Here is a 123,630-nt window from a genome sequence, read left to right as displayed (position 1 = left end):
TGTTGGGCTGAATATTGGCAATTTTCAGAACAAGCGCTCGGTTTTCTATTTATCTTGACAATTTTAAACAATATAATGCAATACTTTTTTACACTCCTTAATATTTCTGGTGTACTGAGAATTCTTGAGAGGAATTCTAATAAAAATTGAAGTTGTCGTTTTTTTTTTTTTTAAACTGAAATCAAAGTTGCCCCTTTATTGCTGTTTTCAAATTTTGGGCGATTTTGATGCTTTGTGGAGGACACATCTAGCAATCTAGAGCTCAAAATGTTTTGTGAAACAAATAACGCAGCACTTATAATAAACCGAAAACGTTTTAGTGCAAACAACGTAAGGCATCATGCTAGTATGTAAGGTTGAATATGAACATTTTGTAGCGTGCCCCTCCTGTAGCAAAGTTTGCGACTTTTTATGAAATCAACTGCAACAACAAAACAATTTTATAATAACTTTTATACAAGTAAAAGTTGCATAGATATACTGACTAAAAAATAATGGGCGAGAAGTTTAGTGCGGAAGCAACAGGTCTCCAAACCTGGAACTTTTGGAAATGGCAAAAACGGTATGTCACACTTCTTGTGATATACGATTTTTTTCGATAAAACTACTGGATATCTTGCAGAACTAATGTTGATTTCTTTGTGTTGAGACATTTTTCCACCACATATAAAAATTTCATTCAAAACAAAAAATGGTCATGCGACTTCGATTACCGTTCCTTATCTGCACCCTTGCATGGCATCACTAAAAGCGCAAAGTTGCCCTCTCTGTACCCTTAGGATGTAGAATGGTGCGTATTAACATTGTTCATAACTTTTTCCCTATTCTCTGCCTTCGGATAACCCGTACATAAAAAGAGCCCCCGCATCGCCTGCTGCAGCCATTTTAATGCAGTGCATCCCACATAAGCGCGTGAAAATTCTCTTCAGCTGTCATATTTCCTGTGCACAGCACAAGACCGGAGTAACCTCCACGTCGAAGTTGCCACAATAATTGACCCCATAAATTTCATACGAATAATCGAAAACATTTTACCGTGATCTTCATTGCATTTGTCGTCCTGTAACGCCCGCACCTACGCCCACGAGGAAACCACCGAGGAATGCAATAAATGAATAACTTACCAGGAAGAAAGTTTAGATATTACGTCTTTCAGAATACCTGAATATGTTCCTGTTTTTTTCAATAAAGTCCAGTGCAGAATCACGAAATTTCCTTACAGTACTAGGAGTTCAGAAAGCAAATCCAATAAAACTCAACTGATTGATTGCTTTCCTTAACCGTCCCATAGTTATTCTCAAAGGCCTTTAAAACTCTTTCCGATTTATGACTTTTTCGAGGAAGAAAATAAAGGGTTCATTAAACAGCGTCATAACCTCCCACCAATTATTCAATTAGCTGAACACACCTTTCTTCTCCAGGAAGGAAGTTATTGAAGAAATTAAAACAAAAACTTCTTCAGTGGTGTCCCGGCGTTCACCAATAAATGTTTTCATTTATTTAACTAAATGTTAATTGGTTACAAAAACTATTAACAAAAACTATTATGGGTGTTGAGGTTGCTCTTCAGGAGTTTCATACTTGGAGCACTCAATAAAATGTTTGCCAAGGTAGGCAGGTTGTATCCCGCATTAGCTCAGTCAGAAATGGTGTTACATGAGGCAGCAAGCTTGCCTGGATCTCTTATCAATGTATACTCATACTTACTTTTTACAAAGATCGAACGTTATGTGCCGCTGTCCCGAGTTCCTCCTTCAATATATTAAAAAGTATATTGACCTACTTTAATGAGACAGGCTCCGTCCTTTCGACCCTATATACGCCTGTATAGAAACACACTAATTAGGTCTTCTGAACCTGGCCTCCTTTATTTCTCGTTTCTCTTCATTCCTTGCTGTGCTATGCTGCTGCGATTGAGTTTGGTTCTGGTACCGAGGCGTGAGAATATTCTTCGGTGCACAGTTAAAGAAATTGACGGTAATATTATATATGCATATTCATGGAGGCGTTATATATGCAGGCTTTAGCTCAGTGGTAGCGGAGCTGCATCCTATTTCATGAGCTGTGCGGCAGCATGCACTCAAAGGCCAGCATGCTAGAGGGTAGCAGTGCGGTTAATGTTCAGAGTGGGCCTCTGCAGATGTTTCGAAGGGGGGGGGGGGGGGGGGGGGGGGGGACGCCGCTAGACGAGCGCGCATCGAGACGGTCCTCCCTTATCCCCTTTCGGGAAAGGGGATGGAGCACCCCTGGCCGACGACTTCACCTTCTTTTTCGGCGCTGGAGAAGTAGGGCGGGGGAGAGGGGAGGAGGAGATGGGATGCTGCGGAGCCGATCGATGTCGCGCCATCTTGGAGCGGCGGGCTGCATTGGCGAGCGTCTATACCCCCCTTGGCTGCCGACGACGAACGCCGGGCGCCGGGCAGTTGGGCCTCTCGTCTCCTAGCTCATCGACACCGGGCTCGACGGTAAGCGATGCCCGTTTGGAGCATGTAACTGCGGTCGGTCGTACATACTGCATATATTCCGTGGACTATACACAAGCGTACCATCGCTGCTTTCCACGGTAGCATTTGCGCTGTGAGGCTGTCGCTGGAAAGGTGCACTGCGTCATTTGATTCTGCACGACTTGGGGTAGATGCTGCCACTTCCCGCCTTTAGTTGCGTGGCACATAGGTACGCAGACGAGAGACTTGGGGGGCACAACCACTTTAAGCTCCTTTAACCTTATCAACTCATCGCCCTGCATATGGCGCGTTACCTCGTGCACTAATATAGCTGTCATTTGCAAGCCTTGCGCTCCATTTGTAGGGCTGCTGACATGGGTCTGGCAGCATTGTTTTTTTTTTTTTATTCTCTTCCGAGCACTGCCTTCTGAATGCGTGAACGCTTGAACAACATTTCACGTGGCAACAGCGGTGCACTGCTAGGAAAGCAAATAAAGATTTACCATCTGGGGCGTCCAATCCCGTTATGAATAGGAGTCCGCACTAATACCAAACGATGTGCAGCATTCTTTGTTTTAATCCTAAACGTATGCCGTATGAGTATGTAAGCGTTTGGTTTTTGCCTGATTTGGCCGTCTAGGCTACGACGAGAACTCTGAGGCCATGCACTCACACCTGAAAGCTGCATCAATTTTTTTTTTTATTTTTGCCTTCGCTGCTCGCAGCCACTGCAGTCAACCGACGAAGGTGCAGCTACCGTTGCTTCGGGAGACGGAGGGCTGTGGACGTCAGAGTTGTATTGGAACTGTTTTCCCGAAGCAGCCTCTCTTGCACGTGAATTCTATATTGGACGCCGGTATACCAACTGTTCTCGAACCTGCACAGTAATTTAAACGTCGATGATTTTAATGCAGCGATGGCGTTGAGAGAGAGAGAGAGAGAGCCCGCTTTACGAGTACAAGGCCCGTAGCCCTGATTTCGGTGCACCGGCAAATACGTGTGGATAATGGAATGTGAGCCTGCATGAAAATCGACCACCAAGACCTGGGTTGTTATCTCATCCCGTCGAAGAGCGAACGTCGGCCGGAAACTGCAGTAAAGTACAGGTCGAACGTGGCATCGAATGCGTCACAAACAAGAAGCGAACTTTTCTAAAACCTTCCAATATATGCTGTAGCAATGGATACCAGCAGGATACCGTAATTATTTATTGTAGCTCCGAGTGCGATTATTAACTACCACCGGGCAGACAGAACAAACTCGTTCCCCGGTGCCTTAGAACTCGGGGTCAGTGCTATTTTGTTCTTTAGATAGTTGTTATTCGAATGAAATATCTTACATATGCAGTAACAGTCCACATTCCAAGAATCAAGGGACACACAGTCATTTTATTAACGCGAACCTATGCGCACCAACAAGCTAGAACAAAGGCAAGGTTTAGCAAGTTATAAAAAATGGTTACTTCGTACTCCGGAAAAAATATTGTTTTAAAAAGGCTGGAGCCCCACAAGCAAGGTCCATAATTCCAGTATTTATCCGCTGTGACACCAAAAAACAACAAATGTGTTTCCATTAAAAAAAAAATGTAGTCCATTAACGTCAGATATTTCTGAGGTAAATAATTAGCTCTCTCTTTCAAAGTCATTTTCAGAACTTTCCTGAAGAGCGTTGCAGCTAACAACTCGTAGCACGCGACCCATCACTTGTTTTTTTTTTTTTTTTTTTTTTTTTTTTTTTTTTTTTTCCGGGGGTCAAAAGGAATTTGTTAATAGCCCGCAATGCATATTATTTATTTATTTTTTTTTTCGTTGCTTTTATGGAGATTTTTTCTTTGAACAGCTTGCAGAAAAAAAAAACTTCATCGTGGGCAGCGAGAAAGACGTACAGTGTTTTCAAAAGCAATACCGTGTACAAGTCTCCGGGACACAGGACCAATAAAATATGTTGATATCTATTTTGTTACCTTGGGGTTCGAGAAGAAACTTGGAGACTAAAAACTGGACTCACGGGCTCTAAAGTTTGACAATCAAATGATCAAATCACTTGAAAACGTGGCACATATGTTTTCAGGCTTTGAGAACCTGGAGGTGTTTGCGCCGTGTAATAAATAGGAATAATCTGCCATCACCAATTACTGCTCAAGTGAACACTCAATATTTACAAGATTTGTCGCGACAGACTGATATAAGCTAAGCTGACAGATATTCAGGGTGCATTGACACGTTTAGTGCGCTATGGTCCCAGCCTAATCAGTGTAACGCTGGGGGATACTGTTTAGCGTTCAGTATAGTTTAGGAACGAGGCGGTGACTCTGTAGTAGTGCATCCACTTTGTATTGGGGATTGCAGGGTTCTATTCCCAGTGCTACCAGGTGCCAAATCGTTCCCCTAATCGTTACACGATTTTCCCAGCCTAATTATTTGGTTTCTTGTGTGGAAAAGGGTTGTTGGTCAATTCTCCTTCTCTCGATGAAGAATATATCTGCGAATAACCTAAATCGCCTTTGTGAGTAAAACCCATTTTTTTCCCCTTATTCTAGGTATCAGGAGGGGTCAAAGAACGATTTCCCAAACATTTCAGCCTAGAAACGCCGAGCACCATGCCAGAACAAAGCTTATATGGTATTTATCAAAAATGGGTACCTGGTGCTACTGGTTGTGGAACCCTGCAGCACCCTGTAATGTGAGGCGAGGGCTCAAATGGTGTTCTGTGTACCAAGTGTGCTGCCAATTTTTCAGTTGTTGCACACACCCCTTTCAGTAGGTATTTTCTGTTCTCTGTGGTTTCCTGGAGGTATACCATCTAACATATTTGTTTTACCATCTAACAGTTTTTATTTTATTCTTTACGAATACCTCCTACATATACATTTGTGACTTTTCCTCTCCCCTCACCTAATAAACTCGCGCTAGAGACTGTGTGGAATAAATAAAAGTCAATAAAGTGCATAAAGAGTTCACGCAAACTCAGGTCTCCGCAACATAAAGAATTGCGTAGTTTTCACATATATACTACGCAGCGAGCACAATGTGGTTGTCCACGCTGTTCAAGACGTCCTTGCCCTGGAGACGCTCTGTATGATGAATGAGTCTGTCAGGAGCAGCTGTTGCTCACGACCGTCTGAGAGCATTGGCAACGTGCGGAATAGCCGCAGTTGAACGGTACCTAGCGTTGTGCCACACACCAAGAAACCGAGTATTCCTTCTTCCCGGTCTGTGCGAGCAGCCCCGTCACGACGCGGTGAGTGCGCGGCTTCAATTTCAGTTTCACTACGCAGAGAATCGCACCTGATTTTGCAGGCGCAGTTTGGCCTGCTTCATTTCAAGGGCTCACTCAGATTTTCAATGACCCATGAACGAGATCATTACGCTCTCTATAATAGATTTTTTTCCCTCTTGTCCAAAGAATTTTTCAGACTGCTCCTCCTCGCCGAAAAATAGTCTCATTTTGTTTGTTTCTTATTTTTCCTTACGTGAAAAGAGCTCTTACGAACTATTCTTACCCCCCATTCATAAAAACGTTCCTAATGCAGCTCCTCCGAAACGAATTTTGTTTTTTTGTTTGTTTTGATGGACAAGTTGTCTACATAACGTCTCATTTTCCTTTTTTAGGAAGAGTGGGAGGGGAGATAAAATATTTATTTTAACAGAGTTAACCGCTGAGCTAGTCGGTTGTCAGACATATCAACTTAAGCGCTACACCGACACAAAGCTGTCCGTGGTATCCTCTTTCTTCTAGGTGTCTGTGTTGCGTTGGATACCCTGCTGTATTTATGACTGGCTGCGGTGACATGAACGCTCATTAACGTTTTATGCTACTCACCATAAAAGCTCTGCTTCTTTCTTCGCGGTGCGGCAGCAGACGCTGCGTGCGTCACTTCCCCCTTTCACCCGCTCCTAATTATTTGTCAGTGTTCCTCGCATTCGCTGGCCGCCTTACAATGGTATGTTCCTATATTTCCGCTGGATGTTCTCATTTATATCTTTATTCTACACTGTGCCTCCATTTCACAGTGTCTCCTAAAGGTCTTCGTGTGCCTCAGGCCACCTATTCGCATCTTGCTTTCTTTGTAAGGGACGCGCTCGTGTTCTGGGCTCGACCACGGTGTTGTGTGATCTTTCCGTCTTTTACCTGGCATTTCCTCACCCGTTCTTCACTTTGTGTTAGTTTCTTTGCTGTCTGCTATGCATTGCTCTTTTAACGTAATAGAGTTCGTACTCCATGTAGAAAAACAAAATTGCCCGTTGGTATCAGTGACATGCATCGTTATAAGAGCACATCTGGCAGATTTTTAAGAAAAGAGTGTTAAAAATTTCGTGAGGCACTTTCTTATGTGCAGCAGTGCGAAATCATTTCTCTCGTGCTTCTGATCTGCTTGTGTCCTCTGTCGACACTTCCGTCACTATGGTAACAGATTGCGTGTTCAGACACCTTTGGGCGTGCAGTGGTGCCATCAACATTAGGCTGTTATAAGGTTAGACACTTTAAGAATGGTTATGACTAATTGAATATGTCTATTACGAACCATCACTATGACTGGGACTAATCATGAATATGACTACTCTAACCATGAACATGACTATGGCTAACCATCACTGACTGGGACTAACCATGACGATGAATAAATAACCCTTGAAACTATGATCATGACTGACTATGAAAACAACGAACCATGACTATCATTAATCGAATCAGAATTATTATGATTATTAATCTGTGATTGATTTCGTTATTTTCGATCTCTGAAGACTTATGGGTGCGAAGGACATTTTCTGGTCACACAAAGCATGAGGAAAGAAAGGTTTTTGCCTTAAAATTTACATATTGGGAAAAGGCGTAAACTGTTTGAAACTTCGGTGACTCATGAGTCAATAACAATGCACTGACGGAGTAGTTGGCAGATGACATGGCTGGACTTAAATTGGCTGGAGTTTTCCTAAAAGTAAATTTCCACAACAAAATAGATGATTTTGAAACGAGCTTTAAAGTACTTCATTTCTTTTACATAGGCGATAACACAATCATGCAGCATTCTCTAGAAAATTAACCCCCGTTTCACAGCCAAAGATCGTCTCCTGGTATTTCTTTTTTGTCTTGATCTCCCGGCAAGTGCAGCCCTGATGGAGATAACTTAGCCTAAAACGGTGTCATGTTCTAGGTGAGACAAGGGATGCAATTGACTTCGCGGTCCTCAAAATTATTTAGTTCGACTGGTGGGGCTTAACGACCCAAAGCGACGTTGCAACGAACGTGGTACTTGGAGCCTCCGCAGAATTTCGACCACTTAGGTTTTTCTAATTTTAACTGACATCGCACAGTACACGGGAGGCTTGCTCTTTGTCTCAACCGAAGATCGGCCGCCATGGACGGGATTGATCCCTCGTTTTCAAGCTCAGCAGTCGAACGTTTTGTGCCTCCGCCATCGTGGTGGTTTGTGTGGTCCTTTAGAGGCAATGACAGATAAACGGGGCCTGATGTGAACATGATACAGGCGCTAAGTCACGGTTGTTTTTGGTATTTGCTCCACTCTTACCTTCTTCGGCGGCAACGCGAGTACCTTGCCTTCGGCCAATATCTTTAAGATAGTTAGCTCTACTCCTGGTACGAACCCTGGGACTGATCCGGTGCGTCAACCTGGCATTCAACACAGCCAAGGTCACGGAGCAAGAAACCATTTGAGACAGCCTGCCCAGCGGCAACTCTCGCTTAGTATAGGGATAATGGGCTATGGGGAATTGATGCCTGACCACATGACTTACTAACCCTTTCTTACCACAGGAATGATTAAGTACGGATAATTAAGTACGGTAATTACTACAGCTAATTAGACAAGTGTGATTAAAATTGAGCTTAAGGGTAATCCATCAAGTCATATATCGTTGGATGATTTCATCATCATCCTCATCACTTGGACGCATGGCGAAGGCCTCTTCCATATTTCTCGAATTATGCCGGTCTTGTGCTAGTTGCATCCACTTGACCCCTTCGAACTTCTTAGCCTCATCCGTCCACCTAACTTTCTGCCACACCCTGCTCCGCTGTCATTCAGTTTGAATGCAATTTGTTACCCTAAGCGACCATAGGTTGATGCCCTGCCCATTTCCATTTTTTCTTCTTGATTTCCACTAGATTGTCATTAACTCAAGTTATTTCTCTGACCCACTTTTCACGCTTCCCTATTAATGTTACACCGACCATTTTACGTTCCATAGTCTTCTGCGTTGTCCTCAATTAATTAGAACCCTTTTCATTAGCCTTCACGTTTCATCCCCATAGGTAAGGACTATAGTGAGATGCAAATGTTGTGTACTTTCCTCTGGAGCGATACGGTAAGCTGTCAGTCATAATCTGCGAGTGCTTGCCAAATGCGCTCCATCCCAATCTTATTCTTCTTGTTATTTCCTTTTCATGGTCCGGATCTGCGGTTACTACCTGTCCCAAGTAGACATATTCGCCTACTACTTCCAGTACTTCGCTACCTAATGTAACCTGCGGTTCTTTCCCGAGGCTGTTGAACATTACCTTAGTCTTCTGCATATTGATTTTCAACCCTACCTTTCTACTTTTCCTGTCTAGGTCATCAATCATTATTTGCAATTCATCCCCTGAGTTACTTAGCAAGGCGATGTCATCAGCTAATGACTGGAGGTATTCTCCATCCACCCTTATCCCTAATTGTGCCCATTCCAAGTCTGAATACTTCCTCTAAGCAAGCTGTGAATAGTACTGGGTAGATCGTGTGTCCTTACGATGTACCCTTTTCCTTACGTGTACTCCTTTCTTTATGGGAAGTTTGGTGTTTTGGTATGTAGAACGATTCACGTTGGATAACTTATGCAGAGTATAATTGTCCTAGACTATATTTCTAGGTATAGTTCATTACCGTTAATTATATATTGTGAACAAAAAGGGAAATTAGCGCTAGAGCATCATCATAAATCGTTGGATAGCTTATATCGAGAGTGCCAAACAGTGCTCAATTACTATTAATTAGTTACCTGTAATTAAAAACTTACTTTGAGCTACAATGCCAAACTGCATATCATTGAAAATGTTTCTACTAGTAAAATCCGCAAGACCAGCGAAGTGTCACTGGCTAAACACTTCGTTGGTTTGTTTTGGGGTATCTGCGATTACTGAAGAGTTCTTCCTGCTAGTAAAGAACACTGTAATATCATTACTACAAATCGCATCTGCACGGCTCTGTTCTAAATGATTTCAAATATTTGTTTTATATAAGCCCGCAATGCAGGTGATGAAAATGCGTTGACGTGCCTTTCCTCACGCACAGTTTATTACAATGTGAGACAATATGAGTGCATATCTTGACCTGACGCCACATCTATTTTCCACGGCTTATCTGTTCGCAGTAATATGTATGTGTTATCACAACGTCGTCTGTTGTATCCGATCACATTTCTCTTCCAGACCTTAGAGTTCCTAAAAAAGTAAGAGATTCGTGTTTTTTTTCGCGCCGAGGCATAGCGTTCAGTAAAACATTACGGCGCGTGAAAGGAACAGAAAGTATAGTGGTGCAAAATGGTTTCAGTGTGAGAGCCATACGGTGCATTTTCTACTTCTAGAACCGCTCTTCTTTCCGATAGAAAGCTGTTGTTAATTGAGCCATGAGAATGGCCTCAAATCAGAACCGCTGTGTGAAAATGTGCAATAAAATGTGAATAAATGCGAAATATATTTGAGGTGAAAAATTAAAGAATCAACTTTTGAAAGCCCGTCTTCTAGAGACCCGGTCCCCAAGTCATGGCCTCGTCCAACGAGTTACAAATCCATAGTCTGTACAAACATACAGCTTTATTAAAGACCAAAAAAAAAAGGGGTTTTGCAAAGGCACAGCACCAGACTCGGCTACGAAGCAGAGCATGCGGTAGAGGCTCCCGACAGCGAAGTGCCAAGATTACTTCCCAAGGGTTGTCAGGGCTTCAACGCGGCAAGGCAATAAGGGACGTGGCATGACAAAAGGACTCCACGCGTTATAAGATATACAGATTTCGGCTTGGTATCTACTCACGCAAAGCGCATAATCGACATCGGAAGTTCTCGCTTCCGTCGTCGGCCTCGTAAGATCCCCAATTTTCCCCAATAAAGTTTATAAGTCAATCATTGCCCGTGTGCATCAGGATGACTCTTGCTGTCTCGCCGACAGCGAGACCACGCAGCATGCAGAACTCTCTACTGAATATTCACATCCTTTCATTTCGCCGCCCTTAACAAGACTCCCTGCCATCCCTGCCACATCGAGCACATGTCACGCGCCGCGGTAAACAGTTTGCACGTGCGCAGTTCCACTGCCTCCGCACGCTCCAAGGCGGAAGGGAAAGATCACGCGTAGTTTCAGAGACGAAAAGGAGCGTAGGACTGTAGTAGCTCAACACTTTGTAAGGACATGTGTAATTGAATATTCACTGACAGTTGCATTTTCCTAATTGGCTCATGATAATGTTTCTTCGGGGTTGACACCGACTAAGGCATTTAACAGATGGTACTATTTTACAGGGAGAGTTATCAAATTTGAGCGTGTGAAGGCCACTAATTCTCTTTTTAAGGCATACATGTAACGGCATTTGTTTATTAGTAATAATTTGTGAGGAATTTGATAGACAACATTTCTCGACAGCAGCTAAAGATATATTAGCGCTTCAGACCTAACAGTCAGTGTTTGATGAGGTCAAAAGTGAGCTGATGTTATCAAGGTGTACAAAAAGTGGAATAATTATTAACGCTTAATGCACCATTATTAAATGCAACTAATCCCAGAAGCTGCACGGCTCCGTTGGGCTCTATAATGCAGGATCCGGTTGTAAAGTAGAACATTTTTAGGCATAGGACAATTCTTAGAGTGTGGCGGAGCAGAATCGTTAAACGGCGGGTGTTAAAAAGGCGACAGTTTCAAAGGTATGGAAAGATCCTATTTCTAACCATTACGAAATCATTTTTAAGCGCGCGAGATTCTATCGCTTGCCCTACGAGTGCACATTTTAAAGTATGCTTAACCACGCAAGTGAACAGCGTGACATGATTACAGTCAAGTATTTAACGGCACACACGCACATCACAGCACATTAGTACGTTGTGCACGCTGGTACCTTTCCTAAGTGCGTTGGGGCATTAGTACTTTTACTGTGAGCTATCTCTGGTACCTTGTTACCAGCTGTAAAGACACATTACGCAAAATGTGGCTGTGTACTTGCGTACTGACATGACTTCTGTGATTTTTTGTTCATCGGCTGGTGCTGCAGTACGTCGCTGCCGCGCACAGACTAGCCATGGCGGCATCCATCGGCTGAACAACGCCTGAGACGCCACCATGTGGGAGAAGGGCGCCCTCCTCCTCCTGCTGCCCCTGCTTTGCAGTCGGCCATCCATGGCTGACATCAAAATAGGTGAATCCTTACCTCTCGACTTTCTCGTTCATGTGTGCTTGGACTCCTTGAGTAAGACCGACGAGAGGTAAAAAAAAAATCTCCCTTCCCAAGGTCCCAGAGTTTTAGTCACGCTCCTGACAGCAATTCGCCCTACAGACTTTTTTGCTGGATTGCGTAGATAGCTGTGTTTAATTTCTCTATAAGTTGGAGTATTTTGAGCTTGAGCACACACTTGTATGTGTTCACTTCTGCCTAGCTTATATCGAGAAATAATATCAATTATGTTCTTGAAATTACACTTGCGCCGGTTTCTAATGACAAGACTTGTTTCGAGGAAAAGGTGGAAATGGACTTCGCTAAAGTATTCTTCTTTTTTTTGCTCCATGATGCATAATGAAAACCGCTGATTCCTTTCATTCTTTTTTTTTTTTTTGTAACCACCCGGCAGTGTGAGAACCTGATGCGGAAAACTTTTTATTCTGTGTAGGTCTTCTTTTAATAAAAGAAACAATGGGATATTTCAAGAGACGAATTAGCCGGGTCAGTTGGTACACCTTGATACAGAAATTAAGAGCGCGAAACGCAGGGCGTACAACAGGGACACTAAGGCACGGGTACTAACTAACAACTGAAAAGAAAAATTATTGGCCTTTGTGACAGAAAACTGAAAGAAACGCCTAAAAGCAGCAGCACGCAAAGCATGTTTCATTATGTGGAAGATTTTCTGATAGCTTACAACACACCTGTTTCAAAACACAGAACGATGTCAAATGTAAATTGAGTACTGTCAGTGATTTCACTCTCAGGAAGAAATTACTTTCATATTATTTTCCATTTCCTGGACTTTCGTCTGCCCACACGGCCGGAGTACTTCTGTGGGTGATACTCGCCACGCTCTCAAAAATATGTATTATAACATACATTTCAGCCAATTCCAACGAAGTAAAGAACTGCAGCCAATTTAAGTAGGTTGGCCGAATGCGAATGCGTCAAAGCACGTCACATTTTATTTCGCTTTCGGTTCGATGCGCTCGATGACAGGCTTTCAATTTCAGGCTACAGGCGAAGATTAGACAAGTCGGTGACTTGGAGACCTCACTGGTAGTGCGGCAGAAAATTTTGCGATCGCTTAGCGCACTTTAACAGGGGAGTGCAATGCGCGATGTGTTTGGATCTATTGCGCACGGATGGAGGCTGATGAAGACAATGGCATGCAATGCACAGGACCAGAGAGTGGCACTTTTAAAAAAGAAAGCGACGATTCTGCGAGGTTCCGTACTCGCTTCTCACCAGACATTCCTGGCTTAGAATCCGCTCGGAGAGATTTATTGCTTGTTGCAAAGGTCATATTTCAGGTCATAAGGTCATAGGCCTCCTGTAAGGTCATATGCCTCCTGAAAACGTCATAGGCCACCGGTAATAGCTTTTCGACTTACCCCGTGAAAAATTCGTGAAGCGAAGGGGGCAAATACTCAGTCGTACGTTGCTGTATGCCCAGACGCCTTTCTCTGTGACAATGGCTACGAGATATTAACTTTTGCCGAGAAACCGCGACGAAAAAAAAAAAAAAAACAGCAGAAAACAGCGGTAATATGGTACGTGTAAGGAGTAAGTCATACTCTGAAAGCGCCTTGGAGGGGTCCGACGTAAGGCAGGATTTTTCTGCTCCAAACTAGCAAGAAAATGGGTAGATAATGGTAAACTAGGAAGACCCACCCCCGAGACAGTGCGAAAAAAAAAAAAACTCAGAAAAATCTTTCCCAGAATAAAAATTAAAAAAAGACGCCATCAAAGCAATATCGTGCACTAAATATAGTCCCCGTACATAGAACAAAATAAGCGCTGTTTAAACGATAGGCTGAGAAAAACAAAAAAAGAAATAAAAGACGGTATGATGAGCAACTTACCCAATCATGTCGTTACCAGCCAGTGCACCTCACACACTGACGATATTAGGATTCTCGAAAGATGACCAGCTTGCACGCGCAAAATTTGAGGCACATGTAATTCACCGCAAAGTAGCAAACTGCGTGATTCTACTTCAATAACAGTGCAAAGAAAAGAGATTACATTTCATGATGGCTAGGTTGCTTTAGTTTGCGTGATTCTACTTCAACAACTGTGCAAAGAAAAGAGTTTACATTTCTTGATGGCTAGGTTGCTTTGGTTTTCGTGATTCTATTTCAATAACTGTGCAAAGTAAAGAGATTACATTTAGTGATGGCTAGGTTGCTTTGGTTTTGTTCATGCTGTTTAACGTTCCAAAGCTACTCAGCGTATGACAGACGCCGTAGGGGCCAGAGCTCCGTGAATTTGGACCACATAGGGTTGCTCTGACATCGCACAGCACACGGGCGCCTGGCTTTTCGTCTCCATCCATGGCTAGGAATTGGAAACAATTCTGCTGCCCCGTTTTACGATTATATTGTTACCTGGAAACGCGGTACCAAAGTGATGTGCTCACTGACGAAGAGGACGACACAAAGCGTTGAGAAAGAGGACGACGCTCACAGAGTGGACACTGCACGGCTACTGAAGTCTCAGCGCCGAGTTCAGCCCATCGCAGTGCTGTTACATTAAGTGCATCCCCGTAACATCTTGGTGGAGGTCGCGGGTTCGACACAATCTGACGCTGGATCTCCGCAGTGGCCGTCACCTCGGAACCGTCACGATGACAACCGACGCGGCTCCATCTACCTCCGCAACCCCAACTGTCGTCGTAGCCCACCCCCGTGACCCTGGCTCATTCTGCGGTACAGATGAGGTCGACGTCGAGGACTGGCTTTCGCTTTATGAGCGTGTTAGCCAGCACAACAGGTGGGACGCCACGCTGATGCTGGCCAATGTCATCTTCTACCTTACTGGCACGGCACGCGTTTGGTTCGAAACGCATGAAGCAGAAATACCCTCCTGGGATATTTGCAAACAAAAACTCCGTGACCTGTTCGGAAAACCGGTTGGCCGTCAACTCGCCGCTAAGAGGGACCTCGCCAAACGTGCCCAGACATCTACCGAGCCTTATATTACGTATATACAAGACGTTCTGGCCCTCTGCCGAAAAGTTGATAAAGACATGCCAGAACCTGATAAGGTGGGGCACATCCTGAAAGGCATAGCCGACGATGCCTTCAATCTTCTACTCTGTCGGGACTGTACTACGGTTGACTCCGTTTTGCAGGTTTGTCGACATTTCGAGCAGGCCAAACACAGACGCATTGCACATCGCTTCGATCGGCTCCCCAACACTGCCCCTACCTCCACGTGCGAGGATCTGCCGACCCTAAGGCAACCTTCCAACACTGAAAATGTGACACACATTGTGCGTCGTGAACTAGAAGCGCTCGCCCCTGCTGCATCCAACCCGCCCTCCTCGGACAGCAACCTAGCGACGATATCCCTCATTCAAGCCGTCGTTCGTCAAGAGGTTGCCAACTTGGGCGTCCCCTGTAGCCACACCGTAGAACAACACAGTTCGAGCTCCGTCCCTCCCATGGTCGCCACCGCTACACCCCGCAACACCTACGCGCCACGCTACCGATACCGCAATCCTGATGAGTGGCGCACCCCTGACGACAGGCCGATCTGTTTCACGTGCTCGCGTATTGGCCACATCGCTCGCCACTGCCGCAGCCGCTGGACATCACCACCTCGACGTTTTCCTTACGTTGACCGCTACTCCAATTACGGTCACCCCCGTTTCACGCCTCGTTATGAGCCGCCCCGCACCGATACTACTCCGCCTCCTCCTGTGTCCAGTCGGTCTCCTTCCCCGCCAGCCCGCCGTTCCCGTTCACCTCTTCCTGGCCGCAGTTCCTCGCCGTCCTCTGCCGGCCGCTTCACGGGAAACTAGCCAATGCAGCTCCCGGAGGTGACGCTGCATTGGTACCCCGACCTGGAAATCCTCTACTGCCCATTTCTTCGCCCTGTAACATCCTGTCCGTGTTCGTGGATGGTGTTCCCGTCTCTGCCCTCATTGACACTGGTGCCCAAGTCTCGATCATGAGCTCATCGTTTTGCCGCCGCCTCAAGAAAGTACAGACCCCCGCCGCTTCGCCCACCGTTCGTGTTGCCGATGGCAGTACTGCTGCCGTCACTGGGCAGTGCACTGCCCGAGTCACCCTTGCCGGTCATCACATCCCTGTTTTGTTCACTGTCCTCAACCAGTGCCCTCACAATGTGATCCTCGGCCTTGACTTTTTAACGGCCCACTCTGCCCTTATCGACTGCTCCAGCGGCCTTCTTCGTTTGGACCTACCTGTCTGCTCAGAACATCCTCCATCTGCACCCCGCCTTCGCTCCACTGAGTTCGCTCGCCTGCCCCCTGACTCTGCTGTTTACCTACTTCTGTCACCTTTCCCGCCTGTGCCTGACGGTGACTATCTTGCTTGCCCTATCACCGAGGTCTTTCTTGACCGCAACGCCGTTCTTCCTCATCTCATCGTACGCGTTACACAGAACAGCACCTACCTTCCTATCCTGAACTTCAGTCTGTCACCCCAAGTTCTTCCCGAAGGAATATCCCTTGCTACCTTGTCCCCTCTCACAGACTGCACCATTTGTGCACTCACTCCTGGCCCACATTCAAGCGTCCTTCCAACACCCGTACTCTCCACCACAATTACCGACCCTATTTCCGCAATGATTGCCTCTGACATCAGCCCCGAACACGCTCAGGACCTGCGCAACCTTTTGTTATCCTTCTCCGACATTTTTGACTTTGCTGCCGGTTCTCTGGGCCAAACATCAGTTGTGACTCACCGCATTGACACCGGCGATGCAAAACCTGTACATCGGAGGCCTTATCGTGTGTCCCTTTCTGAGCGCCAAGTCATCCAGCAGGAGGTCGACAAGATGTTGGGCAACGATATCATCGAACCTTCGAACAGCCCCTGGGCATCTCCTGTCGTGCTCGTTAGAAAGAAAGACGACAGTTGGCTCTTTTGTGTCGACTATCGACATCTGAACAAGATTACAAGGAAAGATGTTTACCCGCTGCCGCGAATAGACGATGCCTTGGACTGTTTACATGGAGCCCGCTACTTTTCCTTCATCGACCTTCGTAGCGGCTACTGGCAGATCTCTGTTGACGAACAAGACCGCGAGAAGACAGCTTTTGTCACACCCGATGGACTTTACCAATTTAAGGTTATGCCTTTTGGACTTTGCAACGCCCCTGCTACGTTTGAACGCATGATGGACTCCTTACTCCGCGGCTTCAAATGGACGACTTGTCTATGTTACTTGGATGACGTGATTGTCTTCTCGCCCTCGTTCGAAAGCCATCTTAGTCGCCTTTCTTCCATCTTGGCACTTTTCCGCCGTGCCGGACTTCAACTGAACTCAAAGAAGTGCAGTTTTGGTCGCCGCGAACTTAAAGTGCTTGGCCATTTGGTGAATGCCACCGGCGTGCAACCCGATCCCGACAAAGTTCGCGCTGTCAGTGCGTTTCCATGTCCCCGTTCACCCCGTGATGTCCGCAGCTTTATAGGACTGTGTTCTTATTTTCGCCGGTTCGTCCCAAACTTTGCCGCTGTTGCTCGTCCTCTCACCAATCTGCTGAAGAAAGGCGTTCCTTTCTCATGGGGACCAGAACAGGCTAACGCATTCTCCACCCTCATCGCTATTCTCACCAATCCTCCTGTGTTGGCCCATTTCAACCCGTCTGCCCCGACGGAACTTCGCACCGACGCCAGTGGCCACGGGATTGGTGCCATTCTTGCACAGCGACAACGCGGCCAACATTGCGTTATTGCCTACGCCAGTCGTCTCCTGTCATCAGCAGAACAGAACTATTCTATTACGGAACGGGAGTGCCTGGCTCTCGTTTGGGCCGTTGGAAAATTCAGACCCTATTTGTTTGGCCGACCCTTCACTGTAATTACCGATCACCACGCCTTATGTTGGCTCTCTTCCCTGAAGGATCCTGCTGGCCGCCTCGGCCGCTGGGCACTGCGCTTGCAGGAGTATACCTTTTCCGTTGAATACAAATCCGGTCGGCTTCACCAGGATGCAGATTGTCTGTCCCGTTATCCCGTCGATCCCCCTTCCTCTACTGACCATGAGTCGGACCCCTGGGTCTTCTCTATATCGGACTTTTCCCACATAGCCGACGAACAGCGGTTGGACCCAACCCTCAGTTCTCTCATCGACCGCCTCCGCACACACAGCCGTGACTCTTCCCTCGCCCTGTTCTTCCTTCATGGGAATACGCTATACCGCCGCAACATGCGACCTGATGGTGCTGAGCACTTGCTGGTCGTTCCCCAACACCTACGCTCCGCCGTTCTCGAACAAATGCACGACGCTCCTACAGCTGGTCATCTTGGCCTCTCACGCACATACGACCGCGTGCGCCGGCGTTTCTTCTGGCCTGGACTCTACCGCTCTGTCCAACGTTATGTAGCCGCTTGCGACCTCTGTCAACGCCGGAAGAAACCCCCTGTGCTACCACCTGGACACCTGCAGCCGATTGCTATCCCGACTGAGCCATTTTCTCGTGTTGGCCTTGACCTCCTAGGGCCCTTCCCCGAGTCCTTGTCGGGAAACAAATGGATCGCTGTGGCCACCGATTATGCCACGCGGTACGTGATCACTCGCGCCATTCCAACCAGCTGCGCCACAGACGTTGCTGACTTCCTTTTGTACGACGTCATACTACACCATGGTGCTCCCCGTCAACTCCTTACCGACCGTGGCCGCTGTTTCCTTTCCCGAGTTGTTGAGGAAATACTTCGTTCTTGCTCCGTTCGGCACAAGTTCACCACTGCGTATCACCCTCAGACGAACGGCCTTACGGAGCGTCTTAACCGCACACTCACCGACATGCTCGCAATGTACGTATCCGACAGTCATCGCGACTGGGATATTAGTCTGCCATTTGTCACCTTTGCATATAACTCTTCGCGTCATGACACTGCTGGGTACTCTCCATTCTATCTTCTCTTTGGAAGAGACCCCTTACTGCCCTTCGACACTTTGCTCTCCGCCGCTAGCCCCGTCACAACCTATGCCCGCGATACCATCGCCCGAGCCGACGCTGCTCGCCAGATTGCTCGTCAGAATCTCACCATCTCTCAAGAAACTCAAAAACGCCGCTACGACGCTCACCACCGCGATGTGCACTACCCTCCCGGATCTCTGGTGTTGCTCTGGCTTCCGTGCCGTCGTGTGGGGTTGTGTCAAAAACTTCTGCCCCACTACACAGGTCCTTACCGTGTACTACGCCCAGTGACCGACGTTACCTATGAGATTTCACCGCTCCACCCAAAGTCACCGACTGCTACACCAACTTCCGAAATCGTACATGTCGCCCGCCTAAAGCCATATTACTCCCCCTCCACATCGCACGCCTAATACGCACCGGGACGTTGCCTTTTGCCGAGGGGGGGTAGTGTTACCTGGAAACGCGGTACCAAAGTGATGTGCTCACTGACGAAGAGGACTACACAAAGCGTTGAGAAAGAGGACGACGCTCACAGAGTGGACACTGCACGGCTACTGAAGTCTCAGCGCCGAGTTCAGCCCATCGCAGTGCTGTTACATTAAGTGCATCCCCGTAACAATATGTTTTTATTGTGAAAGCAATACTACGCCAGGTCTAACCGCTTGTCGCTGTGTGCCGTGTCCGTGTATGTGGTCCCCGAGCCGGCGCTGTGCCTAACAAAAGAAGACGAAGAACGCTCGGTCACCCTCAGCTAATCCTTTCGCTCCATATCCGGTTCAGCAGCGTCGAACCCTTCAAAAAAAAAAATTTATGCTGCGCGCATGGCCCGATGGGATATTTTGTCTCTGCTTCAACAAAACAAATCTTCCAGTTGCTAGTCAGTCTTTCTGTTCTCTTCAATGTTTCGAGTTTTGCGCAGTTTTTTTTTTCTCTCTCAAGATGACGTATATTCACTTTGCACAGCCGAAAAAGTCCTGTTTCTTCAAACTTCGCACTCATTATTTTCCTGTTTTGTTGAAGCCCTTTTATTTAATATACAGGGAATTGAATTTTTTTTTTCTTCTATGAACTGATCTCTTGCCATTTTCTGGGCTATCTAGCCCCGGCACTGAGGGCGCTTGTGAGGCCCAATGCATGATCGTATAGCATTTCAGAAAATTAGAGGAATATTTAAGCTCCGCCGTATGGATATGATGCGATACGGCCTGCAGCCATCTGGGTGTTTTCGCATTGAAAAATGGGCGTAGACACGCAATTCGCACTTCGAAGGCCGCTTTCAAACTGAGAACGTGGATACGCAGTCTCAGCATGGGCGTATAAAGTTTCGATGGAGTTCCGGTAGCCGCCGCATGCCGCCACCACACAATTTGTTACGACATGTCTTTTTATGCGCTGTCCCTGAGGTACGGTGATAAATTTTCGGCGTAACGAGGGCAGCCCAGTGCGCTATCGCGTAATGAAGTGTCATGCACAGTATTGCGAGGAAGACGCCAAACTGAAAGCGGCCAGGGCATCTTGCATCTGAATCATGGGCTTCCTCCCACGCATGATATTGCAGCTTCAGCTGATGACACTCGATATTTTGTCTCTCCATACAGCCCGAAGTGCCGCTTGGCAACAGTCAGTAAACGTCTTCTTACAATGAGAGGAAGGCTGCAGGTTATTCTCGCATCTCCGAATACTTCTGGATGCGAATTATCCACTGACAGCATATCGCACACACTATTCTCGCTAATTGTTCTAACGTGGCCATTTCCCTCTAAACTTTTAGTCCGTTTTTCTCAGTTTCCTTTTCGGTAGCGAGGACTAGTACCATACATTTTTTTAACAAGTCAGAGTATTTCACAGCGGCCCGTTTCATCATCAGACAAATACGTTTCGTGCATTCAGCATTTTTTATGTCAACCTGACAATCATTTCTCCTACGTCTGAAACTAAGACCAAACATTTAGAACGCTCATTAAGTTACCTTTACTTCACATGAGGAGCCCTACACACTTTTTTTTATACAGGGAAGCATTGAAGAAAGCTCTGTAGTTAAGAACCGCCTTTGGCCGCTGCTGCAGGGAAGTGGAGCCACACTCCTAGCAGCAAGCATGCGTCGAATTATAGAGACATACTTGCCTAAATCGCTGAGGAAGGAAGTATTAAATTGTAGCTTTTAATTTCTAATTTCTCTTGAGGTACGCGTTCTCATGAGTGCTCGTTTAGCTTTTTGCACTTACTGCTTAAGCGCTCTAGATGACTTGTCAGGAAAGGATAGTTAGTCAGACAACATCCAATTGTTTACGGCGCAGTCGTAGACTGACTGTCCGCGTACCAATATCCTTGAACAAAGAAAGACTAGCCGCTCATTAAGCATTCTCAATGAGGTAAACATAATATAAATTTTGGCAGCAAATTTTTCAAGCTTCAGGTAAGGGTTGCTCATACTTATACCATAATATTATTCCATGACTGTCCATTTCATATATTTCCAGCTTGAAAATACATAATCTTGATTCAATGTAAACCACTTACGTACAATTTATAAGTATACATATGTCACGCAGAGATGACGCTCGGTCATGAAGCCTAATGCTTTTGTTCCATCTTCTTTGACCGCTGCTGCGTTGGCTGAATCAAAGTCCAGAACGCGTACCCTGAACTGACACCTAGGCACCCTAAGGGGCCTGCTATTAGAAAACCCCCGGACGACTTGCAATCAGTCTTTACCGTTTCCAGGCGGCATCTTCGAGACGGGCGACGACGTGCTCGAGATGGCCTTCAGCTCGGCGGTGGATCGCATCAACACCATGGGCCTGGGAGAACCCGGAGCCCAGTTCGTCACTCCCGGCTCCCGCCTGCTGGCCCGCGTAGAGCACACCGAGCGACTCGATTCCTTCCAGGTAGGTGTAAGCGCAATATGGCAAGTGTTACAGGCAGTTTTTCGTGTTAACCTTGCCTGCAACACTGAATAAAAGCTTGTTCCCATGTAATCCAAGCCAGATGATGCCTATGCAGGCTTCGCGAAAGGTTTGCGCTTTGCTCGAGGAGGGCGTGGCGGCGGTGTTCGGCCCTCAGTCGGGTGAGGCAAGCGCCGCGGTGCGGTCAGCGTGCGCTGTGCTCGACGTGCCCCACATGGAGACCCGGTGGGACTACCGCGCCCGGCCCGACAACCATTCCGTGAACTTGTTCCCGCACCCGGCCGCCCTGGGAAAGGCATACCTGGATTTTATTAAGCACAAGGACTGGCGAACCTTCGCCGTCCTCTACGAGGAGAACGACGGTGAGCGCTTCTCACGCGTTTGCAATTTTTATCGCATTTGTTTTATTTTTAACCAAGTTTTTTAAAGTTATTTCACCGACGGCAAGACATCCCAATCATTTACTAGCATTCAAGAATAACTTAAATAATTAAGGTACATCTTTTATGACCAATTTGAAGAAATGGATTCTCATTTTCTTCTTTCACTGTCTTGTTGAATAAAATTGGCCATTTAATTTTGACCAAAGTAATCTCGACATATCAGCCGGCCATACGACAGCTGGTTTAAGAAAAGTAACAAGTAAATATAAATGAATATTATATATTGTTACATAGCACGATCACAAATGACTCATCTCAAAGAGTGGACCTCGATGGACATGAATTACCACTTCACCCTATGAATGGAGCAAGGCGCTGATCTTTCAGCTGCTTGCTTCAGTGAATTTAAGCCAAAACATTCGGTTAAACCCCATACAACATAAAATCTGGAATTTAGTTTTGTTTTTAGAAATCTAAAGAACAATAAGCGATAAGCACACTCCGGTGCTGTTGGTTGCATACAACACTTTTGATAGGCAACAGGAGCAGTATTCACTCGTAGAAAGGAAAGGGACGAACAAAATTATTCAGTATCGAAAAACACTTTTAATCTTTCGCCTGAGTCCGACATTTCCATCTCAAGAAGGTGTTATGTACCATAGCGAACTGCTCTTCTGAGAAATCTTGAGCGCCTTTTCTCTAATTTACTGTCAGCGTCCACAGTATGCGATGTAAGTGGGCATAAGAGTCAGAATCCATTATTTCCTACCGCAAAGCTCGCGCCATTTTTTCTGTGGGGAAATTAATATTGCTTGCGGTTTTAGAGCACCTCGTTTAACTGGCTCTATCATTAACCTTTCCTGGGGACAGGCTTTTTAGTGCATCTGGAGCGCAGCGTTTGGAATAGAGAAAGAAAAAATATTGTAAATTTAAATTTATTTACGTTTAAATTTGTTTAGTTTGGATAAACTTACGCGGAACAGTGACCATGCAGGACTGGGAGCTCAAAAGGGCATAGGAAGGAGTTATAGCTCCAGTAATCCTTCCAGAAGCCCCATTTTGCGATGACGTCAAAAAGCCCGGGACGTCCGGCCGGTTGTTCATTGTGAACAAGGGAGCCGTAGCGCTCCCGAAACGTCATTTGTTTTAAAATTGATCATGGTCAGTGACCAGTGAATCGATCAACAAACCATGATTCCTGACCAGACGGTATGCCGTCGAACCCTCGACTACACGTCGATAAGAAATATATTCGCAAAATAAAATAAAAATAAAGTGTATAATTTTTATTTTTCAGTGCTTGCGTGGATAAATAGTTATTAGCTCTTCAAGCGACACCTTTAAGTCCTCTTCACCATATGGACATCAAGAGTGATTCCCACTTATACGCTTTGGCGATTATTTTCTTCATATTTGCATTATATACTTGAGGAAACGACATGTTCGCTAATTAGAAACACCAACGAAGAGATAATGGGACGAGTGTCAAGCCGCTAGCACCCAACCTCTGACTTTGTCTGCATTTCTGATACGCTCTGCGCCTGTTTGTTTCCTTTCCCCAACAACACACCTGGTTTGATGCTGTTGCTGCTGCTACCGACTCCCTTTCGGCCCAGTGTTTTGGGACGACTGCTTTTCCCACGTGCATGAAAACTTGGCTACCTCTTCCCCGCAGCGCTGATCCGACTGCAGGAGATCCTCAAGGACCCGCTGATGCGGGAGCGAAAGGTGGTCGTTCGGCAGTTCGAGTCGGGCGTCGAGTACCGCAAGGTGCTCAAGGACGTCGGAAAAAGTGGCATCAAAAACATCGTGCTCGACGTGCCCACCGAACACATCCACACGGCGCTCAAACACGTAAGCCCCGCTCTATCACTCGATGCCGCTGGCGCCAATCTTGTGCGCGGCAGACTTAAGACACGTGGGAACCTCGCTTCAGGTCGAGTGCCGTAAGAAAATATAAGAAACGCACAGTGGTCCGAATAGCGCGGTATCGGATCCTTGGGTTAAATTCTACCGTGCATTGGCTGAGTTACCTCTGAGTTTTGATGAATTTGGTTCAAATGCCCCTATTTGTCTAGTGATGTGACGCCCACCGCAGCTTCTTCCGGCTTTCCCCACGCAGCACACTCGGTTTATCCTCCACATTCGCCCTTTTTACACTGCTTCCAATCAGCGTGTTATTCCTCTTCCTTTCCACTTTCCTTCTTCCACACTTCTATCTGATCTAACTACTTTTTTTTATGAGGAACACTCCTTCGGCACGATGACCTCTGAAAACGCGCTACTAATAAGCACCAGTCCAGAGCTGACTAATAAAGAACTTTAACCGCAGGCTCAAAGAGAGGTGTGTGTGGTGCATATGTTACGAAGTTCAGAAACCGAAAACGCGCCCCTATAAAAGAGGGATCAGGGGGGGGGGGGGGGGGTATGAAGTGAGAAACAAATTGTTTTTAGCTAATTAAGCAAGCATTGTCTTGATGTTTTAAGAAAGATCAGCGGCAAATATTTGCAACGCGAAGCTGTAAAAAACATGGACTGAATGAATAACCTACAAGGTTTGGTAAACATACATAGGCGATTTTAAAAATTTTATTGCGGTGTAGTAACGTTTGGTCACGTATCCATGCATCCATGCAGGTATGATCACTATCGCCAGTCCCGGGGAGTTGCGCACATGTTTTCTCAATACATGATATGGGATCCTCTTTCCGTGTTTTCACTTTAATTTTTTATTTTCGAGAATATATTTTCTAATAAAATCTGCATTGGTATTCTTGCTCATTTTCATAATTCGACTGTACACTATTTCTGCTGTGTACTGTATACATTATGTGAACATACAAAACTTCATTCATGTAATTTGGTTTATGCATTGGTTCACGCATTGGTTTATGCATTTTGGTCGAACATTGTCCCACTTTTGTACCCAGGGCCAATGCCATACTACCGAAGGGGACGATCTTAATATGCATTCCTGCATTCATTTGTTCATGTATTCATTTATTTGAGGTACCCTCAGGTTACTGAACAAAACAAATACATGTCTGAATGGTTCCTAGTCCTATAATATTGTTACGTACTCAGTACGTAACGGGGGTGTTTATTGGTAGTCTAAAGCGCTGCGAGTCACGCAAGGAGCACCAGCACACACCACTGTGTCTTCCGTTTCTTCGTCTTCTCTCTAGCCTCTTCTTCCTTTTCTGACGCCCCGAAGCACGTGACACTTCCCCCCTCGCAGACGAAGCCCCAGGACAAGCAGTTTAAGAAAGGTGCCGGGGATGGAACCTTTTTAGTCGAGCGACATGCACCACCTGGGTCCGGCGTGAGCATCGGCCACTTTCGGTGCGGCGTGAAATTACATAGTTCACGTCACTCAGGCGCTCCAAAACGACAAAAGGGCCGCTATAACGAAACAGCAGCTTTTGGGCTAAACCACGCTTGCGCAGCGGCGTCCACAGCAACACTAAATCACCGGGCACATAAGAGACATGTGGGCGTCGGTTGTCATAACGCTCCTTCGACCGTTCCTGTGAGTCTAGGATGCGGAGGCGGGCAACGCGGCGAGCTTCTTCGGCTCGACATAAAGTAGTGGCGATAGAAGGCTCGTTGTGGAGGGAGAAAGGAAGGATGGTATCAAGACTACTGCGGGGAACTCGAGCATACAGGAGGTAAAACGGACTGTAGCCAGTCGTCTCATGCTGTGCAGTGTTATAAGCGAATGTAATAAAAGGGAGGATTTCATCCCAGTTCTTGTGATGAGAGTCCACGTACATCGCCAACATAGTGGTCAGAGTGCGGTTGGTCCGTTCAACATGTCCATTCGATTGCGGGTGATACGGCGTTGTATGACGGTAATCGCAGGTGCATAGACGAAGGAGTTCTTCAATAACTTCAGCAGTAAATTGGCGCCCACGGTCACTGATCAGTACTCGAGGAGGGCCATGGCGCAGGACGAGAAATCGCAGAAAAAAATAGGGATACTTCGTAAGCAGTGGCTGAGGGTATTGCGGCTGTTTCTGAATATCGAGTGAGATGGTCAACACATACCACTATCCACAGGTTACCGTTAGAAGATCGCGGAAAAGGACCCAAGAGGTCGATGCCCACCTGCTCAAAGGGTGTGGTCGGAGGCGCAATAGGGTGCAGCGGTCCAGGTGGACGGGAAGTAGGGAGCTTGTACTGCTGGCACTTAACACAACTGGCTACATAGCGCTGAATGACTTGACGCATTTTCGGCCAGTAAAAGCGTTCCTGTGTGCGATGAAGGGTCCGGGCGACTCCCAAGTGGCCCGACGTGGTATCGTCGTGCATCATTTCAAGAACGGGAATGCGGTGGTGGTGGTTAAAACATTTATAAATAACAATTAAATGATTACAGAGGTGTTTGGGTTAGAGACGTATCGGTCTCCCCCTCACAATACTAGGTGGAGCCCCTATTCCGGGGCCCCATTGGCCAGCAACGCCGCCCGCGTCCGTTGAACCAAGGCCTTTTGAGCCTTGAGTTCTTGACAGCCGAGCAGGGCCGCCTCCCAGTCCTCTCTAGTTGGATTGGGGTTGGGGGGAATGGATGGGTTTGACTGGCACGCCCAGACCATGTGAAAGGTGTCGGCCACCTTCCCACAGTACTGGCACGCACCATCAAAGGACGGGTTGAAATGTTTAAGCACCGCCGGGCACAGTACTGTATTGGTAAAAATTTTGATGAGGAGGCGCTCGTCAGCGCGATCCAGTCCCTTACAAGGGGCCGGGTAGCGCCTGTGCTCCTCCTTGTAGTAATCGGTGATGTCTTTGAATGTAAGGGCCAGATTGTCTGATTGGGAGTAGGCTTCCAAGGACAAGGAGATAGCCCGGGGAGAGAGTGCGCGGGCGGCCTGATCGGCCTGTTCGTTTCCCCTGAGCCCCTGGTGACCGGGTGCCCAAATAAGATTATGCGGAGTTGGGTCTATGTATCGGCAGCTAGATTGCAATATACGCCGGGCAAGCGGGGGAGCCCATCCCAGCCTATAATTCCGACAGGCCCCTCGCGAGTCGGTGATGATGTGTTTCGAATTGGGAATACTGAGAGCCAGAGCGATAGCAATCTCCTCCGCGTGAGTTGTGCTGTAGGCTTTGAAAGTTAGCCCGTTAACCGTGTTTGTGTTGTGTACGACTGCAGCCGTATACCACCCCCCATGGTAAGGGCCGGCAACATCCACATAATACACGTGTTGCTGGTGACCATAGTATCGCTCCAACGCTTCCGCGCGCGCCTGGCGACGACCGTTATGGTCTTCTTTGGACATGTTGCGGGGAAGGGGTCGGACCCGGAGGGCGCGTCTCCAGAGTTCTGGCACTCTCACCCTTTCCTCAATGTGGTAATCGTGTTTGATGTGTAGCCGGTCCAAGAGGCGGCGACCGGACGTGGTCTGTGTAAGACGCGTGTATTGGCTTAGTAAGTGGGCTTCTCGTAGCTCCCGGAACGTGTTCACCACGCCCAGAGCCAGAAGTCTCTGGTTGGACGTGCTGACCGGAAGGTCGAGAGCCCGCTTGATGACTTTCCGGTGGATGGCCTCCAATTGATCCTCATCGTGTTTACGCAGGTACAAGTAGGGTGTCGAGTAGAGTATTCTGCTCGTTACAAAAGCATGGGCAAGCCGCAGTGCATCCTTGCTTCGTAATCCGCCCCGCTTGTTGGAGACCCGGCGGACCATACGACCCACCTGGTCTCCCACCATGCGAAGTTTGGCCAGAGTGGTGTCAACTCTGCGTTGATGGTGTATGAAGAGGCCAAGGACGCGGATCTCTTTGGCCTCCCGGATCGGTCCCGAGGGGAGACTGATGCGAAGCTGAGTTGTGTCTCGAGGGGATGGACGTACGTGCACAAATTCAGATTTAGCTGGGGCGCACTGGAGTCCGCAGTAGGTCGCGTAGTCGTCGACTACGGTCGCCGCCGCCTGCAGGCAGGACTCCATGTGGCCCAGGTTACCTTGCGTGGCCCAGATTGTGATATCATCCGCGTAAAGTGCGTGATGTATCCCGGGAAGAGAAGCCAATTTGGAGGGAAGATGAAGCATGGCTAAATTGAAGAGGAGGGGAGACAAGACAGCGCCTTGAGGTGTTCCCCTCGAGCCGATGGTGTATGGCCCGTGTTCCGCATCTTGTATGCGTATGTAGGCTTGGCGGTCTGTAAGAAATTGTTTTATGTAATTGAAAGTTTTGTTACCACAGTTGGTGTGACTGAGGTGATCGAGGATTACTTCGTGCTTCACATTGTCAAATGCGCCTTTAAGGTCCAAGGCCAGGACCACCTTGTCATTATGGGGGCATTCGACAGGATCTAATATGTCGTGGTGGAGCTGAAGGAGTATATCCTGTGCTGATTTTTGAGGGCGGAAACCGAACATGGTGTCCGCGAAAATGTGCTGTGTTTCAAGAAATTCGGAGAGTCTGTCGCGCACCATTGTCTCCATCAGCTTGCCGACACAAGACGTGAGAGAGATGGGGCGAAGGTTCTCCACATCAATAGGTTTGCCGGTTTTCGGGATAAAGGTGACGAGAGCCGACTTCCAATCGAGAGGGAGAGGAGTGTCTCCGTCCCAAATACTATTGATGTATTTTAGAAGCACAACATATGCTGCATCGGAAAGGTTGGCCAAAAGCTTGACCGTAACCTTGTCGCGCCCGGGTGCAGTGCCGCGTTTCATTTTGCTTAAGGCCGCCCGGAGGTCGTGGAGCTGGAACGGAGTGTCCAGCTCCGTGTTCTCTTTGCCTGCATACGAGTAGGCGACCGCCCGGGGGTCCTTGGTGGTGCACAGGTATCGATCCCTGAGTGTGTGCGCTAGCTGTGTTGTCGTTCCTGTAAAGTTGTGCATGACTTTATGTAAGTGGCGTTGGGTTTCCGTGCGTGTTTGTGTTGGATCGATGAGCGCGCGGAATAGGCGCCACGTATTACGACCAGACATCTGGCGCGCAGCCGTGTTGCACCTGTCTACCCAGTTAGTGTCGGCTAGCTGAGCAGCATATTCCGCGGCTTGATGTGTGAGTTCGAGGATGCGTTTTTTAAGGCGTTTGTTATGTTTCTGTTTTTTCCATCTTTTGGTGAGGCTGCGGCGGGCCTCCCAAAGATGTAGGAGGTGGTTGTCTACGTCCGTTTGCGTTTCCGTGAGCTGTATCTGCCTTTCGTGTTGTTTCAGTGCAGACGTGAGTGATTTGTACCAGGTGTCATATCCCGACTGGAGGGGGTCTACGATAGACAGAGAGGTGCGGAATTTTGTCCAGTTCGGGACACAAGCTTGTGTTTGTGGGCGTTTCAGTGGACGCGTGTAGATGGTTGTGTAGATTATACAGTGATCACTACCAAGAGTTTCCTCTGTGTTCAGCCAGTCGGCATGGCGTATGTTGCGTGTAAATGTGAGGTCCGGGCAAGTGTCGCGTTGAATCGAATTTCCTACACGTGTTGGGTTGGTGGGGTCGGTGTGGAGGGTGAGTCCGAGTGTAGAGAGAAGTTCCGCAAGCTTCCTCCCACGTGTGTTCTCCCGGGGATACCCCCAGAGCCTGCTGTGAGCATTAAAATCACCGACAATCAGAAGTGGGTCCTTTCCCGCTACCTGCATAGCTTGCGTGAAAATTTCGCTTAACGTAACATTTTTAAGTTTCGGGGGACAATAAATGTTTAGAATGTGTACAGGTGGGTCAGACCGCCTTAGGGGCAGTACTGACACCATCGTGTACGCGAACGGTGGTGTTGTGGGGAGTGTGACTTCCTGTGCAGTATATTGCTTGTGAACAAGTATACATGTCTGCGGGTTGTGTTGAAATGTAGTGTAGTTTGTGAGCTTGACGCCTGCGCCGGGTTCCTGAAGGGCAACCGCGGCAACGAGGAATTCAGAGGTCTCAAGGTAGAGGCGGAGTTCATCCCGCTTCTTGCTGTTCTTGAGACCTCTGCAATTCCACTGCGTTAGTGTAAGCGGCTGAGTTGTTCTGGCTCTCGACTTAGGGCTGGGGGCCATGTTCGGATACGGAGGGCGGGATTACGTTGTTAAGACCTCCCAGTCCGCTAGTGCCCGGCGCAGACATGCAGGAGTCTTCAGAAAGGTCAGACTCATCGGGAATGACTCTGTTAAATTTTGAAGGTCGGTTAACGTCCCTCATTGCACCCATGCGTTTAAGAACGCGAGGATTTTCCTGTATCCATTTTTGGATAATGTGAGTTACAGCTTGTGTCACCTGTGTGATGACATTGTCCAGCTGACGCGCGATTGTGTCATGGATAATTTTGGGAAGATCAGCCAACTGCGTTTCAATCGCGGTGACCCGAGTCTCCAGGGTTCCGAAGCGACTCTCCATATTATTAGGAATCTCCCTGTCTGTTATGTTTTCTTCCTCGTCGCTAGAAGAGGGTTGCGTAGTGATTTGATTTTTCAGCGAGTTAAGCTCACTGGCTAGTTTTTCGTTTTGAGCTCGCAAAAGGGCGAGCTCGCGTTTAAGTTCCTGCGTCTCGGCGGTGCTGGTGAGGGGGGGAGGGGAAGAAGAAGAAGAGGAGGCGACCCTTGCCCAGCTGCCTACCTTGGATTGTTTGCAGGCGGCGCCGCCAGGAGGAGGCTTTAGAGCTGGGAACTCCGCGTCTCCGGGTGGTGGCGTTGATCCAGTTGATCCCGCTGTCTTGGTATTTGGTGGCGTTCCGCCGCGGTTTTGCGTCTCCTGTTGGCGTTTCTGTTTGGCGGGGGGGCCCGATGTCTTGGGCCTTGGCTGTTGAGGCCTGATGAATTTCCCCGTGCATTCGCGGGAGCTGGTGAGGTGCGGCCCCCCGCAGATTATACACACTGGATTGCATTCGTGGGGGGCCATCCCCTCAGTACCAGCCCCAACGTTTTGGCCACAAAGTCCGCATCTTTCATTCACTGGAGTGGGACAATTGTCCGCCCGGTGACCCAGGGTGCCACAACGGTAGCACGCTGGCACAGTCTTCTTGTAACCCCTTACGGGAGTCAGTTCTGCGTTGTAGTGTACGTGCCGCGGAACGTTACGTCCCGCGAAAGTGAGCACAGCAACGTTGGAGTTCCCCAGCTTGCGCACATGGACGAGTTCTCCACCACGCCACTGCACACTATGTTTCAAAGAGTCACTGGTTTCTAGGTTGTGCACAGTAATCACTCCGCGACACACATCACCGGTGAGCTTGAGGTGTCCGTGAAGCGGAAGCGGTCCTTTGCTGGTGTTAACTTTGAAGTCCGTGAGCAGCTTCTGAACTACCTCTGCGTTCTGCGTGCCACAGACGATGATGTTTTGTTCCCAATTGGGAGAAATTGTGATGGCGTTCATGTGCTGCCTACCAATGTATTGAGAAATGGCAGCGCCGAGCTCCCCCTGTTGAAACGCTGTCTTGAGGTCGACCGTAGTACTTGGCTTGATCACGATCACGTAGTCGTCAGAATTCATCCTGACGGTTGGTTTCGGCGTCCACTTGGAGAGTGGGGATGAATTTTGTTGAGTTTTCGAAGACGGAGCGCGAGCGTCTCCCGTGTCTGCATTGTTCAGAGGAGTCTTTGACTTGGCCGCTCCTCGTGCGTTTTGCCGGCGAAGTCGCCGGTTCTCGACGACTTGAAAAAGGGCAGCTTGTTCCGCCGAAATGGTGGATTGGCCGTCCTCTGGCTGGCTTATAGGGACAGACGACCACGACAGAGTCGTGGGGTCGTAGCCGCGTTGTTCGTGCTGAGCCATGTTGATTGGGTGGCCAGCGGGCGTCTTCGCAACCAGCGGCGGGGGAGCCGCAGCCGTTAGGCTTAGCTCATCCGCTACGTGGTTATGCGCAGATTTGCTCTAAATGGCCGAAAATTGAGCGTACCTGGATATGATCGGTGTCTCCAGGATCGCGCTGCCTTCACGGATGCAGATGCGCAAGTTTCGCAGGAGTCAGATCCAGATTTCTGCGGTTCCAGCCGAAAATCGACGGAGCCAGTACGCCACGCGTCCGGCACGACGAGGAGAAAACGTGCACCTCCGGGGTTGAAATTCTTCTTGTAAAGTAAGCCGGCACGAACGCAGAAACGCGCATCTCTTGAACCATGAGCGGCAGAGAAGAGCGGTGCCAAAGTCTGATCGTTGCGTTGTTCTGTCTGGAACAGTTGAGGGTCAGGAAACGTTGACGAGATAGGCGCCAGGTAGTCATCAAAGTTGTCATCATCACTACCAGTTGATGAAAGCGGCAAGCGTGACAGTCAGTCAGCGTCTGCATGTTGGCGGCCGCTTTTGTATGCCACAGTGAAGTTAAACTCTTGCAACCGCAACGCCCATCGAGCGAGCCGGCCGCAAGGGTCACGAAAATTTACGAGCCAACAGAGCGAATGGTGGTCAGTGACGATGGTAATAACATTGCCATATAGGTAGGAACGGAATCTTTGCACCGCAAAAACCACTGCGAGGCACTCTTGTTCAGTAACGGTGTAGTTGCGCTCCGCCTTGCTCAACGAACGACTAGCATAGGCTATCACGTGCTGATCGGTGCCATGACGCTGGATGAGCACAGCACCAACGCCCACGCCACTAGCGTCGGTGTGAACCTCGATGGGGGCAGAAGGACAGAAGTGACGTAGGATAGGTCCTGATGTCAGAAGCAATTTGAGGTGGCGGAAGGCAGAGTCGCAGTCAGTAGTCCAATTGAACGGTGCATCTTTGTGCAAAAGGCACGTGAGCGGGTATGCGATGTCAGCGAATCTGGGCACAAAACGACGAAAATAGGAGCATATATAGTCCTAAAAAGCTCCGAAGCTGCTTCACTGATTTCGGTGCTGTAAAGCTGGTTACAGCCGCAATCTTTTGAGGATCCGGCCGAACACCATCCTTATCGACCAAGTAACCAAAAACAATTGTTTGGCGTTCGCCAAAGTGGCACTTCTTAGAGTTGAGGACGAGGCCTGCTCTCTCAATGCAATCGAGAACGATGGCGAGGCGGCTATTGTGTTCCTGAAAGGTCTTGCCGAAGATCACAACGTCGTCCAAATAGCACAAACAAATTTTCCACTTGAGTCCACGCAGAATGGTGTCCATGAATCGTTCGAACGTGGCAGGCGCATTGCACAATCCAAAGGGCATTACGTTGAACTCATAGAGACCATTGGGGGTCACAAATGCCGTCTTTTCTTTGTCACTTGGGTTCATCGGTATCTGCCAGTACCCCGATCTCAAGTCTACCGAGGAGAAGTATGACGCCGAATGAAGACAGTCGATTGCATCGTCAATACGTGGAAGTGGATATACATCTTTTTTGGTGACGGCGTTAAGGCGACGATAGTCCACACAGAAACGCCATGTGTTGACTTTCTTTTTAACGAGAATAACTGGAGCCGCCCAAGGACTTGAAGATTCCTGGATAAAGCCACGTTGGAGCATGTCATGAACTTGATCGTCAATAAGCTGACGTTCGGCCGGAGACACACGATAGGGCTTCTGTCTGATCGGGCGAGAAATTCCAGTATCAATCGAATGATGGATGCGAGAATTTGGAATCGGTGGCTGATGATCTCTGGCGAAGTCGAAAACCGAAACATGCTTGGAGAGCAGGTCTGTCAAAATTCGGTGCTCCTGTGCTCCCAACGCTGTGTTTATCATTGCCTGGATTCGAGACTGCAAAATGAGATGCTTTCTCTTCAGGAGCATGGTTACTTAGTGCCGCCACGTAATTCGACACACCTTCCTCGTAATGAGTGAGCCTCATGCCACGAGGCAAGACGGCTGGCTCGTCTGAATAGTTTACAGTCCACAGCAAGGTGTGGCCTCTGGTGACTGAAACTATGCAACGAGGCACCAAGACACTCTTCTTTGCGCAGGCCAGCGTTGTAGGTTCCACTACGGCGTCGAAATTCTCGCTCAAATTCGTAGATGAGATAACTTGAATGAATACTCCGGACCTCGCAGGTACAACTGTATCTTCAGACACAGAAAACGCTCCTAAATCGAGCGACGAGGTTTCTACAAGGGCCGACATCAACGCAGCATTAAGCGAGATCTGTCCACTACGGCAGTCTAACGTTGCACCACACTGTTGCAAAAAGTCTATACCTAGAATTACTTCATGCGTGGAACGAGGCAACACTGTGAATTCGGTTCGGAACGCTTGGCCACCAATCACAACTTTCGCAAAACACACACCCAAAGGCACCAATGATTCACCGCCAACACCACGGAATACCACAGCTTGATTCACGCTAAACATCACTTTATGTCCTAATCGATTCTTGAATGCTAAACTCATAACAGAGACTGTTGCGCCATTGTCAATTAGTGCCATGGTGGGGATGCCGTCAATGGATACTTCGAGTTTGTTCTTTAACATAAACACAGGCAGAGGTATTGGCAACGTTGATTTTCCGGCGACCTCACCCCCATCGGCCGCGTCTTCTAGTTTCCCGAAGGGGAAGAACGGCGCCGAGGAGACGGAGATTGTCTCTGTCTTTGGGTTGGCGGCGTCAAGCTGCGGTTCAAAGCAGGCGATCCGTTTCGCATCTGTGCCGTGCGGTATGTATCCAGAGTCTGTGTCGGATGAAATTCAGTGTCGAAATGATTAGAAACGTTGGGCAGCGGTCTATGATCTTGTGGTAGTAGGCCCCGCCGACGGCAATACCGGGAGATGTGTCCGGTCATGCCACAGCTATAACACACGGGTTGCTGGCGCCACCGGTCCGAGTAAATGCGGGCGGAAACTGGTTCTGGTTGGCGGTAGTAATCGGGACGGTATTGCTGACGAACCACCTGGCGTGTGTAGGTGGTTCTTCGGCCCATCCGTGGCTGAGAAGTGCTTAAATCGTTCTGTTGTCTGCCCCCGCCAAAGCGTGATGCATTTAAAGCCGGAATCCAGGAAGTTGACGGGGTCGCGGGTTCTGCTTGCAGCGCGCAACCGTCATACTGGTGTTCGTCCCGGCACGCAGAGTCTTTGTCACGGAACAATTCTTCCCGCACAATCCGGCGTATCAGATCAGCCATGGACTCCGGAGCACTGACATCAACGCTCGCAACAGATGTGACGTTGGCCAGTCGCCCAAATTTAGGAGTGATACGGCGCAACTTCAAGGTTTCGAAAGTGCGGCAGTGCCTGATGAAGTCAGCTGTGGAGTTCAAATTGTTTTTGCTGATAAGAAAATTATAGACATCTACAGCGGTGCCTTTAAGCAAGTGCCCCACTTTGTCTTCCTCGGTCATCCGAGGGTTTACCACCTTGCACAGTTTCACAATATCCTCGATATATGCGGTGCATGTCTCGCCAGGTACCTGGGCCCGCTGCATCAACGTTTGTTCTGCGCGTTTCTTCTTCGCGGATCCGTCGCCAAAGCAGTCCTTTATCTCTTCTGTGAAACAATCCCAGCTGGTAAGCGCGTCTTCATGACAATCAAACCAAACTAGGGCAGTGCCTTCCAAGAAGAACACTACGTTCGCTAGTTTAACGGTCGCGTCCCAACGATTGTACCGGCTCACCCGCTCGTAGTTGGTTAGCCACTCGTCGGCGTCCTCGTCAGGTTTTCCACCAAATGTGCGCGGCTCGCGGTAGTGCTGCCAGTTGCTCACCGCAGGTGTTGTTCGGTCAGCGTCGCCGTCTTGAGCCATGTTAGGTGGTAGGGGTGGCAAACCAGCGAGCCGGCGGCTTCGTCGAAGACAACGGGGATCCGTGTCGATCTACACCGCAAACTCCACCACAACTGTTACGTACTCAGTACGTAACGGGGGTGTTTATTGGTAGTCTAAAGCGCTGCGAGTCACGCAAGGAGCACCAGCACACACCACTGTGTCTTCCGTTTCTTCATCTTCTCTCTAGCCTCTTCTTCCTTTTCTGACGCCCCGAAGCACGTGACAATATTATCTCGTGGGGTAAAAGCACTGCAAACTTTTTCAGCATGATCAATGTGAGAAGATATACGCAAAAAAAAAGAAGCTTTACTCATAAAAAAGAAAAGCAAATAAACAGAGCAGACACGATTGCGACGGGACACGAGGGATGTAGTTGCAATGAGTGTTTATTGGAACATGGATATCGATAGAAGAATCTAGTCGATGCATGATGCCACTCGCAAGATTTAATTTGGGTTTTCTTAAAGGCATTATAATTACTCTGGATAGCACTTTCCAGCTTTCAGGGGGCAACGGAAAACACAATAGTGCAGTAATAATTCCCGGTGAATAAAAAACGCACCAGTCCACTTTTTTGCGGTCTTTCATAATACAGAATTAATTGGTATAGCGAGCATTTTAGTGAAAATCACGAAGAAGAAATGGGCATGGGCACGACATGTAATGCGAAGAGAGGATAACCGATGGTCGCTTAGGGTAACAAACGGGATTCCAAGGGAAGGAAAGCGTAGCAGGGGGCGGCAGAACGTTATGTGGGCGGATGAGGTTAAGAAGTTCGCAGGGGTCAAGTGGATGCAGCTAGCACAGGACCGGGTTAGTTGGAAGAATATGGGACAGATCTTCGCCCTGCAGTGTGAATATTCTGGCTGATGATGATGATGATGATGACGATAGATGGCTTTGCGTGAGAACTTACTAAACGGAATAACGGGTCAAAAGTGCCCATGTGCAGAACGCTGACGAGGAGTTACAGTTTGCATACGAACGCATTGTTAAGAAGATATCGTTGAGGCTATTGAGCCCTTGACGTACGAACATGGCGGCGTTTACTTGAGCGGGCGTCGCCCGCTTCAGACAAATAAACAGTCGTTGTAGTCATGGATGACACGTTTACCGGTAGCTACCGATGCCATTGTCGTTCGCTTTGAGAGACCGTTACTCGAAATAAAATTGTGATCTGTAACACAGCCCATTTTTCTAGGTACATGCTCAGTTCTGTCACTCCTGCACTTAAAAGGTACTTCAGTCCCCCTACAACTACTGCAAACTTGCCAAAACGTAGTAAGAAAGTTTGAGCTTTTTCACGGGTTTTCACATAATTCAATATTAACACGGCATTTTCTATTTTACTTCCAAGGGCATATCAAGTATTACACGTCATTTGATGGAAAGCAGTCCTTGACTTGTGGCTTCTAATGCCTTTCGAGGCGGAGTGACACTGTCCACGTTCACATTGTTTATTCTACATATTTCACCGACTGGCGCACTATTTGCTGCAGCAGCAGGCAGTGAGAGACTAATATACAAACAAGTGTCACATTAGCAGCTATGGCTGCTGTTTTGAGAGGGAATTTTGTCTCCAAATAAAGTGGATAATATTTAACATATTCGTGACGTCATGCTAAAGTCGCCTTGGAGGCATTTTGCTTGCGGCACGCTAACATACTAAAGCGCTTGTGGTCGTGCTACCGGAACAGTAAGCAGGCGCGCAGGCGTACAGTACTTGGCTCAGCAGAAGGTTGGGTGACGCATAATATATATATATATATATATATATATATATATATATATATATATATATATATATATATATATATATATATATATATATATATATATATATATATATATATATATATATATTTTCGTTGTGGGTAACTTCAGCTCACTAAAACTGACTGCGCGCATCAGGGGGGGGGGGGCAGCATGAGCAGGCACTTATCGTTACTTGCTCGCCGCCTTGTAGACGACGTTCCGCATGTGTGTGTCTGCAATTTTGTCTTATACAGCGTATTATAGTGACACTAGCACGTATTACAGTGACACTAACATTCGTTTTTTTTTTCTTTCTAGGCCCAGCAGGTTGACATGATGTCCGAGTACCACAATTACTTCATCACGTCATTGGTGCGTAGACCCGTACTCATACGTATATAAATGTTGCAAGAAGAGTGCATATGTGTCTTTTTTAAATCGGGCTGTAATACGGGGCATGCAGATGTGCATGTTCTAGTAGAAATCAAGAAGTAGGGTGACACAACTGCACTCCAAGGGCAAGCATTGGGTTAGATGGTTGGATGAGATTAGGGTCTGTGCCCTGCAGCGGACGTAGTCAGGCTGGTGGTGGTGGTGGTGGTGCATGGTGATTATGACAATGGTAATACAACATGGCCTCGAAGCTGGTACTGTGCTTGCCCATTATAAGATTTGTCGTCAAATATGAAGTAGAAAGACATACAGCTGCTATGTACAGGAGCCTTTAGTAGCCCATGCAGCACTTCCACTAACAAGACATGGAATATAATGCACTATTTAACTCGTCGTCTGCAGCCATGCATCAGCCTTACAATTCTACCATGGTGAGCAATGGTATGTTAACCTTCGCTCAAATGTCTGTAACTGCCGATTGATACAATAAATTACAAATTTCTCCCCAGCCGCACAATTTTCATCTATTGGCTCTTAGTACCAAAGAGCCGAATCTGCACTAAAGGGTCTATCACTGCTGCTGAACAAAATTTTTCAAGTACCCGCCGTTGTGGTGCAGCGGTTTACGGCGCTCGGCTGCTGTACCCAAGGACGCGGGATCGAATTCCGGCCGCAGCCGCCGCTTTTTAATAGAGGCGAAAAGCGAGCTCTGTGCGATGTTAGTGCACCTTGAAGAACGCCAGGTGGTCTAAATTTCTGTTGATCTCCACTACAGCTTCTCACATATATCCTGAGCCGCTTTGGAACGCTAAAACCCATAAACGAAACAAAACGAAACCTTAACTTTTCAATGCGGGTAAATTCAGGATTGTCTGCGGATACCTCAGGACAGCGACTGAACAGACGCAATATCTGAGAACCATTGCACACTAGGTACAAAATATCGCACCTACCTCAGTAGGCAGTGAAAATACCCACACTTACTCAACGAGTATGACTGTGCTCTCGAATTTGTCGAATTTAACGCGCGTTACTTTTAATACCCACGCATCTGAAAAAACAACGTCCCGTTATATCGGTGGCGTTGTCGACGGTTGAAGCCTCACAGCCTCTAAAAGCTACGAGCACGCCTCTGTCAGGTGATAGTTGTCAGGTGACATGGACGACCAGTGATTGGTTGTCGAGTTGGGCGACGTCATGAGACTACATGACATGGTCAGGCTAGCAGGAGCTGCCAACTCAGGCAACTGATAACATTGCTATGTAGCATAATGTAGAAAACTAACGATCACGTGTAATGGCGCATGGATCTCACTGATCGTCTGTGAATTTTTCTTTTGCTTCGCTAACTCGATCGAATAAGATGGTAGTAGTTTTTGTTCTAGGGAAATCAGTGAAATGAGCTTGAATTTACTGTAAACTGGCTCCACGGACAGACATAGGATTATGTGATCGTGAGGATGAAAGCACGTCTGTCCTCATATCAATCAGAGTTTGCGATAGCTGCTTGCCTCCTTTTGCTGCAGGACGCTCACACGGTGGACATGGAGGACTTCCAGTACGGCGGGACAAATATCTCGGCCTTCCGCCTCGTCGATACTCACGCCAAGGAGTTCGACGAAGTGGCCCGGGATTGGATGACGCGCAGGCTCCGACACGGACAGAAAGGCGAAGGCAACTTCTATCGGGTACGCCTTTGCACTGTGTGACCGGCACTGATTGCACCAGGGGCCACACCACAAAAGCGCATGCAAATCATACACTCAGGCGTGCATGAATTGATGAGTGATAAGTGTGACGAATAACAGCTCAACCTCATGTGCTTTCTTTTTAATTTTTTGTGGAATTAGAAACCAGGATACCGGCCGAGGAGCTAAATAGCAAAATCGAGCGTGATTATTCTTAGGCAGCTTGCAGCGCAGTAGAAGAAAAAGAAGAGTGCAGTTACGTTCTGCCTACCACTTACGGCTTCGCAGAAGTCGGTATATGGTTTAAAATGCGACGTAATGCGACAAACTTCCGTAATTATGAGTGTTGATGTAGAGTTAGGGGTCATGCGCCACAGCTAGACGCCGTTTTTTTTTTTTTTTTTATAAATGGGGGGGGGGGGGGGTGAAGGAGGCAGAGAGTGTGGCTTATCACGGGGCAAATTCCGGAGCATGGTCGATGAACTTGTAGCCTGGCAGTAAATGCCGTTATAAAAGAAGTTATGACGCAGGCCAATACGCAGAATAAATAGCAGCAAAAACATTGCTTCATAGGAAGACGTTGAGAGAATGCACTGCGGTGCTTTCTAAGAAGTGAGGATGAATGGAAACGTAATAGTACCATTACTGTTAAAACGATGTCATATAGGAGACAGAGTAACATTATGATTTGGACCTCTTTTTTATTGTGAGCCGTGGGTCTGATGTTTTGGGGAGCGTGACAATGAGGCTGTAGGATAGCCAAGCATTTCATTGCCTTTTGATTTGCATTCGTTTTATAATGTCATGGCATTATAAAACATACGCGTGAAATACTAACTAATCGGAGAAGCAATTAACCAGTTCACTGCTAATTGGAATGTATTTATTTGATAAAGAAAAAAAAGGTTTACTTTTGAATTGGAAAGGCTTCATTATGGAGAATCTATAACTGCTGAACGCTAAGCTCATTTCGACGAGTTATTCCTTGACCGGAAATCTTGAAAGGACGTAATCAATTTGAGAACGAACAGTTTGAGAATGTGTAAATATTGGCAAGTAATTTATGCATATCATGAGGAGTAACAGACATAAATGCTAATTTAAGGCGATGCAGTAATTAGAACAGAATATGTTTTCTGACCATAGTGTCACGGCAAAGATGGAATTTCTACCACTGTGCTATGGTAAGAAAGCAAGTGCTGGTTTTAAGATCTTTCTACTCATGCCAAAACCACGCAGAAACCTGTTGTGACGTCACATTTGGCGAAAATGTTTCATACGAGAATAAACTTACCCATTTTAGTAATTAATTCCAAGGAGCTTCAGCATTTCCATGTTCCCTCTCATTATTTTGTAAAATTCAACTTCAACATGGAAAAACACCGTAGAGCATGAAAGATGACGAGGTGGGAGGCGACAAACGAAAAAAGGCTTTTCTGAAGATTTAGGGCTTGTCCATGAGTTGTCTTGTGCGTCGTCTTCTTTTTTTTTTTTTTGTACCATCATTTCTTCTAGAAATATTTCTGTGCGGTAGCATAAATGGCGGCGGTAAGCGACTTCAGTGACCAGCGTGTGAACCTCAAAACTCTCAGAATAAAAAAAAAAAAGAAACTCCCTCGTACAGGTTTCAAACCCAGAAATTTCTGGTGCGGAGCGAATACGGAACCTTATAGCCACAAAGGTGCCGTTTTACTTGAATATCAGAAGTGAACCCAGTTTGTCTGTTAGTGAGTAATAGGCAATATCGTGTGATAATAAGGTGACAGAAAGGGATGAAACGATGCTCAGATGATGATAAAAGGGATATGAGCATAATGAAATAGTGATAAAAAGGTGATATAGGAATTGTGTATTGCAATGGCACCGAAGCATGCCTGACGAGATGTAGACACTGTACTGTCAGAAGTGGACCATGCTTTCACATTTGTTAACGTGACCAATCCAAAACCTGGCCCGGGCCACTCGAAATTAGACTTTTATTTCCCCTTGACAGAAACATGGTTTGTAGTTATCCGATTGATGCTCTTGACGTGTCCACATTCAAGATTGCTCCAGACCTCCGTGCAGCCGTCAACGAAGCTGCCTTTCAAGTGCTCCCAAGTGCATTCAAATCTTCCTCTTGCAGAGCAAGGCATCTTATTGTTTTCCACGCTCGCTTTTTGCCCTGTCTCTAAGTATGCAGCTATGACGTTTTTGTGGCTGCATATGCTGCTCCGTTTTTAATCCTTGCACTGTTTTGTATTACAATGACGTTTGTTACGAAAATGTATATCTTGTGCTGATATTTATCATTAACATTTTGGAAGTTTTTCAAAGGCACTTATGTAACTCAGACCTATTGCGCCCTCTTGTGTTACTGAACACTTAAGCTTTATCTTAAGGTTTCACTTTTTCTCTGACTTCTTTCGACAAGACGTGGTGATTTTTTTCTTTATTGGAACTTCTAAGCATGCACTTTGTGCAATATGTTTATATGTCTTCAGGCATTCAACATCGGTTTTCGACTAGTGCAACATGATGCAGATAAAACGTTTGTGAACAACCTCCTATTTCATTGATTTATCCCAGGTGCTGCTAGGGTACTGCAAGCAGATGTTCTTTCGTGCTGCAGTTTTTACTGTCTCTAACAATACTTATACTTTTCCTTTGCTGACATGATGGCTATGGAACAATCTGAAGAATCTAACGGTAAGTACGATGTGCCTATTATTCTCCAAAAGTTTTATGTTATGAAATATCGTCCAACTTTTGGTCGCCTAAATGCTTGGGAGCATGATCTCATGATCATGATGATCTCAATGTTACGTACTCATGCTTGGTAAATATTTTAGAAATAAAGGTTGCGAAAACCTGCCCAATTTGTACGCACCTCCTGTCAAGAGTTTCTCAAAAGCGACTTTAGTGAAAAATTAATTTCTTTTCATTATATTGCTTCAAACTGTGAACAACCTTCTGCTGCTTAGGTACTTATAATTACATAGCATATATATTTTTATACTGTATGAAAGGCTGCTCTAAATTTTTATTAATCAAAATGGCCCCGGCCTTCACTATACGAGACATTATGTTAGTCTGTGAGGGGTGGAGGGGAGGGGGGTGTACTTATGGGCATTGGTTTAAGGTAACAGATCACAATAATAAAACGAAGCGCAAAAGTTAGTAAACGGGGAATAACAGTCAATACAAAACAATGAAACATTTGAGAATTAGGTGTTGCAAAGAAAGCATTGGAACAAAAACATAAAAGAAATAAAAGGCAAAAAGTGAAAAATAACAAAGCATAAAAAAATAGCGAAGAACAAGCGAGAAGATATAGAATTGTTCTCGATGATATGAAAATCCATGATCCTTTGATTACAGCGGTTCTATACACTGTCGTCACCAGAATTCACTTAGGCGAGCAAAGAACCGTGTCTTGAGTGACCATCACAAGTCGCTGTATTTTCAACACAACTCACTTTATAAGGGACTAAGGAAGGGTTTACATATCTTCTAACGCACTTCCGACAGGTATAGGGTATGCTGGCAAAGCCTAGGGTTAGATTTTCGGGACTAAATAAACAGAAGCAACTACTGGTGGCCACAGAGACTTATTCCTATCTGAAACAACAATAATTAAATATAATTAGCAACTGCCGACTCCACAGAAACCTTGAATTTAGCCGTTAGAGAAAATTGAAACTTCGGCTACAATCTTGGCAAGCACGAGAATTTTGAATGTTTTGAAATGACAATCTGCTGCCATTGCCGACCATAGATAACCTGCATAGTTGATAATGAAATTCCATCCTCGAGCTTAGGCAGCACTCTCTGATTCTTGCAGGTAGTGCGCTATAGAGGGCATTTTACTGCACTTTTACTCCATTTCTCTGTCATTCAGGTCACAATGTACTCAGGCATAGACGACGCAACACCAGCTTAGAAAACGAAGCTCTGGAGCCGCTGTAGACGAGCATGCAAACATAGATAATTTTCATTCAAAGCTAACGTAAACGTAAAATAATGCAAGTCAATGACTAACTGCTTCTACATGCAAATGGAGTACAGTTTCGCAGGGATGAAAAATGTTTATTTTATTTTCATCTGTTCTTGCTTAAATGTCTAGGCTGAAATTTCATATCGTGCGCAAAGCCTTCATGCCTCTTAGCCGAATGCTTGTGACCTATTGCTTGCCTTCCTGCCGTTGCGTCTTCCCTCCTAGACGAAAGTCGCCTTAATGTACGACGCCGTGCGCCTTTTCGCCACGGCGCTTCGAGATCTTCAACCGAACAACGGACCCAAGATCCAAGTACGGCCGCTGTCATGCGAAACGGAAGAGCCCTGGTCGCAGGGGAATTCCTTTGTCAAATACATGCGAATGGTGAGCGAACGGCAGCATGCGTCTTGCATGATTTCCCGTGATCGCCTGGTGCCCTCCATTCCGTGATTGCCCATAATCATACCATTCAGGGTCACGGAAGAAAACGCCGCATTTGAGGTGGCGGTCGATGCCCGCTGTCTTTTTATTGTCTCTCTGTCGTAAATATTCTAAATCACCCCCAGTCGAGTTAAATTCTAGCAAGCTACTGTTTTTTACGTTTAATTTTCATCTTGTGCATCTGTAAAAAGATAAAATGAGTGAACTATTGAAATATTGAACTATTTAAATGAGTGAATATGAAGAGCTTTCTTTTGCTTCTATAATGTTACGTTATTTGTTGCAGATTAACGTTCAAGGTCTCACTGGCAACATCAGGTTTAACCCCAACGGCCACCGCACAGATATGAAGCTCGCTATTATGGAAATCACCCACAACGGATTGCGCGAGGTAAGTTCATTTTAATCTCCGCAAGTGCAAGAAAGAGTTAGAAACCAAATAAAAAGACACGCTTTTTGTGCTTTATTTTTTGTGCCATTTAAACTGAACACAAATGCTAAAAGTATTCTTTTTCAAAATAAAGCGGGAAGATGGCCTCTGCGCGTACTTCAGTCTCCTGCAACTGCATTGTGTCTGTACTAACCGCGACTCGGTACGAGACATCTTCTACTAGTAATGAAAGAGCTTCATGGCGCTTATGAAAAGGTAGGGACCATGTAAGACTGGAAGCCGGAACTTCTCAGAGAAGGGTAATGTCACCGACTGCCCGTCGTGGGTATCCGATCGCTTACAACCAACCCACATCGCACTCTCAGCATCGCATTGCCACAACTTTGTGCCGACACTACGAAGACCTTGTGTGCTTCTTGCGGAAGAAATATAACTACAAATATTCGGTACGTCATTTGAACATCCCCCGAGAATGTCACACAGTCGCTAACTTCTGCTTTTGCTTTTGCACGTGTGCATCTGACGCTACTCTGCGAACACACTGCAAGAAAGTATAAACGGGCTGTTCTTGCAGCAACCGCGCTTCATGGTCATTGTAGAAAGTAACTAAACGTTAAGCTTTAAATGTTTGAGGTATTGTGCCACAGCAGTGATCTGCTACATTTAAAGTAAATTATAATAAAAGAACGGTAATAATGCTCAAGAAAACACCGTTCCGCCCCGTATGGCAGTCGTAAGGGGCACTGACTAGCATTTATAACTTTTTTTTTTGCACCAATGTGAAGCTGCTCTGTGAAGCTTGTCATGAGGGTGGTTACGCAATGCTTTTCACACATTGAGGTGCAGAAAGACGGAATGGCCTCTCCCTAACCATGTTTTATCAAAGGTCGTCTAGGTAAACGTGTTTCAAAGAGCATATATTTTTTGCGCTCTGGTGCTGTGTGCCAACCTGAACCACATTGAAGAGTGCAGTGCGTGAGAAAGGTTTCTCCTGCCATTTTCAGTTTATTGTGTTCAGTGCCAGCTTCGGCCTTGTTATTCATCGTCAGCGATCTCGTATTTACACATAACACTCAGCCTCCTATAGCCGAGTTTTCATTCATGCGAAATCATTATGTTTTATCTCCGCAGATACATCCACTATCGCTTTGAATGCGGTCACAAATTTTGCTGCAAAACATGACGTCATTACAAGAAAATTCATATATCAACCTTACGTAGATCCTAACCAACACCAACAAATTTAGTGGTCCAACCGAAAATTTCGAATCAGTCATGATTCACCCCAAAATTTTCGAATGGTCCGTAAAACGTATGGAAGTTGACCCGACCAATAAATCGCGTGACCAACACATCAATGTGTGGGCGTCCTTAGCTGCCCCCTATGTTTTTTTTTTTCCTTTGCATTCGCTGTGTAGCATGAAAGGGCTGTAAGTTGGTAGCTCTAGATATTCGTATATTCCTGCTATCCACATCAGCGTGACCTCCATTCATTCCGTCATCATTTCTACCACAGTTTTATGTTCCCCATCTGGCCTCCATATTACCAACCCATGCTCGACTTCACGCAATTCTCTGGAATACCTATCACAACCTAACCAGATGCTTCCCTCGACACTGTAATTTTCAAATCCGATTTCATCGTCCCGGCTGCTATTAAGGTCATTTTAATACTCTCCAGCAAATACCTTACTTCTATGTTTTTACGGGAAGACTAGTATCGTTCGTTCCGTTCTCGGCTGTGGCGTTGCTGTGGCTTCTACACTCGAAACACAGCTATATTTTGCGAGGATAATTAACGCTAGTAAAAACGTTATGCCATGTGTCCTAGCTACATGAGCGCAGCCGTGAGAATTTCTGCAATTGGTACCAACCCTTTGTATGGCCACATCTATTTTTCTGTCTTTTTATTCCTGTTTAGACCTCCGGGCTACACGTTTCGCCAGAATAGCCAGTGCGATTGTCACAGTGGTGTCTTATTTTGGCATAACGCATCAGTTTGCATCACACATAGATATATTTTTTGCATTAGGGTCTTCGGCTGCTCACTTAGCATTTCTTACTGTCTATTGACGTCGTGCATGTCTTTCACAGGCAGGGGAATGGACCATGCACGGTGGAATCAACATCACCACTAACTACTCTCGCCAGCTTGAAGAGGCCCGTCTGCATCTCTTGAATAAGACACTAATAGTCACAACACTAGTGGTAAGGGATATATTTCGCTTGTTCGATGCTTTTCTTGCCTTCATCTTTTAATATATGAGATTAGCAGCTCTAATACCATTCTAGTTTGTTCATTTTTATGGGGCTACACAAAGTTCAGCATCACTGTCCGCAGACACATGGCTTCTCTTCTTGTAGGGTTTTTTTGAACAGCAGTTAAGGGCCAGGAGCTTTACAAAACTGTTGCGCACGGCAGAAACATTGTGGTTTTTCACATACACTTCGGTATGCCAATAGAACATATACCATGTGGTACAGACGCCTCAAAAAGTAAAATGGGGCAAGCGAATAGTCAATTTTTTTTCTTCGAGGCGCGTGTGCATGCACACAGCTTAAGTGTATGTAGGGCACTTTGTTGACTGCTGCAAAATTTTTTGATGTTCGTCTAATCAGCAGCCTCAATGAAGCATGCAGGATTTTCAAAGGCTTGCCCTTCATTTTACTTTCGAGTGGTCTAAGTCTCTTGGAAGACGCGTTGCTCTAGCTAGTTTGTAAATACGGTGGAGTTCGTTGGCCTTACCTGCTCGTAATAATACTAGCGGCTGCGATTCGCCGCGTATATTTTGCCTTCGACGAAAACAGCTTTGTGAGTCTCTCCACAAAACATACCCTTTATGAGAAAGTTGCAAACACTAGTGTCGTGCCACAAACTACCATGAAGGCATGTTCGCAAGTAATGACGCATAAATGAACTTTACTGTTTAAAATGTTACTGCGGCTAATTGCTTTTAACTTAGTTCCTAACAGCTGCTCTCGACTGGGTGTTCGTGTTATCACATGTGATTTTCTCTGTCCTACCCAGCAAGCGCCGTACACCATGCTGAAGGAGAATCATGCAGAGTTGGAAGGCAACGCCAAGTATGAGGGTTACTGCATCGACCTGCTGGAAGAGATCGCCAAGCTGCCGGACATCAACATCAAATACAAGATACGCGAGGTGGCCGACAAGGCGCATGGCAGGCGTGACGACAAGAACGAATGGAACGGCATGATCGGGGAGCTACTGCAAGGGGTGCGTGGGCCTTATACACCTGTCTAGACTTTGCGCGCTTGTTCGAGCGTGGACTCGAGTGCACCACTTTTTCTTTCTGGCGCTTGACTTTGCCAGCGCGCTTAGGCGCAGCATGTCTGCAAAGTCATGTTTCATCGTGGGCTTATTATCCGTACGGCATCTGTACCTGTCATAGGCAAAACTAGACAACAATGTCAGCCAACAGGCGAATAAACGGCAGTACACAGCCCAGAAAGTGCAACGTGTGCAACGTGCCGGGACCCCGAACAAATGGAGGAGTGCGGAGCCTGGATTAAACGCGTACGCGGCAGAAGCAAGCGGCCCACCGCACTGATGCTTTGTAGGAAGTTCACTAGACCGATTTTTTTTCCAGCATCTTTGCTTCCTAAAATGTGAATGAGTGTCTCTTTACCGGGCCGTATTCATTGTACGAGAAGAAATGTTAGGTTTTACTTCCTGGCTGCACGTTATATTTAACCAACATCTCAATCTAGATCGACAAATTACACTTAATAATTCCGATGGTGCGTTAAACTGTATAGCTCGTTGGAAGTGCAGTTAGGCTTAAAGATACGTTAGGCTTAAAACGCATAAACTACATGCTCTTAAAGCAACAGTTTACCGAGCACTGACTTTGCTTTCCCGTCGCGTTTTGGCCTTCTTGGGGCACTTTCGCAGAAAGCAGACTTGGCCATAGCAGACCTGACCATCACCTTCGTTCGCGAGGAAGTGGTGGACTTCACGATGCCCTTCATGAACCTAGGCATCAGCATACTGTACCGCAAGGCGGACAAGAAGCCACCCTGGCTGTTTTCTTTCTTGGCGCCACTGTCGCTCGAGGTGTGGATCTACATGTCGACCGCCTTCCTGGGCGTGTCGCTGTTCCTGTTCGTGGTGGCGCGTTTCAGCCCCTACGAGTGGGTGAACCCTCACCCGTGCGACCCGAGGCCAGCGGAGCTCGAGAACCGCTTCACCATCTGGAACACCTTGTGGTTCACCATCGGCTGCCTCATGCAGCAAGGCTGCGACGTCACGCCTCGAGCCCTGTCGACGCGCGTGGCGGCAGGAATGTGGTGGTTCTTCACTCTCATCATGGTCTCCTCGTATACGGCCAACTTGGCCGCCTTCTTGACCGTCGAGCGACTCGTGTCGCCTATTGAAAGCGTCGAGGACCTCGCCAAGCAGACAACCATCCAATACGGCAGCCTGCAGTCGGGCTCCACCCAGGCTTTCTTCAAGGTGCGCTACATCGAAAAATTTTGACATCGCTGCAGAACCTCTATTGGGAGAATGCGAAAGCATTAGCGTTGGCGAGAAGTTGGTGGCTCCTAGTCGACACCTTACTACACCTACTTACCCACATGACATTTTTATGACTCGACACATTTATATGACTCATGACTCGTCGATTATATAGCACCTCTTTATGCTATTACTTACAACTTTGAACCGGTCGTTGACTGATGATGTTGCTTGCTAATGAAGTCACGAGGGGGCCAGCTTCCGGTGACGCATTTGACGGACACTTCTTGCTTCAGGCCAACATAGCTTACTAATGCTTTCGCATTAATATGCTACATATCTCGTAGCCATCTGAAATTACACACAGCAGAAACTCGTGGTGCGATGTCACGAAGTGCTTTTACTTACATCTAGCCCTCGATCCTGCGATAAATGGCTCAAGACCGTTGAATTATGAGGTGATATGATGACCTCATATTGGAAACAAAGTTTTGTTTATTAACGCCGTTCTGCTTGGTGGCAGCGCATGGCGGAGCACTCGGTAAATTCTGATCACGATTTGCATGCACCAGTGGGAATTCCCGGTCAAGTTATCGTTGATTTCATACGCCACATATAGTGTAAAGCATCACTGGCTATGGTTCGAGCTCATTATAGCAAACGGTCGTATAGGTCAATATAGACTTTAACAAGACAAGCTGGTTCACTCATTTAGAACTAATTTTGTTCAAAAACATGCAGCTGTGCCCAAACCCAACAGCGTAGTTTTTTAGTCAAACCATCTCTATCATTTAACGCACCTACGAGGGCAATGTCATAATGGTGTGCTTGCACTCATCGCACATAGATGGAAGTTGATAAAGACTACGAAATATAATGCGCAGCGAGAGAGTGTGTTAGTAAAATATTCGAGATGATGAGCTGAATGGCAATTCATTGAGCGGAAGCAGATACTCAAACCGTAAACTACGGCGCATTGAAGTGAATATGGAGGATCATGACCGTGGTCATGGCAGTGCTATTAGATTCGCTGGTATTTCATGATTATGGAGAGCACGCCATCGCCTTGCGCCTCATCTTGTTTCGGTTGAGTGAGGAGATACACTGTGTGCAGTTGGGGTGTCGTGTGTGTGTATGGCGCCACGATCTAGCCACACTGGAACTTTTTTGTCATTTCCATCCCTTTATTAGGGGTATAGAGAAACGGGGCTAATCGCTGTCACATTTAAAGCACAGCCGGACTTAAAAGGTGTGATATATGCAAATTGGCACTAGTTTGCCTACATCATCAGTTTGTCTGCAGGAACAGGGCAAAAATGTAAAAAATAAAAGCAATCGGACCGCTACTTTCGGATCTTTTTCCTGTGTGCTGGTATTGCGAGCTCAAGGCGCCATCCAAGCTTACACACGACGTCGTATCGCCGTAATTGGCGGAAACGAAATGATACTAGTAGCGGCACCATGATTTTTCTAATTCCGAAATGCAATCGAACCTAATTGCATGATATTTAACGTCATCTGCAATTGATTGCACCTCCCGTCGAAACCAAAGCTTGCCGCTTCGTACGTAAAACAGATAAAAGAAAAGCGCACAGTACTAAACTCTCACTGATCACAGCAGCGATTGATTGGACGTCGCTCCATCGTAACAATCGGGCGTAGTTATATATATATATATATATATATATATATATATATATATATATATATATATATGTGTGTGTGTGTGTGTGTGTGTGTGTGTGTGTGTGTGTGTGTGTGTGTGTGTGTGTGTGTGTGTGTGTGTGTGTGTGTGTGTGTGTGTGTGTGTGTGTGTGTGTGTGTGTGTGTGTGTGTGTGTGTGTGTGTGTGTGTGTGTGTGTGTGTGTGTGCATGCGTATGCATCGTTATTTCAGAGCTATGTAAGAAAGAGTGGTAGAGCAACCGGGGCGGATTTGGTGTTCGCGAGGCTCTCCGCTCCGTCTTATTGGCGCTCGTGCTTGCTAAAGCTTCCGATTAAAGTAATTCGTGTTCAACGTGTAAATTACATTGCGAGTTTCTGTGAGCTCACCAAATCCTCAAGCACGTAAAAAAATGTAGCATGGGTAGGTGGGGGGCCGAAATATAACAGTGCTAAAGCATATCACGGCATCTAGCATAGCGAAAGTTGTGGACACATAAATAGTACAGTTGAGCCACAAGGAGAGGTTCGACTGATAGACGAGCTACCTGTTGAGGAAAGCATCAGCGGGGCTGCTCGAAGAAGACCACGTCACTGAACACGGTGTACTGCCTTCTCGCCGCAGGAGTCGGAGTTTCCCACCTACAAGAAGATGTGGCACGTGATGCAGGCCGCACGGCCCAGCGTGTTTACCGAGTCCAACCAAAAGGGCATAGAACGAGTGCGCCGCGGAAAGTACGCATACCTGATGGAATCTACCTCCATTGAGTACGCCATCGAGAGGAACTGCGACCTAACGCAAATCGGCTCGCTCCTCGACAACAAGGGCTACGGCATTGCCACTCCGCCTGGTGAGAAACCACTCGGCCTGCCAGATTTCATTTCCGACTGGTTTATATCTTGTTCTGCGATTATTTGGGCACGGGGTTGGTAATGAGAACGTTGTCAGCGCTCGGCTTTGTCCTTAGCCAAGAAGAAGCAGTATCACTTTGTCAATTCACAATGCATGAATGCTCCAGGAAAAAGCAGCGGGAACGAACACGCAACGAGCGAGAAAGTAAACTAGAACATCTGTATTTAAAACTCAGTTTAGTAGAGGGAAGGGGTCAGAGACAACACCATAGGACGCTAGATGAGGAGCGAGGGCTGACTTGGAAAACAAAATGTTTCAATTGACGGAAGAAAAATGACTTGGAACACCTGGTTGCGCTGCATCCAGGCTACGGAGTGGTGTACAGGGTCCAAATGCTGAAGTCTATGCTGAAGCTGAGTGTATGAGAAACGCTTGAGAGATGTCTCGCAAAACTCAATGCGCTGCAGTGGCAGCCTATACCAGATTTGAAGGGAAAATGTTTGAGAAGAGGGGGGAAAGATTTGATTTGTTTGATGTCTCCAATCCCTCGCTCCGCACACGGCACCACTTTTCTGCAGCCAACTTCGTTACAAAGTGCATTGTAGGCAATCGCGAGCCTTAGCGTTCGCATTTAATAACCATGCCGGAAGAAAGCAGCCGTACAGAATTGCTGAAATAAAGAAATGGGTGTACGAACTAAACAATACTTAGATTCAAGGGCTCGATATAGTCAGCGAAAAAAGAGCCGTGAAGCTTAATTCCTTCAAATATGATATTCCTTTAAGCAGTATATATTTTAAAGCTAAGTCAATTCCTATTAGAAACACACTTGGACTTCGGAGTTATAATGTGCCGTGCAGAACGGCCTAATTTAGCATTTAATATCGATAGATTTTTAGCCCCTAGCTCGAATGCGGAACCATGCTCTATGTCTCCCTGGTTAATCTATATCGGCGGGATTAAGATGAGATCACGGCCCTCAAATAATTCGATATATCGTTCGCTTCGCGCGTCCCAGGGCGCTGCCAGCAACAGCGAAAAGGCAAACGTGAAATGTGTCGCAAAGACGTCGAACAAGCGTTGCTTGCACAGAAACTTATGGGCGTGCCCCTGCCAATAACAGGCAGGTGCTCACCTACCGCGGTGCTGATGTTTGGCGCTCACCTTGCGCCCTTTCTTCCACCAATACCTGACTTGACATTTCCCACGGCCTTGTCTTATGCCCACCGGTGCTCCCAAACTGCCCTGCCTATACCGCGTGAATTAAAGAAACAAAGCTTCAAAAATAAATAAAAATAAGACATCATCACTGGATGCACACTGCCGCACCGTTTTTTACTGAAATTCCATCAAACTTTTCATTGCTTCGTTATAGAAGGAACTCACTTTTTGCTTGAATTTAGTAGTAGTAGTATTGGGTTATTATTAAATAATCAAAAATAAGGAAAATAGTGCTGCCGGCCGCGGCAACTGCTATCTAAAATCTGAAGCACGTGAGCGGCTGCCGCTGGGAAAGAAAAGGGGATAAGGAGAGGATAGGGAGGGGAAGTACCGAGAGGAGCGATAGAAAGAAAGGACAGGGGGAGCTTTATACATTATTTACAAAATACAAAAAGGACAACGAGTTCTTGCCGGTTGCGCGCAAGTGTCCGAGCACTGTCCACAAATGCCTGCGCTCGAACAGCCACCGGAATTGTTTACAATATATATAGTTACAGTGGTGTATATACATAGCACGCTAAAGAGCCCCAGGTGGTCGAAATTTCCAGAGTCCTCCACTACAGCGTCTCTCATAGCCTGAGTCGCTTTGGGACGTTAAACCCCACAAATCAAACCAACCAATACATAGCAGCGCACACGTATAGCGTCCTATCGCAGAAGGACGCTACGTGCGCGCGGCTTTGTATATACATCCATGTGCATATCTTTTTTAACTGCAGTTTTTCCCTCTGCAAAATGAAACTCGGGGCCTGCCATGGCGGCTGGTAGCCTATTCGCCCACCAAATGAGGATTTGGGCTAGGTGCTCTACCGCTGCTGGCGCGTCTAAATGGAGACAAAACATAAAAGAGCGTAAACCAAAAATGTCTTGCCCGCTAACTCGGGTTCAAGCTATGAATAGCCTGCTAATTAAAATTCACGCACAACAGACCGTCCTGCAAGTATATGCACTGCCTGCAACAGTAGCGTCGCTCTCGAAGAGGCAGCTTTATCCTTTCTCCGTGCGGCGTATTCACGTAGCCAGATTGTTGGTATTCAAAACTCAGTTGTATTAAGCTTTCGATGGAAAATACATTTATGCAGCCTTCGACTACATTGTTGCATAAAGCTTAAGGCTACTGTTATCAATGCTACGAATGTCATATCTTTGTCTCGAAACTTTGTCTTCTTCTAAGAGCCTACTGGTGTCTCGTAGTAAAAACATAGTATTTCTCCGGCTTTCTCGATAAGCGGCAACAATATTCGACGATTCCCTAGCCAGGCTACGAATTTGGCTGTAGTTGTATTTGAAGCGGAAGAGGTACAGTTGGGTGGGAATCTCCTACATGCAGCATTTGAGAGACACTATAAAGGCGTTGGGCGCTCGCAGGGTCTCCATACCGCACCATGCTGTCCCAGGCGATCCTGCAGCTGCAGGAGAGCGGCACCTTGCACGTGCTTAAGGAGCGCTGGTGGAAGAGGCGGCACATCGTCAAGAAGTGTCCCAAGGAGGAGGCAAGCGCGTCCAAGGGCACCTCTGCCCTGGGCCTAGCAAATGTGGGCGGCGTGTTCGTCGTGTTGCTCACCGGATCCTGCATCGCCTGCATCACGGCCATCGTCGAGTTCGTCTGGCGATCACGGAAGGCGCTACCCGAGGAACGGGTACGTTCATGAAAGTTAGGATAGTTGTTTCCTAACTCCAAAGTAGGTCCGAGAACAAACATGAGCTGGTGACATTCTTGCAATATTACATGGAAAAAGATGTGGATCTAAATAGAGTGTGTAATACTCAGGGAAACAAACAGTCGGTTACTGAGGGAAACGAAATAAATGTTAAGAAAAGGCAAGCGTAACAGGTAGTGGTAGAAATTTAGGTTGGTGAATGATTTCTGCAGGTTTGTGTAGGCTTTTCTTTGCAAGGGTAGCTGACAGCCGGATGGTGATAACGAAATAGCTGCGGCAGGGTTACTAGCTGTGAGATTCTTTCTTCGCGTCTCATTTTTTTTTTTTATTGTCATGCTGGTAAGCGTTTCCCGGGTCATCCACTTCTCGCTAACCGTGCGAGCCTCATGTTTCTCTTCTAACGAAGCCCCTAGAAATATTAGCGAAAAGCAACGATGAAGTCCAGATTATGCAAATCATTGAAGATGTATGATATTTCTGTTCTTCGAACACGGGGCAATTGCACCAGGCGTTCGAAGATAACTTTTTGTTTTTGGGCATTCATAATTTTCCACTCTTCGTCGTCTTCGACAGTAAGCAAGAAATACATTTCAAGTGAAAAGTGGAGCCTATGTTACTTCGGCTTGTAGGTGATTTCGCTGCTCAGGGCCAGGTTCCTTAATGACCCAGCGTGCAGCCTTTGCACGTGTGTTCTTAGTAATAGGCAGCAGGAATCGCCTCACTAACTGCTTTCGTCGCATCAGCCGGCTCTACTTTTTTAGCATAGAGTCTCTTGGGGTCACTCTCGGTATCTGACACTGTGTGTGACAGTTCTTCTTTGGTCATCACAAAGCGTTCGGCCGCACCTTTCCGCAGGAGCCAGTGTGCATGGAGCTGTGCCGTGAGCTACGCTTCACACTGACCTGCGGCGGCAAGAAGCCCGTGCGTACCAAGGGAGATGACCGCGTGCCCCCGACGGCTGGAGAGAACGGGCTGCCCTTCATGCCTCTCACAGGGTACGGTGCAGTCGTCTCCAAGGACAGCTTCTCCTGACAGGACGAGCCCCGGGGCGCGCCCGACGACAAACTCAGCTCCTGCTACCGGTAAGCAACGTACTACCTGCGGAGTACCTGAAGACGAACATGAATTGGACTGCGCAGTGCATGCTCTCTATTCTGCAAGACATTCTCACCCACTAATGAGTGCACTCTTATCCATTCAATCTCCTTCATCCGTTGCATGTTTGGGCGCAGTCCATTAGCGGTGCACAAGCGGCTCGTCACTTTCGTGTTTTTTTTTTTTTTTTTCATGCTTCGTGAATCTTATTTTGAACACTAAAAACAGGAATACGTGAGATACGGCGTGCAGGAAAGGATTCGTAGTGCATTTTTAACGTGCTCTACAACAACGCGCATCACGCTTGGGGCTACAGCGAATGCTTACGAGTTGAGTAATTAAACACATTTATTCAGTTAATTAAGTAAAAGATAAAACTAGCTCACTCTAAGCTAGTCCCAACATTAGGCAGCCGGTTCCGTTTGTGTCCTGAGTGACTTTTATTTTGAAAACATTCGCTTACGTTACGTTGTAGAACGTGTACACGTAGCATCTGTCAATCCGCATCATTAGATTATGTGATTATTATGTCATTATAATAGTTTAAGTAGATATAATATGTCGCGCACTCTCATGAGTGCACTCATATCGACTCACTCACACTCACATTTGTCAGTGAGTGAGTGGTCATGAGTGATAGTGGATCTGAGTGTGAGTGGCCATGATGATGTCCATAAGATGATGTTGATAGAAATAAATTCCGGCTGGCATTTCAACTTACGTGGAATCAAGTCGCTGGTACAGAAATAAAAGCTTTATTTATCTACCATGCTCGGCAACAGATCCTATGTGCACTGCCGTGATATATGTACCACGCACGCAGCCTGTCAAGAATTTCCTGGCAATTTCCAAGGCTACTTAGGAAACGAAACTGAGGTGATCATTCGTTTTGACCAGCGCTGTGCATGCATATGCAATTAATAGTCTAATATAGTTGCCATAACCCGCGACGAGCAGGCACGGTCTAGAACATAAAGCCGTGCTAATTAAAAATGAAAAATGAATAAAACGTCCGATATTTCTTTTCACAAGAAGCTATTGCACTTCTCTCCTATAGTGGAGCCTTCCCTGCATACTGAACGCCCTCTCAAGAAAAAATAGTCGTGAGCTTAGAGGAATAAGATCAGTGTTCAACTGCGTACTAGAGTTTGCTTGCTTAGGAAGCATTCTCTGGCTGGTACTATATCCTTGCATCACGAACCATTTCAGAGGTCGTATTCCTGGCATCTGTCACACACTCCGATACGAGGGCTTCAAAAACCTTACTGCTGAATGCGATGTTTGGCCCCACATGAATACCGACATGCGAGTATGGGCTCGCCCTGCCTCACTACTAATGCAGCCAAAGTGCAGTGACACCTCTGAAACTCCTCCCCCCCGTATCTCTTGTCTCCAAGAAGTGCATGGTTCTGAAACATTATTCTCAACATGTTCTGTCCTTTTAATAATCCGAGTAACACAGACATCCATCACAAGGGTAGGTAATATTTGCAGAAGAGACACCTATACCACAGTTCGGGGATAGTTGGAACGCTGAGAGGTCGGAACAGTTCTCAAAATGACATCGACTGGCACCTTGGCAGCGCAAGTTTTCAATGAATAATTAACTTCGCCATTCAGAACTTAGCAAACTGTCGCCTATCGTACGCAAGTAAAACACGTTACTCGACTGTTTTCACAAGCAGCTAAACGCGGCAATGCTCGTTCATGGCGAGGTAAAAAGGAATCGAACACATCCAACAGTGTACGCACGGAGAGGACATTTGTGCATGCTCAAAATACTCCATTTGAAAAAGGAAAAAAAAAAAAAACGCAACCGTGAAAAAAAGATTTATTCATTTAGAGCGCAGCTCAGGTCAGTAATTACGTACTGATATTTTACCCCTGTGAATAGCTTTATTTATTCATATATCAAAAACTTTCCCCTAAAAAATGAGCTTCAATCTATACTCTACATGATATGATGTATCTCTAACTTGTGCTTCAATTCAACAGGAATATATCTAACTCGAAGAGGACAGCGAAATCTACCGTTCGCTATCTTGATTATTCGATATATACCTGCCGAAATAGGTAATAAAGAAGAAGGCAGCGCTTATAACGCAATGATGACGAGAACAGGACACGATATGCGCGAACATTCATCTGGTTTTTATAATGAGCGTGCGGTTTTCGTACACTGCAAGAGCTAGAATATAACACCACAGCAAGACAATCGCGCAGGTTGTAGCGTTCCATTACACCTAACGTTTGCTCGCGCCATAATGCAAAACCATATTTTTCTTCGATAGCAAAGTACGAGAGTACTTTTTTTTTTTTACGCAAGCTTGTCATAAGGCATATTATAGAAATTATAGAAACTCATGTAAATTCTTTTTCGTAAGGAACCGGAGCAGGCTCCCGCTCTTAGCGTTGTCGGTGAGCCATTTAGAGGAGTGCTCTTCCCTTGTGTTAAGTTCCACTTCCCGCAGAATCTGTGTCCTTGATGCCCTTGTCCCTGCACAAGTCTACAGCAGGTGGAGAACATCCACTTCTTTCACTGGTGTGGAACACTTTGGCCATGTGGTTGGTCCGATGTCTGCTTGAGATTTCCATCGGCATGTTACCGACGGGGTAAGGGCCGCCCCAGCTCTTATCCTTTTAAGGGAAATCTCCTCCAATCTCGTTAAGTTATTAGGGAAGGGGAATGTACACGGGGGAATGAGGGCACATGTACTTTTCCTTAAAGATGGGAACAGCGGAGCGGGCATCAAAGGGTGGGGGGCGCATTAGTGCTTGGAATTTCGTGTGTAAGGTGGTCAACTTGCATAATCATTTTTCAGCTCTCTATATTTCCCAGGCTTCCACGATCTGTTGTGTTAGTTATTTTCTGTTCCTGCCAATCACTCTTTATTCATTAAAATAATACTTCATTAACCTTTCCAGCCCTCCCCATAGTTTTCGGTAAGGTTGCCGTTGTTGCTCTGTAGGTCTGTATTATGTTCCCTTAGCCTATCATTTAAGTACCTTCTGTTTCGATCTGTGTGGTGTATTGCAAATTACATCAATTGCAAATTAATTGTGGTGTATACATCATAAAAATGCTCTCTTCGTTTCTTCTTTACATCTACGTGTCTGCTCCTAAATACTGAGCCACTTTCATATCTTGTTACACGCATATTGAGGGAGAGAATCTGTGTATTCGACTCAGGAAATGATTTAAAATGTCCTGGTTTGACATATGCGGGCTTGACAGCATTACAAGGAATAAGAGAGTACTGAGAAAACATAAGAGAGCTGTTTTGTGACAGATCACTGTGCAGGCAGCGAGCGGCCATGCAAACGGCCGATGCAGACGAAGAGACTGCGTCTCTTCATTTCGTCGGTGTCTTCCGCTCGCTAGCTGACGAGCTCACTCCTGTATTCTTTCTTGCAGCCCTGTCCGGGATTCCCCTAGAAGTTACCGGCCGGAGGACACTGTCGGTACCGAAGTCTAGACTTGGAACCCCTGTGGTCATCTTTAGCACCCCGACGTACCCTCGCCTTTCTCTCTCTCTCTCTCCTAGGGCCAGTCGCGCGCCTCGCACTTGTTTTCCTTTTCTTTACCCGACAAGTCCGCATTACTTGTGCGGTCTCTTGTTTCGGCACTGTAGGGTTCCGACCTTTGAAGGTTGTTCTACTATTTCTGCATATATACCAGTGAGTGGGCCCCACGAAGCTCGTTGTTGCGTATTGAATACCTCCTATGTCCCGAAATCAATGGTTTCTCTTCGAGCTCAACAACTAAGCGTTACTATTTAATGTTGAACACGATGCATGTGCTGTCGAAAAAAAAAAGTGAAAAGAAGCTGTTTGACGTTGACGATGAAACATGAGTCTTCCCTGTGTTCGAAGTCTGCCGTCATGGTTGAGAGTTACGCGTTAACGTTGCCACACGACGTTTGCTGCAGCCACAGATTGACGAACGCAGCCAGTCTTTTAATAGGGATACAAATAGCCATTTATGTTAGTTTCGTCATTTTTATTTATTTATTTTATTCATTGCGACCATTGTTTAGCATTCTATCTAGAAAACTAAACAAATTAAACAAGCCGTACCATTCGGGTCAGAAACCATAGCGGAAAGAGGGGGGGGGGGGGGGGGGGGTCGTGACATGACGGAACACTTTGCATCAGCGTATCTGTTTCAATCGTTGTCTGAATCAAGAGTTCGCCTCGCAGTTACGTCTTCAGTGTTTTGAAACATTGCATCAGCGTAAAGGACGGACTCATTAATGTTATTTCATGAAATCAAACGTAAGGAAGTTGTACTTTCTGCTTCTTCTACTATAAGTCTTCATCGTTTACTCCAATTTCATGCCCGAAAAGCAGGATCACTAGCACCTGACATTCTGCTTTAAGGAGACTTCGTTTCGTTTTCACGCTCTTTCAGAAGGTACTTGGACAGTTCGTTGTTTGCTCATAAAAATCGGTCGATACTCCCTGTCACAGACCACTCAGAGTAACGCGCTCATTGTGACCGTTTTCTTTCGATCAGTAGCTTCTTGTGTATGCATGCGTTCGCATCGACGTTGGTTCAGCGTTTTTTTTTTTCTCTCGTTGAGCCTAATTTTGTAGTTATTATAGAGGGAGATGCGGTTGTGGCAAGATTTCAGCAAGCGTGAAACGCCTGTAGCGAAAGATTCGGTAAAATTTGCCGGATTCATAATCATCGTGGGCCTAAAGCCTATCGCAAAACCCTTCGCATGCTATTCCTGTCATAAATCTACCGGTGATACACCAGCATCCCTTCTATCAGTTCTTTCCTGGTTTTTAAGATCAGACACCTGGGACGCAATAAACGAATGAAAATAAACAATGCAAAGGAAAAGGCAGAGGGTGCAAAATAACAAAAAGTCCTCGTAGAGTGCTTGAAGAAGTCATTTAATATTTATTGAACCGTTCTCTCAGTACTAAATCTTCCTGTCTTGATAGTTTGGTGTCACGAGGTTTTTTAGCAAGGGGGAAAGTTCTATTATTGGCAGGCGACCATTGTGTAGAACTATTCACGCTGGTGCATCACTTTCTGCGCGGGACAAAGGAACATTGGCTGCAATTTCTCTCTTTGACGCTTTTGTAAATTGGGCAACATAAGCGGCGTGTCTAGTGAGGCTGATTTGGCATTATTTTCCTGAAGTCACATACCTCAGTGACACACTCGGGGACAAGAACATTAGTATGGATGCTGTCTGTTTCAGTACTGTTCGTTTTATAACAACCCTGAATTGAGTAAATCATGCTTTTTTTTGCTTGAGCATAACGTCCAGACGGACTTCCGGCCTCCGCGTAGGCTTGGGTGACTTTAAAATGTACTTACTGGTAACAGTTCAAAAGCAATAACACCGCTGTAATCGGGCAGAACTCTCAGCCATGTAAAAATAGATTAAATGTCATTTTGCGATGACCTGAAATTACCATTACGGCAGCACGATAGATGTTAGATGAGCCGTTCAAATAAGCGTAGGAAAATACAATTGCCTAGCTTGCTGGAAACTACAATTAATGGTTTCATTCAAATACGTCACCATATGCGAGATGCAACCAAGCTAACACACGATGTCAAACTTGAGGTGGGTGATTCTTGGGAACAGACGTCTATAATGCAGGTGATCATCAATAATGTCCGCAGATAGGTTCCAATGTAAGCACTACTACCTGTTCACCTTTCGGCCGGACACATTAATGCTAAAGCACTTATTTGTGCGAGCCAATTTGTTAGTATAATTATTCTGGTGCGGTGCTTTCGCGACGTAAAAATCTACGCTAACAATTGTTCCTGATAGGTGAAATAGTTATGCCACTTGCTGTTTATTGTAAAAAGGTAAACGTCAAGCAAATATTGTTACCTACAAAATGACGTGACTGCTTGGGGGACTAACACTACCGCTTCACATCTCGGCTTGGAAACGATGCTGGAAAATGCCTGATGGAAAACACAAGTGTGCGGCCATTTCTGCTTCGCTCTTTGTACTTTTGTGACTCACTGAACATATGATTCAAATACACACAGATCAGGGTCAGAGAATGGATGATTAAGAAAACCAGGATGCTAGTCGTGTCTGTTGAATCGTAAACATGACAAAACCAGCTGTAAGAAATGGAGCTTTAGTGCAAAATCGCCGACTCTTTCTGTAAGCTTTGCTCCTAATTCAAGAACGCAACTACAGGTCACGAGGGCGTGTTTGGAGAGCGCTGCGTCAAAGATAGCATAAACATGCAAACTTCAACCGCGGACTCCTAACTGCTCTTTTATGAGAGAGCCTTAATTGTTTGACAAACAGTGAGATGAAGATGCCTGTTGCTAGTCATTCAAAAGTTGTTCGGCAGAACATACTTCTGAATTTCGGACGCCCGGGGTCACATAATATTGAAGGTACGGCTGGATGCGGACAGAGTTTTGTTGCCGTACGACCAATATATAATGTGAAACCTGAGCTCAACAGTGTATTTGTTGATAGGCAACGACTTCTGGGTGTTCACCTTCCTTTGTACTCGCCTGTAAATAAATCTCTATTCACTCACAGCCTCCGTTCTTGCCGGTCGGCCACAGTAAAAGTGGCCTGTTTTTGAAAGTGTGATTGGTCCTCTCATTATTACGCGACAGGTAACAGCCCCATCCGAGCGAGAAGCTGACATCGACGGAACACACTCGCTACCTGTTGCGGTTGAGAGAAGAAAATCCCCTCTTCCTATCTTGAGGAAAGGAGGAAGAGATAAGGAATTGGCTGCCACGGGAAGATGAGAGATGTATTGTGTGTGGAAATGAATCCCATACAAAAATGGTCTATGTGCTTCAATGGAAACTTCATGGTAAGCTATATCTGTCTCTGGACTTTTATAATCAGCCACAAAGTGCCATTGGAATGCATGTGGGTATAGGTATAGAAAATACTATACCACTGGGTCTATAGATTCTGAACCATATAAAACCTCTTTAGCTAGCCATAAAAGACTATGTTCCTGAAGCTATGCACCAGTAGTTATACAGTTACCATTAGCAGCCTAACAGAGATGTAAATGGCTAAAGCTACAGACATCAAGTCATATAAGCTGCTTTAGTCGGCTGTGGAAAATTGTATATTTCAAAAGCTATAGACGAGCAGTCATACACTTTTTTTATCAGCCTATAGAAATTCGGGATTGCGTTTAGCCTCAAACTTGGCTGCGAGATGTACGCTACGTGCAACGAGAAATCGTATGACACCACCCGGAACGCTGTGCGACGAACAATTGCTTTGAAGCTTTGATACGAATTTCGAGAAGGCATACACAAAGACATACACAGACAAGTACATCTGATTTGTATAATCCCTATGGTCGTACATAGCTACTCAAAACGAGGTCCTTAGGCTGTTGCATTGCCACAGCTAATGTTATAAGGCGTCCTCCAAATTTTACGGGAGTTCATGTACAGCTCTTTCCGCTGAAAACCGACCCTCCACCGTGGATGGCGGTTGGGGAAAATCCTGATTGGTCGACTAAGTCATCATATCACTACCTCATGACCTCGTGTGGGAATTTCAAACGCCCCACATTCAAATAAAGCTAACGAGTTGGGCAAGGACCCACATGAAGCCAAACTTATCAAGGATGTTTTCTAAGGTGGACATTTCAGAACACAGAAATAATTTAACTAGGCTGTGGCAATTGGTGTTCTAATCCAGGCCATTGGCATACCAGGCGGGCGCGCAACCAATGGCCCATGAAGGGTCGTTGGTGTCAAGTCTGTTTGAATTCCACGCAGTGAAAGTGCTGTGGTGCGTATGGCTTGCAAGTTTAGGGATGTGTTGATGTTACAATATTAAATAAAATATAAACAAGACAAAATATTACTGCCTCTCCTGCAAGTGAGAGTAGATGTAAGTATTAAACGGCTAAGGGCATTGCACGCTGTGGGCAAAGACTAGCAGACTTCCGCTGCGACGTATAAGCGATCGCTTTGCAGTTATACGTCACAGCGGACGACGATCGCTTTCCACAAGACGTCTCCTGCCCCTCCTTCTAGCAGGCTTCGTTTCTCGGCTTAAGCAACTGTGACCGTGGAGGCACTGAAGTGCAGAACAACGCAGAAGCGTGCTCGGCCAAAAAGAGACCCTTGCTTGACAATATTGTAGGAGAAGCAGCGAGTTCGAATGCTTCCTGAGCATGCATACAACTGTCTGCTGAAGAGGGAAACGCCATTTGACGCCGCTACAAACTGAAGGACCTGATTACAAATGCCCGAACGTGCTTCGAACGGCTGCCGATTCGACAGTCGGAGTCGGACGTTGCTTTATGTGCAAATGTGTGGTACCATCGCCTATTCCTTTTATGGAAAGGAAGTGGAAGCCTTAGAAAGCGGAGAACTCGTCCCGTTAAATCTCGTTCGGTGTTCGGATGGTCACATTCGGCGCCCGCACAAAGGGAAACCAGAGCGCAGATTTTCATCCGCACACACAATCGGTACTTGCGTGAGGGAGAATGGTTTCCCGCTTATTTGATCTCGGTCTTAGATCGACGTCACCTCAAGGCCGTCTACAACACGAGCGAAAAGCATTTTAAAAAATTCGCGTAGTAAAACGGTGATGTTAAAGGCGCTATCCAGTTTGCTTTTTAGGCAGATATTAAGCGTCCTCCTAATATTTTGTCTTTTCGCTTGACGTTCAAATTGATACACAAACGACCTTTCCCCTTTCGCACTGGCCACAGGCGATGTGGTATCCCTGATGTGAGTGCGCATCTCGGCTGATGTGACAACGCGCAATGAAACTACACAGATTAGGAAGACAGACGCCACCCCGCGCAGGCAAAAGTCTCAGCATAAGGTGAAAGTTGCAGGCGAGATTTTACCAAGCTACTCGCACTAAGCAGATGACATTCGGTGATTAAGCACCGAAGCTTTACAACGAACCATACAGGAATATAGCGTCTTGGGAGGCTTTAATTGCCACCTAGAAAGAAGACCGAAAGAAAGTCGCCTATATGGCCCTGGGCACTGCTGAATCTCAAGGGATTCCAGTCTGCTGAAAGGGGAGAGAGATGACTGCGGTTAAGAGTCAAGTGTTCATCGCCGTCTGATTCCTTGAGGGGTGCAAATAATGTTATTCCATCCGTCCATTACAGGCTGTTCGCACCACTACGAAATGTAAGAGTGACCTGGAGTATAGTGAAATGTGCGAAAAGAGGGCGCATACGGACTGATTGGTACATGTTGGCGGAAAGAATGAATCAGCGCTAGGAAGACAAGACAGGGCAACTGTTAATCTCGCTCGCTTGTCCCGTCTTCCTAGAACTGCTTTTTTTCCGTGAATGTGAATGACGCACACAACACGACAGTGCTCATAACCTTCTGTGCCGTCGTCTGCGACAGGAGCATGAAAACGTCATCATGTAGTAAGCGCCATCCCGATTGCCCAGATCACCCCTAGAAGCCTGTGAAACGGAGCTCGTAATTTTCGAACTGAGCCAGGCAAGTGCTTACCGCCTCCCTTCGTGACCAGACAAGCGCCCACCACAGAAGAGGCTGCCAACCTCTTTGCAATAATGTGACATATTTAGGTCGCTTTTTAAAATCTCAGCTGACCTAACATAACCTAATTAAATGTGGATCTAACCATGCCTTGCCGTAAAACTGCCATGAGGTAGCGCAGGCAATCGTATAGTGATGAACTACTAACTCTTCTCTTTAAACCTAACCTGTCTTTAAACGTGATCTACCCGTCTCCATATTACAGTAAAATGTCATGAGCTATCGTAGTACAAATAAAGCTCGGCATGGTCTGGTCTGGTCAGGTCCCAACTGGTGGGGAGGAGGAGGAAAAACTTTATATAAATAAAACAAAATGTAAACACTCCCAGGAGGACCTTTTAGTCCAGGAGCCCTCTGGCTGTTCCTTCTAGCTTAGCCCACTCGTCCAGCAGCAACTGATCTGAAGGTTGCGTGGCTAGAAGGGCAGCCTCCCAGGAGGAAGGGGTGGGGTGTTTTACGGGGAGGAACGCGGATGGGATGTGGGCATTCCCATAAGTAATGGTAGAGGTTTAGTGGGGTGGCGTTGCATGTGGTGCAGTATGATGGGAAATCCGTGGGGTGAAAGATGTAAGGCTGTGTGCTACGATGGCTGCCCCGTGACGAATATTCAATGCAATTTGTTTTTTGCCAGGCAATCTGGAAAAGTTTTTCTCGGCTAAAAGCTGCGAATCAGAGCGTGTCAGTTATATAAAAGTAATAGTAACAACAGGAAATAAGAACAATAAATTATTTTTCACTTTATTACCTAGCGTCAGAACAGTACACAGTCCGAAATTCTAAGCGGACAGCGCATCTCCAGACACTCAGGAAAGGCAAATCTGAAATGACGACCAAAATTTGGGGAGCAAGCAGATATACCCAGCTTTTCTTAACACCAGTGTTTATAGCACAGTTCATTTTTATGTTCAGTGCCATTGAGCTGCCGGTAGCATTGTCGTCTAAATCCGCTACTTTCACCTTGAGCGTTTCTGGGATGGAGACTACAGTCTAGCTCAAGCCTTTCCTATAAAGACGTCCATGAATCTGCAATGTTGCGAAAGCATCTTGCGCGAAAAAATTTCGCACTCAATCTTCAGTAAAAAGCTTAAATTTATAAATGCTTGCCTTCCATGCGCTCATTTCTACTGTTTTGCGCCACTGTCATAGCGTATTTTGCTGGATCGCATATCAACTGCATGCTTTCGAAGGCAAAAAGCGCAGCCAACGTGCTGTGTTCTCGTTTCTCTCCTTCTTCATTCATTTTACCACCCGGGAGCTTTCGCGGGCCGGTTGCGTCACGTGCAAATGTGAAGTGCCAAATAAACAACGGCCACTATAGTCGACGCCCACTTTGCTAGTGCAAAGAAGAATAGGGAGAAAGCGCATCGCTCATTACTGGGCATCGTTGGGCGTGGTTATAGTCGGAGTCTGCGTTGGCTGCGCAGCTGTGGCGATAGCGGTGGGCGTTGTCTGGTCCTGGTTTGTGTCCTCCTCGTCCTTGGGATTCTTCTCCTTGCGACAGAGCATCGCAGCGCGCAGTTCTTCGACCAGGGTGCTCCACACGGCACTCTGCAGCGGGTAAAAATATTTTTCAAAGGTCAGCGACCTCCTGTGGTCGCTCTACACATATTGCGCTGATGGAACTTGCTGAAGAAGCCTACCACGAAAGCGTGAACTCCTGAGACTTCTTGAACTCCGCTCATCCCTTAACCTGGGACAGAAATAAGACAACTGTTTTTCTGAATCTATTGCTGTATTTAGAGGGGTCATTTTTCCTGCATTCCCAAGACTGAATAATACGTGTCCAATGCTCTCGACCAGTGCCTAAATCTTTATACGCCGGCCCCTTTGGTCCTCTTACTGACCCAACAATTTCTGCTATCCTGAACACGTGCACGTGCTCATTTCCTGTTTATTTCCCCCCGCTACCTCTTTAAAGATCGGTTCTTTTTTTACCCCAAGACATTCAGGTGAGGCTAAAACGTTCGATGAAATAGTAAACTACAACAACAAGTATTCTTTATGAATTGTCCTCGTTTGCTTCATATATATATACACCTTCTTTTTGATATCGAATATCCGTGTCTAAACTTTCTTTCTCTAAGGCCTCCTCGGCGTTTTGGTAACGTTATTTGCAAACACTTCCAGAATAGTTTGCATTTATACCGCTTCTCAGCATTTTAATGTGCATAGAGAATGCCTCAGCATTACCTGTAAGTTTTTTTCCCCATATATGTAAATTATTTGAAGCCTTCCATACGTGCTTTTCCACTTTCCTTATATGGCCGTGAAATCAGCGCTGCTGAAATACTGAGGTTCCACCATGGCAGCAGGTATCATGAATTGGCTCTTGTCAGTGAATACGTATACTACGGCTCACCTCTTGCGACAACTGTCAGTAAAAATGTCCTCATCTCGTTTCATTTATCACGTTATTTATTGATTGATTTATTAAGAGGTGCCAAACAACAGCCATAGGCATCCTTCAGTAAGGCACTCAGAGCATCCAAATCAGATTGAGTGATGAGAATAATTAGAAAAGAACGCTATCTTATTGGCACTGATCGAAAGTTTCAGTAAAGGTGTCTCACAACAGGTAATTTTCAATCGTTCGCGGAACCCGCTGTGCTGAATAGCGACGGCCAGCTCTGCGGGAGCCTTTTCTAGTAGGTTTTGCGCTCTCGACTACCGCCGTTGTAATCTCTCTTTTGTTTTGCATTTCAGCTATTGCAGTATCTATTTCTTCACTTTCTTCCTCGTGATTTATTCGCTGTCGCAAGGTTGTCTTCGTTGCGGTCCCCACTCTTCCTCTCATGCATGCTCATCATCATCAGCCTGGCTATACCCACTGCAGGGCGAAGGCCTCTCCCATATTCTCCAATTAACCTGGTCCTGTGCTAGCTGCATCCACTTGACCCCTGAGAAGTTCTTGACCTCATCTGCCCACCTAACTTTCTGTCGCCTCCTGCTGCGCTTTCCTTCCCTTGGAACCTAGTTTGTTGCCCTTAGCGGCCATCTCTTATCCTATCTTCGCATTACATGCCCTACCAATGCCCATTTCTTCTTCTTGATTTCCACTAGAATGTCAGTAACTTGAGTTATTTTTCTAACCCACCATGCACGCTTCCTATTATTAACGTTCCCCCTACCATTCTTCGTTCCATAGCCCTCTGTGTTGTCCTCAACTTAAGCAGAACCCTCTTTGTCAGCCACCATGTTTCAGCCCCATAGGTGAGTACCGGTATGATGCAACTGTTGTATACTTTCCTCTTGAGGGATACCGGTAAGCTGCTAGTCATAATTTGCGAGTACTTGCCAAATGCACTCCATCCCAATCTTATTCTTATTATTTCCTTTTCATGGTCCGGATCTGCGGTTACTATCTGTGCTAAGTAGACATATTCGCCTACTACTTCCAGTGCTTCACTATCTAACGTAAACTGCTGTTCCTTCCTGAGGCTGTTGAACATTACTTTGGTATTCTGCATAATAATGTTCCAGCCTATATTACTAATTTTCCTGTCTAGGTTATTTTTCATTATTTGCAGTTAATCCCTTGAGTTACTTAGCAACGCAATGTCATCAGCGAGTCGCAGATCACTGAGGTATTCTCAATCTACCCTTATTCCTTACTGCTCCCATTCCAAGTCTCTAAATATCTGAAGCATGCTCATACACTTAGCCATTTACAATGCTCAAGCCGTGCAGTGCCGCCACTCAACTCATGAAAGCTCAATAAAAAGCTGCAACTTATAGGTCGCACGTGAAAACACAAGCTAATGGTTAATAGCAACACGGGGCAAACACGTTGTTTGCAATCAACACTCACAAAGGCGTGACTATTGTTCAGGAGTTGAAGTCGTCGTCGAAAGAGCGGATGATGATAAAACGCGCGGTACTGACCATGGACTCAGCGCTGAGGTTCTTGCGAGCGTGTCCACGCACGAATATGAAGAGCATGACGACCATGGTGATGACGAGTCCCAGGAGCAGGAAGACAAAGACGAGGCTGAGCCGGCCGAAACGCACCGTGAACGGCGTAGGCCGGAACACTGGCTGCTCGCGGGGGCAGTTAATGGCACCCTGCTCGCGCCACCAGTAATGGCGCAGCAGCTGCAGTGTACCCTCGCTCTTCAGCCGGATCACGGCCGCTGACAGTTCCGAAAGGTACGCGCTGCCTGCGACAAAAAAGCTCTCCTTCTAAGCATATACCATGGAGCACTCTCGATCACCACACAAAACAGTGCACAGTGCCCCCCCCCCCCCCCCCCCCCTCCCTACAAGGAGAACGAACTGAGTGCTCGTTCCCTTGGAGCACCAGCACCACTTGTATCAATCTCTTAGACACCGATCGGTGGTATGTTGAGTACAGTACAGACAAAAGGTTACGTACCAGCCGCTTCGTGGCAGACATTCTTAAGGCAAACGTTTTCCTACTATGCACTGTCGGGAGTCCGATTACAAGGCATTGTCGGATTGTTCTCAAAATAAAAATAAAAATAAACATTAAACCTAAACAGCAAAAAGAACAGAGACACTCTTATTACTCGCACTGTTACGTTTTTATCAAACAATCAACTCTTTCAGCGGTCTCCCTTGAGCTTCTACTTTTTCGTAATTAATTTTCAAAACCCCTCCCGATTGACGTTATATGGCAGTCTGACATTTGCTATAAGCGCAAGACAAACATCAGAAGTAAATTTTGAAATGAATCAGAAGCTTCGACCCCATTTCTATAAATATCAGAAATATGACACCGTTCGGCAGTGGCCTCGCAATTATTTAAAAACGCACTCCTGTCGTTTCCTAGCGAAGGTATTACTTCTGCTACTCACTAGGGCTTACCATTTTATCGACATGGTCATATAAAGTATCGCACAATATTTCACTGCTACATCGCGGTTAAAAGGAGCATCTGAGATACCTGCCTGCTAATTTCGATGGATGTGAAACGCAAGGCGCCCTTGGGCTGTGCGACGTAACTTAGTCCCTTTTTGGACTTTAAAAGGAAGCTGAAGAGCGCGAAGTTGACTTGTAGCTGTAGAACACTAGCTTAATCCCGAAAAGACCACTGTTATTCAAACGAAAGCTATTTGAAGGTAGTAAAGGGAGAGAGCAGAAATACAGGTATAGCACCGGTATACCCCATTCACGCAATACAAGCGCCATGACGAGAAGCCCATCTCGGTGGCTGAAAACTGTGCATTTAGGTTACGCGACTCATTAGTGAAGTGGCTTTGATTCAGAAACTGGTAGCGCACCTTCATAACGCTAAGTAGGAGACAACAGGGCAACCTAATTGTCGAAAGCCAAAGAGGCCTACGTACACATGGCAGCACCACAGACAACCAGGTTCCTTCCGACATGCTTTAATTTCAACGCTTAGCGGCTAAGCGCTCCTATGTCAAAGTGGCTTCATTTGCGACGTGCCTTGGTTGACAAGAGAGAAAAATTGATTTTATTACATGTTCGTCCTTATACATGTTCGTCCGCAAAGCGCACTAGCGCGAGTTGATCGTCGTGACTCACCGAGGCCAGCCACGCCCACCACAGGAGAAGAGATTGGTTGGTATAATGTGCGGAACTGAGGGCTGTGGAGGCAGGCGAAAAGATGCTGGTACGTTCGCGTCGGAGCAGAGAAGTTTGGACAGGAGGATTTTTAGCGAAAACCCTAGAAACAGGCGGGATAGGATGATGAAAGTGTTCGGCTGTATGGCGCTGAGCATATGAGTCTTCGAGGTAATAAGCATGGGGTATGGCGGAGGTAATATCTCCAGTGAGTTTTGAAGCTGCGTGCTCAGATCTCCTTGTAAAATATGCCTCGTCCGCCATAGGTTGGGATGACCAGAGAAGCGCCCAGATAGTAGTATCGAGGGCAAGCTGGTGAGCCAGCTCATTACCTGCAATCATTGCGTGGCCCGGAACCCACACCACAGTGCTCAAGATAGGGGTAAGTAGAGAGAGAACACAGGCAATATCGGCACACAAGACCCCGGGAACAAAATATGCGCATACCCGAATGGTTTCCATCGAATCGGTGCATATCCGATTTCAAGGAGAAATTAAATTGTTAGAGAAGCTTGTTCCAGTCATGCATTATGGTAGCGAAATTTCCAGAGCAAGAGGAGAAGTTGGATTGGAGCAAGGGCGCCAGCTGTGGGTGTGATAGAAGTGGCTAAAGAGGGCGCTATTGATTTGGTCTACATGGTGCATAACATTTTAGACATGAACTATAAATAGTTTTGTGTCTGTATATAGTGCGAACAAGGATAAATTCGGCAAGCGCACGGATTGCAGGGATTGACGTGCTCGAGGTAGAAGCAGACCTAGGGGGAAGGACGTAAGACGAAGCGCGCACTCCCTTTGCACAAGGCCAGTCACAAATGACTAACGACAGCGACTTTTGATACCACAAAAACAAGTCGAGGAGTTAAACCGCACTGCCCAGCTCGAATAACACGAACCAGCGGAGCTGCCCATCCGACATCCATATGTGTGACCACATTACAATGTCCGAAACTATATCTGCGATGCATTTCGTGATTTCATCTGCTCCCGATGACGATATCTTTATTTTGATTTCATTGCTACACTTTCGTGTGTTTTAAGCTTCATTTTACCAATTACAGGTGTGTTCAATCGGACTGGTTTGGCAGTATTTTTATTTATTTATTTATTTATTTATTTATTTATTTATTTATTTATTTATTTATTTATTTATTTATTTATTTATTTATTTATTTATTTATTTATTTATTTATTTATTTATTTCAAGTACCCTCAGGGCCGTTGGCATTAGAGAGGGGAGTGGTTCCAAGCATAAATAGAAATTAAATAAACAAAATGGGCCAATTGTCGAAAGGTTACAGATGTGGTTAATCATACAATGTTAGCTAAGGCGTCCTTGAAAAGCTGATGATCTTTGATGGTTGCTGTTGGTGCCGGAAGGTGATTCCACTCTGCTGCAGTGCGAGGTAAAAAGGACTGAAAGAAAGCGTTAGTTCTGCAAAATGGTACACCGACTTTGTAGGCGTGATCTAGTCTTGATGATACGTGATGCGGGGGAGGGATAAGTTCAGTACGTAAGTGCGGGTGATGAAACGTTTTATGGAACAGACAGATACGAAACATTTTACGACGTGTAGCTAAGGGTGGCAGATTAAGGCTTGATTTCATTGAAGATATGCTGGCGCTCCTGTTATAGTTTCAAAGAATGAAACGGGCAGCGTTATGTTGGACCATTTCTAGCGAATGAATTAGATTTTCGTGCTGAGGGTCCCAGATAGGTGCGGCGTATTCTATCTTTGGACGTACTAACATTTTGTACAGCAAAAGTTTGAGCGAGGAAGGCGCTCTAGCGAAATTGCGGCGGATGTAACCCAGCATACGATTAGCGTTGTTAATTATGTGTGTGATATGTAAAGACCAAGTAAGAGTGGAAGTGATGTGTACACCAAGGTACTTATATGAGTGTACCGATTCTAACGGAAGATGGTTTAGAAAATAAGTGGGAGTACTGTCGCAAGTTCTGGATACGCGAAGGGATTTACATTTATTGATGTTGAGTTCCATTAGCCATGTTTTGCACCTAGAAGTCATAGCATTCAGGTCTGATTGAAGGGTGGTTACATCGTCACTGCATGTTATTGCTCGAAAAATGACACAGTCGTCAGCAAATAAGTGAATATGTGAGGAAACGGAAGAAGGCAAGTCGTTAATGTAAATTAGAAAAAGAAGAGGGCCAAGTACGGAGCCTTGTGGAACGCCGGAATTAACAGGGTTGAAGTGAGAGTTATGATTATTGGCTGACACGTACTGTGAACGGTTAGTAAGAAAATATTCAATCCAAGTAAGAAGCTTGTGATCCATGTTCATTAGTTGTAGTTTGTAAAGTAACAGTTTATGACACACTTTGTCGAAAGCATTGGAAAAGTTGAGAAAAATACAGTCTGCCATTAAACGATTATCAAGAATAAGGTTTAGTTTATGTGTGAAGGAAGCGAGCTGAGTTTCGCAGGAGTAAGATTTTCGAAAGCCATGCTGCGAGCTGGAGAAGAATGAGTTAGATTCGAGAAAATTTGCAAGACATGAATGTAGGATGTGTTCTAATATTTTGCACGGGATACTAGTGAGTGAGATAGGTCGGTAATTGAGAGGAGACTGCTTGTTTCCCGATTTGTAGAGTGGAATCGCCTTACCGACTTTCCAGTCAAGGGGCAGGCGTCCTGTATCAAGTGATTGTTGAAAAATTTTTGCTAGTACAATGGATGAATAAACAACAGTGCTGCGCAAAAATTTCACAGTAATCAGGTCACAACCAGGAGCAGAGGAAAGACGCAATGAATTACAGCTTCAACGCCACATGGGTCTATTGTGATTGGAAACATATCGTGGTAGTCGTAACAAGGTACAGCGGGTAACGAGACATTACGGGTTGCAGAAAAGTTTCGGGTAGATGTTTCATTAAGAATGGACGCGGTTTGATTACAGGGTATAACACTTCCAAAGCTGTCAACGAGGGTTATAGTGTCGTTATCTTTTTGGTTAATGACGCGCCAGAATTTCTTAGTATCATTAATTAACATGGAAGGCAGCGTGTGGCATAGATATTTATTCCTGGCGTTCTTTAGCGCCAACACGTATTCCCTGGAGGCTAATTTATAGGCATTCCAACGAGCTTCACTCGATGAAAGCTTGGCTGACCTGTACAATCGCTTCTTTTTATTTGATAGTCGTCTTATGTGATTATTGTACCAAGGTGCGTCCGGTTTTTGGGTTAAAGTGCGAATGGGAATGTACTTGTCGGTTAGGTAAGCAACCTTTTGAACGAACATCATCCAGTTAGCTTCCACGGTACGTAGGTCAAAACCTTTGAGAAAGACATCAAGAAATGAACATAACTCACTATTAATGGTGTCAAAGTCTGCGTTTTTGTAATTACGGATACTTACTGTTCTTTTGACATGTTTGGGTTGCGCGAAATGTAATTGAAAAAAAAGTAAAGAGTGGTCACTCATTCCTGGCACGTGTGTGACGTTAGAAACTAAGTCGGGCTGTGAAGTAAGAACGAGGTCGAGTATGACTTACCCTTGGGCAGGGCGATGGCGTAGCCCGATGATCCGATGATGTCGCCTACCTGCTCCACCTCGCAGTAGCGGCTCTCGATGTACTCCAGGGCGGGTGACTCCATGAAGAGAGCATACCCGCCGCCCATGACTCGTTCGACGCCCTCTGCGTAAGTGCTCACAAACGCGTCTTCGCCCTGGCCTTGGATGCCCTGCCACAGCTTCATGTACTGCGGGAACGTCGAGCGCTGCACACACAACGATGCAGAAACTTTTATAGTACACATGGCGCACTATCTTTAGAATTGTTGCTGTTGTTGTTAGCCTCTTAAGAATTGCTTATAAGGCTTTTTGCCCTTTGTTACAAGCGGAACGTCCAAATGTTTCACCCTACGTCCTCTTTGATTACTTCAGTTACTTTATACAGGGTATTTCAAGGAAGACTAATTTAAAAAATAGCTAAATATTTACAGGAACAAACTTTCTGGCGCGGCGGACAAAGTATGATGCAAAACGCCTTTAATTACCAAATTGATTACCTATGACCCACTATTTAATTATCCCACTTAGGTCGTTAATCCTTATTGCAGTCACCCTGCGGAATGGGGAGTTCGAAGCTGTGAAAAAGACGATGCCATGTCAGTCCTTGAGACGAAATTTTCTGAACTACTTTAGCACGAGTAAATCTGACATTTTCGCACGTAACCGAAACTGAGCGTTAAAAGACGCGCAGGAAGCTCGGTACAACTCACGTCCAGTGATGACGTAATGCAATGTAAATGGCGCCAAATTCGAACTGCCTGCTCTCTAATTACGTGTCATTTCGTTCTGTCGCTCTTAAAAATAACGACCACGCTATTGGCGATCACTGATATTTCCCTTGCATCAATTTATGAAGCAAACGAATGTATGCACATTATGTTCCGCAATACAGTTTCAAGTTCGAACTGAGCGCCATTGCCACTGCTCGTATTATTACCGGACGTCGTTTCTCTAGAGAGCTTGATGCGCATTTTTGCGGTCAGTTTCAATTTCAATGAATTCCTCTCGCCCCAAGGCTTCAGAAAATGAGTTTTTCTTCGTTTTAAACAATGATATGGCATCGCCTTGTTCAAGGCTTCAAACTCCCTGTTGGGACTACCGCCCAACTGCAGCAATTAAAAATAATTAGTGGGCTTGAGTTCCTTGGCTGGGTAATTAGAGGAGTTTATCAGCCTATTGTGACTGCCGCGGCGGAAAGCTTGTTCCTAGAAATATTTTTTTTTTGTATTTTCAAAAGACAATCACTTAAAATTACATAAATGTTTGCCTGAAATATCCTGTAGAACTCTGTAGAACTCGTCATCTAGCTCGACTATGTAATTATTATTGGTATTTATATCGGCCTGTGTGTTTTTGCGCGGTTACAAGTCTGATTTTCGCGTGTGCCAAATTTTCACTTAATCCTGCTTTCAGCCTGCCTCCATTCTTTGGAGCATGCTCATTTTTCTCCATATCATATTCACCTCCTTATATCTGTTACCTTGCGTTTAATGATTTACTTTAACAGCTCTGAAGATGTCTATTCTGCCTGGTGGACTAAAGCCTTTCATGCGCTCACACTTCTTATTAGGATTGTTCGTCTCCTGAGATACATTGCAGGCATCCTGTCTACCGATTCTGCCTACTTCTTCCATTGCGCACATCATAGAGACAACTGCGTAGTTATCGCTCACTATGTGAAAGCTTAAGTTATCGCCTTCGATTATGCCGAATGACTGTTCTAAAGCAAAGCCCTGAATCCATCTATTGGCCCCTTACCAGTAAGCAGATTATTCACTTCCTCCTTTGTAGTTTGTTCCGCGTCCTGTCCAAATCTAGGCTTCGATACCTCCCTATCATATGGTGAAAACACTGCCCCTTTCCGAGCCCCTCCACACGATGATAGAAATACGTATTCCGTGTGATATGGAAATAATATATGATCTTAGCTAACGCGGTACCCACGGGGCTTCGTTTCTGTGCATCATTACACAGCAGCAGCACGAGGAGAACACAAGACAGTGCTGTACTGTGTACTCATTCTTATATCGCCACCCTTATTTCCTGCAGTGAACTGGTTACATTTAAAGCCCATGCACCCCCGTGGCTATCTTGTGTTTCCTCGTGGTTTTCTCATGACCCCCATATATGTGCACTGCTCCAAAAGCCGTAGTGTGGATCTCGGCTTTCCAGTATGAGCCATTTGTATAGTCCGTATAGTATAGACTCCGCATGTTCCATATGGTTTTCATACCACCGACACGTAAAACATGCTCATATGTGCCCGTGGTAATGAACACATACTTTTCACTAAGGTGCACGGAGAAGAAATCCAGGAGGGAAAGTTGGTAGCTAGGCTGGGAAGCAGTTTTTTCATTTGATGGAAGCGAGCGTGCAGTTCAACGCACCCGAAAGAAGCCGTGCGTGGAGCCGGAACGAAGCGTGCCGTACTGGATCTCCTTCTGCCGCAGTAGGTCGTCCAGGCTGTCCAGCGTGGGTCTGTCTCGGTAGCGCACGATGAACTCACCAAGTACAGACGCGTACGCTACCATCACCACCAGCGAGAAGAGCCACCATGACACGAGTGCCACCACGGTGGAGGGCGCCCTACATACACCAGTTATCACCACACTTGGAAGAAGAGGCGAGTGATTGGAGTGAACGATACGTAAGCGCAAACAGCTCACATGCATTGATGAGCTCGGTAACTTTTCTAGGCCAGGAGGGAAGGTTTTATGAAGGGAAGAGGAAAAGACAAGCTGCAGGCCTTATCCGGCCTCCATTTATTAAGCACGTGTGGTGGACACAGACGCCCTTGGGACAGCTGACGCGACCCTTCAGCAGAGCACCTTCACTTACAATGAGCAACTCAACCTAAATTCAAGTCATAAAGAGGGACTTATTTCATGCCTATAGCTTTCACCGCTCGACAGTAAGAAAATCAGTCAGAGCCAAAGTTTCTTAAAGTAACAAGCGTTATACAGCACAGATACGTTACGTGGGACTTCCGCATCTCTAATGAGAACACATGAATGTCTTGTACAAAACCGTGCAAATTTGCAGCAATGTCGCGCAATAGAGGTGACAATACCGCGAGAAAGTTCACGAAATCATGCACGAAAGCAAGAGAGACGCAAAGCAAAGATGCAGAAACTGTCCCCCGGACACTGCGACAGTCCTCTTCAAGAGGATAATAATGAGGCCATCCTGAACTCGTGCGAGCTTCCTAGCTAGTGCGCTGAATGGTCATGAGTGGAGCTGAAACCTGGGTGTGCTTCTTCGGCGCCATATACCACGCGGGCTAGCCGTGAGAGCCAAAAATTATTTATTAACAGTTTCCTCATACGCATTGTCATATTGGATAAGTGACTCCACCTGGCGGATGGAGTCACATTGCCGGACACCAGAGCATAGCGATGTATTCGGAGAGTTCAAATAAAGACAATTACATGGGTACATTGAAGTCTCCTGCAGTACATGCTGAAATGCGAAAGAATTGAGAGTCTTGGCTGTATAATGAGATCGCTTTCCGTTTCTTTAATTTTGCGACGTGTTCAAGTTTATTTTACGTTGCTTATTTTACTTTTATCAGTGTTCGTACTTTTTTTTTCTTTTTTTTTATTTGCTTAATTATTTGTCTATATTTTTTCTGTTATTTAATTTTTATTTATTTTCTATTTTTTGTTTGTTTAATTTATTTTTAGTTACGTATTTTAGTTTTATTGTTAGTCTTATTTCTTTTTTTTTTTCTCTTTCCTCAGTGCCCTACAGCATTCATACCCTATACGGAGAATTAGGAACGTGTTCGCACGAAGCCGGTCTTGAGAGGTGGCTAGGCGGCTCGGCTGGGGCACGCAAAAAATGTTGGTTCGAGTATTGGCGTGGAAACAATCCTTTTCAATTATAGATTTTATAAGGGCATTTTGTGGTGACAGCCTCTGCCCTGAATTCCTGAACACAGGCCCTGTACATGCCACTTTGAGACAAGAAATACTTTCGCATTAATATACGCATGCTCTCCTCACACTTCCCTGACAGCATGCACAGCTTGAATTCCCGATGTCTACATGCACATAACAATCTGCCTCGTAGCAGAGGGCATTTTGTGCCAATGAAAGACGAAAACATTTTCTTTTTATTACGCGAACATTTCCGACTGCCTGAACAGCACTGCATACGTTGCCTTGGACTCAGTGACAGCTAGCGTAGTGTATTATTTTGCTTTCGTCCTTTTCCAAAAATCCCACCAAGTATATAATAGATGTATCAGCTTAACTTACGCCAAGCGATAAAAAAAATTAAATTCTTTAGATAGGCCAGAAAAACCTAATGCATACAGCTGCCAGCAGTGTTGCGCACCACAGGAAATTTTCTTGTTTCAGGAGTAGATGGTTAGTTATTTAGGTTAATTTTTCTGGTTTAATTAATTTTGAGTTTAGACAATAAATACAATATGCAAAGTTGGAGAGTACTTAAAGAAACCCTCATTTCATTAACTTGCGATAAAGTCGCACGTGTATTTTTGTTTTTTCCGAGCTCCAAAGAAAGCCCGCGAAATATAAAAACAGTCACATGACAAGCGCATTCGCATGCCACGATTGTGATGCTCTCAGTGGATTGAGCGCACCAAAATCACCTGGGCTGAAACTCGACGGCCGAGTTTCAGCGTTTGGCTGATACGTTGGCGGTGACTGCGGTCCGCTCATCTAGCTCCCCGCGCTCGCTGCAACTTCTACCGTCACATGAGCCGGCTGGCTCACGCAGATGAAGAAGCGGCCGCAAACATATCGGCATGTTTGCGTGGTCATGCAGTCACGGCTGCAATTGATTTCATTCACTCAAGTCACTTGATTTATTTGTTCTTCGCAGACTTTCTTTGGAGCACGGAAAAAGTATACACGCGCGACTTTCTTTATCGCAAATAAATGGAATGGGGGTTTCTGAAGGTGCTCTCCAACTTCGCAATTCACAATCATTGTCTACAGTGAAAATTACGTAAATTCGGAAAATTTACCTGTATAATTAATTAGTGATTTTCGAAATAATAATTTACCAGTGGTGCTCAAGACGGCTGGAAGCTGTATGCAACTGGTTTCCCTGGCCCACCTCAAAATATACTTTTTAATTCCTTGGCAGAAGTTAGCTGTGACACCTCGTGTACATAGGTGTATATTCTTCCCGCACACATATATGGGAGCTACGTACGCTACTACAAAAATCATGTTGACATAGAATACCACAGACTTTCAAGAAAACAACAGATGTCCAGCGCTGGTTCAGGAGTGCCTGCCCTGCGTTTCCTAACACCTAAGCGCTTCGGCACAATCCCAAAAATATTTTCGTAGACGATTCTGAACAAGCGCCGCAGATGCTGTTAAATGCGACTTCCAGGCGCTTGGCGCACCCCGTTTCAGTAATTATTTTACCTCACGCCCATCAGATTGGTCTCTACTTCGCACTAAAGACTTATCGAATGGCTAGAAAAATCAAGCGCCACGAAAATATACAAAACTGCACTAATCGAGTGAACTATCACGGGATTACTCAGAAATGAACATATTTTGCAGCCTGTGTTTAAAGACGAATTTCAGCCAACGTCGCAAAAGTCACAATGACGCTCCGAAATCGCTTCAGATACGTTCATATCGAAGTATGAGCTCAAACAGTGCGCTCTCGATCATGTTATCTGCTGTGATGGATCGAGTAAAAACCACCTACGGCGCGTTTCTTTAGCCTTTGAACATTTACCAAACCAAAACTATTGCTGGAGATGCCCCGAAGGTTGTGTCATAGTGTAATGGTTAGCCGATTCTCTTTTCGTAACCATATAAACACGGTAGGAAAACAAATTCATGACGCGACGACTGCGTAGAAACAGATGGCGAGCTGACAATGCGGCCAGATCCACTCCGCCTACATTATACACGGCGACAGCAAAAAGGTAAATTTATATTCAGCCTTAGTGAAGGCAATGGTAGGAGCATGAAACGTGATATGACCATTCAAAATAGAAAACATGCAAGCTATATATACCTTTTCCGAGGTGGCACATGAGGAGAGTGTATGCGTACCTGGGTGTGAGCGTCACCCTCTGCAAGGTGAGGCCGCTGAAGAGGAGCCAGAAGCAGTTCCCGAGAGTGTAGTCCGTGTCGAGGCGCGAGTCGCTGACACGTCGCCACTCTAGCGGAGACAGCCGCCCCACCAGGCTGAGCAACAGCATGGCGGCCAACACGGTGGCCACCACGGCGCACCACAGCGCCGCGCTGAACGGGCTGAGGAAGGTGTGCGTGACGGCTTCGTCCTGGCGGGCGTGCAGTAGCCCGATGCCCAGTGTCATGAAAGGAGCCGTGAAGTCCAGCACGGCGCTCCTCCGAGAGGTCATCGTGAGTGGTGCCAATGCCATGTCTGCCTTCTGCGGAGAACCAAAGGACGACACTCTTTTTCCTATGAATCTGCGCTTAGCGTTCGCACTCACAGGGTTAGCATCTGGTTGAATTTCTGCCTGGCCGGCTTAAGAGTTGTCTTTCGGCAGGAAGATTAAACCAGGGAGTGAAGTTTGCTGGTGGCGGAATGCAAATTAGCAATGCGAAAGAGCGATACGGTAATGGAGTACAAATGCAAAAGGCGAAGACTCAAAATCCTGCGTTATTTTCACCGCCTCCTTCGTGCCTTTCCCCACCTTTAACTTGCCGTGAAACGACTCACTAACACTGGTGTAAAATAATAGTCTATGCAAGCACTTCGTGAGCAACAGCCCTAACAACCATCATGCATATATGCACGCATGATGGCCTTGTGCCCACCCGCCAACTAAGCACCAAGCTAATTTCTGCACCGTTCATGTTAACTGAGCCCGCTGTTTAGACAGCTATTATTGTGCGCAGCCTGACACGCATCTTTTGTTGTTTTGTTGTTGCAGTTACACTCCTTCGCTCTTCTATACTTAAGAGTAATTTGATGGTTCTCGTTGTTTGAAGACTGCTGTTCATTACGCTAACGGTGCAGCATAATTTGATATTTCCCGCATTGCTGAAAGTACATGCAATATTTGTCCACATGGGAATGCTCATTGTAAGAAAGATTGTTAAAATTCTCCTTTAACCAAATGTTAATTATACACGTGCCCGTCTGACCGACATAAGAACACCCGAAGGAAGAAGGAAATTCATAAACCACACCGCACACACATGTAACGTAACGTGACCGGTGGGTTACATGGCATATAAAGGGGCTATGACTACTTGTACCTTTAATTGTCCTGTGGACACGAACACACAACAAGCCATTTTCAAGGGAGCCGAGAACAGCACATTCACCCCGTGCCGTACCGTTTCGCAACGTTACTGAAATTATGTGCCATATTATGCTGCTAAGGTATCCTAGCGTATTTCATTTTGCCTTGCCCCTCAGGATGCTAAGGGTTAGTCCCACCAGATAAAACTTCTTAGTCTTTCGCAAGCTGCTGCTATCACAGAGCACCGGTAGCCAGCCGATTTCGATCTTATCATCTGGCGCTGAACAGATATACCTACAGCTGGGTGAATGCAAGATTTTTTTGCATCACAACCAATGTTGGACAGAACAATGCCATCCTTAACTGTCTTCGAGTGTCCGGAAGAACAATTTAAGGGCGCTTTCATGGGTCTATAGATTAAAAAACCAACAGGTATAGACCGCTCAAAAACTGCAGCTCGTTTTCCTTGAGCGATTCCACCGAGTCTCTAAACATCTTCTGGGCATCAAGAACGCGACTCTCGAATCGCACTTTCTTGACAAAAATGAGATTTTTCAGCAAGCGAAACACATGCACTGACATATTAAGGTCACCAAGGTTACTACTGATTTTCCTGTCTACTTTATCAAAAGAATATTATTGAGCACAGGAGCAACTCTGGAGCCAATACAGACACTCGAATTCTCTATGTACTGCTACCTCACCAGGAAGCACAGGTAGACGACAGGTACATAGACAACAGTTACAAAAAGGCCTCCACAGAAATAACGCACTGATTAACGAACATTTGCTCATCATTATGCTGTGTAATGCAGTCCTTCACAGCAATCATAACCTCTGGTTTGGGTATTGCAGAGAAAATATCTTCAACATCAATTCTAAATGCAAGGCCTAATTTACAGGATAACCTGGGTTTTTATCCTGTAAATTCAGTTGTAAGCCTGCGCGCGTCCTGTTTTTCCTTTTCTTTTTTCATGTTCTTTTTTTACCGCAGTTGCCCTATTCAGACAATAAGTGAAAATATACTCCCACTGACAAACAGGGGACAGTGAGCCTTCCAATAGCTTCGGGCTTAGGGATAATGAAGGCATAACTAACCCTAGACAAGATAGTAAATGAACAAGTTACGAAAAACGTCGAGAGCTAGATGTAATGTATCCCAGAACCTGAAACATAAGTTTGAATAAACAATAAAAGCAGGAATACAAATTTAAAAAGGTGGTTAATCGAGCACAAACTATACGAAGGAATTAACCTATCCAGTTCACTATTATAGGCAATGTGGCCCTGCCACCCACCACAATAAAAAGAGGATGAAATTTTTATCTACCTGGGGATAAATCTGTCAGCGCTGTAGGCAGCTACCACGCACCCTAGAGGCCCAAAAGGTCTTAACGCAGCGCGCCCAGGCTGCGGCAAACGCCAATGGAGTGCCTGTCTAGGCATCCCACCTAGTGTATATACCTCTATGTGCATATAATAAATGTTTTCACCACCACCACCATGGCTAGTACTTAGTCGCAGCATCTTGTGTTGTACAGGTTTCGTAACCAGAAGCCAGCCGCTTTTTTTTTTTTTTTCAGTTATCAGAAATATGTCTGCCTTGAGATAGCCGCCTTTTTACTGGCGGCAACTTACACAGGCAACATAAATTAGTCTTCAATGTTCCTCCAGGGCAGCTTACGTGCCGATGCTTACAGATACCCGGCGCATTTCTTCCCACACGTACCCCGGCGAGCAGCTCTCCGATCATGCCGTTCCAGCGGCCAGTGTCCAACATGGTGCCATAGCGGCCGTCGGCAACGACCTCCAGGTGGTAGCGGAAGCCGAGTATCTTCGCCACCCGTTCGATCATGGCGACGCAGAAGCCCTCGAAGCGGTCGTTGCCCTCCATGTTCTCGGCGCCCTCCTTGAGCATGACGAAAGGCGGAGACTGGGAACAAGAAAGAAGACGGCACCGCGGCGTATGGAATAAGTCAAATTTACTTGTATTCCCCATCTCCACTCCACCAAGTTCAAAAAGAGTGTGGCTGCCTACCACTTTCCCTCCGCAAAAGTGTCCTCAATGGTGTCCTGTGTATAGTCGAACATCTCTTGAAGGAAGCGTCTGGGACTTCAAAAACTGTTCATTTATCTGGTCACATCGTTCTCAGGGTAGCTCACCGTATCGCACTGATAGCGCGTTCAGGAGAAAATATTTATTCCACTTACGTTCACGAGGCAGATGCAATAAAAAAAGAGAGTCATTTTCTTTCGCACACTTCGTCCAATGATAGGTGCTACTGCAAAAAATGGCTCATGACATATTTCGCGGAAAAACCCAGTGTCACGCAGGGTACCGAACCTCAAAAACGCTATTGCCTCTCTTCATTCGAGTAAACTTCTTTTTCTGCCTTGGTCAAAATTCTTGATTCGCCTGCAGTTCGTGATGGCTACTTTCTCCGTTGGCCCTTTGCCTCCTTCCGGATCTCAATGGCTTCGAAGATGCCGTCAAAGCGAGATTCTCATGCTTCGTCATCCGCAACGTATTCGTCAGATGTCACATCATCTACTGTGTTGGAAGAAGCGGTGTACGAGTTGAGCAATTTCTCTTCATGTGCAGAGATAATAGTAGGGTCGCTGACATCGGCACGCTAGTCAGAGGCTTGTAGCAGACCCAGTAGTCTGCCAACAATTACGTAATCCCTCGTAATAATGTCATTAGGATTTGGGGAACGTTTAGTCTAGTTTACAGCACAACCATGTGCTCTAGGTTCGGCAGAATACGCTGCAGCATTCGTGCGAGATAGTGTGCCTTGGCAGACTATTATGTATTGGTTCTAACTGCTTCTACAGGAAGCTGCAATTCAGTGTCAAGAAAATTACGTTCCCGTGCTCTAGCACCGAGATCTTTTTGTGCATTATTTGTTTACTTAAACAATACGTCAGCCAGATAACCAAGCATGGTAGGCAAGGTAAAATCAGCCGCAGTATAACAAATACAGGCGCGTTCGACATACAGACGAGTAAAAATACTATCACAAAGAATACGATACGCAAAAGTTCAAGATCAGCCAGATAATGGTTACTGTCGACAACTGTGATGCACTTGGTGGCAAGGGTTATCCGACAGTTCTGCATTTTCTTTTCTCCCTCATTTTTTCATATTCTCCTTCTGCAATAGCAAGGTTTGAAACACATCCGTCATCATATGTACCATTTGTTTTGGCCTCATAGTCAGAACCAACGCAAGCGTATGAAGCATGGTGGATTCGCAAATTGTAGGTCCCCAAGTAGCTTCAGCTTCTCTGTACCTGCAACGAACACAACGCACAGTAGGATCAAGCGTTCCTTCGACTTTGTGCCACTTTTGCAGACACATTTCTCCTCGCAGAATGCTTTTTTTTTTTTTTTTCAGGATTGCGCTCACAAAATGGGTAGAATTCGCCAGCACTAAATATATAATCTGGTCTGTGCTACTGCAGCTCTTTCAAAAGCTCTGATTTGCGCCAGTTCTCCCGCTACTGTTTTCAAAACAATATCACGACGTTATTTAAAACTTCTCAGCCATCCGCGCTGCTTGCTTTGAACATCACTTCAAAACCAAACGCACAATAAAACTCCTTCGCTTTCTTATAATGCAAAGGCCAGCTGACGTAAACCCTTTTCGAGCGGACGTCAGCTCGGAAAAAACTAGAAAGGCGTGGCTGCTTCGCAAATAATTCGCTAACCCATAAACCCAAATAATTCGCTAGCAAGCTTCGTTAATAAACACAGTGTGACCCAATTTGAGCGTGGCCGATATTTTAGCAAATAATGCACCACTTTACCAGGCCAACTGGTAGCCCACAAAACTGCCCAAAGGGGCAGGCATGCAGCGAACTCGTCAGCAATCATAACAGTATAAGCGCAACGGGTCCGTACCAGGATGGTGGTGATAACGATCGTCCTGTTCTCGAGCGAGTTCTCGTCGATGGAATCGTCGATTCCCTCGCCTCCCGGCACACCGTCGTCGTCATACGGGTCGTGCACGAAGTCAAGTCCCTTCTCGGCACTCCACGTCGCCACCTGCGTGGTGGGAAGGTAAGTATACATGCAAACTCATATTGAAACATTGAGATGTGGGCTGTTGATGAGCATCTACACTGTCGCCTTCAAACCCTTGGGAAATTTTCCAAGTCGCAGGCAGAAGTCACTGTCGCCACACCAGCCATCGCAAGCAGCCTACCTTCTCGTTCCGGCCTCGGTACCACTCGTACAGATGCAAGTCGTCCACTTCACGCTCGCCATCTTCGTCAAAGTTCACCTCGCCCGTAAAACCGTCGTAGCTCACCTGCGGACGCGATCAACGAGCAAGGTGTTCAAGACTTCCAAATAATTCAGCATTTCATTCCAAAATATCCGCTTCTTAACGCTATTACCTAAGCAGCCCGCTTCGTAACCAAGAACCGTTATAAAGTTTTACCTCACCGCATCATAGCTACATTTCACTTTTTCTTTTCTTTAGTCTTCCTGTATCAACCTTTCAGTGCTTCATATTATTCTGCCTTCTCGCCCAGTCCACTGCTTGGCACACTCTCTAGCTTGTGGTGACGAAAACTCATGTAAATTTCTTAAATATGTATTCATTGCTAATTACTCTGTATATTACACTCTGCATTTTATTTTAGCTGTCATTGTTCTGCCATTCCTAAGTCGAGAATGCTGAATATATTTGCCAACCAGATGTACCGCTCAGACTTGAGTCCTGGGGCCTAATTTTGCATTCTTATATGAGTATACTGGCTTTGAAACGAACGCTCATCGTTTTCGAAAATCCAAGTACGTGAGAGCGGATGAGCTGCGTACTAACCATGGCCTCCGAGATCAGGCATCGGTACAGGATCCATTACACGGCCTGAGATATTCCGATTTACCCATTCATGGAGGCCATGCATGAACATTGTGGAGATTGTCACTGCAATAGGTCTCGTCGCGGCGCTCAACTTTCCATTCCCCGCGATAGATTCATGCAGGAGTATGCGGTGTAACGAATAAATTGGCGCTGTCTTTAAAAAAAAAAAAACTCTCGAATAAAAGAGTACGCCACCAAGCCTTAATATAAATACATTGTAACTATCTGAAAATAGTTCGCATAATAAAGCGCACATTCTATTTGTTTCGAATAAGATTGATCTTTCACTTTTTGAGCTGTTCAGCAAATCGAATAGAAGACTATTTATTCCCTCGTACAGATATGCGGGGCGTCAGGTCATTCGCCGCGCTTTCTTCGATAACCTAATCTAGTCTTACAGCCACCCATGTAAATGTGCACGTTTGGAGTTATCGTTGTCGGAACTCCTTCCATTTTCTCTCTTCCCCTCCCTTTCTCCTTAGTCGGTTTATGTTTCATTATTTTATTTGTTTTCTTTAAATATTCAGCCATCCTTCAAAGAAGGGTCGACGACAAACTTTAGCTGGTCTGTGTCAATGCATAACCGTGTCATATTGTGAGAGACTATCTTCCCTGAAAACTCACCAGTTATAAGCTTGCGCACACATTTTTATATGAGGAGGAGGAAGAACATTTACTTCCGCCGAATATGGTGCAGCAGCCACCTACGTGTCCGCACGCAGGCGTTCGGGGAGGCAGTCTGTCACACCGCGGCCAGAGGACACCCGGCCTCGTCTAGGAGAAGAGGTCTTCAGCCTCGGTCGCCAGGCGGACGGCGAATCGCTGTGTTTTTTCGTCGGAGCTTCTTAGCGTGGTCTCCCATTCATCGCTAGTTTAGATCGCGTTGCGCCCTGGGGCACGAACGCATCTCCATATTATATGAACATCATCGGCTGGACTTTACCCATCGCAGGGCGGAAGCTTCCTGACACTGCAAACTTTCTAACGTCATCTTGCCACTAACGTTTTGCTGCTCCTGCTAGGCTTTCATTCCTTTCGGATGCAGTTTCTTACTCTTAGCGACCATCGGTTATCCTCTCTTCGCAATACATGTCCTGCCCATGCTCATTTCTTCTTTTTTATATAGAAGAGTAGAAAACATTATTGGGGATGCGCAGGCTCCACCCTTTGGGGTATGATGCGATAGCGTGGGCAACCACCAGGCATTAGACCAGGCTAGAGAGGTCACCGCCCCGCTTTCCCCAGCCGTATCAACGCGCCTGCGTGACCTAGGGGTAACCTGAATGTAAGGCTCTGGCAGGCTAATTCTGAAGCCACCCTACCATATCAAATTAGAGTCCCGGGTTGGCAACTCCTGACAAAAGTAACTTGAGGCGACCCATGAGGCGACCTGCCAGCGCAATGCTTGTGATTTTTCGCTCACAATGTCGACGCCGACAACGCCGACGCCGGAATCTCGGGTGAACGGAACTTTAACGCGATCGCGTTAGAACACGTCTGTGTGCAGAGTTAACGTAATTTTCAACAGCTGCTACACTGATATTGTATCCATTGACAAACTCTGTATGCATTGTTGATTCTGTGGAGAAGAAGATGGACCCCTTCGCTGGACGCACATCCTTCTTCTACAATTCTTTTACTTCTCTTCTCACGCTGATAATAACATAGCTATTTGTAGCTCATGCCAAACAGGGACAGATGGTAATTGGTCAGTGACGTGGGCATGAGTTGACTGGTCGTCGTGTTGCATGACGTCACTAGGCCACACGGCATGGCCGTGTTGGCAAGAGCTGCCTACTTGGGCGTCACCTTTGGAGTGGGAGGGTGACATCGGAATGCAGCCTTTCCATACCCTTGCATTCTGGGTAAGAGAAGCTACTCAAAAAAGCCAGTTTATACGGAACGGTTCAAGGCGGGATTTATATATATTTGGCTGGCTTTTTGCATAATGTTGTAGCTTGCGTTGCATGCTAGAGCATATTTGTGACATAATAGAAGCCCCAATTAAGTGATTGGTGATTAAGCGAAATGCATATTGTGTGTAGGCAAGCGAGGATCCGCAAGGCTATAATTGTGAGACATTATTCCAGCGTACACACACACACACACGCGCGCGCGCGCACACACACGAACGCACGCACACACACACACACACACACACACACACACACACACACACACACACACACACACACACACACACACACACACACACACACACACACACACACACACACACACACACACACACACACACACACACACACACACACACACACACACACACACACACACACACACACACACACACACACACACACACACGCACGCTCTCGAACGAATGTAGAGAAGACTCCACGAACGCCGTGTCTTCTGTCTTATCCACCTTCGTCAGTGAGCGCGCTTTGTGCGCTGGAATGTCTCACAATTTTCCTCTAAACCCACTATTCCAGCTTTATAAGCTTAGTTTTCCACAAGGGGAACAGTGGACATAAGCCATTAAGGCTTTCGCGTCATATATTTAAAGGCCATAAGCCCGCTTCCTGAGGCAGAAGCTCATATTGGCCTTTTTTATTGGTCCATGACACTTATTCCCATGCATTTCATCCCACATGAACCCGCACCTAGCCGGGGGAAAGCTTGTAACTATTGCAAACCGGGCGGTAGCCGTTGGGTAAGAGTACCCCGCCATTTTTTTTTTTTTGGTTCTGCCCTAGAATGTTTTATTTGCTGTTGGCGAAGGAAAAGTACGCTAGATAAACATTAATTGTAATAATGAAAATGATAAATAGAAATCGTCGTCATTGGTCTTATTCAATAAAATTTGTGTAGTCAGCCACACCGCAGTAGTGCAGTGGTCAGGGCGCTCGACTTCCGTGCTCAATGATGCTGGATCAAATTCCTGCCGCGGTAGTCGCTTTCGTTGGAGACGAAAAGCAAGGCGTTCGTGTGCTGTGATATCAGTACACGTTGAAGAACCTCAGATGATCGAAATTTCGCCCGGCCAATTTCGATCTTTCTTTGGCGATCGGCCAAAGAATGCAAATAATATGTTTGAATTATTGCAGCCAGGTACGCGTTGTAACCACCATGATGTAAAGTCACGTGTGAAATGACAGGCTCAGAAAAAAAAAAAAAAAAAAAGAGTAACTGTAGAGACCCCTGCGAAGCAGATTCAATGTACACGTCATATTTTGCACTGCAATTAACATTTAATCCTATACAGCACACATCAAAATGGCACATTTTTCTGTTAATAGGTCAGGTTCGAATTAATTTTTTGACGTTAGGTTTCAAACACGGAACTTCCATCAGCCTGTGAGGTGATAGATGTTTATCTTTATTTTTACGGGCGTGTGCGGCATAAATGGTTTAGCCCGAGCAGAGAATGAAGAGGTACTGACGCTCTTTAGGGCGTCCAGCAAAAGCTTGCCATCCTTCAGGTAGGTGGCGTTGTCGCAGTCAACCACGTTGAGCTCCAGGCTGCCCCCAGTTGCCGAAATGTTGTGCAACGCCGCTGCCAGCACGTGCACCGCATCGTGAACCAGAGCCAACTGTGTCTGCAATCAGCCAACCGGCATGTAATGAAAGGTGCAATGTGTGGCAAATACAGCACTGAAGGGCAACAGGACGTGTGTTTTTCATCGATAAAAAAACGCATCAAAATATCGTCGTCACTCTTGATTGCGTTGTGGCGATGATACCGTTGCCAAACAAAAATACAGAAATACAATGATGCACATTGAGGAGCAGAGCAGATAATAAGGCACAGATTTTGCTTCCTAGTATACCTGTAGCTGTGCCTAGAATATATTTCAAGTACTTTCGTTGTTATTTTGCCCAGATAAGCCGGTTGCCGCTTCGTCAGATTGTTTATATCACGTGATCAGCGATAACGGTATATATAAGTTCGGAGTACCGCAATTCTTTTCATCTGCTTCGTTCACGGTAGGACTGAGATTGCATTCTTTTCCCCCGTCTTGCCAAATAATCGCAGGGGCGTGGCAGTAGTTCTGGTGGGCACACTCTCACTCAACATCTTCATCTTCGCTGTGAGCTCGTTATAACTTTGTAAGACAGTCAATGCAGAAAGCTGGGCTAGTTGGTGTGTCATCAGTAATTAAAAGGCTAGCGCATATAACAAAGACACAGACATAAAAGAAGGCAGGATGAGCGTTCGTCCTGTCTTCTTCTATGTCTTTGTCCTTGTTAAATGCGCTATTGTTTTTATTAATAAACTTTATTAGAGCATTCGTAAAATACGATTTGAGCAAAATTATGGACAGGTTTTAAAAACGAACAGAGGAAGCAGTGCACAATAATAAATTGAAAACAAAAAAAAAAAGCCGACGTGCTGGCTATATTCTTTGCGCACTGATATGAAAACAAAAAACACAAGCATTGTAACCGCGTTCTAAATTTTTGAATAGCAAATTGATTTTCTTCCATTCCACTTTACGATGAATGCGATGGTCCGCATTCACTATATTGAGCAAGCAAATTATATACTATGGCACGCATTCAAGGAGTTTTCGAATAATATAGGCACGAGGCTCAAGTAGACGCGTTAGTTTTTAAGAGTTTTCTTCGACACTTTCCTTAAAAATAGGCGCCCCGCGCGAACCCAAAGCATGTAGCATTTATGCTGTTGCAATTAGTCTGCCCGATCAGCACCGTGACGCGGTCCTTCGTGTGGCGGTCTTCATGATGCTCACACATGGTTTCTGAAAAGGGGAGCGCTGCAGGATTCAGTCAGACTGAGCAAACTCTAGCTACATACAGGATGTCCGATGTTATGGGCCACAACTCCCGTTTCTTGAATTAAGTGAGATGTGGCGCTAGTTTGTACGTCATCTCCGTCATTAGCATTGCATGACTGTCACAGGGGTAACTGAGTTGTTACGTTCGCCCTAGTAGAAATTAGCCTACAGCTTGGACGCCTTGCTTTAAAGCGGCGCCGCCTAATCTCGCGTCCGTAGAGTATTTTCGCACCAGAAATATGCTCGTCCAGAATTCTTGGACATATTGTACTGACGGCCATCTCTAAAGGTTCCGAAATTTCTCTCTTTTTTTTTTTCCCTCACGGCCACGGTCATTCTCGCTCGGATAAACACGTGTACTGAGCATTTTGAAATCTACCTAGCACGGTGGCCTCGATAGCTTCCTTGCTGGCTGGCAAAAGTGGTGTCCAACAATCGCATGTTCAGGTTCCAGTCGAATTACCATGGAAACCTAATGGAACCCTGTAAACGGCATGTAACGCATCTTCGACGCATTTTTCCAAAAATTTTGTCCCAGAGCCTTCTTTGTAGGCAGACTAGGTTTCTGCATAGACCTTGAAGTTTTTTACGACTCGCTAAAGCAACTGAAATGAAGAGAATAGGGGAGGGCTTCTACAGAAAAGACAAAGGTGTTCTTCAAAAAAAGTTCACACTATGTAAGCACACGTGACAACAGCGTGCAAAACACATTGTCCTTCATTCAGACAATGACTAACAAAGAAGACTAAGAGAAGAAAATTTGTGTTGCGAATATTGTCACATCAACAGGGCAAACAAGACGGCGCCTTCTGTGAATTAATTGTGAATTCTCCAAGATTGCTCTTTCATCTTACTTGCTTCTCACGGCCTCCGGCAGTCAGCTCCGGGTGGTAGCGCACCAGCCGGCGTCCCAGCAGGATGAAGTCGTCGTCCTCCAGCTCCAGCATGCGGAAGCTGTACACGCGGGCGTCGCCAACCTGCTGCCGCAGAGCTGCCCGGCTGCCCGGAACGTGTGCGTCCTGTGAGCGGCACCGGGAGTGTGAGCACTCCACACTAACATGCGTGCTAAACATTCTTCGCATGCCTCGAATGATGCGCCTTATTTCAGGCTCCTCAACATACAAAAAATGAAATTGGCAGGGGCAAGTGATGAACGCTTTTAAAATACACGGACACGATAAATGAGAACGGTTAGGCGCTATCGCCCAGTTTTTGTTTTGTAATGTGTCCATGTATTTTTTAGTTAAGCGAGAATCCTGAAGTTCGGCGAACATGCTCACAAATCGCACGAAAGATACACCACGAGCATTTACATGCGAGAAAAACAATCCAGACCCTCTTGCAGAGACAGAAAAAAGTGCATCTAAATTAAACAGAGCTGATTTTTTTCAAATAACGCCACAACGCAGATCACGACCATGGCACTTTCCTCGCACAAGAAACTGCACAATAAGGACGCAACTGACAAACATTTAATTGTTAAAACCAGAGAACCTGAGAGGACGCAGGAAATCTTCGACATGAACAAGGATGGAAAAATCGCTGCTGCCCAGCACATGCCAAGCAGTAGCAGGCGATAAAAGAAGTACTAGAGTTTTCTGCTGAAACACAGCCTAACACAGAGCCGAAATTTTTCTCTGTACCATTTTGTCTCTGCAGCTGGAAATAATTCGCCCACTAGGAAATCTGGAAGGGCATTATATGCCTTACAATGAGTATCGGCGCATGCAAACTGTGATAGACGCTGCATGTTGTCGAAACATCATCTTGTAAGCACTGTACGTAAGCTCGGCGACAGGTCCGCCTAACCTCAGAACTGAAACATGCACTGCTCGGTGTGCTTCTATATAACAGAGGTTATACAGCAGAGGGGCTGCTCTAGTAGGTTGGTTATCTGTTGTTAGGCACTGCGCGCATCATTTCTCGTGCGTGCAGTTCCTTCTCATTCGCTTATAACATCGCCTTGCTGGATAATTCAGAGGACGGGATTGTCAAGCAAGGGAAATGTCCTACATTAGCAGGGAAGGACAGTAGGCCTAAAATTACTATATTACAGTATAGTAGACAAAAGGTATTGTCGACTGCATAGGAGGGGATTAGGAGTTCACGATAGGCAGTAAGGCGCTAGGAGTGGCGAAGGGATGCGTCCAATTAGGACAGATATAGACAGTTCGTCACGCAAGGACTAAATGTGAGAGATGTACAGTGTGCCTGGATAACTCATTCAAAAATGTTCTGCACTGCAGAGAATCATGCTACAGTGCATAAAATCGCTCTTCGCATAGCTGATGGTGCGTAGCCAAAGCTAGAGCGAGCGGCACTTCTCACCAGAGAAACGAGGAGGAAGTTGTGCAGTTCTGTCACCAGGCCGGCCTCCTGTGCCTACAAAGAGAAGAAAAGAAAGAGAGAGGAGTTCAGGTCGACACAGAACGCGTAGCCCTGACCATAGCATTAGCAGCTCCGAAGCTGTACGCAAAGCACGAAGAAGTCAACACGCGTCATACAAGAACAGCATCTGCTCTGCAGCTCTCCACCCAACTCATATGTTTGCTCCAAATATTTCTTTGTTGCACAGTAATTAGTAATGACTAAGCACGTTTTTATCCTGTTAAGAGCTCCAACATCTTCAAGCGCGTCTAGCGCACGCAGATGCCTTGTGCATGCACTTCTGCGTGGCCTCTTGTTTGAGTAGTACAAGGACTAAAATACTATGTCAATTTATCTAACGTTACCCTGAAGTATATAGGACAGTATTGGGAGGACACGCTTGTTTGATTTAATTCTCAATATTATCAAAACTGATGGTCCGCGGTGACAGCAAAACCTGACTTTCACTAACATCAGCCCACTACGTACTGCGGGAATTACGCCTCGGAAACCAGTAAATGCAGCCCTCTACCATAATAAAGAAAACTGAATTGAATCTTGGAAGCCCATACCCGTTCCATGCTAACAAACTATGGAGAACGAACCCTTTTCAGCTCATGTCAGTATTTTACTTGTACAATGAGTGCGTTTGTTTTCTCTCGTTTCATTGTCATACCTGGCAAGGAAAAATTTCGCGGAACACTTCAATGCGTATAAATAGTTTCTTACTCAATTACCCACATACCAATAGCTGGTGTATGTAACTGGCACTACGATGTGCGTACTCGTGCATCAGCTAGTGCAGGTGTGTGCAAGCTCAGGTGTTCTCCAGACTTTCGCACGTTCCAGGGTTTGCCACTGTGCGCGCCACAAAACCCCAAGTTCATCCCGCGTCGTTCGGAAGTCAACGCCACAGCTTTACTGTTGTTTTGAATCCCGTCCTTTCGCAAAAGGGCGATATGAAGACTACCAGCTAGCTCACAATGCTCATCTTCGTGGATGCTAGCCCAACGAATGTGATCTTCTTCGGATTGTCGTAATCATGACTACATCCAAATCTTTTCATTGCCTCAAATCACTGATTGGCGTTCAAAACTAAGCACGCTGAACAATTTATTCAGCAATGTGTATGCAAGTGCTCTTTCTGTGTCAGTTTATCATGCTAAATTGTAGTGAAGAGTTCACGCTTTGTTCCATTCATGCTGTAATGTTTTGGAGTAATATATAATATTTTTAAATAAACTAATTAAATAAATTCGTCAAGTGGCCCGTACGCAGGCCGCTTCGCACCTGCATCAGCACGTCCTCGATGCGTCGGTCGTCCACGTCCACAATGATGTTACGGAATCCCGAGCTCACCACCTCCGACCAGACGTCATCAGCGGAAAGGTCAAATGCCAGCAGCTTCCGCTCGGCCATGGCTTCGTCCCGTTCCAGCTCCTGCAGCCTAGTTAGACCTGCGCCCCAACATAATGTGGTCCTTCTCAGGGGCTCACTTGACACAAACTTTTATCGGTCTGAGTTCTTGGTCTTGGTTCTGGCACCTGGCAGGCATGAAAGAGACACCTTCCTTTTCAAAGCCTTACTAAATCGCCTGTACCATGGCGGTTTCCTACTGTTGTTCATCGATCTTTTGCAGTAAGTAAGACCTTTGCAGAAGAACACAAAATGTGTGCTTCTAAGATCTGGCAGCACTTGTGCATGTTCACTTTGAGAGGAGTGGGCTGGACACTTGTTCTCAAGTGAAAAAAAAAAAGATTTTAACAGTACTTGCTTTTAGGCTAGTTAGTTAATCACTACAGACGGGTTACTTCAGAGTAAAACGCATAGCCCTCAACATTTCTCTCGACTACCTTTTATATGCTGTGTGTTGCGTTACAGAGCTAATCTATCTTTTGGACCATTAGTGATACATATGACGAGCCACGCTACAACAAACAATAGAAAACTGTGGGCTTTTTACTTTTCATCAAGGCTGCGCATGACATTCAGGAACGACGGGCGATCCGTCCCATAAAAGTCTTCGTAATGCACAGTACCTTCGGTGCCCTCGTACAGGTAGGCGATGAAGAGCCAGCCCATGCGCTCCACCAGGTCAGCGCTGGCCGCGGCCAGCACCCTGGCCGAAGGGGACAGGTGCAAGGTGTAGGCTCCGTCACTATCCTCTTCCGTCTCCAGCTGGGGAACGCGCAACCCAGCGCACACCGACGTGGCCAGGGATGACGCGTGGCCGCCACAGATGGGACCCAGCAGGGCGACGGCACCGCCTTCCAGCAAGCCGCACACTGCGCAGCGCAAGTCTAAGCATTTATCTCCTCTCCTCTCTGATCAAAAGGAAAACGTCGAGTTTGTTTCATGGGATTTAACATCCGAAAGTGAGTTAGATTTGGAGAGACGCCGCAGTGGACGGCTCCGGAAATTTCGACCGCCTGAAGTTTTATCACGTGCACTGACATCAATACAAGGGCCCATTGCTATTCCTCTCCGTCGAAAATCGGCTGCAGCTGCCGGGATTTGATCCCGCGTCCTTGGGCTCAGTAGTTGAGCGCTCTTAGTACCGAGCATCGTGGTGGCCGATAATGAGCAAAGGTTATGTCGAGTCCGGTAATGCTGAGAAAAAGACAATATCTGCACTGCTGGTGCCATGCACAGATGTGAACATTAAAAAAAAAAGTTAATTAGCCATGTTTAACACTCCTACGCCCAAGAATGTGAGTGAAAGAACTGTTTAGCATGAGGACAACTTGGTAAGACGCGGTGAATCCGCAGCACTAAGCCTAGAACCACGTTCTTGATGATACTTTCGTTGTTTAGCAGCCTTCCTTCTGTTCAGGTGTCTCTTCTCGTTTAGCACGCCGTTTTCTCAAAGCTCCCTACGGTGGGAAATACCGACCGCGGGTGAGACACGGCCTGGTGTCCCTATTTAACCGTTCTTTCTCTAGGCAAAGGCCTCTCCTTTGCGTCGCTAAGAACGGCGAAGCAACAGGAGAGTTAGAGCAGTGGCCGCGTTCTATATGGCCGCAACATTAAATACTTACTGAAGCCGCCATGTGGTCAAGCTCGAGAGACCGACCTGCGCTCGTCCTCTTCTCTCTGGGAGCTCACTCACGAGACGGCTGGTCTAGCTGTGTCTGCTTCTGTCAGTGCTTGTGTGTTGGTGCCCTGTAAATCTGCTTTATCCCTATCGGATTCTGTGATAATGTATGGCTATAGTCATGTGGTCTGGCGATCGCTCGGCCTTGGCGAGGCGGGAGAAGCGAGCGGACGCGCAGCAGTTATTCCTCGAGATTTCAAGGTCATTGCACGGCTTTGCTAGCCTTGAAAGTTGTAACTCGCAGAATAAGGCTTTTGCCTCAGAATATATGCTGAATTTATTCTGAGAATATGATCACCATAAATTTCACTATGGCAGCCCCCCCCCCCCCCCCCCCCATCTTCCCTAAACCTGCGGTATCTCAGTGGTTCGGCCGCTCGAATGCGAATGTCCGTCTAGTTCAAAATTTTGTCATTAGTAGAATTACGTACACACTACCCTACCTCAAACTAACGAAGCAGAAGCACAACATCTCGATTGCCTGATCGGAAGAGCATTTTATTTACCGTGCAAAATTGCGAGATTCTGACCATTTCCTAACGGGTGCTAATAACTTGGCTCATGTTTTAAGACTCATGCAATAAATAAATTACGTGTTTCATAAACCTTAAGTGATCCAAGGATTCGGGCAGTCTTACCGGCCGGCAGCGCGGCCAGCGCCATGCGCATAGCATATTTATACAGATTGCCATCCTTGTTTAAAAAAATCAAGCCTCTATATTTAAGAACTTACGAGTTCACCAGTGGTTTAACAACTATTTATATGTTAGCGTCGTAATACGGTTGCAGCCGCTGAATCTGGTTGTTTTTATTATTATTTTTTTTTTTTTCAAAACTCCCGACATGGTGGCTTGAAACAGTTATGACGCTTTCAACATAGCGGGATCGGATCCCATTCACGGCAGCACTATTTCGACATACAACAAATGCTAAAACGTCGGTGCACTGTAGAACATCAGTGCTAATTTGAATCCCAGGAGGCGCAAATTAATTCGGAGATCTCCACAACACTGTCCTTCGCCGCCTAGAGCAGCTTTGTGATGCAAGATGCTAAGCAGAACGTTTTTTCCCCAGCCGCAGTACTTCATGTCGAGCGCCTGGTCAGCTGCGGCAGTTGTCAGCTGAAGCGCGTCATCGCTAATGTGGGGCTGTCGTCCGCTCTCGACTACTACTGACCGTGTAACGAACGTCGGATGAAAGCGCTAACAAAGCTTATGGGCCATATTTACTTATTTGCGCATCTGATTGGATCTTTAGCCTTTACAGTAGCAGGCGACGTCCGCAGTGTAAGGATATAATACGAACACTTTACAGTACTATCGTTTCCTAAGGCGCTATTGTAAAAACATCTTGTGATCAAAATCATCGAGATAAGACAGCTTTGTTCTTCCGAAAGCTGAGCCGCGGGGACTAAATAAATGACAGGGCGCGCCAAGGGAAAGTGCGGAACGTGCCACCAGCAGCGGCCAACCTAAAATACAGCTTCGTTTATGTTAGCTGCCACAACGACTTAGCAAGTAGCCTTGTCGTCTAAAATACTTTTTGTTATTTTTGACGCCATTTTTTACACATACCTATAACACTGTACAATAGAAACTGTTCTCGCAAAATAGCAAGTTTCGTGGCGCTGCTGACAGTTCACACGGAATTACCGAAGCCCCTTATTGCCATGTCAGCCTGGCTATTCTCATGCGAAGAGCATCGTTCAGGCATCGTTGTATACATTGCGACGCCTCTTACGTCCGCGAGACCGTTGGCCAGCAACCCATACTCAAACTCCGCAGGGTCCTGTAGACCACTACAGCTGTACCAGGATAAGTTCTGACGCCGATCGGTCCAAGGTTTAGGTCGTTCAAATATTCACGAGATTCCACCCATCCCGTCCACACATACATCCATGCGGTTGAGGTGAAAGGAGAGCTCAAAATTCGCTGACGGATAAATGAGTAGTCACTCAGCACCGGTCACAGCACATCCGCCCGCGAGTTCCGCTGGTCACGTGCGCCGGTCGCCGTCGTTGTCGTCTACGTCGCCGGAGACTGGGTCAAGGTCGAGCTGGGCGACGGTAGCCCTCAGCTGGTCGGAGGCGTTTGGGGTGGGTGCCAGCGGCAGCAGCCACAGGGCCGTGTCAGCGCGCAGGTCCTCCGGCCTGGTTAGCAGCGCGGAGCCCATGCTGATGGCCACAAGCACGACGCTCACCGTCACGGCCACCATCACGTACATCACCTCGGAGGGTTGGTCTTCTTTGCGATTTGGCATGTTCTCCTCCTTCGTTTACACATTCGGTCATTATCCTCTTCTTCCTCTATACATCTACATATTTTTCTTTTCTTCAAGTGTCTACCCCACTACTGTCTCGATATTGACATTGCTTCGTATTTTCAGCACTGTACTTCAATGATTCCATTCTTTCATTTGTATAGCAATATTATAACAGGATTTCACGTTTGCGAATTGCATGTTTTCGTAATGATGTGTACTCGTTTTTATAGTTTATACACTTTTCCAATAAGTGGTCACTGGGCGCCACCATATTGCTCGCTGGAAGGCATTTTACGCTTGGCACTAGCACGGTGGAGGTCGCAGTGGCACCGGTTTGTCAGCGGACCAGAGAGGATGGATTTCGATACTCCACTCACTTGATGGAAAGCTGTATAGTATAATATTTTTACCTTCCTCAGCTGGCCATAGCTGTCGAGTCTATCCGTGTGAACTATATGGTACAAACTTCTGTAAGTGTATTATGATTGTGAAAACTAAAATGAAACTAAAACTGCAATATCTCCTTGTATAGCATTAATGAGTGCTAGAAAACCACAGACAGGTAAAATTGAAGACAACACGTAAAATGTCAGTTTACATTGATATGATTCTTGGGCACTGGACCCCTCACATTGACCCAATGGTTCCTGGCACACGCTCAACATTTAGAATGCATGAATAACGACCAGCTCGGAACTTTTTTTTTTTTTTTCATATATAGTTTGTGCCCCTTGGTGTGCAGCGCAAAACTCTTTTAGGCAGCTTACAGGCAAGCTTGCCCTACTGTTTCGTGCGTCTTACCTAACAGAAAAGCCCTCGGACCAAGAAGGTTATTGTCTGAACTGATGACAGTTGAATGGTGTCGGCAGCGCAGTACTCCGCACGGAACAAGCTTATGTGATCTCTTATGGGCTCAGTTTGCACAAAGGCTGCTAGAGAGTGTCTCGGGGTGAGCTCACCCTTTCGGTAGGCCTGCAGCGTCCCGCCCTTTTCGTCGAGACGCTCCACTTGCAGGGACAACTTGGCTTCGGGCAGCAGCACCGGGTCCGTATTGACGCGGTCCACGGCGTAGCGCAGTGCACTCTCCGCCAACGCCTCATCGTCGCCTGACAGCAGCGCCCCTGCGAACGAAGCTGCAGTCAGTACAAGCACGGTGGCACAACTTTAATGTCGAGCAAGGTTCACAGCACTTGGAGGGCGCAACCGCCTCTCGGCTCACGTCGTTTGAAAGTTCAACTCCAACGTGAAACGTCTAGAGGCGTTCCTTACGCATGCGATTTCGACCATGGTTTCTAATGTGCGACGTCGCCTCAAAAGACCTGGCGGTCACATATGCGGTTCGCACTATCAGTTGTAATCAGATGCTAGTACAGGAAGCAACGTTTCTCTGATTGCCCAAATCTACCACAAATTATGGTATTATCGCGCAACTTATAATTTAAATAATATGTTTCTGCTGATATTTCAGTATACGTATATGCAGCAACGTGCTTGCCGTTTAAATCACTATTCGAAAGTTGTTCGCGATAAAGCATTACAGCTTTAAAAAAAACGCCATAGCGAGACTGAAATGTTAGCCCTCTATTTGAGCTTTTTGTGGAAAACGTGTCCTTTCTCGCTCTGCTGGCATGTCGGAATGTGATCGAAGTGAAGCAAGCATAAAATTGCGGACCTATATTCAAACTGCATATACGTCCTTTCGGCAGAAATTTTTGAATTGATAGTCAAACTCTGTTTAATTTCTTTCTCTTGATTATAGCGAACCGCAAATATGTTCCAAGCAGCCATGAGATGAGCAAAAAGCACACATTAAAAACCAACTGAACATATAAAATTTTCCTGCTGGACTTTCGTAAGATGTAAAGATCAACGGCAATAAAAATGAGAATGCATACATTACAAAAAGAAACAGTGAAAAAGAAGATCAGATCTGAATTTCTTTATCTGCATCATCATCAGTGCGACTGTGAGCGCCCGATATATACTGAAAATCAATCATATCGCCGAATTATCTAATTCTTAGAGCATACAAATATGAACAATTAATCTATTTCAAATTATGTTGCTGGGTGTGCTGAAAGATTGCGAGGAGTAAAGGCTATCCTTAGGTTTATTTATGAAAAGATTCAAGCAATTTAATTGACTGATGTTAGCACTCAAAGTTTCCAAATGACACAGCCGAACATTTTATTGATGACCAGACGTATTGTAACTGCTAATTGGGATGATCTGAAAATCATTCCTGCAAGATACTGGAGGGATAGGAAAGAGATCGAAGGTTGGACGGGTTCAAAATATGCTCAGGGTTGAATATGTAAAGGCCCGGTAACGACACCATCATCTCAAACGCGAAAGTTGCGGGGAAATGAAGTGCACTGTCCAAAAGATAATAATGTGCATTGATTTCTTTATAGCTTTGTAATAAGGAAGGTGTGTGTCATAAGAGCTGTCCAAGTAAAGTACAGCAATTCTGGTCAATGTTAAAGCGCATAAAAGCGCGCAACTTTCTTACCTGAGGACATAATTTTATAATTGAATTTTACTGTTTTTTGTTTTCATAAATACTGCCGTCTGCTATTTATCAGTCAAGGCAGATGTGGAGAGGATCCGGAAAAAATAGAAAGGAATAAAAAAATACCTGGAACAGAAGGATCCTGATTGCACTACGATGATAAAATTCCTTTGAAACAAGCGGGAAGCTTGAGAGCAAGAAAAACACAGTCAAATCATCGGACCAGACATAGTGTACATAAGAAAAACATCAATCGAAGTATACTGCATATACTAGACGTGCTTTGCGGCACAGGAGATGAAACAGGAGGCAAATTTACTTTAGAGTTAATAATATATTCTTCATATAATTTTAGTTCAGAGTAAATAATATCACCTAAGTAGTGCACGCTGTTAGAGAAACAAATTTCTTAGAGTAGACATTCCATCCTTGGCGAAGTGGACAAGAATGAAATGTGAGTTTTTCGTGTTATCAAGTAACTTTTATCTTATTGGTATCGTCCTTCGAGCAAACAACAGCGACGTTGAATTTCAGACATTGTGGATAATACTTAGCCGAGCTACAACCAGCGTCCATAGCTTCGATTAATCAAGAAGGCTTAGTGAGCCACAAAAACGTAATAATTAAATACTATATAAATAAAACGTGTCCTATAATGGAAGCTATGAGGAGACTTGGGTAATAAGCGGGTTCAATAAGAACTGCCCGCTATTTACGACTGGTAAGTTTTCACAATCAACTAAGTTGGACCGCACCCCGCCGGGGTGGCGCAGTGGTTACGGCGCTCGACTACTGTTCCCAAGGATGCGGGATCGAATCCCGGCCTCGGCGGCCGCTTTTCGATGGAGGCGAAAAGCAAAAGCGCCCGTGTGCTGTGCGATGTCAGTGCACGTTAAAGAACCCCTGGTGGTCGAAATTTCCGGAGTCCTCCACTACGGCGTCTCTCATAGCCTGAGTTGCTTTGGGACGTTAAACCCCACAAACCTAAGTTGGACCGCTTATGCCAAGGTATTGTACTTTAATATAGAAAAAAGCTGAGATCACTCAAATCATGTCCCTTCATAAAATTTACGAATATGGTCATCGCCACACGTGGCAAAAGTCGATAGAGAATTTTATTGTTTCGATGAAACGCGCAAAGCGATTAATTATTGATTGATTGATTGATTGATTGATAAAACTATTTCCCATAGTAGGGGTCCTGAATCTGATCCCGTACATGTGAGCAGGTCAAATTTTGCATATTTGGCGAGCCAGGTGGTGTTATAGTTTTGCCACTGCACATAAGCGGAAGAGTCAAAGCTGGACAGTTTGTTCGTGTGTGTGTGTGTGTGTGTGTGTGTGTGTGTGTGTGTGTGTGTGTGTGTGTGTGTGTGTGTGTGTGTGTGTGTGTGTGTGTGTGTGTGTGTGTGTGTGTGTGTGTGTGTGTGTGTGTGTGTGTGTGTGTGTGTGTGTGTGTGTGTGTGTGTGTGTGTGTGTGTGTGTGTGTGTGTGTGTGTGTGTGTGCGTGCGTGCGTGCGTGCGTGCGTGCGTGCGTGCGTGCGTGCGTGCGTGCGTGTGTGTGTGTGTGTGTGTGTGTGTGTGTGTGTGTGTGTGTGTGTGTGTGTGTGTGTGTGTGTGTGTGTGTGTGTGTGTGTGTGTGTGTGTGTGTGTGTGTGTGTGTGTGTGTGTGTGTGTGTGTGTGTGTGTGTGTGTGTGTGTGTGTGTGTGTGTGTGTGTGTGTGTGTGTGTGTGTGTGTGTGTGTGTGTGTGTGTGTGTGTGTGTGTGTGTGTGTGTGTGTGTGTGTGTGTGTGTGTGTGTGTGTGTGTGTGTGTGTGTGTGTGTGTGTGTGTGTGTGTGTGTGTGTGTGTGTGTGTGTGTGTGTGTGTGTGTGTGTGTGTGTGTGTGTGTGTGTGTGTGTGTGTGTGTGTGTGTGTGTGTGTGTGTGTGTGTGTGTGTGTGTGTGTGTGTGTGTGTGTGTGTGTGTGTGAGAGAGAGAGAGAGACTCTAGAGTGTCTTTTTCAAAATGAAAATAATTTTTAAATTTTCAATCTAAAAGTTTCCTTCGTTCAGCCGGTTTCTACAAGCAGCAGATGTACAGATATGGGTCACGTTGTTAAAAATGAAAACTGCGAACTAGTTTGGTGTGCCTCCCTGTACACCATCACGGTATGCGTTTCAGTAGAAAACTGACCTTACTCGAATATGCTGCTTGGTGACATTCGGGAGATCATTATTGGGCAGCTATATTTTCTTCAATGCGACATTCTTACCGCATTCGTGTTTTGCAGGGTTCAGAATAGAAAACAACCTTGCGAAATATTTTCACAAGAAGTATATTAAATTTCAAATTAAAATAATTATATTTTTACGCAAATCTTCCGACTCATTCAAGAAGTTTAATACGGATTTTGAGAGCACTCGTGAATTTATTTTAAATTTCACACGTCGACTACAAGGCATTTAAATATCGACTGCTCCAGTTAGGATGACGTCTCGCAGATATTAAAATAAAGTTTACTTTTTCCATTTCAGCTTTCCAGAGCCCATTTTTTTCTCGGCATTGAAGGAACTAAAATTATCCGTTTTGTTTGAGTAGCACGAAGAAATGCACATGTGCAGAGCCATCATTATAGAAGTGAACTGACAGTATTTCACAAGCTATTTTTTTTTTTTTTCATTTTGATACTGTGATTCCAAAACTTACTCTCGGAAAGCCAGTGGCAAGGCATTGTCGCTGCACGTAAGTCAATTTTTACATACCGCAAACCATCCTTTGAAATACACGATACGCTAAAGTGCACAAAAAGCCGCAAAAGCCACGAAAATATACAAACTGCGGCTTAGGCTCACGCACTATGGAAGGTTATTTTATCCGTTCTGATCCGAGCAGAGTGATCCCCGTCCTCTTCAGCTCGATATGGTCTATCTTTCAGCATTCATGGTAAAACTTGCTCTTTTCTGAAGGAGCAGGACTTTTTAAATTAGAACTTTTTACAGACGTTCCAAGCTCCGCTTTCTCCACCGAGCAGCTACCTTTCTCTCAACTCGCAGTAGCAAGGAAACCAACTTGTTCTTTTTTGCCTGTGCAGAATTGCCCTTGTTGCCCAAATGACGCTTTGGGTCTCATACGTCGGGAAGAGCCGTTGCCGGTCGAGAGACGTCCGGCCGCAAGAGTAAGGAACACTCACCGATTTTGATCACCTCCGGGAATGCCGCGTGCACGGCGCCCACCGTCAGCAGCAGCAGTACGAGGAGCGGCATCGTCAACCTCGGCGACGCCATGACCGGCTCCTTCCGTCCGCCGCGGCTATTCGCGTCCCTCGACTGTCTAAACTGGGCTCATCGCTCGCTGCGCCGCCACGGCCCGAGACTGCAAGGCCGCTGCGACCCTCGCCACCCGGCGGAGAGCCAGGCATGTCCACGCGGTCGGTGCCGGCGTCCCGTGCGCGGACACAGCACTGCAGTTGGGGCACGGGCAACAGCTGGATGTCATATTAACGTGAGCAGATGTGACGTTTTCTATGCCAATCGCATCTATGTGACACACAGACTAGCGAGAAGAACAAGCACATTTAATAGTCCCAGGAGTGCTTTACCCATGTCATCTCAGTGTGCGTCAGTTACTGAATCACGTTTAATGTAAAGGAAATCTACCAGCCAAGACCACGCCTCCAGTTGTGTAGAATGTGGTTTGGCATTTGTCGCTACGGAAGCGACTCCGCTCCCATTCTTTGGCTTGGTTTCCGCGCGGCGGACAGTGTTAGTTAAGCAAACGCATCCTCCAACCGGTGCCAACAAGTATAGCTTGCGCAGCGCAGTTCGCGGCTTCGTGAGTGAGAAACGGTTATTTTGCTATTTCAACTTTACAGTCCTTTCCCCGGAGGCGCCTTGTTGGCACAACTAATAGCGAGCGCTCTGCGGCGAGCCTCGTTCGAAGCAGCGTGTCCCGGCAGTCTGGCGTTCGCAGCTACGACTCGAAGGTGAAGTGACAGCCTCTGCTCCACCCCAGCGAACAATTTACAGTCCTCGGATGCTACTCTTGGCTCCCCGTCGACATTGTTTTCAAATGAATGCAAAGGCTTCGTTGAACCACGCTAAAACTCCGCTGCCTTGATTTTCATTGTGTCCAGTTCTGTTGTGGTTCAGGTACACGTGCTCTAAGTCCGAATCAGCGATGAAGGGCGAGTTGGAAGCCCGCATGGTTTCCCCTACGTCTCTCTTTTTCAGAAGAGAGAACTATTTACCATGCCCGTGTTCAAAATCAAGACATCTTCTCTCTGGCTTCAGACCAAAGTTATACCGAAGCGCAGTGCTAGGATGGAAGCCTCTTCTTGAACATAATGAGACTTCAGCAGAAGATGCTTATATTTCTTTAACCGACAGCGGCATCCGGAATATTTTGTCCGGTTCAACGGCGTCGCGCCGTGTATGGTATTGCAAAGGTTTATTCCAGCATCGCGTTCTGGCCAATGAGGAAAAAGAAGTAGCAATAGAAACCTCTAGCTTAGCGCTACCGCTTACCGTTACCGTCTGCCGCTACCGCGTGGCCATCAGTATACATTCGCAGATCACCCCGACGTCGACAGGTGGCTCCACGTTCCCGTCATATGCTGGCAGATTCGACACGCAGGGGCTAACCAGCGCGTGCGCTGCTGACAGCGCGCGGTAACGGTGTGCGGTAGCGGTAATATAGCGCTATGCTAAAGCTCTCTAATAAGTCAGCTATCTTTGTGAGGACGAGGGAGGAGGTCGCGCTAGAACTTAACTCAGCAGCAGGACGGCGGCGTATCTCGTACTCCAACAATTAGCCCCATCCTGTACGTACCAACTGCGGCCATCTAAATTACCTCGTCCGCAAAAGTGACCTTCATCCACACCCGTGGATGAGAGCAGCCTCAAAGGAGTTCCACATAGACGACACAGACGCTGGGCAGCAAAGCTCCTGCATTTTCTTCTTACAGGAACAAGACATAAAGTAACGGTGAAAGTAATGCTGCACTCTTAAACGTACCAGTTGGGTCCCCGCATGCCACACTTTGGGCTCGAAAGTCGCCGGTCCAGCCGCGCACAACCGTTTGCCACTATACGTGGAGCCATTGGGTGAAACAAGGAGCGATAACCCTAAAGAAAAGTACCAGATCGACAAGAAACGTTCACCTTATTACTGCCTTCCCCTCTCATCTCGTTACAGAAAATTAAAAAAAAATTCGGCTGAATTATTCTTTACAGCTCTTGGCTACCTGGAATGATTTTTTAAAATTATTGTTCGACAAGCCTAAATTTTACTTTGAGCTTCCTCAAAATGACTCGCTGCAGTTTTAAAATATTCATTTATGCCACATTCTAGGAAGAATTTCCTTCCTTTTGACTTAGCTGATACAAAGTTGTAGTTATGAGAGAAATACTTATATGCCATGCCTTCGTGCAGCATTCTTCAAATCGTGTCTCAAGAAGGCAAAAAAAAAAAAAAAAAAAAAAAAAAGCTGGAACACCCAAGTGGAGCGTCTAGGAAGTTTTCGCTAACCTGTCGAAATGAACGTCGCGGTGGCGGAAAGGCTGATACAAAAATAAAAAGGACGCTTACTAAGACATTGGGAAGTATACAAAAGAACAGAAGCTTCGCTCACACGCCGTACGCGTATGCCATAATCTCAAGAGAACTGTGGCTGAATTTGAAGTCGGCGTTGTTTTCAAGGCACCGTGCAAACTTTCGAAGCTATGTCGAACGATGACAAGCGAACAAGTCACTCTGAGCTGTTGTCAAATCCACATCGCTCAGACAGGTCGACGCTTCTGAATGACAGAATATGAGAGAATATGACAGTTCCTTGGATAATGGCTGCGGATAGAATCCCCCTCCGCATGAGAACACGAAAAGAAATTTATAACAAGTTTATGCAACGTTTTCCATTTCGCTCTTGGAACTTCCAAGTTCCTCTTTGTTATCTCTGCGCATCTACTGATAGATCAGCGTTCGAAAAGTCGACCGGGTGAACATATCTCATTATCACTTTATCTTGTGTTAAAGATAACTTTCTTTAAGAATTAATGTGATCTGAGCTTTTTTAGTGGTAATGCTTTTTTTTCTAGTAAGCGTCTACTTGCTCAGAGGAAGCAGTTTACCTCATGCGTTGCTGTGAGACAGTCCGGGACAGGTCTGGGTTGGGCTTCACTCCGATCTTCCCTGGCCGGCCCGAACTCAGCAGAGAGATAATTTAGTGGACCCGTACCACACCGGAACCAACGCAGCGCCGGACTAAATACCAACCTTACCCGGGAATTAACGAACATTCATGGGTCGCTACTTGATGGCTACATGCTGCGTTGCCGCTGGAACAGCGCATGTGTAAACAAGTACCTTCACTCCGCGCTGCTACGTGGCAAAAAAAAACTGGAAAGACGCGGAACAATCTCGCATGGCAGTGGACAATCTCGCATGTCAGTGGACACATCAGGTGCACTTTCTGTTGTTCGCCTTTCCACGCGTGATGTAATTAACTTCGCCAATGCATGCCCTATATTTGGCCCTGTATCAATTGCATTACAGCTTTTGCTTTAAAAGCGCAGCCAGTTATCTTCGATGAAGTCTATGGTCTTGAAAAATTGCGTGGACATCTGTTCAAGCTTTCCTAAAAAGGAGTAATGGAAAGTCACACCCTATACCAAATACACGAACCCAAAACACTACTTTTCGTGCAAAGAGTGCAGTCCAGTTTGAAGTATTCTCCATGAGGTTTCGGGAAGAAGGGGCGCTAATTCTGCTCTACCTTTTTCTGCTGTCGTTCAACGCCTGGAACTCGCTCCTTATAGAGCCCCTTTGCGCCATTGTACAGCACCATAAATAAGTCTGCCTCAGCAAGTGAATGTGTTCACGTGAGGTGGCGGGTTGAATGCTGCAGCTGCCGATGGCAAAATACTGTCCAAGTTAGTCTGCCGAAGCGGGGGCTGCGAAAATCTCTACGTGGCAGCAACGGACGCATTCCTTCGTGTGGAGGAGCGTAGAGGGACATCCGTTGAGAGTGCCGGAACAAAGAGTACCTTGGCTGGACTTCGGAAATTTGCACGACACCTGAGACCCCTTCTGCCTGTGGACGCTCTGCGCTCCGTCTTTGGGCTGTAGTCTGTGGGCGTCGTGGAGGACTGCTGCGCTGTCAGACGATATCGGCACTCTATAGGGCGTCGCTTCTGGGCATACCCTCTGGATCTTCGGTGCATACGGCGCAGAAAATATAGCGTTTGATGAAAGCGTCCGCTATATTACAAGCATGCCATGGACGACACCTGTGTATATTTATCCACACTCCTTGTCGCTTCTGGAAGCCTTGTTTAATTATCAAACATTAGAACCCAAAGTTCGTTCCATAAGAATTGTAGCAATTAATAATCATACGGAGGCTGACTAAACTTCTCCACAACCCTGCACACGCAGGAATATTGGGAAATGAACTTGCAAACATGATTGCGTCTAGAGCAAGTTCATCTCATCAAATTAGATCAAATGTTTATTCCAAATCAGTTATTAAAAATACATTCCGTGGAACGGTTAGTGTGAGGTGGCTCGCATGGTGGCGTGAGAATATTTAATTGGGTTTCAGATGCCACCGACATACCTACCTCATTCCCACCGCCGAAGCCAATAATATCATCGATCACAGGTCATGGCAGGTTCCCTGCAAACATTCACTCTTTTACCCTGGCACTGAATTCACAGTTCCCTTGGAGTGAAGCTGACGGTGATGTCATCCATTGTTTGACAATATGTACACTTACACAGCAGGGTTACGAGCTCGTTTATCGCCACAAGCGCCCAATACACATCGGGCGGTTATTTGGCGCCGATGGCTAGATAACTGCCACTCTTGCGAGATATTAATACGAATAAAAATGCAATTACCAACGCATATATCTGATTTACACTAGCAGACACACAGATACATTTTAGTTTAAGGCTAACTATTGCATCTTGGTCTCTGGAAGGGGTCAATCAGGCCAAAAGCGATGGGTACTTGTTTGTCCACCCCAGCCAGAACCAAGAGCTAGTCATAGATTACTTTTTGTTAGTGATGGAATGAATGATTTCCTCAATGTCTGGAGCTAGAATGGTTTTATTTTTTCCCTTTCTTTAAATATGTAATAATGTAAATAATCATTCATTTGTCAGTCATGCTTCAGTTCATTTATTTCTAACATCCCTCATAGCACTGTACGATTTTTTTTTTTATTTTTTTCCATAACGGCTGAATGACTGATTTAATGTGTGAATGAATGCATGAATAATAAACAGTTAAGGTTCAGGAGGAGGGCAGGCCATTTCACATTTCCACTTTTGAAATTTTTTTTACTTTTCCCTCCTCTCCTTTCCTTTTCCTCTTGTTTCTTCTCCTTTTTTATTTAAATGCAGATTCATCTACAACCTACACTCAACATCAAGCATTACACCCAAGCCCTCATTACTAACCATCAAGACTCATCCAGAATCAACCCACTTTGCAACCCAAACCATGTCATCCTTCTGTCCTCCGAATGCGATCAAATTTTACTTCATCCCACAAATCAACTCGCATTGCAAATACCCTAACCCCTGTAAAGGGTTAGGAAAAGCGAACGAGAGGCTGCTCCTGCGCCTCTTCACCAACACGATGCTGTGCCCGGCAGTACTTCAACATTTTGACTCCCAATTCACTCGCCAGTGCCAGTACTGTGGAGAGGCGGCTGACACCTACCATATGCTACGGGCCTGCCAATGAAACCCATCTTTTCCCCCCTCCATAACCCTTCCCGGGAGGACTGGGAGGCGACCATGCTCGGCTGCTGCGACATACAGGCCCAAAGGGCCTTAACACGGCGTGCGAGAGCGGCGGCAACCGCCAATGCATGGGGTCCCTCACTAGGGTCTCCACCCAGTATTTAAGGCCGAGGCCTTTAAAGCTCTGCGTCAAACAAACCTTCAAAACGAACAAGAAATGTTTTCGCCATCACCACTAACACCACCCTGTGCTCCGCCGTGGTGGTGCAGTGGTGCATGCACGACCACTCCCCTGCACCACCACGGTGAGGCATGAGGCGGGGCGGGGCGGGGGTTAGACATGCTCGCGTATGCCGATGATATTGCCATCTTCTGTGTCGGCTACGAAAGCATTCGCAGTGTGTTCGAATTGGTGAAGGACTTTTGTTCTGTGAGCGGTAGTGCTGTGAACTAGCTGGGATAAGTGTCTAGGTTTCTGGCATGGAGAGTGGCCCACAACCCATGCACATTTCGTGAACATGCCTTGGGTAACAACTCCAGTGAAATATTCAGGAGTTGCCACTAGAAAACTACCGAGACAGTGAGTCATATTGGAACCAGATGGTTTTAGAAGTACGTGAGAGGGCCGAGAGACTAAAAGGATTTGGTTAGTCTATGTTTGCACGTGCTACCATGTGTAAATTATTTCTTGTTACCAAGATATGGTACGCGTTACAAGTACTGCGTTGTTCTCGTGTGAATGTGCTCGCCATTTTTGTGTAGGAAAGCACTTTGGAGCGCACTCGCCGAACCAGCTTGTTTCATCGCGTCCGCTCTGGAGGAGTTGGTTTGACGCATTTGTATTTTTGCCAGGTGTTTAACCGTTTTATGTTCTTTCGTCATACGAAGGACCCATTTTTACTAACTGTGTGTCAGGTTAGGTCGAACAAAGTTTTGCCATTTTTAGTTGTAAGTTCGGCGAGCATGCAAGGGGGGATTTTTGGAATGCTTAAAGAAGCGTACATGTCATGCCGTGTATTGCAAGCCGGATTTTTATTTGAATATTTATCAGCTGTGCGAAAAAAGAACCTTTATAATGGCTTGTGTGATGTCTTTCTCTCGATCACATGGTACAGATCGTTGTACTGTACAGGTCTATGGAATTCAGTCCTTAAACAAGTAAAAAATATGGCTGTACCAGGGGGAGCAAAAATTTTCTTTTTCAAGCTCCATAGCAATACACTATAAGTTAAGGCCTATTTAGAAATGAAGGGTTTTTTGTACCTTAGGGAAATCACTGTTTCATATGCCGCAAGCCGGAACCTATCGAGCAAGTTTTCTTAGACTGCTGGGAAGCCTATTTCTTCTAGGACATTCTACAGCGAAAGATTAAAAAAGACCTAACCGTTTATGCATCCGGAATTCGATTTTTACCAATGAAGATGATGATGGGCTACCACTGGACGTGATCATGTTATTGGGCCTGCACAGTATCTGGCGATACAGAATGGCTTTCAGACATTCAGACATTGATGCGAGGAAAATACGGCAGTATTTTCGAGAACTCGTTGCGAGCGTTATTGATGTTTTCAAGACACAAGACGAAGTGCCTGAGTGGCTTCCGAGAATGGAAGTGTTGCTGCAAATTGATCACGCCGCCCAAATCGCGTGGTTTTAACCCATGTTGTATATTTGTCGAGTAATATTCTTTATGTGTAAAATCTTATTATGAATTTGGCGATAAAGAAAAACAAAAGTTGCGGTGCAGTGGTTAGGACATTTGGCTTGTGCCAAATAATACGGGATCGAATCCCGGCCGCGGCGGCGACTTTTCGCCAAGTGGTCTAAATTTTCTTGAGCCCTCCCCTACGGCGTATCTCATAACCTGAGTCTCTTTGGGACTTAAAACCCGCCAAACCAAACCACTGCTCCTATCCTCTCACATTCATTCGCATATTTACTTTTCATTCTTTTATCTTCAAATTATTTTTCTTTTGGCACCTTTATCGTTTTTCATTAAAAATCCTTATATCATCTCATGTATTATCAAAACGGTCGTAGAGTAAACATTCCAGCAGCTTGCCCAAGGCCGAATTCATTAATATTGGCCGATAAGAAGTCGTTATCTCCGGAGACCGACCCGGTTTAGGTCGACAAATGGTGCGTCCCTTTCGTCAAACCATTGGGAAATGGCCCAGTTTCAGAGATGCGCATTGAAAATAAATAAGTAGAAATTAGGATGACGCCCCCAGAGCTCGCGTTTGACGCGCGGCGCTATCCCATCTAATCCGGGCGCCGTTCCTAGCCTGACGAGGGACACCTCCATGCCCATTTGGCTAGACGTAAACGGGATGTCGACCAGTCCCAGTGGTGGGCACGCCGCTTTCTGGCGCATTATCTGATGAGCGCCGGAAGCGGCTTGACCATCCAACAACGTCTGCGCTGGAAACAGCACACACGATGTCATCGTAACGTCTGGGCGCTCTACTAATGGAAGTATAATTGGCGCAGTCATTTTTTGAAGCGCAATTTTCTATAGTCGCCCGAAGATGACCGATTTATTTGATTGCCTGGCCAATTCTCTGAGATGCGATTGCGGGCTTCCGATACTTTTGAATGTTAAGAAGACAATGTCTTCTAATAAATGTCTCCGTAATATTTGCGAATCTGAAATTCTTTTGATCATTGGTTGCGCCTTCGCAAGGAGCGCACCTTAGACCACTCGATGGTCAAGTCGGAAGTCCACCATGAGTGTGAATTGCTAATTAGGTGTCCAGAAGTCAGACGGGTTGTTGCTAAATTTCGTTTCCTAAAGTGATCGAATAGAGATCGAGATTTGAATAATATTAAATCTCATGCCACTGGTGAAGCCAAGTTTGCCCCTACAACGGTATCCATGAAACCAGATGATAATGAATTTAACATTCGTGTGTTTCCCTTGTTTATAACTTTGCGCTCCTCTGTGTAATTGCGTGCGTCGAATTTTATTTCTCTGTGTTTGTGTTCGGACAGTGTTTTCGTATGTACCACTGTCCATGCTTACCCTGACGTGACGAGTGAAGGTGAGGCTAATGTAATGCCTGTCCAACTGTCGGTGTAATTGTTGGTGTAGGTTGCAGTGGATGCGGGATCGCTTAGTATGATTAAGCCGGAACCCATCGCAAATCGGAGGAACTCCCCTCCTCTCGCATCGCAGAGTTCCGGCCCCCAGGCGGTGTGCTTAGCTTTGAAATTGTCCGCCAAACCACAGGCATCCCCTCCGTGTTGATGAGTGTGTGGCGTATACGTCGTCTAGTGTTGGTGTTATTGGATAATGAGATGGCACATATGCAGAAATGAGTCTGGTTAATTGGCTTGTAAGGTTAACCTTCCAATGCGACCCAGGCTGTGAGAGACACCGTGGTGGAGGATTCCGAAAATTTAGACCACCGGGGGTTCTTTAACGTGTCCTGACATCGCACAGCACACGGACGCCACTCCTTTTTGCCTCCATTAAAACGCAGCCGCTGATGGTCGGAATCGAACCCGGATAATCCGGCACAGTAGTCGGGCATCTTAACCACTGCAACACAGTGACCGGGCAGAAATGAGAATGAATGATGCCGTTGTGGATGAGCAAGATATTGCTATGACGGTATTAGTGAAGGCCAATGGGTAGAGATTGCTACGAGTGGTGCGAATAATGATCGCGCATCTGGAATTTGCTTGAGTTTTATCCACTCAGATGGGAATCCCGGAGGTTTATCTCCCCTCCTGTATGGGTCGGAAATTAATGCGAAATCTAAATTGGCTTATCTGGTACTGTCTTCTAAAACTAGTGTAGCATTTTTACAATGATCTAGATTTGCCCCTATAACTGAAAATGAATATTGCGTATTCATTTTAAATGATTGCAGCCGAATGATAAAATTGAAGTTTGGTACGGTACGATACCAAAGTATCTGATGCGGTACGAGTGAAAACGAGGGGAGATGGTACCTTCCGGGTCTGAAATCATGTGTCCGGAGTGGGGAAAAACAAACTTGGGGTACAATAAAGATAAGATGTGAGGAATAGGAAGAAGGACGAGATGAAATAGACAATAACTTGGGTTGAAAAAACAAATGAGGTGCACAGAGGGGGAAAATGAGGTGAGTAGATAAAAAACAAACAGCAGACACATGTTGAGCATATATACAAACGTCTACACCACACGATAATACAGAGGTGTTTTCCCCCCGATTGCAAAATCCCCTACCAGAAACTATAAATAATTAAGGGCTGTCGGGAGTAGGAAACCCGGTACTGTAGCGACAAAAATAAATCACATTGTGTGACCAAGGCCGGATAAGTTATTAGTAGTATTGAAAGAACGAGACAATATCAGCGAACTATCTATATGCGTGGTTAACATTAATGTGGCCGAAGGGCAAGAGGGAAAACCGAGCTTGATGTAAGGTAATGGTAACGGCTGTAATTGCAGAAGGCGAATTTGAAAAAAGAAAATAGTAAGTGCACGAAATGGCACTGTGATGTCTAATTCGTACATTGAAATGTGCGATGGAGTAAAATGTTCGAAGAATAATTTCAGAACTGAAAAGCTCTCTCGAAGTGCTATCGAATGATTAACGTTCTGATGCGACGTACGTTGCCGACGTGAAGTAGCACGATGGCTCTGGAAAAGAAAAGGGATGAAAGTTCGGCCCCTCTCTTGCCCTATTTGAAGCCGCTCAAGCTAAGGCGTGGCATAGTCAGTTCTTTGACGGCTTGACACCCTCTCAGTCAGTACGGGGCACACTTTGTCCCATTTTCGGGACATATGTGCTCCCTGCAGTACCAGCGCACTACTCTATCTATGATCACCGCCAGTTGCAATTGAAATGCCATGTTTTCATGGAATAATTTCGTGATACAGTCCGCGCAATATTTCGAGACGAGGTCGCCAAATACCTGCTGACCCGAGCGCAGCCACTGGTCGCCACGGCTTCTGACCTCGTTCGCGATGTTAAACTGGTGCTCGGCATGTCCGCACTCGTTCCAACTACTCCACCGCTCCAGAGCTTGAGTTACGCCACCGTCTCCAGCTGCTACGCGCTGCTTCGACACCGCCCTACGAGCCACGAGCACTGGTCGCCCGTATGTTTTCCCGACCAAACGTACGGCTTCCCAGGCTTTCGAAGGACTGACGACCCGCGGCCCCCCGACCGCCCACCATTGTGCCACATTGCAGGGAAGCTGGAAACGTCTGTAGCGCGTTGCCCATACAAGAAACTTTCTATACTTTTCATGCCGGTCGTCCGCATTTTTGGACAGCGGCCAAGCAAAGTCGCAGAATACATTTCGCATTTCGACTCAGGGCCAAGCTGCTTCCCCCGATCGCTGTCACTTCTCCGGTACAAGCCTCCTCGATAATGAAGTAAATGAAGGAAATGCTCAATAATGAAGTCATTCCCTACGAAACACAATGGCTATTCAAAGTCTAACAAACGTCTACGCAAGTATACGCCAAAGTCTAAAGAAGTCTATTTTCAGATGTTCTCTAGACAATTAGGCAAGAGTTTTTACATGCCTGCTATTCCCCGCCAAAAAGATATAGAAAATTACTTGGGCTTTTTATAAACAGAATTAGAAGTTTTCTTTTTTTTTTTTTGAAATAGCAGCCAATATTAATTTTACTGCTTAAAGTTAATTTTATTGCATATGCAATAAAAATTAATTTTATTTTAGAGCCCTCTGGTCAAGCGCCGGTTATTGCACTGTGTTAAAGGCATGCTTCTTTTAAATTTGGGTGCAAATGCAGCTCGTATTTGAGGCAACTGTCCAGCGTTAAAAAAAGCTGTGCCCGGAACCTAATAAAACCAAATGATTGACTTTACTGCATATTTAAATATGCCTAAGTGCATGCAGCAATGACAATGAGCACAAAATACAATGGATGAGCCACTGCTACTGTTTATTAATAGATTCTAGTGCACAAACACAAAAGCTGGAGCCAGAACATCAGTACAGCCACTAAGGTCCCAAATCACCTCCGCAAGAAGGCGCTATCTAGGAGGTAACATGAGAAGCCGAAAATTCATTTGTCTGAGCCTGTGCATCAGTGAGAAACAAAGCAAGAAAAATCGAAGCTGCACCTAAATAGCTTACCAGTAGTCGGAAGCAAGACCAGACCATGTCTTGGGTTGACATGCGTGTACAAGCAAAGAAATGAGAGAACCAAAAACAGACGCATAGAATGTCATTGTCAGTTGCGCTTGTGCACAGTGCGCCCACTCATGCAAAACTCAAGGAGCCACCCAAGAGAGGGAGTCCTGAACAAAAGTGAAACAAACTTCCCGCATAGACACACAAAGCCGAGCAGTATACCATCAGTGTCAACAGCTGCGCCATAAACTGAAGTTGACATTTATCTTGTGTACCTTACCTTGAGAAAAAATTATCTGTGAGGAGTCTGCAATTTAACTAGACCAAATAAAAGTGTGTACTCACAGCGCTTCCTGAGCTGTTTCGCACTTTTACTTGCCTGCACTATATACATACCGCATGATGGCTGATTTCTTGTGCTGTCACAGGAAAAATTGTAGAGGAGCTCTTATCTCAGTAATACCTGCATCACTTCAATATTCACTAGAGGCGTGTTAGTACTTGGAGTTTACCTTGACAACTAGACAAGGGCATAAGAGAAGACGAATACAGTTGCGTGTTTGCGTATGGCTCCTGGCGGTGTATCACCAAGATGCCCTTTTTCATCTGCATGATGCAGCTTACGTATAGGCACTGTAGGTAAAACATTTTTGTGCAGCACTGTACAAAAAGCATGATTCTAAATTTTCACCACAAAAAGTGAAAATATCACAAGGTCAAGCTGTTAAGATGGCATTCTTATTGCTCTCTAAGCAAGCCCACACAACGGGCTGTAATGAAGTCCTCGCTCCCTTGGTCAGTAGCAGTATGTAAAAGAAACATGAAATACACTTTAGCAAACAGTCTAGACCTTTACAAAAAAGCATGAAATGATACAGCATCAGCTCAACGCGTGGTCTTGTAGTACGCCTCACACGACGAAGTTACCTCAGCCTTATGAGCCAATGTTTTCACAAAGTCGATCTTTTATAAGGAGCATTGTTTTTCTTTCTCCGCCTGGTCCACGGGCGTATAAACTCCCTCGCACGGTTTTCTGTAGCACCCACGTAAATTCCGACAAGACGCGAAATACGCACGCCACGGATCGCGAGTTGAATACTGTGGCTAGTTGCGATGCCCGCGCACGCGGCCACGCACATGCGCCGCGACGTCCTCTAGTGCCCCTTGCGGATGGCGTCGCGTCGACTTCAAGAGTATAATATCGCTGCAGCGTGCTAGTCAAGCTGTAAGTACTCAGACCGCTTAGGTGCCAACTGCCTACCCCATATGCTCTCGTGCAACCACTCCGGAAGCCATTGTCGAGGACGACGCATTTCTGAATGCATCCAGTGCAGCCAATACTTATCCAGAAAGCCTGCGAGGCGAAATTTTAGAGCGCAGGCCTTGCGCCCGTTCGACGATTGAGTCGCGTCGCTGTTGTCAGTGCATACACAAGCGAAATCGAGTCACAGCCACGAACTTCGAGAGAGCCATAATCGAAAGAGAATTTACCAGCTCTGCAAAACAAAAAAAAATAGCACTGCCCCGTGCGTATACATTTGATTCGCGGTCATGCTCATCATCTACGTAATATCCATGTGGATACAATGACACATAAGACATTCCGCCACCTTCCCCTCTACCCCATATCCGTTATTGTCTCATGTTCCCGAAGAAAAAGCTTTGCGCCAGCGAACATGCGTTCTAATTCCTCCGTGTTCGTGCCCTCTCCCCCCGTAATCTCTCTCGGGAGGAAGAGGTATCCGTGACGCCGGATTCGGGCATGAGGGGCTCTGACCCTTTCTGTGAGTCATCGGTGGCGTGATAAAAGGCTTCAAGTGACCGCCAAATGCCCGCATCGCGGTCCTTTGTCTGAGCTAGTGAGATATGAAACACCTGCAGTGACGGCATTCATGAAACAGCGCTATACCTAAGTAAAACAGGCCTGCGGGGGGATCTTGAATGTGACTTCCGCAGTTGGACCTTATATAATCAGTTTATTGGGAAATTCGGCGAATTTTTGAGACCAGTTTACATTCCTTTTAACTTTCTCCTACTTCCTCCCTTTTTCACTATGCCTGATGGCAAACGTCTCCAATAAAAACGATTTCTCAGAAGAGAGTTAAGCAGAACCACGAGCTCCTCGCCGCTCGCTCGTGGCTCTGAATTCTTTCTTTTCTGAAAATTCTCTTTGTCTCATGAGAAAAACAGAGTGCTCGATGTACGTGCATGCATATACAAGCATGTCTCAAATTTTGTGCCTTCATATATCGCATTTAGCATCATCCGCACTTGAAATTTTGGTCTCTTGTCCGATGGTTAGCATGCTTATATTCGTCGTTTTCAATTGCTACCTTGCTGTTTCGCACTTTGCATCGTTTTCTCAAGTGTGGTCGTCCTTCGACGATTGCCCTCTAAACACGCTGAACCTTTTTCTTTTCTATCAACACAGATAGGCGATATCATCTATCACTCAAACGTATCAGTTTTTTGCACGTATACCTAAGAATATGCGAATATGTTACGCACTGGCAATTTTTTTTTTTGCCGTGTTAGGGCGCATTTGTCTTTCTACTACAGAGATATCTCGTACGGAGCCGCTTGTCATATGTAACCTTTTAACTTCACATGCTGCCAGCGGAGCAGCGGCGGCAGTATTTCACTTCCCATCACTCCTTTTGCATATGCAAACCCTTAAATAAACATTGATGTTGATATGTAGCTATCAATGAATGGTTCGGTGGGCCGCTACGTGTGTTTTGAGTTATGCTCGAGCATAGCATACGTTTTCTCGAAGCCGTTGCGAGTGTTATTGAAGTTCTCAAGACACAAGACGAAGTGACTGAGTGGCTTCCGAGAATGGAAGTGTTGCTACAAATGACTGATTTGTAATGGATCATGCAGCCCAAATCGCGTGGTTTTAACCCATGTAGTGTATTTGTCGCGTAATATTCACTCTCTGTGCTTGTGTATGTGTTATGTTCTATAGGTGTAAAATCTGATAATAAATTAGGCAATAAAGAAAAAAAAAGAGCTGTAGTGTGGTAATCTTCGTCTTTGTAGCCACTGCCATGCTTCGCGTGCTGGCACACTCGAGGACGAAGAAGTTGGTCGCTGCCTTACTGATTCGCCACGCCTGACGCTCCGTAGCGAGTTCCTCCTGAGCGGCTGGATCCATCTGGGTTTACCGAATAAACACACCCCTACAATTGGTGCAGGTGCTGCGAGGTACGTTCCCGTCCACCCTGGAACTAAGAAGCCGCACATTGTCATCTGCTTCCACCATGCCGGACGATACTGCCTCAACATCGCCGCCCCTCCCAACCACGGTCCTGTGTTCTGAAGCTCTACGGCAGCGTGGCCCATGCCTCTTCAGTGGCACGGCCGATCAAGACGTCGACGATTGGTTGTCGGCGTACGAGCGTGTCAGTACTTACCACCAATGGGACGACACTACCAAATTAGGTACTTAACGTAATCTTTTACCTTACTGACGTGGCGAACCTCTGGTTTCGCAACCATGAGGCAGACCTGCCATCTTGGTCTGCATTTAAGAAGAATTTTGCGGAAGTGTTCGGCCGCCCTGCAGTTCGCAAGCTCCGAGCAGAACAACGCTAGCGCGAGCGCACTCAGCAGGCCGAAGAGTCGTTCACCAGTTACATAGAAGACATAGTTGACCTGTGAAAGCGTGTCGACCCCTTAATGTCCGAAGCGGATAAGATAGAAAACATCATGAAAGGCATCTCTGACGACGCGTGTCAGATGCTATGGGTGAAATATCCTGCCACGGTCAGTGACATTATCAAACTTTGCCAGAGCTACGACGTGCTTCGTAAGAAGCGCGCTTCTACCCGGCGGTACGGTGTTAGAGACGACACCATCTCTGCACTAGCTCTGGGCGGTTCTACTCCATCAGAGGACAGCCCTTTGATTCAACAAATCAAAGCCTTCGTTCGAGAAGAGGTCGCCCGCCAGCTATCACTGGTCCCTCAGTTACAAGATACTGGCCGCCTTGTTCCTGACATGGCTCCGTCTTTGGCCCCTACCATACGGCGTGCCGTGCAAGACCACATCGCTGATGTCCTTCCGCCCAGTTCCGTGCTCCCGCCCAGCCCAGTGCTGCCGACCAGCCCCGTGTCAGCGCAAGTAACGGCGCCACTAACGTACGTCCAAGTTGCGGCCAGGCCGCTAATGCCATCAGGACCTCTTTCCTATCAGGCCGCTCCTTCTAACCTTCCTTCGCCTTTGGCTGGGTCTGCATTCAATGTCCCTATTCCAGGGGTACGCCAACGCCCTACGAACCGTTGGCGTACCGCGGACAACCGGCCAATCTGCTACTCTTGTGGGCTGCCGGGTCATGTCGCACGCCTTTGCCTCCAACGCCTTCCACCTTCTCGCCCTAACCTTTGGAACTACTCTTATGATACCGACCAGCCCTCGCCGAGTACTCCGCCCGGTTCTGGCTTTGTATCTCGCGACAATCAAACATATACCACTCGCCGATCATCTTCCCCTCGTCGCCGAACGTTCGCCATCTCCGCTACGACGTTCTACCGGCCCTGTTGAGGGAAACTAGCAATCGCAGTTCCCGGGGCAAGAACTGCGCTTGGTTCGAACTCTTCAAGTCCTCCGTGTTCTCCCGCTAACGTAATACAAGTGCTTGTCGACGGCGTCGCAATACTCGCTCTTGTCGACACAGGCGCTGCCGTATCCGTCATCAGTGAAGCTCTTTGCTGTCATCTTCGCAAGGTGACCATCGCGCTCTCCGATTTTCGCTTCGCACCGCCTCATCACAGCGCATTCATCCCTCAGCGGCGTGCACGGCCCGTGTTCTCATCGAAGACGTCTCATACACCAACGAGTTTATTGTACTGTCTCACTGCTCACATGACATCATCCTGGGCTACGATTTCCCTTCCACTCATCATGCCGTTACTGACTGCGCCTGCGCGGAAGTTTCATTTTTACCTTTTTGTGATACCGTCTTGTGTGATGTCCCTACCCAGTCTGCAAAACTCCTTGTCGCCAATGACACAGACATTCCTCCATTTTCTGCTGCCCTCGTTCCACTCTCCTGTGAAAGCGTTACTACTTCGACTGTCTTCTTCACACCTTCCGACGCCGCTTCACGCCATCTGCCTCCTGCTCCCATTTGCTGTTCTGAAGTTCGAAGATGGCCTTAGTGCAATGTACCTCTCAAATCCATTTTCGTGCCCGTCCGTCCTGCTACGCGGCGAGTGTCTCGATCGTATTGAAAAACTTGATCCTGCGCTTGTAAACACTCTTCCTGCCACGCCTACTTCACTAGACGTTATTGTTCTCAGCTCTTGCGATATAGCAACCTCTTCGGCACCACCCGATGTAGATCTTCCACCCACACAGCACGATCAAATCGCCGTTTTTCTACAGAACTTCACTTCTGCCTTCGACCTTCCTAGCTCATACCGCGCTGGGTCGCACGTCTGTCGTTACGCACACAATCGACACTGGTACAAAAGCACCTTTACGACAGCGTCCTTATCGCCTGTCGGCCTCTGAGCGCCAAGTCATTGCTGATAACGTGGACGACATGCTTCGCCAGGGCGTTATACAGCCATCTGACAGTCCATGGGTTTCTCCGGTTGTTTTGGTCTGTTTTGGTCACCAAGAAAGATGGTTCCATCCGGTTTTGCTTCGATTACCGTAGGCTAAAGAAAATCACGCGAAAAGATGTCTATCCTCTGCCGCGAATCGACGACGCCTTGGACTGTTTACAGGGAGCCGAGTATTTCTCCTCTTCGGATTTGCGCTCCGGCTACTGGCAGGTACCGATGGCTGATGATGACCGCTCGAAAACTGCTTTTATAACACCGGACGGCTTATACGAGTTCAACGTTATGCCCTTTGGCCTTTGCAATGCCCCAGCTACTTTGGAGCGCCTGATGGACACTGTTCTTAGTGGACTCAAGTGGAGGACCTGTCTTTGTTATCTAGATGACATCGTAGTTTTCTCTACCGACTTCTCTGTGCACCTTCTCCGCCTAAAGCATGTCCTCACGTGTCTCGCCGACGTTGGGCTTCAGTTGAATTTGAAGAAGTGCCACTTTTCCGCTCGAAAACTCACAATTTTAGGCCACGTAGTCTCTAAGGACGGCGTTCTTCTCGACCCCACCAAACTTCGCGCAGTTGCAGAGTTCCCGAAGCCAACCTCCCTGAAGCAGCTTCGGAGCTTTATCGGCCTCTGCTCCTACTTTCGACGCTTCATCTCGAACTTCGCCTCTATCATATTGCTCCTGTGACCCGGCTCCTTGCCGGCAGCTCCGACCTTTTCGCCTAGACTCCAGCCTGCGATGCAGCCTTCGACACTTTACGCCGCCTTTCGGTTTCGCCTCCCATTCTCCGCCACTTTGATACGACTGCGCCTACGGAGATCCACACTGATGCCAGCGGTATCGGGCTTGGTGCCGTCCTTACACGACGTAAGCCTGGTTACAGCGAGTATGTTGTGGCATACGCCAGCCGCGAACATTGACGAAAGCAGAGTCCAATTATTCAGTCACAGAAAGGGAATGTTTGGCCATTATTTGGGCCATCGGAAAATTTCGTCCCTATGTGTATGGCCGACCGTTTTATGTTGTGACCGATCACCACGCTTTGTGCTGGCTGGCCTCTCTGAAAGACCCATCCGGTCGCCTTGCTCGCTGGGGCTCTCCGTCTCCAGGAGTTTGACATTCATGTCATTTATCGATCAGGCCTGAAGCATACGGACGCGGATGCTCTTTCCCGCTCGCCATTGCCTAGTGATACCTCGTATGACCACGTCTGTGCTTACGATTTGTCGACTCTTGCCACTATCGACATGGCTACCGAGCAGCGGCATGACCCCTGGATCAATGCACTTTCGGATTTTTTCTCAAGCCCTACTCCCGGCATTCATCCAAAGCACTCGTCCGGCAAGCCCATCACTTCTCCATTCGTGACGGTCTTCTCTATCGCCGCAATTATTTGCTTGATGGACGGAAGTGGCTTCTAGTCATCCCGCGTCATCTCCGTGCCGACATTTGTGCTGCATACCATGGTGACCCACAATGAGCTCACGGTGGCGTATTGAAAACCTACACGCGCCTACGCCTGCGATTTTACTGGCGTGGAATGTACCGCCTTGTGCGACATTTCGTGCACGCTTGCGAATCTTGTCAACGCCGAAAAACTCCTCAGAATTCTCCTGTTTCGTTGCAGCCGTTACCCTGTCCTGCTCGTCCGTTTGACCGCGTTGGCATAGATTTCTATGGCCCTCTTCCTACTACTCCCGCTGGAAACCGGTAGATTATCGTGGCAGTAGATCATCTTACTCGTTACACTGAAACATCACCGTTACCCTCTGCCACTGCAAGAGACTTTGCTTTGTTCCTTCTCAACAACTTGATTCTTCGCCACGGGGCTCCGAAGGAACTGCTCAGTGACCGCGGACGTGTCTTCTTGTCCGACGCTTTTGAGGCCCTACTGAAAGAATGCCGCATCATTGATCGCACCGCTACAATTCTTACCACCCTCAGACGAATGGCCTGACAGAACGCTTCAACCGTACTCTGAGTGACATGCTGGCCATGTACGTCAACGACGCTCTTTCCAACTGGGACCAGGTTCTTCCCTTCGTAACCTACGCGTACAACACTGCGATACAGACAACCACTGGATTCTCTCCCTTCTTCCTTCTATACGGGCGCGAGCCAACCTGCACAATGGACGCGCTTTTTTCCTACCGCCCTGATGTTTCTGAATCGACGCCACTCTCGGACGCCGCCCAGTACGCAGAAGAATGCTGTCAGCTCGCTCGTTCGCTTACAAAGGAAAACCAGTGACAACAAAAACACCATCG

At 46.3% G+C, this 123,630-nt stretch overlaps 2 protein-coding genes across 2 annotated transcripts; one reads left to right on the top strand and one right to left on the bottom strand.

The window, feature by feature from the left end:
- The first annotated feature begins 2,308 nt into the window (after nucleotides 1-2,308).
- On the top strand, nucleotides 2,309-59,031 carry KaiR1D (Kainate-type ionotropic glutamate receptor subunit 1D). Its single transcript, XM_084596429.1, has 16 exons — nucleotides 2,309-2,465; nucleotides 11,702-11,845; nucleotides 21,495-21,658; nucleotides 21,774-22,038; nucleotides 23,735-23,913; nucleotides 37,729-37,782; nucleotides 39,330-39,491; nucleotides 43,693-43,851; nucleotides 44,195-44,299; nucleotides 46,394-46,507; nucleotides 47,328-47,537; nucleotides 48,216-48,776; nucleotides 51,065-51,290; nucleotides 53,882-54,153; nucleotides 55,030-55,256; nucleotides 58,685-59,031. Exons 2-15 carry the CDS (start codon nucleotides 11,770-11,772, stop codon nucleotides 55,204-55,206), a joined length of 2,724 nt encoding a protein of 907 aa, XP_084452555.1. The 5' UTR covers nucleotides 2,309-2,465; nucleotides 11,702-11,769; the 3' UTR covers nucleotides 55,207-55,256; nucleotides 58,685-59,031.
- A 6,504-nt stretch (nucleotides 59,032-65,535) lies between these two features.
- LOC146208908 (glutamate receptor ionotropic, kainate 2-like) lies at nucleotides 65,536-104,318 on the bottom strand. The gene is made up of 15 exons (XM_084596422.1): nucleotides 104,134-104,318; nucleotides 99,410-99,571; nucleotides 95,134-95,379; nucleotides 94,385-94,551; nucleotides 93,056-93,109; nucleotides 91,582-91,746; nucleotides 89,372-89,527; nucleotides 85,302-85,406; nucleotides 84,998-85,141; nucleotides 82,824-83,027; nucleotides 79,932-80,272; nucleotides 76,269-76,467; nucleotides 73,862-74,087; nucleotides 68,678-68,952; nucleotides 65,536-66,343 (listed from the first exon to the last, which is right to left on the bottom strand). Exons 1-15 carry the CDS (start codon nucleotides 104,225-104,227, stop codon nucleotides 66,167-66,169), a joined length of 2,715 nt encoding a protein of 904 aa, XP_084452548.1. The 5' UTR covers nucleotides 104,228-104,318; the 3' UTR covers nucleotides 65,536-66,166.
- Between the last annotated feature and the right edge of the window lie 19,312 nt (nucleotides 104,319-123,630).

Source organism: Amblyomma maculatum, chromosome 1 (genome assembly GCF_055883805.1).
Source record: "Amblyomma maculatum isolate TAMU_Amacu chromosome 1, ASM5588380v1, whole genome shotgun sequence".
NCBI classification, from domain to species: Eukaryota; Metazoa; Arthropoda; class Arachnida; order Ixodida; family Ixodidae; genus Amblyomma; species Amblyomma maculatum.
Note: the sequence above shows the minus strand (reverse complement) of the source record. Positions and strands in the feature narration are given on the sequence as shown.

Excerpts from the sequence above, each read along its gene's own strand:
- KaiR1D (XM_084596429.1), top strand. The coding sequence starts at position 11,770 with ATGTGGGAGAAGGGCGCCCTCCTCCTCCTGCTGCCCCTGCTTTGCAGT. Across the intron at positions 39,492-43,692 it reads GCGAAGGCAACTTCTATCGG|ACGAAAGTCGCCTTAATGTA; the intron begins GTACGCCTTTGC and ends CTTCCCTCCTAG. Across the intron at positions 54,154-55,029 it reads AGGCGCTACCCGAGGAACGG|GAGCCAGTGTGCATGGAGCT; the intron begins GTACGTTCATGA and ends ACCTTTCCGCAG.
- LOC146208908 (XM_084596422.1), bottom strand. The coding sequence starts at position 104,227 with ATGGCGTCGCCGAGGTTGACGATGCCGCTCCTCGTACTGCTGCTGCTG. Across the intron at positions 94,552-95,133 it reads CCTGTACGAGGGCACCGAAG|GTCTAACTAGGCTGCAGGAG; the intron begins GTACTGTGCATT and ends GTTGGGGCGCAG. Across the intron at positions 66,344-68,677 it reads ACCTCAGCGCTGAGTCCATG|AGTGCCGTGTGGAGCACCCT; the intron begins GTCAGTACCGCG and ends TACCCGCTGCAG.